The 144,179-nt window shown below is 39.3% G+C and overlaps 6 protein-coding genes and 1 long non-coding RNA gene across 10 annotated transcripts; 3 read left to right on the top strand and 4 right to left on the bottom strand.

Moving 5' to 3' along the window:
- Positions 1 to 30,985: 30,985 nt before the first annotated feature.
- On the bottom strand, positions 30,986 to 38,317 carry grxcr2 (glutaredoxin and cysteine rich domain containing 2). Its single transcript, XM_087807674.1, has 5 exons — positions 38,261 to 38,317; positions 37,828 to 38,005; positions 36,638 to 36,744; positions 33,311 to 33,517; positions 30,986 to 31,157 (listed from the first exon to the last, which is right to left on the bottom strand). Exons 1-5 carry the CDS (start codon positions 38,315 to 38,317, stop codon positions 30,993 to 30,995), a joined length of 714 nt encoding a protein of 237 aa, XP_087663800.1. The 3' UTR covers positions 30,986 to 30,992.
- A 31,688-nt stretch (positions 38,318 to 70,005) lies between these two features.
- Positions 70,006 to 73,028, bottom strand: plac8l1 (PLAC8 like 1). Its single transcript, XM_087807412.1, has 4 exons — positions 72,981 to 73,028; positions 71,996 to 72,129; positions 71,783 to 71,919; positions 70,006 to 71,712 (listed from the first exon to the last, which is right to left on the bottom strand). Exons 1-4 carry the CDS (start codon positions 73,004 to 73,006, stop codon positions 71,581 to 71,583), a joined length of 429 nt encoding a protein of 142 aa, XP_087663538.1. The 5' UTR covers positions 73,007 to 73,028; the 3' UTR covers positions 70,006 to 71,580.
- A 1,347-nt stretch (positions 73,029 to 74,375) lies between these two features.
- On the bottom strand, positions 74,376 to 86,857 carry lars1b (leucyl-tRNA synthetase 1b). 2 transcript variants are annotated; one of them, XM_087807417.1, is made up of 32 exons: positions 86,747 to 86,857; positions 86,374 to 86,495; positions 84,954 to 85,041; positions 84,800 to 84,880; positions 84,592 to 84,732; positions 84,229 to 84,390; positions 84,032 to 84,144; positions 83,893 to 83,956; positions 83,735 to 83,823; positions 83,443 to 83,668; positions 83,274 to 83,361; positions 82,635 to 82,711; positions 82,505 to 82,558; positions 82,297 to 82,437; positions 81,499 to 81,576; positions 81,328 to 81,413; positions 81,188 to 81,253; positions 81,038 to 81,120; positions 80,264 to 80,402; positions 79,959 to 80,171; positions 79,652 to 79,709; positions 79,354 to 79,417; positions 79,006 to 79,189; positions 78,608 to 78,698; positions 78,379 to 78,519; positions 77,902 to 78,042; positions 76,435 to 76,545; positions 76,201 to 76,311; positions 75,909 to 76,013; positions 75,533 to 75,628; positions 75,291 to 75,423; positions 74,376 to 74,811 (listed from the first exon to the last, which is right to left on the bottom strand). In XM_087807417.1, exons 1-32 carry the CDS (start codon positions 86,750 to 86,752, stop codon positions 74,606 to 74,608), a joined length of 3,558 nt encoding a protein of 1,185 aa, XP_087663543.1. In that variant the 5' UTR covers positions 86,753 to 86,857; the 3' UTR covers positions 74,376 to 74,605. The 2 variants fall into 2 exon arrangements, with proteins under 2 accessions (XP_087663543.1, XP_087663544.1); XM_087807418.1 differs by lacking the exon at positions 86,747 to 86,857 and having other exon boundaries at positions 86,374 to 86,501.
- Positions 86,858 to 87,033: 176 nt separating this feature from the next.
- rbm27 (RNA binding motif protein 27) lies at positions 87,034 to 102,917 on the top strand. Of its 3 annotated transcripts, none has more exons than XM_087807175.1 (21): positions 87,034 to 87,285; positions 88,308 to 88,426; positions 89,204 to 89,331; positions 90,012 to 90,091; positions 90,507 to 90,706; positions 90,969 to 91,271; positions 92,075 to 92,302; positions 93,082 to 93,273; positions 93,645 to 93,791; positions 93,871 to 94,018; positions 94,109 to 94,262; positions 94,333 to 94,551; positions 96,270 to 96,395; positions 96,617 to 96,736; positions 97,526 to 97,600; positions 97,668 to 97,853; positions 97,938 to 98,042; positions 99,625 to 99,831; positions 99,904 to 99,987; positions 100,434 to 100,550; positions 101,496 to 102,917. In XM_087807175.1, exons 1-21 carry the CDS (start codon positions 87,227 to 87,229, stop codon positions 101,598 to 101,600), a joined length of 3,102 nt encoding a protein of 1,033 aa, XP_087663301.1. In that variant the 5' UTR covers positions 87,034 to 87,226; the 3' UTR covers positions 101,601 to 102,917. The 3 variants fall into 3 exon arrangements, with proteins under 3 accessions (XP_087663301.1, XP_087663302.1, XP_087663300.1); XM_087807174.1 differs by having other exon boundaries at positions 87,035 to 87,285; positions 89,204 to 89,346; XM_087807176.1 differs by lacking the exon at positions 93,082 to 93,273 and having other exon boundaries at positions 89,204 to 89,346.
- A 6,563-nt stretch (positions 102,918 to 109,480) lies between these two features.
- On the top strand, positions 109,481 to 110,749 carry pou4f3 (POU class 4 homeobox 3). Its single transcript, XM_087807141.1, has 2 exons — positions 109,481 to 109,613; positions 109,883 to 110,749. The coding sequence occupies exons 1-2, from the start codon at positions 109,494 to 109,496 to the stop codon at positions 110,747 to 110,749; spliced, it is 987 nt and encodes a 328-aa protein (XP_087663267.1). The 5' UTR covers positions 109,481 to 109,493.
- An 815-nt stretch (positions 110,750 to 111,564) lies between these two features.
- On the top strand, positions 111,565 to 114,867 carry LOC148066373 (uncharacterized). Its single transcript, XR_015713319.1, has 4 exons — positions 111,565 to 111,740; positions 113,645 to 113,779; positions 114,566 to 114,619; positions 114,737 to 114,867. It is a non-coding gene; the product is annotated as an uncharacterized LOC148066373 (long non-coding RNA).
- Positions 114,868 to 123,356: 8,489 nt separating this feature from the next.
- rad50 (RAD50 homolog, double strand break repair protein) lies at positions 123,357 to 143,419 on the bottom strand. The gene is made up of 31 exons (XM_087807083.1): positions 143,370 to 143,419; positions 142,640 to 142,777; positions 142,477 to 142,560; positions 141,435 to 141,586; positions 141,183 to 141,368; positions 140,887 to 141,091; positions 140,061 to 140,189; positions 139,442 to 139,607; positions 139,298 to 139,356; positions 139,029 to 139,163; positions 137,500 to 137,706; positions 137,229 to 137,411; positions 135,618 to 135,775; positions 135,370 to 135,545; positions 135,029 to 135,266; positions 133,987 to 134,176; positions 133,714 to 133,840; positions 132,715 to 132,908; positions 131,691 to 131,801; positions 131,038 to 131,130; positions 130,856 to 130,969; positions 129,777 to 129,904; positions 129,480 to 129,581; positions 128,594 to 128,716; positions 126,668 to 126,753; positions 126,400 to 126,542; positions 126,035 to 126,168; positions 124,558 to 125,096; positions 124,429 to 124,482; positions 123,704 to 123,805; positions 123,357 to 123,635 (listed from the first exon to the last, which is right to left on the bottom strand). Exons 2-28 carry the CDS (start codon positions 142,766 to 142,768, stop codon positions 124,910 to 124,912), a joined length of 3,939 nt encoding a protein of 1,312 aa, XP_087663209.1. The 5' UTR covers positions 142,769 to 142,777; positions 143,370 to 143,419; the 3' UTR covers positions 123,357 to 123,635; positions 123,704 to 123,805; positions 124,429 to 124,482; positions 124,558 to 124,909.
- Between the last annotated feature and the right edge of the window lie 760 nt (positions 143,420 to 144,179).

The following is a 144,179-nucleotide window of genomic DNA, read 5'->3' as shown; positions in this document are numbered from 1 at the left end:
AATCATTCAGAGATTTCCAGATGTTTCTTATCACATTTTTGCTGATGACATCCAGCTCTACTGCTCTTTTGATCCAACTGAGCCCCAAAGGCTGAACAGCTTAGTCAATTGTTTGCTAGAAATCAAACAATGGCTGAGTGAAAACACTCTACAGCTAAATGTGGACAAAACTGAAACACTGGTGATTGCTTCTGATGATAAGGTTCCAGGGTTGAGTCAGTACTTGGGTGACTTAGGTCAGTCTGTCAAACTGAGCCTGAGAAACCTGGGTGTTGTATTTGATAAAGACATGTCTCTTGTTCAACACTGCAGAAAACTGACCAGAAACTGTTTCTTTCAACTGAGAAAAATCTCTAAACTTAGGAAAATGTTGTCAGAACATGATCTGGAGCTTGTAATCCATGCGTTTGTTTCTTCTCGTCTGGACTATTGTAACAGTTTGTTTTCCCGTCTAAACAAGAAGGAGCTGTCTCGCCTGCGGTTGATTCAGAACTCTGCAGCGAGAATTCTGACCCGCTCAAGTAGAAGAACTCACATTTCTCCGATCCTTAAAACTCTTCACTGACTTCCAGTTTCTTTCAGGATTAACTTTAAAATTCTGGTTCTTACTTTCAGATCTATTCATGGTCAGGCTCCTCCTTACATCACTGATCTGATCCAGCCTTACACCCCAGCTCGATCAGAATCTACTGATGGTTCCTCGCACACGGCTCAGGATCAGAGGAGAGAAATCTTTTCAGGCTGTTGCTCCTAAGCTTTGGAACGATCTTCCTCTCTCTTTGCGCTTGATGGAGTCTACTGACTCCTTTAAGAAACATCTTAAGATGTTTCTATTTGTTCAGGCTTTTCCCTGATTTTCTGGAACTCCTGTGTTGTTCTCAGTATTATCTTGATCTTTAAAGTATATACTTTTTTGAGTATTGTTTTGATTGTTAAAGCGCTTTGTGACCCTGGTCTGGAAAAGCGCTATATAAATAAATATTACTTACTTACTTACTTACAATCCAAGAATTCTTGACACATTTTCAGCAACTCCAAGATGAGAATTTAAATTTTGACTTACTTAGTCATTTAAAAAAAAATGAATTGCACATTTTCAATCAAACAATGAAACAAAACTTCCTTCTGAAACCTGAGGGACACTTGAAGGATGAACGAAGATGAACCTGCTGGGAGAGAACAACAGCTCAGATATTCTACCAGCGTCCAAAAAGGTTTACAGACATTTATCGTTTTTATTTCCTCAGTTTGATGCCGTCAAAACCGCTTGTTTCCGTTTGAGCAACGATTCGTCTCCGGGGAAATAAAACAAGCCAACAGCAGCCAATATTTAATTTGTCGTCGTTCAACTGGCTGAGTGAGAGTCCGTCTGGTATCGGAGAGAGACGTGCAGCCCGCGGGTGAGTTGTCTGTGTGTCGACAAACAACCACACACTGACGAATGCGTCTCACCTGCAGGAGACATCTATGGATTCTCACGACGGAGAGCTGGAGAGAACAAACACTCGGTGAAAACAAAGTCAAACTCCAGGTTATATATCAGTAATGAAGGTAGATATTTCTTATTGGAAATATTTCATTTGATTGCAGCAACTTCGGGCGAGATAACACAAGGGAACATGTAACTCAAAAATGTTCGCATTTTTACACAGTGCGAACAAAAGTCGACTCCAAACACGGAGTTGGTGCGAGATGATAACAGATATCAACTCAAATACTCTCAAATTTCACTTTTTTTTCACTCAGCCTCATGTTGATCTAGGGTTGGAATTAACCCATTCGTTTTTAGAGTTGCAGGCAAAGATGTGTGTCTATATGAAGGTCGCGAACATCGCCCACTTTTCTTTAATGTCCTTCTCCAAAAAGACAAACTCAAAAATCATCCAAATACCTCCATGGTGCTCGTCTGTAACGTCCTTGTATTGAAGCCTCGACATGAGAAATTGTTTAGACTAAAATTATTTTAATTGGAGGTGATTTCAATTGTGTTTTGAGACAGAACTTGGACCGACTTCTAACTCTAGCTTAATTTGTCTTAAGGTAAAGGTTGTTGTTGTTTTCGTTTTTTTTCGTTTTTTTTTTTTTTTCTATTCTTTTATCTTTTTGATTTGCCTTTGTATGCCTGTGTTCCTTGAATCTACCTGATGGGTGACTTGAATAGGAATACCTTGCTGTATGTATACTACATATTATGGATATGTCATCTATGATTGACGTGAATTGACAATAAACAAGTTCAAAAACAAAAAAATTAGACAAGTCTATATTTTAAGCTTGTTTTTTAGAAGAAGCTAAAATGGCTAACATGCTACACAAACAGGAAACCCTCTTTTTTGACAACGAGGATGAAGAAAAGTGGGCGTTAAATGGATGTACATTTAGTTAATTTTAATGAATTGTATTTTATTTTATTAATCTCTTTGTATTTCATTCCTATTATTTCATTTTTTTTATATTTTATTTAATGCCACGTCAACAAATACCTGTGTTGAATAAAAGTTTTCTGATTCTGATTTTTTCCTATAACTCTAAATAGCAACATATTACTCTGACAATAATGCTTAACCTTAAGTCGCCACGAGGGTGAGTAGAAAATGAGTTTTAATTCTGGGTGAACTAACACAAGCTTCTCTGGTTCTTAATCATCATTTATGACCACATCTCATGAAACCTTTAGAGTTAAAAGCTTGTCAAGATGGACGTCCACGGCGAGTCAAAAGGCCAGAGCAGATGAAAAACAACAGTATTGATCGTGTCGGGTGATGTTGTCAATAATAATGGAGCGCGAGGGCTTGTCCGAGCGATCGGTTGAATCTACATCTGATCATGAACCTCAGCTTTGATCAGAGCGACCCGATTATGCCGAGCGAGCTAATTGCACGACACGACTTCCACGCTTCTCGTCGTACGACCCTTTCATTTCACGGCTGTTTATCTGCCTCTCCAGGCCGCCGTCGCTCTCACGCTCCTGCCCGTCTCCCGACAAAGAGATCATCGATTGCAGTCGAGGCACAACTGCAAGTCAGAGGTGAGCAAGTATGTATATTGATCGGAGCTCATCTACATTCTGACAGCAGCACCTGCACCAGCTGCGAGAATACAGAGACTTGTTTGGAAGCAGTTGGACACACAGAGCTGCTATTTTCTTATTTTTACTATTTTTATAAATAAAAAATATATATATTTAATTTGGAACGAAAACTACTCCAGGAAGAATTCTGAAGCTAAAAGATTACAATGAAAATAATAGATAAAGTTAATCTTTGTATTCTTTTCTTTGCGTTATTTCCTTCGATCTATGTTTTTTACATTTGCACTTTGTCATCCTTTGCACTTTGTTCCTTTATTTGCACTTTGCTCTCGTTCTTGTTTTTATGAAACTATCGTCTGTTTCTGTGTACTGGAAACCCAATTTCCTGAAGGAGATCTCCAGAGGGAATAATTAATACATTTAATCTAATCTATCTAAATAATATTAATATTAATATTAATAATAATAATAACACCTCAGTAACTGTGATTTTCTGTACTTGCACAACTTAATTTGTTGTTCTTGAGTCAACAATTTGTGTAACGAAGTTTAAAGATGTGGGATGTATATTTATAAAAAAGTTCAGGCCAAAATGAAAATCGAAACTCTCAAAAAATGTACATTTTTCGTGATTACATTTAGTGCTGTGTTATTACTCTAGTTTCTGCATCTTATCTTAACTCTGTTAACTCCTGTGGATCTGAAAGACAATATAGAAATAGAGATTCCCACACGAAGAAGAAGTTTCTTACGCCCTGTGAGCTCCTCTGATCGTGGGTTCTTTACATCCGTCCCTCATTGATCTTTTCCTGTGTTTGTTCCTTTATTCTAACATACAGATAATTGCCTGTATAATCTTCAGAAATTATAAATATATGTCTTGCAGTAAAAAAAAAAACAGCTGCCGGTCTCTTAATTTACAACGACCCCTCGCTATATGAGGTACGTTCAAAGAGATTTGGTCAGAACCAGCTGCACATGAATCATGTATATCAGCCATTTTTCAGGACTTATCACACGCGCGAGAAGAAATAAGTACATCTTTGCATGTGTAATTTACGACCTGCTACATTCCCTCCACGTGGCGGGAAGATGGATCGGAGCCTTATGCCAACAGCTTACCGAGCTTTTGTGAGTCATGTGTGGAAGCAAAAGATTAATTACGGCGCAGACAGACGGCAGTGTTTGTACCCTTTTGTTAATGATATGATCCATTAAAGGATTCAAACGAGCAACCTACGTGACAATCCCATTCATTCTAGTTGGAGCAGAATTCACGACGCCCCCCCCCCACCAGAGCAGATTCTTAAGAGTTCAGAGTCGCTGTGTTAAGATGAATTGATGGACAGATTGAACGATTGATAGACGTAAGAGCCTTCCCTCTGTACTTGCTTCCTTCATAAACATCTTTCTTTCTTTTTTTTCCCTATGCTTCTGTCCTTTCTTGTTTCTGTCTTTTAATCTTATAATATAGTTATTCTTTTCATTATTTTTTTAGTTTGTGTAAGTTTACTCTTTCTTTCTTGAGTGTTTTCCTTCCTTCCCTTCTTTTAACTAAACGTGTCACGAGTGGAACACGGCAGGAGACCCAGATGCGGAAGTGTACAATACTCCTCGGAGGAATAGTTCAAAAACAAAGACTTTTAATAATCCATACGGTCGGAACGGACCGGAACAAAAAACAGGACAGGCGCTCGGGACGGAGGCAGGACGCGGCTGGAGACCGGGGTCTCAGAACAGCAACAAAAAAACAAAGGGGAAAAAGACTCACGTGAGTAACTTAAATCGCTGACAACGTCAGGGGTCTTCACAAGACGGTACATAAGAATGCGAGCGCGGAGCGAGATCGGAGATGCCAACCTGGTCAAGAAACTGAATACTCTGGCGAGTTCTTCCGGGTAGAGATGCTCCTTATCTGTGGGAAGAACCCGCCATTCAATCATCCCCAGCCACGCACCTGCCAGCGTCTGTCAAGACATAACAGAGGACACGTACCAAAACGGAAACACAACTTCAAAATAAAACAGGAAGGAACATAAACATGACAGTACCCCCCCCTCTAGGTAGCGCCTCCAGGCGTTCTACCCGGTCTTTCCGGGTGCTCCCGGTAAAAGTCTCGGAGGAGGGAGAGGTCCAGGATGAGTGAGCGGGAGATCCAGGAGCGCTCCTCTGGACCGTAGCCCTCCCAGTCCACTAGGTACTGGAAGCCCCGACCTCTGCGGCGAACCTCCAGGATCTTGTGGACTCTACGCGGGGTGATCGTCAATGATGAGAGGAGGAGGTGGAGGCTCGGCTGGCGCACTGAGAGGACTGGTGGTGACAGGCTTCAGGAGAGAGACGTGGAAGGTGGGGTGGACTTTGAGCGACGGAGGGAGCTTGAGGCGCATGGCAGTGGGATTTATGATCCTCTCGATCTCGAAAGGCCCCACGAACCTGGGAGCCAGCTTGCGTGATTCCACAGGAAGGGGGAGGTCCCGGGTGGACAACCAGACCTTCTGGCCAGGTGAATACCTTGGCGCTGGCACACGGTGCTTGTCAGCGAGACGTCGATTCCTTGTGGCGGTGCGGGACAAGGCCGCCCTGGTCTGGTGCCAGACAGACCGACAACGTCGTAGGTGGGCCCGAACTGAGGGAACCGCTGCCTCCCTCTCCTGAGAGGGGAAGAGAGGTGGTTGATACCCGTAAGCCGCCATGAATGGTGACCTCCCAGTGGCAGATGACGTCAGGGAGTTGTGAGAATACTCCACCCAGGGGATGTGCTGACATCAGGAGGCAGGGTGACGAGACAACACGCAGCGTAGTGCTGATTCCAGGTCCTGGTTGGCCCGTTCCGTCTGTCCGTTGCTCTGCGGATGGTAGCCTGACGAAAGGCTAACATTAGCCCCCAGGGATCTGCAGAATGCTCTCCAGACTTGCGAGGAGAACTGGGGTCCACGATCCGAGACGATGTCCACCGGGATGCCATGGAGTCTGAAAATGTGTAGGACCAGCAGGTCCGCTGTCTCCAATGTGGACGGTAACTTGATCAGGGGAATGAAGTGAACCATCTTGGAGAAGCGGTCCACTACCGTAAGGATTACTGTCCTACCCATGGATGGAGGAAGACCGGTGACGAAGTCCACAGAGATGTGCGACCAGGGGCGACTCGACACAGGTAAGGGTTGAAGGAGTCCAGCGGGGGGGGCGACGAGAGGACTTTCCGCGAGCACACGTGGCACATGCAGCCACAAACTCCTTGACGTCGCGTGCCATCTCCGGCCACCAGAATCTCTGTCTGAGAAACGAAAGTGTCCTCGAAACGCCCGGGTGACACGCTACCCTGTGGTTGTGCCCCCACTTAAGCACCTGGGCACGAGCTGGCTGCGGAACAAAGAGTCTATCAGGCGGTCCAGAGCTAGGTCCTGGGTCACTCTCCTGAGCCTCCTGAACTACCCTCTCTATATCCCAGCTGGCCGCCCTAATGAAGCACCGCTTAGGGAGGATGGTCTCATCCGCCAGACCCTCCTGGGAAGGAGCAAACTGTCGGGATAAGGCATCAGGCTTAACGTTCTTACCTCCCGGGCGGTAAGTCAGGGAAAAGTCAAATCGGCCCAGAAACAGGTCCCAACGGGCCTGGCGGGAGTTCAGGCGCCTGGCCTCCTGTAAGTAGAGCAAGTTCCTATGATCCGTTAAAACCAGAAAGGGTACCTCTGAGCCCTCCAGCCAATGCCTCCACTCCTGAAGTGCCGCCACCACCGCCAGGAGCTCCCGGTTGCCAATGTCATAGTTCCGCTCCGCTGGGGACAGCTTCCGGGAATAAAAAGCACAGGGATGCACCTTGTTGTCCTTGGCGCACCTCTGAGACAGCACTGCCCCTATGCCGGTGTCCGAAGCATCCACCTCCACGATGAACTGACGGACTGGGTCAGGGTGTCGTAGGATAGGCGCGGAGGAGAACAGCGAGCGCAGCCGGTTGAAGGAGTCCTCCACCTTGGAGGACCAGGTGAAAGCACTCTTAGTGGAGGTAAGCTGGGTTAGTGGAGCGGCAACCTGGCTATAACCCCGGATGAACCTACGATAAAAGTTAGCAAAACCCAAGAACTGTTGCAATTGCTTGCGGCTAACAAGCACCGGCCATTGGGACACTGCCTCCACCTTCATGGGATCTGGCCGCAGCTGACCCTGCCCTAGAATAAAACCCAGAAAACTCACGGTGGAAACTCCGAACTCACACTTCTCTGCCTTGACAAAAAGTCTGTTCTCTAATAGCCGTTGGAGAACGCGGCGGACATGGCTGAGGTGTTCATCATGGGAACTGGAAAAGATCAAAATGTCGTCAAGATAAACATACACAAAATCATTTAAGAAGTCCCCTAAGACCTCATTAATGAGTCTCTGGAAAACCGCTGGCGCATTGGTCAGGCCAAACGGCATGACCAGATACTCGAAGTGTCCTAGGGGGGTCTTAAAAGCCGTCTTCCACTCATCGCCCTCTCTAACACGAACCAAGTGATACGCACTTCGAAGGTCCAGTTTTGTGAAGATCATGGCCTTGTTCAGAGGATCAAAGGATGGGTCTATGAGTGGGAGGGGATAACGATTCTTGACGGTTATGCTGTTTAACCCCCGGTAGTCTATACAGGGTCTCAGGGACTTGTCCTTCTAACTAATAAAAAAGAACCCTGCACCAAGAGGCGAAGAAGAGGGGCGAATTAAACCGGCGGTCAGTGACTCCCCGATATAAGTGTCGAGGGCCTGACGCTCAGGACGAGAAACCTTGTACAGTCGACTACAGGGAAGTGGAGAACCAGGAAGTAGGTCGATGGCGCAGTCATAAGGACGGTGCGGTGGTAGGGATAGCGCCCTCTCCTTGCTAAAAACCTCACCCAAACTGTGATACTCTGGAGGAACGGAACGGAATACTCTGGCGAGTTCTTCTGGGTAGAGATGCTCCTTATCTGTGGGAAGAACCCGCCATTCAATCATCCCCAGCCGCGCACCTGCCAGCGTCTGTCAAGACAAAACAGAGGACACGTACCAAAACGGAAACACAACTTCAAAATAAAACAGGAAGGAACATAAACATGACAAAACGCCTTCTTTATTCCAACTGCCATTAATTTATTTTTCCTTCATTACTCATTCCCTTTCTTTATATCCTTTCATTCCTCCTCCCTCTCTCATGTCCTTCCTCCCATTATCTTTCCTTTCTCTCTGAAATTAATTATTCTTTTCATTTTTCTCTTACATTTTAATAGTGATGGTCTGATGAAGCTTCATGAAACAGTGTCATTATTTTCCACTAGATGGCTGTCTCTGCGCTATTTTCCTTTGTTTTGAACAACTGTTCTAATGAAACATTATTTTAAAACTGATGGCGCCACCTACTGACCTCTAAACAACATGAAGCTTCATGAAGCTTCACCAGCCCATCAATATTTTACATGCATCTTTGCTCTCTTGTTTTATTGTCTAATTTGTTTTTTCATCCTTCTTTCCTTTCTTTTTTCCTCACTTGCATTACTTATCACTTACATCATTTATTATTTGTCTTTACTTTTCTATTTCTTCCCCTTCTTTCTCTTATTATATTCTTGCTTATTTATTGCCCTCTTTTGTTCCTTCTGGAAGAATCCATCTTTCTTTTCATCATCGCTTCTCCCTATTCTCTTTTGTCAATCCTTTTTTCCTTCATTTTCTTTCATTAGTGCTTGTTTGCCTCCTTTTTCATTCCACATACATACTTTCGAATCTTCCTTTCTTCCTAGCATCCTGCCTTTTTTCTTAATTATTTCCCATAAATATCCACCCTTCCTTCCTTCTTTCCTCCTTTTCTTCCTACCTTCTGTCCTTGATCCCATCCTTTTGTCTTTTTAGCTTCCTTAATTTAATCCTTTTACAGATATTTTCTTACTTTACCTGCCTTTCTTAATTGTTTGTTTGCTCCCGCTTTCTTCATTCATTCTATTCTTTATTCTACCCTTTCTTAAGACACATGTATTCTTGGTTATGTCCTTTTTTTGTGCTTGTTCATTTCCATCTGTCTTCCAAATATTCTTCCCTTCCTCCTACCCTTCCTCTAACAAGATGATTAAAGCATGAACTCTGGAAACAGTTCGACTCGTACCTAAAAACTTTACATTGACAACTCAGCAGGATTTCTACGTTAATCTTACGAATTATCTCTAATAAAGAAAATAAACTCTCACAACCACAGCTGCAATTGTCGGCAGGCGCTGTGACGCCGTCGACATCCATCTCCGAAGTGTGACTCAGCAAAATATAAACAGTGGCATCGCCAGAATGTCAATGGATTTCCAGATGTGCAGCCAAGCTCGTTCTCCTGTTCCGTGAGCGCTTCTCCTTCAACGGGCGTTAATTAAGGGACTTCTCAATTACCGCCGCGCTAATTCTGTTTGCTAACGTTCCGCCAAAGGATTCAAAAGCTGTTTGAGTTCTTTAACAAAAAAACCTCCTCAGTGTTACTCGCTGTCAAACCTAATCGGCGCTCGTGGCGGAGATATTGTGTTGGTAATTAGGCGGCAGCTTTGCTGAGGTGTCACGGAAACTATTTATGTTGCATTCGCAACCATTAAGTCGACTTTTTTAGAACTTTTTGTCGTCACCGACTCCTCGCTTCAGTTCGTGCAGACAGGATACTGCTCTATTGATCCGATTCCGAGTAAATTTACCAAAGTTATTATCCTTGTCAGGACAAAACGGAACAGCGATGACTCAAAGACGCCGAAACAGAATGTAGCCGTTTAAATTTTAGCTCCATCGGCATTTTCGGTATTCAGACGCAGAGAGCCATAAAGATGACCAGGAGGTGGAGAAGAAAACGAGGCTGTGAGCTATAAGGAGGTGTGAAAACAAAAATAAAAATCGATTACAAGTCAGTGGGTTTGGGGAATTTATCTGTGGGGGTTATAGCGGGGTGGAGTTGGCAGCAATGTTAGGAATATTAGTCTCCAGTGGAAGATCTGAAGACTTTGAGCGAACCAGTTGTCAGGGAGAGATTGTTCAAACATTTGTGTGTTCTAGAGAACAAAGATAATGTTCTGCAGGGCTGCCTTCACACTCGAGTCGCTGCATCAAAGTTGCCTTACAGTTGAGTTGCAATGCTATTGCTATTGTGATTAAAGTGGCTAATGCTATTAAAGTTACTATTGATGTTAGAGTTTGATTTACGGTTGCTGTTGATGCTCAGTTGGATTTGTAGTTACAGTTGCTATTGATGTTTCAGTTTGATTTACAGTTTCTGTTGATGTTAGAGTTTGATTTACAGTTGCTATTGATGTTACAGTTTGATTTACAGTTTCTGTTGATGTTACAGTTGGATTTACAGTTTCTGTTGATGTTACAGTTGGATTTGTAGTTACAGTTGCTATTGATGTTTCAGTTTGATTTACAGTTTCTGTTGATGCTCAGTTGGATTTGTAGTTACAGTTGCTATTGATGTTACGGTTTGATTTACAGTTGCTGTTGATGTTACAGTTGGATTTGACATTACAGTTGCTATTGATATTACAGTTTGATTTACAGTTTCTGTTGATGTTCAGTCGGATATGTAGTTACAGTTGCTATTGATGTTATATTTGGCGATGTAGCTACAGTTGCTATTGATGTTTCAGTTGTAGCTACAGTTGCTATTGATGTTTCAGTTGTAGTTACAGTTGCTATTGATGTTTCAGTTGTAGCTACAGTTGCTATTGATGTTTCAGTTGTAGTTACAGTTGCTATTGATGTTTCAGTTGTAGTTACAGTTGCTATTGATGTTTCAGTTGTAGTTACAGTTGTTATTGATGTTTCAGTTGTAGTTACAGTTGCTATTGATGTTTCAGTTGTAGTTACAGTTGCTATTGATGTTTCAGTTGTAGTTACAGTTGCTATTGATGTTACAGTTGTAGTTACAGTTGCTATTGATGTTTCAGTTGTAGTTACAGTTGCTATTGATGTTACAGTTGTAGTTACAGTTGCTATTGATGTTTCAGTTGTAGTTACAGTTGCTATTGATGTTACAGTTGTAGTTACAGTTGCTATTGATGTTTCAGTTGTAGTTACAGTTGCTATTGATGTTACAGTTGTAGTTACAGTTGCTATTGATGTTTCAGTTGTAGTTACAGTTGCTATTGATGTTACAGTTGTAGTTACAGTTGCTATTGATGTTTCAGTTGTAGTTACAGTTGCTATTGATGTTTCAGTTGTAGTTACAGTTGCTATTGATGTTACAGTTGTAGTTACAGTTGCTATTGATGTTTCAGTTGTAGTTACAGTTGCTATTGATGTTTCAGTTGTAGTTACAGTTGCTATTGATGTTACAGTTGTAGTTACAGTTGCTATTGATGTTACAGTTGTAGTTACAGTTACTATTGATGTTTCAGTTGTAGTTACAGTTGCTATTGATGTTACAGTTGGATTTGTAGTTACAGTTGCTATTGATGTTACAGTTGGATTTGTAGTTACAGTTGCTATTGATGTTACAGTTGTAGTTACAGTTGCTATTGATGTTTCAGTTGTAGTTACAGTTGCTATTGATGTTACGGTTTGATTTACAGTTGCTGTTGATGTTTAGTTGGATTTGTAGTTACAGTCGCTATTGATGTTACAGTTGGATTTGTAGTTACAGTTGCTATTGATGTTACAGTTGAATTTGTAGTTACAGTTGCTATTGATGTTACAGTTGTAGTTGCAGTTGCTATTGATGTTACGGTTTGATTTACAGTTGCTGTTGATGTTCAGTTGGATTTGTAGTTACAGTTGCTATTGATGTTACAGTTGTAGTTACAGTTGCTATTGATGTTTCAGTTGTAGTTACAGTTGCTATTGATGTTACGGTTTGATTTACAGTTGCTGTTGATGTTTAGTTGGATTTGTAGTTACAGTTGCTATTGATGTTACAGTTGGATTTGTAGTTACAGTTGCTATTGATGTTACAGTTGAATTTGTAGTTACAGTTGCTATTGATGTTACGGTTTGATTTACAGTTGCTGTTGATGTTCAGTTGGATTTGTAGTTACAGTTGCTATTGATGTTTCAGTTGTAGTTACAGTTGCTATTGATGTTTCAATTGTAGTTACATTTGCTATTGATGTTACAGTTGGAGATGCAGATACATAAATGTGATGCTGCATTAAATGATAATGGCACAAAATATTCCACTACTATTGTTTTTGGCAAAATTTATTTTGACTTGAAAGAGAGAAGTGTGAATGTGGATTGGGAGGATGATTGAGAGAAGAAAATGCCTTTTTTCACATTTCCCTTTTTTCTACAGAAAAGTTCCAAACAACATCACAGTTAGTGCTTCACCGAAAATCAAATATTATTTCTTTGCTTCAGAATAAGAGTGAATACAGAGACCAAACAAAGACTGTATTTCAATGACACAGTAATGAACAGACTTCTAACAAATATATCAACAGACGCAACATGAGTCTTTCAAGGTTACTAAAACTTTCTCACTTCTTCCTCCTCTTCAGACAAAACACACTGAAAGTCCTTAAAAGCACTTTACAAAGTTACTTCTTTGTCAGTTACACATGCAGTAACTTTATTGTGGAAAGAATATCCTGAATCACAGTAGCAATATTGTCAGAAAATATGTTTTTCAAGAAATTTAGGTTAAGTCAAATCTTTCTAAACAGTTTGAGTTTTTTTTTTTTTTCTATTTTTTAACAACTGGATGCCTTTATTATGTTAAGATAAGCATCATTTAAGGGGGATGTAAACCGGTCCTTATGTGATCCGTATGAGTTGCTAAGTCTTGTTTGGAGGATTTGAGAGGAAGAACTTTTGTTTTAACGAGGTGAGGACCATGATTCACTTCACTTCATTACCATGTTGTTTAACTATGGTCATGAAAGAACCTCCAATTTCCATCTCTCTCATTAATTTCACTTGTTTTCTCCGTCGCCCGGCGCTCCGCTCCATTAAATACAGATTAAATTTATGCCTGTACACAAGATTTAAGTCTCTGAGAATGAGCTCGCTCAGAGGGCTCTGGGTTACGACCGTGAGGCCCCATCAACCCTCAACAAGCAGTGTTCGATTCCCCCTCATCTTCGCCAGCTCGATCAACCCCGGCTCGGCTCTTCCACCTCAGTCTCAGCGGAGAAAGTAAACACGGGTCTCGCTGAGTCGGCGGAAAAAAAGTGTTGAAGAACTTTACCTGACCGGATCAGGAAGAAGAGCGAAGAGGTATTGAAGGCTGTGCGGCTGATGTCCGTCTTAAATGCTCAGAATCACTCGTCTGTGTGGGAATACGACACTTCAACGTCACCTTTGGACCAATTTAAAAAAAAAGAGTTAACGGTGTTGCTGAGTCTGTGCTCTCAGTTTTCCAGCAGTGAACCGTCGCCCCCGGCAACACTGTCAACAGAAGATGTATTTCTGAAGCAAAGATTGAAAAATAACGAAGGAGACAATTTTTATGTTTCTTCGTCAAGTCATGTTTGTTTATTCATTAACATTCCCGTCAAAAAATAACATATTTCTATTCAAATATGCAACTTATTCGGGGGGGATATAAAAAAGTTTTTCCTGGTTCATCTTTTTAAAGTAAATATAGTTAAAGTTAACTATAAGAAAAAGAAAAGTGGAAATTCTCGTTGGTAAAAATTTGATTAATTTCTAAATTCAAGGTATGATTTTTGATTTTAAGAAAAAAAATGGGAAATATGTCCATTTTGGTGAATCTTTTGAAAATCAAGGTTTATTTTTATCTCAATAAGAGACAAAAAAAATATACGTTCTTGGTGAAATAATTCTTTATGACAATACCTTTAGCCACTAAATGAAAAATGGCCAAAAATCAACTTCTCTGAAAATGGGAAACGATGTTGAAAAACCCAAGTTTAAAATCTGGCGGAACCTGTGAAGACAAATGAATGTCGCCCAGATGTCAAAACTATCGTTGAAAAGAAATGTCCAAAAAGCTACAGCTCTAAAAATGGAATAAAACATGGCATTAACCAATGTCCAGAAGTCTCGCAGACCATTTAATCACAAATAAATGTTGCCTAAGTTTCGAAAATGTGATCTACTGAAGTGTTGAAAAAAAATCCCTAAAAATGAAAAAGATAAAATGCCACAAATCACTTCCTGGTCAATCTTTTGAACTCAAAGATCACATAAATTAAATTTAAAAATATACGTATATTCTTGGTGTATCTTTTGTAATTTTCAGACTTTTATGAAAATCATGACCAAAAAGACAGGAGGGAGGTCTTCTTGGTGAATATATTAATTATTTCTGAAATCAAGTTTCACATTTATGATGAACAGCAAAAAGCACATTTCTCCACCTACTACACCTGCTTCCTTATTTTGCATCTTCGACGTCCTAAACCCGGCTTCGTTCGCAGCTCAGCTGTGTTTTATTCATATCGTCCGTCGACGCCCTCGCAGCCTCTGCTGCTCGCGTCCTATTATGGGAGCTAAATTGAGCGTGGCGCACACCTCCAGAGCATGTAACAGTTTTGTGGAGCCGTCGGCCTGGCCTGACAAATGCGTCATCACATAATTGAATATCTGGTTCACTGGGACTCATCATAAGCAGCTAGACTCTCGCCAACATGCTCCTGTACACAGACATCGACATCGACGAGGATTTTCGGCGTCTTCAGGTGGATGAAGTGACGGGAAATGAAGTCGGCGCTCGAGTGTTTCTCCTCCGAAACTCTAGTTTCAAGGAACTATTATTTGTAAAGCTCCTTTCTCAGACCAGGGTCACAAAGCGTGCCGGGGTGTAAGTCTGATTCAGATCACTGATGTAAGGAGGAGTCTGACCATGAATAGATCTGAAAGTAAGAACCAGAAAATGAAAAATGTATCCTGAAAGAAACTGGATGCCAGTGAAGAGTTTTAAGGATCGGGGAAATGTGAGTTCTTCTACTAGAGTGGGTCAGAATTCTTGCTGCAGAGTTTTGTGTTAACTGCAGGGGAGGCAACTTCTTCTTGTTAAGACAAGTTACTTCACTCAAGTATGATACTATTTAAATCCAAAATCGAACTTAAGGCCGGGGGCCATATCCGTCCCCCACTCAAAATCAGAGTAGATTTAAGTTCAATGTGAAATGATGAATAAAAATATGCTAGAGTTTAAGATAAGATCGGACCAGAGATGATGGATATCAACAATCATACGGAGTAAAAATGATTTGATTTGAAAGATTAACATAATCATGGTGGTCCAAGTCTTTAATAAAGAAAATACAATTCTAACAATTCTGACAGACAGACAGACAGAAAGACAATCAGACACACAGACACACAGACAGACGGAAAGACAATCCGACAGACACACAGACACACAGACACACAGACACACAGACACACACACAGACACACACACAAGGGACACACAGACAGACAGACAGACAGACAGACAGACAGACGGACAGATATTTCAGGGTTTTTTCAGGGTCTTTTTTCGGTTCTTTTAGCTTTAATTGTGTATTTAACAAGGCACGACTTGATCATATGTCCATGAAACCCTTACATTCTTAATCAGGCAATTTACAATTAAACTTTGAAGACAAATTAGTTTTTTTTATATACTTTGTTTTATTTACTTAATTTCTTTTTTTTTAATGTTCCATCTGTCTTTTTTTTTTTAACCATCATCCTTTTTCCGCCGCGACTCTAATTAGAAGTTAAAAACGAAGCATCATTTTTCTGGACACAGATGGAAGCCCCACAGCTTTACTCACCTGGATGAGGATGGATTGCAGGTAGTTCGCCGCTCAAGTGTTGTCAGCACTTTGTGAGACGCCGTCTGTCATTTCCATGTCAACGAGCAGCTAATTGTTTTCCTTTCTTTGTGACTGCCTCCATGAGGGGGGGGTGACGAGAGGAGGGAAGGGCATGAAGGGACAAAGGGAGGGAGCGACAAAGGAGAGAAAAACTCGGAGCTAGGAAGGGCAAGTGAGATTAAGAGATTGTGGTTATTGCCTGAACTAATGAGAAATTAATCACATCACAGATTGCAGTGCTCGTTGGGACACATAGGGGGCGTCAGTGAGTATCCAGGTGTTTGGTGAAGAGGAATATTATTCAAAGTGATCGGTTGTTACACAACCTGTAATAGATTATTAGGACAATTTGACTCGTGAAACCTGACAAAAGCTCTGTATTTAGATGGACCATTGACCTTTCCAGGGTGTCCCTCTCACCACGGGCACCCGACAACCTATTCAAGAGAATAAACGAAAAAAATTGAGCCTGGAAATGTTCAAGTGCAATGAAGCAGTCTCGGAGATGGAATTCACTTCGGCACTTTTTGACATTCAACGCGAGCTGATCTTCCAAAATCCTGCGAGTGTTTGTGATTCCCGCGGCGTCGAGCGAGTACAGCTTGACATTTCCATCGTCTGTGTTTCACTGATTCATTCAAGCCAGGTACGAAAAGAACGGACGAGAATATGATCTGGTGATTTACGCAGCGAGTGAGAACTCTGTCTCTTGACGTCGATCTTGAGCTCTGGTTCCAACACATGCCCTCAATAAGAAAAAATCAAGAATTGATTTTCAATTTTTAATATTAGCTTAAGTACTCGTCGCTACCTTGGATTTTTCTAAGATACAAACCCACAAAACCGGTTTGCATTACATTTGTAAAGGCCATGTAATTTAGTTTCAAATATTGAATTGTCTCTCTTGCATAGTTTTTCGGACTGGGTGACTTTTAAAAACGCTGAAACTTACTTAATACTTGACAACTCAGAACTCGACCGAGTCACGCATTTGTAGCTCTGATAATAATGGATTGTTTTGTCCTTTAGCTTTTTTAGAAATAAATTTCAACTTTTTCCATTTATTTATATAAGGTTAGTTGAGTGAATTAAAAAGCATTGCAATTCTATTTGTATGTATTTATTTTTTTAAGAAAAGAAAAAAAAGGAATTTAATTACATTTTATCTATATATATATATATATATATATATATATATATATAAATAAACATTTTGCCATCATATTGTATTAGGTAAGTTCAGTGTAAACTTAATTAAAATAGTATTTTTTATTTTATTTGTATTGTTTTACAATCAACTCATCTAATACAATATAATGGGAAAACGTTTTTGTTAACATATATATAAAGTTTAATTCAATTACTATTTTTTTCTTGTTCTTAAACACCCCCAAGAATATTTTTGCAACAGCAACCACTTGGTTTATTTTTTTAAACTCAACTAACTTAATACAAATGTATGTCCATGTTTACAGTGCCTTGCGAAAGTATTCGGCCCCCTTGAACCTTTCAACATTTCGCCACATTTCAGGCTTCAAACATAAAGATATACAATTTTAATTTTTTGTCATGAATCAACAACAAGTGGGACAAAATCGTGAAGTGGAACGAAATTTATTGGATAATTTAAACTTTTTTAACAAATAAAAAACTGAAAAGTGGGGCGTGCAATATTATTCGGCCCCCTTGCGCTAATACTTTGTAGCGCCACCTTTTGCTGCAATTACAGCTGCAAGTCGCTTGGGGTATGTCTCTATCAGTTTTGCACATCGAGAGACTGGAATTCTTGCCCATTCTTCCTTGCAAAACAGCTCGAGCTCAGTGAGGTTGGATGGAGAGCGTTTGTGAACAGCAGTCTTCAGCTCTTTCCACAGATTCTCGATTGGATTCAGGTCTGGACTTTGACTTGGCCATTCTAACACCTGGATACGTCTATTTGTGAACCATTCCATTGTAGATTTGGCTTTATGTTTTGGATCATTGTCCTGTTGGAAGATAAATCTCCGTCCCAGTCTCAGGTCTTTTGCAGACTCCAACAGGTTTTCTTCCAGAATGGTCCTGTATTTGGCTCCATCCATCTTCCCATCAATTTTAGCCATCTTCCCTGTCCCTGCTGAAGAAAAGCAGGCCCAAACCATGATGCTGCCACCACCATGTTTGACAGTGGGGATGGTGTGTTCAGGGTGATGAGCTGTGTTGCTTTTATGCCAAACATGTCGTTTTGCATTGTGGCCAAAAAGTTCGATTTTGGTTTCATCTGACCAGAGCACCTTCTTCCACATGTTTGGTGTGTCTCCCAGGTGGCTTGTGGCAAACTTTAAACGAGACTTTTTATGGATATCTTTGAGAAATGGCTTTCTTCTTGCCACTCTTCCATAAAGGCCAGATTTGTGCAGTGCACGACTGATTGTTGTCCTATGGACAGACTCTCCCACCTCAGCTGTAGTTATCTGCAGTTCATCCAGAGTGATCATGGGCCTCTTGACTGCATCTCCGATCAGTCTTCTCCTTGTTTGAGATGAAAGTTTGGAGGGACGGCCGGGTCTTGGTAGATTTGCAGTGGTCTGATACTCCTTCCATTTCAATATAATTGCTTGCACAGTGCTCCTTGAGATGTTTAAAGCTTGGGAAATCTTTTTGTATCCAAATCCGGCTTTAAACTTCTCCACAACAGTATCTCGGACCTGCCTGGTGTGTTCCTTTGTCTTCATGGTTCTCTCTGCGCTTTAAACAGAACCCTGAGACTATCAAAGAGCAGGTGCATTTATACAGAGACTTGATTACACACAGGTGCATTCTATTTATCATCATCAGTCAGTTAGGACAACATTGGATCATTCAAAGATCCTCACTGAACTTCTGGGGCCGAATAATATTGCACGCCCCACTTTTCAGTTTTTTATTTGTTAAAAAAGTTTAAATTATCCAATAAATTTCGTTCCACTTCACGATTGTGTCCCACTTGTTGTTGATTCATGACAAAAAATTAAAATTTTATATCTTTATGTTTGAAGCCTGAAATGTGGCGAAATGTTGAAAGGTTCAAGGGGGGCGAATACTTTCGCAAGGCACTGTATATTGTTAAATATATGTATTAGATTTAATTTAATTCATTTTTTCTCTAGCACTTAAACACCACCAGCAAACGCTCGCTAATAGACAAAAATGTATTTATTACTTCTATTTATGAGAGACCTCGTTTAGAGCTATAAATATTTAAGGCAAAACAATGGGAATAAAAGAATAAAGAAGGATAGTATAAAGACTAAATAGAAATTTAATTTGAGCTCTTTGACGACATAACAATGGTTTACATTTCCACAAGTGCGTCACTGTCAAGAGTTAATTCTTTTAAATTGATGTCAAATCTTGATGATTGATTGATATAAAAGCACATTTAACTGCATCAATAGAGGTTTTCTTTGAACTTAAAAAAAAGTTCAGTTTGCATCATGAAATACAAGCTGAGAGAACCTTCAGGACAGGAAGTCTAATTTTTTTCCAACATAGCAAAAATGAAATATTGATCTGTAACACTGGAGGATCACACCCTTTGATCCAGAATATGTTCAAAAGCTTTTTCAGCTTCAGACTGTCTCCTGAAGAAAAAAAAAAAAAAAAAAAACCTTTCAAAACCGAACCTTTGTGGACAAGAGCGAGCGCTGACACTCGGGTGGAAAAGGGTGAAATAAAAATAAAATACAACGTATTGAAAAATATTCCTGTGCAGGAGCCTCTCAGATGAATCAAGCGGAGCAACGTGCAGGATAATACTGTCGATCCCTGGACTGATCGATGGGCGACGACTTTCATCCTCATCGACAAGCAAGAGTCGTGTTTGCAAGAGACGTGACGTGATTTGAATGTTAACCTGGAGTTTGATGGAGCTCAGTTTCCAAAAGTTAGTCACCTTCTCTGTCACCTTTCTTTGATACTGTAGAAATAAATCATTTTAAAAATGATGTGATCTTTCATTAAAAAACAAAGTAAAAATAGTGCAGAGACCGCCATCTAGTGGACTCTGAATATAATGACACTGCTTCATGAAGCTTAATCAGACCAACACTAGTTGCAGTGAACAAAAAAACAATATTGTTGTCTATTAAAACAGTCAAGATAGAAACTATTAAAACTAATACAGATTTAACTGTCATTAGACTATTACCATCAATGCAATTTTGGTTGTATGTGTGAAGGTCACATGTTCACAACATGAGTAGAGAGTACAGATTGTATAGACTTTTTTGTCTATAATTGTTATGTAATTGCAGCAAAAACCGTTTATATAAATCTAAATGGAAACGAAAAAACATGAAACCATATCTGACTAATTTATTTAGCAAATACAAAGGTATTACAAACAACTATTTACTGTACATTTAGTGTGGGACAATCTTCTCCTTCTGCCACCCTCACAGCCTGGACCAGGTCTCAGAAGACACCAAGGAATGCCTGGTTGAAGGAGTTGTTTTGGAGTCACTCTCCTCAATCCTCATCCTCCTCCCTGGACACAAGTCATAAATATTCCAAAGAACCAGAGTAAGAAACAACATACTGCAAAAACTAATGTTTAAATAAAAACGGTTTATTTATACTAAATATATACTTAATTTAAGTCACATTAACCTGAAAAGTCTAAAAAAAAGTCTTATTTCCATATATTGAAAGACAAACATGAGACCTTGTAATAGTGTTGGTCTGATGAGGCTTCATGAAGCAGTGTCATTATATTCCATTGTAATTTGAGTCCACTAGATGGCGGCCTCTGCACTTTATTCCTTTGTTTTGAACAACTGTTCTAATGAAACATCACATTATTGTTAAACTGATGGTGCCACCTACTGACCTCTCAACAACATGACACTGTGTCATGAAGCTTCACCAGCCCATCACTAGCTTATTAACATTTTAAAGCTTTAAAAGGTTGTTTTTTTCTGGACTCGTCATATGAATCTCATCATTAAATCAAATAAAAGAAGATTTGACTTAAAATAACACATACGCACTTTTAAATAAAAGTTAGATTCTTACCATCAGCAGCTGACGTAGAGACACAAGTCATTGTTAACCGGTACAGGTCCAAGTGATCGCAGCATTTAACCTACTTGGTTAAATCTGCCATTTTTTACTCACTATAAGTGACTTCCTGCTCAGGCCACGCCCACATTGTATCGGCCAATCATATTTAAGATGACGTCACCGCCCTCTAATGACAATCAGGAGCAGATTCAAAAACCGCCCCTAAACCAGGGTATAGCCCTAATTGAACAGGATCAATGGAAATTAATCTTGAGTATTTTTAAAATTTACCTGTGTACAACTTATTTTACATATTATATACTTGATTATTTTACATCTCCACAGGCTGTCTTCTCTAATTCAAGTTTAAAGTAAAGGTATTTCTTAATGTTTTGTGTCTGCTGAGGTCTTTTGATGACTTTTTTGATGACTTTTCGCCATTCGCTAGTGTACCCGGTCGCTAGTGTACAAAAAAAAAGTTCTGCCATTTCTTGAGTCACCTTAAAAAAGTAGGTGAATCTTATGTTTGTCGGGTCTAAACATGTTTTTTAGAGTAATGTCTTCACATGTTCGTGTATATTCCATACCAGATCCAGACGAAGCCAGAGAGGCGGGACTTGGAACAAGCGTAAATCAGCATTCTTATAAAGTACTTATCAAGATTGAGGATGATTGCAAAGATACTTCCACGCTATCTCACACAATGATCTGGTTCAGAGTTGTATGGACCTCTTAACCCTCACTTTAAAGTTGTTGATTCGTCGGCATCTCATCTCCTTCCAGCGCCGCTGTTGTTCCGAGGGTCGTTGCCATGCAGCGAAACCTCCAGTTCTGAATCACCCGACAGACTTTTAGAGGGTAATCTACCGCAGCAGCTGCTTCTCCTTCCTGGCGCTCTCGCTCGCAGACGAGCGCGACCCTGCACCGTAAAAACGGCAGATTCAACCCATTTACTTTGGCGGATTGAACTCTACAGAGGCGAGCACTTTCGGAACGGAGGCTGGATGGAGGGATTATGGAGATTATTTCCCATAACTGGAAAGAAACTACAGCTGATGGCCATGACTGTTGCATTGTGGGTATGATTGGAGTGGAGTAGACGTTTTGTCTAATGGCCAGCTGACTCTGTTCTTGAAGTCTTATTAGGGGGTGAAGTTGAAACTGGTTTTCATTTCATGCTCTTTTGTTTTGCTGTTGGATTCAGTCAGAAGTTCTTCCATCCAGGGTCAAGGACAGCAACAGACCAGTGCTGTGTCTCAAATCGCATTCTAGCGTACTAAAAGTTAGTATTTTTAGTGCGTTAGTGCGTCTCAATTCTTAGTACGCAAAATTTAGTGCGCCATGCACACTGATCACATCACTGATCTGATCAAGCCTTACACCCCAGCTCGGGCTCTGAGGTTTGTGGATCAGAATCTACTTATGGTTCCACGCACACGGTTCAGGACCAGAGGAGAGAAATCTTTTCAGGCTGTTGCTCCTAAGCTTTGGAACGATCTTCCTCTCTCTTTGCGCTTGATGGAGTCTACTGACTCCTTTAAGAAACATCTTAAGACGTTTCTATTTGTTCAGGCTTTTCCTTGAATTTCTCGAACTCCTGTGTTGTTCTCAGTATTATCTTGATCTTTAAAGTATGTACTTTTTTGAGTATTGTTTTGATTGTTTAAGCGCTTTGTGACCCTGGTCTCGAAAAGCGCTATATAAATAAATATTACTTACTTACTTACTTACTTACACTAAATTGGCGTACTAACACGCCCACAAAACTGAGCATGGTTCGATGGACACTAACCACACTAAACAGCCGCCATCTTAGTGACGTTTTAAACGGAAGTTACGTAATATATAAATGCATATATATGAATATATATGAATATACTTACAGGTGCATTTTCCGCAGCAGTAGGAGGATAAACACGTCTTCGCTGCTGATACCAGCTTAAATATCTCGCGATTATTTAGATTCTCATATTTTTTCTTTATTTCTTTTTCCAAACTTGCAAAACGTGCTGCCAGCAGGTGTCGGCGATAGTGTTCAAACAGCTGGTTGAAACATCGTTAAATAGAAGTAGAAGAAGAAGCTGTCATGTGATTTCCGGTTAGTGTGTAGCAGCAGTGTTTGATTTGAGACATACTATCTGTGGAGGATTTGCGTACTAGTTAGTATGTACGCTAAACTGATGCATACTAACTTCTAGCATACTAAGAGCAGTATGCGATTTGAGACACAGCACAGGTGTCGGTTCAGAATCGCACATTTACGTGATTTTGTCGGAGAAGACATCATTATCAGAACATCCATTTTTAAAATTTGTTTAGTTATTTGTGTTTCCATATGTTTTATTAATTTTCTATTTTGTTTTGCTTTGTGTTTATTTTTACCATTTGCTTCCAATGTCTTTCAACTTTTTTTCATTTTTACAGTGGCTGAGAAGAAAAAAACAAAATTCACAAACTCACCAAGAGAAATTGAAGGCTTATTTTAGAATTTGTAATTTATTTACGTTTTTGTTATTATTTTTTATTATTTACAAGTGATGGTCTGGTGAAGTTTCATGAAGCAGTGTCATGTTATTTAGAGGTCAGAAGGTGGCGCCATCAAATGATGTGATGTTTCATTAGAACGGTTGTTCAAAACAAAGGGAAATAGTGCAGAGATCGCCATCTAGTGGCCAATAATGGAAAATAATGACACTGCTTCATGAAGCTTCATCAGAACATCACTACTATTTAATACATTTACTACTGAGTGTGTTCATTTCTTTCCATATTTAAAAGTGTTGTAGTTTATAAATATGTTTCATGATTGTTTTTTTCTTCAATAAAAAAAATCAGCATTTGTAAATTTGTTTTAATGATTTTCTGAAATGTGTATCAGAGTTGAACTTTTTTTCATTGTTTACTTATCCCTCATGTTTGATCAATAGACAATCTCCCTGGCTTACAGAAATATATATGCAGTGGTGGAGGTTGTTCACCTTGACGCAGAGACAACACAAGGGATACCACAAGCACAATTGTTTTCGGGCTTTTGTTTCACCTTGACCCAGAGATAATACAATTGTTCAATTATTTCACTGTTTGTACATTTAATTCAGTGTTGTTGTTACTTTGTTTTGTTGAATTGCTATTTGCAAATCTTTTTCATTATTTAGCAAGTTTTTTCAGATTATCAGAGTTTATAAATTAGTATCATCATTAAGTAAACCTGTATTCTACTTTCAAGCCACTGTCATTTCTTCCTATGATATTAAATCTGTTAATTTGGTATGTGGACATTCAAAAATGATTCCTATGTGACTGATTGGAACTTTGATCCTTTTTTAAATATAGTTTTTCATTTAGTTTTTGTTTTGCACCAATATACATTTTTATACAATTATACAAACGTTTTTTTTTATTTAAAATATATAAATATATTTTAAACTGTCATTAATGATGTTTAATATATATTTATTATTTACAATTACAGCTTCTAATCTCATGTTTAATTCATATCTGAGTTTTTATTTATCAATATTTCATTACAATGTGATTCATTTTTATTTACCTAGTGTTACCAAAATGGGCATGTAGTAGTAGTAGTATTAAATATAAAAATATATAAGCATAAACTTCAGAATGATAGTTTGTATATCGTTCTCCTCTTCCAAAATCAGTTATTAATAAAAGCTGCAGAGGAGGATTTCTTTTCTTTTTTTTATTTCTCAGCCTCGGGGTTTTATTTCACTTTCAGCAGCAACAAAGGCTGCAGTGTATATAATACACGGGCGATAAAAAAAATCACTTGAGGGAACAAATATGCAGATCCCACTCGTCTATAATGTCTTCTGTGCTACGGTGGTGGATCAGTGGAAGTCACGCGTCAGTACTCTTGATGCTGATTTGACGTTGAACACGAACCATTAGTCCCGCTTTTTCCTTTGATGAAGTTGGATTCTTTGTCTGAAAAGACGTCTTCCCACGATGAGGAATAAAAAATGGCAACACGTGAGGTCCAACATCATCTACCTTTGCAACAGGCAAAAATAAATATGGATCAGACATTGGGTTCAAGAGATCATAGGAAGGTGAATCTTGAGGGGAACCTTTTTCCCAGAGGGGGTATTTTGACCCCCTTTTGGAGGCAAAACACCCATTCATATATAACTACATGAGACGAAACTACACAGATCACTCTGTGGATGCCTGACAGATGTCTACGGTATGAGGAGGCACCAAATTCTCTTTTCTCTAAAGGCGTCAGAAGTGGGATGGTCACGTCATAATGTTTATAGTAACTCTTTTCGGGCCTCCGGGTCACCTTGACCCCAGAGGGTTAAGTGCACCGGTTAGATTTCCCCCCCAACAAATGCATCACATCTATGAATACGTTAAAGTAAGGAAAGGTTTGTCTTTAACTTCTTCGGCAAGAGTTTCCTCTACGGTGCCACATCTTCAAGCTCTTCCCTGGAGGTCCCGTCGCGTTCCCAGGCCAGAAGAAGGTCAGCTCCAGCAGGGAGGCCCAGACTTTCCTCGTCTCAGCTACATCGTCCAGCTCTTCCCGAGACTCAAGGTGAGGGTCTTACCAGTGGGACATGCCCGGAAAACCTCACCAGAGAGGCGTCCTAGAGGCAGATGACCTTGTGTCTCGCCCTAGTCAAAGACAGAGACCAGCCACCCGACTGAGAAAACTCATCTCCTCGGCTTGTACTTGCGATCTTGTCTTTTTCTGTCACTACCCACCGTTTTAACCAGGAACGTAGATCGACTGGTATACTTTGCCTTTTTCCTCAGCTCTCCCTTCACCACCTGTGTAGTGTCTGCATAACTGCAGATGACGCCACAATCCGCCTGTCACTCTCCATTCTTCCCTCACTCATGAACAAGACCCGAAGTTACTTAAACTTCTCCACTTGGGAAAGGTCTCATCATCAACCCGGAGAAGGGTCCCCCTTTAGTTCCGACTGAGAACCATGGACTCATATTTGGAGGTGCTTTTTCTCATCCCGTCACACTCGGTTACAAACCTTTCCAGCAAGAGCTGAAGGTCATATGCTGATGAGGACCAAGTCATCCAAAAAAACGTTGACCCAATCCCAAGCCCACCAAACTGGACTCCCCACTAGAAATGATGTCCCTAAAAGTAACAGAATTGGTGACAAAAGTCAGCCATTAAGTCCAAAAACAAGCCCGACTTAATACCGACTATACAGTCCGAGCTCTGACTCTGTTGTACTCGTTGGAAATGATATGCAAACATGTAGCGTCTGCTGGCGTCATTGACGTTCGACAGGGACGTCAAAAGTGAAGGTACAACAAACACTGATAGTTCAGAGTGAAGCTTCAATTACTGCGACGCAAACACAGAATACATTATTCATCTGGTTCAGTGGAATAAACCGAGTGGAGGAAAACATCATTAAAGTATTAAAAATCACGATCAAAGATTAAAATCCAAGTTTGTTTTCAAACCAAAACTATGTTTCCTTTGGCTTCCCTTGTAATTGTACCTTTTGAATTCTTGCCATGGAGTGAAATTGAGGCTTGTTCGCCGCTCACAAAGTACTGTAATTATGACCACTTTCCTTGGCCTTTTTCACATTTTTCGTCGCGACAGTGTTGAAAATATTCTTATTTAGTTCCACTTTTTTCTCTTTCTAACATGTCAATGAAGGAAACTTTCAGTAAAGAGACTACTTTGCATATTATTTTAGTCTTAAACAACCACACACAAAATAAAATATTCAAGTTCTGCTGTTTTCCAGATCTTTTTATGCCACAAAAAGCTTGGAACTTCGTCCATCTCACAGATATTAAATCGATTATGTTAACTTCAATTATGCATTTCACTCTCGCCACCGGTGGAAACATCCTCAACCAATATGACTTCCCACAAAGTGACTTTAATAATGAGTGAAACATATTAAAGTGTATCGTGCTAACATTGAGCTCTGCACACTTGAATTATGAATGAAGATGAATTATAGATGTTTTAATTTAATAACATCGGACCCTGCAGTTGTTCTGAACTCTCTGCTGTTCATTCAGTAATACGATCATATCGGGGTCAGCAGCCACGACCGGAGAGGAAACGCTAAATATATCTTATCTCCGCACAGGAGGACGAGAGGAGATTTTGAAGTGTGATGACGTCAACCTGCTGTTGGATCTGAACAAGAAATCAGATGAATTCACACTTGTGTTTTTTGCCTTAAACCAAGATAGTTGTCAGGGTTTGACAATATCAGATAAGATAAGAGTGTTTCCCAGACTTGTTCTTCACTCCCTTCTTAGGAGAACCTTAAGATCAAGCCAAAGAAGCTTTTAAGACTTAACACCTTCATAAGGTTAAACGTCTTTGAGTTCAATTGCATCTCTTTCCTTGATACCTGAGAACTGCCAGAGAGATTTTTTTATGTTGTAGTTGTTAGAAACCCCTTACGTTTTTTATGTTTTACTTGGTTTATTGAAGTGGAGGCCGTTAAGTTATAGTGTGTTTGAATGCCTCATTTGCGTATGACGATCAGTGCAACAAAACTTAAGATGTTTCTTACAGTCTCATCTGCATATATGTTGATTTATTGCAGTGCGTGTAGGGAATAGAAAGAGTTGAATGTAGTGTTATGGATAAATTAGCCTCACAAAGATGATTTCACGTTAAACAGTCATAGTAGTATTATAAACGTATATAAATTAATGTACGCAGTTGAGTGCGGAAAACTTAAAACGTGTAATTCGATAAAACTTTTTTTCTTCATTGAGGACAGTTTTATTATTTGAAAAAGTGTAGGATATAAATTTCCCTGACGTTGACCACTGAGTTAAGAGTATGTCAGATCGATCTTACATTTGCTTCTTAGTGAAACGTCTTCTTAAGCTAATAGCGACTCTGGGAAACAAATGTTTCTTTTACAGTGTTCTTAAGAGCGCTCCTAAGAAGATCGTAGCACTTAAGTGCTTCTTGAAACCCAGGCCTTGGTTTTGTGTGTCATTTTGCAGAGAGCAACAACAAACAATTTTTTTTAGCAATGTCATGCTAATGCAAACATTTAAAGCTGGCATTTAGAGTCTTAGATTTAGACACTAAGACATCCTTTATTGTCATTCTGGATTCACAAAGTGTACACAGAACGAAATATCGTTTGCATTACTGGCTAAGACAAGTTACAAAGTGCAAAGATTTAGAAATAAATACTATCTACTGCGTCTAATAAAATAGATTCAAGAAGCATTTTTTTTTTAATAATTAGAGTAAAACCCTATTTGTAATTTTTTTTTTCTAGATGTGGAACTACACAAAATTAACCTCTTGAGCTTTGGCGAAAGATTTGCGAAACATACATTTTATATTAAATTTAAATAGTTTTAGTTAATTACACACAGCTGTAAAAATGAACCTGTGGATGAATGCACATGATCACAATTATTCAACTTAAAATGCAGCGAACCTGTTTCCCGGAGAAATTTGTTGCAAGTTTTTGGGATTTTAATCACTTTTCAAGTCTTAAAGAGTAGAAACTACCCCTTAATTTTTTAGATTAGATTAGATTAGATGGACTTCATAAATCCCTCTGGAGATCTCCTTTGGGAAATTAGGTTAATTAGTTAAGAAGTTAGGAAGTTAGTTAAGATCAGCATTCGTGTTGACACCAAGGGAGGGCTTGATTTCTCCACCAGAGAAGTTGATCTTCCATCTTTTTTCACCCTTGTGTCCACTTTTAAATCCGCATTTATTCTTCCAACAAGTTGTTCAAACTTGTGTTTGTTTGGGAAGTCGAACAAATCACGCTAAAACTTTCAGATGAATTATGAAGATGGATTATTCTGCGTCAATGGAACCTTTTAACTTTCTTTTTCTTCTCGACAGTACTTTAAACACCAGGAAGTAGCAAAAAAATGTCCCTCATATCATCAGTAATGTAGACCAGTGATTCAAAAACTTAGACCAGGGGCACCTTGGTGGGCCACTAGGGGAACCCTTAGTAAATTGAAGTGAAGTACATGAATATATTTTTTTAAGAAATACACACAAGTTTATGTTTATTTATATATTTTGAAGCATATTCTGAGTTTTGAAAATAAGGTCCCTATCATAGGCTAATGGTGTTTCAGGGGCCTTGGCCTGGTGTTTGGGGACCCCTGATGTGCTTGTTGAGCACGATGATGTAAGCTTGATGGAACCGTGAATTAAAACTTGTAGAACTGAAATAAAACTGGTGACCAGACACACTGTTTGGGTGGGAGCGAATGCATGCTGCAGTGGTGCTGTTATTTTTGGAGCAACCTTCAGAGGATGTGGTCAGTGGTTTTCACAGCTCGCGCAGATCGTGATTGATCATCCTGTGAGAAGAAGATTCTGCTGAAAATGCCGTTTCAGCAGCCAGAGAAGGAAAACAGCTACAAAAAAAAAAGGAAGCTGCAATTACTATCACATTAGAGATGAACTGGAGAACTGCTGCACTGCTGAACTGACTTTTTAGGAAGCACTGAATCCCAACATCTCCTGCTCCGCTGTGGAAGGAGTTTGATCATGTTTTTTAAACATGCTTTTTTTTCACTCACCTATCACCTCCATGTATTTATTTTAAAGTTAATTCATAAACAAATATTTAATGTGATTTATTCTCTTAAATGTAATTTTCAGGTAATTTTTTTTATTTATTGTCTTTATTTTTGTTAAGTTGTACATTTTATTTATTCTCTTTAATAAATGTTGAATATTTAATACTTGGTTCATTTTATGATGATACATCTTCATTAAATGAACCGTAAAAGACAATGAGAAAAGTTAGCATTGATCCTGTGTAGCATTGGGGGCTTGTTTTTTGGGAACACAACTGTCAGTGCAGCTTCCTTTCAAAGTTATGAAGAGCATCTTGTCTATAGGGACACATTCAAAATGATATCTAATCCACTAGGTGGCACTCTCTGCTCTATTATCTATAACTTCGAGCAGCTATTCTTAAGTGATGGTCTGATGAAGCTTCATGAATCAGTGTCATTATTTCCAGAGTCCACTAGATGGCGGTCTCTGCTCTATTTTCCTTTGTTTCGAACAACTGTTTCAATGAAAAATCACATCATTTTTGAACTGATGGCGCCACCTACTGACCTCTAAACAACATGACACTGCTTCATGAAGCTTCACCAGCCCATCACTAGCTATTCTATTGAAAACTCATGTCATTTTGAAGCTCTATAACAGATATTAGAGCAGAGAGTGCCATCTAGTGGACACTGTTTCGTGAAGCTTCATCAACTCATCGGTAGTTATGGCTGAAGTGAGTTTTCATTTGAATTGAATCATCAAAATGATTTGTCCAATGATGTGATGATTCATTGTTTTCCGTATTTTAACTAAATTCATCTTTATATTCAACATAGCTTTCGTTGTAATATGCAATAATTTCATTTTATTTGTAAAACGATTTAATCTGTTCCTTCTCTGCCACCTTGATTTAACCTCTTTCTCTCATCTTTGCAGTTGTTTTTCTTTTATTTTATTTTCTGCTGCAGAAATTGACAATCAAAGTTTTCTCTTAAATCCAACGCTTTCAAAAACATCTGTGAACCATCACATGACTATCTTAACCCCACTTATTACTTCCTCAGTCGCTCCCAATCTATAACAAACATTAGACCATTGAAGTCTCGCAGGAATGTAAAAACACCATTTAATAATTTAAGCGTCCATTGTACTGTGATATGTCAATCAAACTGTACTTCTGTTTGTCCTGCCAGTCAAGAGAAAAGTTAGCATTGATCCTCTGTAGCATTAATGGCGTGGTTTTCAAGATTTATTGAACGTTTTCAAGACCATCTCATCTACATTTTAATGATATTTCATCCATTCTGCTGCACATTTATGAACAACGGCGCTAGCGAGTCGAAGACGTTATGCTAATGCTAATAAACGCTGCGTTATCAACCGGAAACGATTTGAATAAAATATGTTACCGACGCTCTGATCAAACCGATAACTCTGTGGTGTAGCCGTTTATTATCATGAAGACGTGAAATAAAAACATGACGATGAGTCACCGTGAGTCACCGCACTCGGTAATTGTACTTTATGATTTCCCGCCCACCGAGCGGCTCGTGTTCCCTCTTCAAGGATCTCACCAAGAAACGTCTGGGATCCCGGCGTAGAAGACAATTGACTGCTAACAGATGCACTTTGCGGCTCGTCCGACCACGCCAGGACGCGGACCGCGGCCAGGATGCGGTTATTTTCCGGCGCAGGACGGGCACGTCTCCAGGCCGTGGGGGTAGCAGGCCTGGCAGCGCAGATCACTGATGGACTCGTTGAAGCGGTTGGCCAGCATGGACAGCTTGCTGCCGTGACACAGGGAGCAGGGAGCGCAGCCCGAACCACCACAAAGCTGGCAGTCCTGGAGACACAAGAAAAACTCTTTTCAGGGTTGAAGAAAGACGGCTTTTCGAAAGTGTGCGGGGAGGAGGACATGTGGTGCACGCCTACATCCAAATGTCACACTTTTGCATCTTTATTGGATAGCTGTCGTCCGTCCAGACAACATTTAAAGTTTCATACCGAAACCAATTCAAAAGTTGCAGCGGGTGAAATCTGAGAGATCCAAAAGACAGGCTCGTCTGACCTTCCAAGAGATGCAACGTCACTGCTGCGATCAATCACGGAGCGAAACAACTTCACAACATCCAACCCGACACAACTTTCTATCGTGCATTTTTCTCCTCACCATCTGGCTGGAGAGAAAATAATACATTTAGAGATTTATTAATAACAATCCGTAATTATTTGATTAAATTAATCTGTTTTTTAATGCACATTAAAATAGCCAAGATAATCCCTCAACTGGAGAAAAGGTATTTATAAAGTAATTTATATTTTTGAACATACAGTTTTCATCATTTTAGACAGCCAGAGTGAATGTTAGTGATAAAATGTCGATGCAGCAATATATATTGCATCTTTTATTTTCACGATACTGTAGCGATATTCAACAGCACTGTATAGATTTTTCTATTTTTTATTGGCTACTGCGTTTGTTCATTTTTACGTTGCAATTTAACCTTCGGCCGCTAGATGGCTGCAGCTAAAGGAACAATGAAATCCCACAGGTTCCCAGCAAAGTCTGAGGACGAGAGGATACAGTCTATTCAAGATTGGTTGATCCTTAAAGCTACATACAAAAAGTACTTTTAGTGATACTGGACAAAAGGATGGACCCACTTATCGATAAACTTAACCCTATGATCACTTGTAAAAAATATTTCCCATAAAAGAAAATATATTTTAAATTAAAGTGAGCTGCACTTTTCAGCAAAATGTGGGAAGGTTTTGAAAGAAATTGGATAGAATTGTGTCCTCAGTTTAAGAGCTTAAGTTCTTCAGGAATAGAATTCATCTTTATTGTGGAAATTCTAAGGAAACATGATGATTTTATTTTTCTTTAAATTAAATCTTGTTTACAATAACCACACCCACTCTGCAGTAATTGGTCAAACATAGAGGTTTTGCAAGTCTCCACCTCCGAGGGACTCGTTGTATAAACAAAGCAGGGAGTAGAGAAGGAGTGAAGACTATTTCCATTATCCTCTATAATGGACTCCGCTCTCGTAACCAATCGTTCGCTGAGATTTCCGACGAGGGTGAACCTAATAAAGTATTAAGTTCAATACATGATCATGATGAGGGACTTACTGCATCTTGAAGATGCTGATTTCAGAATTTGAAACATGTAATTGTGTAATAGAGAGCTGTGATTGGTTGGCTGGGCGGCAAAGCTTATAGGAGCTGTTCAGGTTGTCATTACTGAGAGGGATTTTTGGAAGGGATGGCACTTCATGTTAAATGTTTAGTTTGCAAGTTTAAATAAACATTGTTAATTTAAATAAGTGAAAAATGAGAAGGTTTTCCGAACGTGACCCCCACGATAAAGACACTGTAAACTTAATTTAGGAATTAACCACACATTCTAGTTGTGTGAGAGTCTCATGACACAACATCTGGACATTGTAAATGATTGTTTTTCCAGCTTCTCAATGTGACACTGAGGGAGTAGATCGTTGTCGGGTAAATGTAAATATTAAGTTGGGAAAAGAAAGACAAAGTGTGCAGGAAGACAAGAGCGAATTGATTCCATTATTCATCCACAAACAATGAGACAGGTGAGAGGAGGATCGGGAAGACAAGAACAGTCAAGGAGATGAGGAGGAGGTGGAGATGAGGAGGAGGAACGGGCTTTGCTTGCAAGCTGCTAAATTACAGGCCATTGCAGTAAGTGCAGAATGAAAGTGTGGACTCATCACTCTCTCTTCTCCTCTGACAGATAACAGGAGGACGGAGAGAGGGAAGGCAGGAAAGGGGTCTGGGGAGGAAAAAAAAAAAAAAACTCCTCCATGCACAGTTTGGAATTAGAACAATATGGCAGCACCTATTCTCTTTAAAGCAGAATAAACATGGGAAGATGTGCAGAGGCGGGAGCGCGAGGCTGGAACCGAGAATGGTGGTGATAAAGAACTCCAGCACAGCGCCGGGAATCATTTGGCTAAGGTCCATTACCTTGTTCTCCGTGTCCCTCGTCTGCTTCTCCTCCCTCCCGTCGGCCTGAAGAGCTTTGCTTCTTCTCTTGCTGCTCCGTTCCCGGGCTTTCGGGAATCCCTCGGAGCCGGCGGGCTGGCGCTGGGACTCAGGCTTCTTCTGAGGGGCTCGGATGATGCGCAGGTTGCTGGTGTAGATGATGATCTTGCCGAAGTCCAGCACGGAGGACTGAGGGACGAAGGTCTCAAGTTGAATCTTGCTAATGGCTGTGTTTTTATCTGACATAAACAAGATGAATTTAAAGTGATAGTTTACCCCAAATTCAAACATTTTCTACTCGCCCTCATGTCGACGAAGGGATTATTTTCAGAGTAATCTGTTTCTTTTTTTGAGAAACGTGAGTTGATTTTTAAAACTCTCCTCAAAACACACATTTATTCCCTGGCTTTTAACACAGCATGAGACTCGGTAGCTGTTCTTAGTGCCTTTTACTTTTTTCTTTGGTATTGTATTATTAGTGTTTTGAATTTTTCTATTTTGTGATATTTTTGATGTTCTTGAACAGCACTTTGTGTCGACGGCTGAAGCTACAGCGCTTTATCAATAAAGTTAAGTTCAGTTGAGATGATGGTCGTTACTTGAGCTCCATTTTCTTCGTAAAAAAAATACATTTAAAAACATCCAAATACCTCAATATTGTTCGTCTGTAACGTCCATTTTGTATTAAAGCATTAAGAAGAGAAATTGTTTCGAAAAAAATTAAACAAGTCTGTATTTTAAGGTTGTTTGTTGCAGAAGCTAAAATGCTAACATGCTACAAGGACAGGAAATATTGCACAATTGTTATCCTCTCTGTGTAGCATGTTAGCTTTTTAGCTTCTTCTTCAAACAATCTTTAAATAAAGACCCTTAGTCCACATGAGGGTGAGTAAAAAATTAGTTTGCACTATTACTTAGATTTTAAATTTATTTAAACAAACAATAAAACAAATTTGAATAAATTCAGGTATTCAACAAGTACAAACAAATAATCTGAGAAATAAAGAAACCATAATTGTTTCATTTTTGCAGAATTTATTTTCCATTTTTTCTTCTGCTGCATTAAATTTGATTGAACTACTATAGAAAAATCTGGATTTCTTTTTTGGAATGGCGTGAAACGGTTTCTTTATAATGTAACAATATGTACTCAATACAAAAAAATGTTTTTATTTTTATAATTTTCTCTTTTTAATCATTATTAAAAGCCTTTTTAAATCATGTAATTAGTTATTTTCAGATTAAATTTATTTTGGTTTTTTTGGCTCCTCCCAACAGTAATGGACATTAAAACTATGTTCACTCCTGACACATTGATAACCCCAGATTTAATTGAAGTAGGATTTTTTTTAAAAACATGAAATACTTACACCTCAGTACAAGTATAGCCGCTTTAAAAAGCTTTTTTGAAGTGGGTATTTTACTAGGATTTAGGACTAGGAGGTATGTCTATGTTTTATAATAGAATAAAATAGGTCCTCAGAAATAATCAGAGTACAATTATAGATTTTTAAGCAAAATGTTATAGTAAAAATTGAATTAATTAGATGTGATGAAAAAAAAGGTTAAATTTGAGTTAAATCCTAAAGAGATTTTCTAAGGTTGCAGTGCGATATGGTGATTTGCTAGCTAGAATTGAAGTCGATTTTGAACCCAAATCTTTTAAACTTTTTGATACATTTTTTGACTTTCCACTAACATTAGACCCACCAGAAGATCATCATCTTCATTATCATGAGTCGAACATCATTGTCTTGTTTCTTTCCAACACAAACTGAAGCTGATTTCAAACTTTCCAGCCCAGACGAGCAAAAGCAGCCATTGTTGGATTCAAGTACAAATCTGACACTAAGCCGATGTAAGCGACCCCCCCCCCCTCGCTAATGAAGCCACGTCGCCCCGATAAAGCCGCTTCTGTAGCCGCGTGTCCACTGATAACAGCGTCACCACACACGAGTTTCATCTTTGCGTCGTGTTTGGATGAAGGATTGTTTCTCTCTGTCAGTTTATTTTTGCTTTGTGGGTTTGTTGCGATACAGAAAATCACAGTTTGGGGATTAATAGGTGAGATGCTGGGAAATGAGCAGAGAAAATATGACTATTATCTCTGAACTGATGAATCACTACAATAATAAATGCCATTTTAGTTCATAAGTAATGTGTATTAATTTCTTTTATTTTTTTATATTTATGTTGTTTTTCTCATTTTAATTTTAATTTTGCTGCAATATTTTCCTTTTTTTAAGTCACATTTTTTTTCCTCTCATAGTAATAAATGTTAAAATTGATTTTCTCAGAAAAAATATTTACATTTTTTTCTTTATCACAAAATGTTTTTATATTTATTTCATAAAATATTAAAATTGTATTTTTTACATTTCTTACAAGTTTCAAGTCATTATTATTTCATTTATTACGAGATTTGACTTGCATTTCTTACATTTCTTACAAGATTTAAGTTGTATTTATTACGAGATTAAAGTTGTATTTATTACATTTATTACAAGATTTAAGTTGCATTTTTACAAGATTTAAAATTGTATGTATTACATTTATTACAATATTTAAGTTTTATTTATTACATTTAATACATTTGTAATTATTACATTTATTACAAGATTACATTTGTAATTATTACATTTACTACAAGATTTAAGTAGCATTTATAACATTTATTACAAGATTACATTTGTTAATCCTTAATTTATTATAAGATTTAAGTAGCATTTATGACATTTATTACAAGATTACATTTGTAATTACTTAATTTATTGCAAGATTTAAGTAGCATTTATAACATTAATTACAAGATTAAAGTTGCATTTTTTACATTTATTACAAGATTAAAGTTGCAAGTAAGTAAGTAAGAGAGTAAGTAATGGTTATTTCTAGAGCGCCATTCTAGACTAGGGTCACAAAGTCATATAATATTAGAGATTTAAGTTGTGTATATATTATATTTGTAACATGATTAAAGTCTTAAAATATTAGATTCAAGTATGTACCACTTTAATCTCATAATAAATGTAAGGAATACTATGTATTAATCTCTAAGGGGCCTTAAAATAATGATTACAATAATCGGGTCATTTATGATATTCTTTTTCAAATTGTGTTTTTTTTGCTAATGCTTTTTGACATATTAAAACACATACAAGATGATCTTAATTTTATATTTTGTATTTTAATAATTAACGATAAAAGTGCTTAATGTTTTGATTGAATGTCTGGACAGATTCCATCTCTAATATTTTTCTCTTTGAATGACACAAATGTTTCTTCAAGAGAATAAAATCCTCGGTGTCTTACGTTAGCGTCTCCAGTTTCCTCCACATGAGCCGCTGCAGGCTTGAAGCTTCCCATTCCTCTGTACACGTTGATCCTCTGAGCCATGAGCCCCGTCGCGGGATAGAAACCTGGCACACCATGAAACATGTGGTCCGGGAACAATGAAAACCTGCATCTGAGATTTCACAGGGAAACCTGGCTTCCGTGGATTTATTCATCCACACATTTGTCTGTGGAAGGTTGACGACCTTCATAGTGTCACGAAAACATACAAACAAAATATAATGCAATGTTTAATGTCGGGTTGTAGATTTTGATTGAATAAGTTGAATGGAAATTTGAATATATATATATATTATATTTTATTATATATATATATATATATATATATATATATATATATATATATATATATTTATATATATATATTTATATATATATATCTCGATTTTTGCCTTTTTTTTAAACAAACTTTATTTAACATTCGTTTGATTTTTTCTTAGTATATGTCGTCAACAATGTGTTTAGATTATATTATATGTTTTTTTATTGCCATTATTCATTTTTAAGAGCAATTAGTTTTGTAAATATTTGACTTTCTTAAGTATTATCTTTAAATATTATTTATAATTTATAAATTAACACTTAAAAATATTATTATTTAAAAAAAAAAAGTTTTAATTATTTTTTATTACTTTACTTTTTATTCTTTTTATACTTTTTTATTCTTTTTTATTCTTTTTTATTCTTTTCATACTTTTTTATTCTTTTTTATTCTTTTTATTCTTTTTTATTCTTTTTATACTTTTTTATTCCATTGTAGTTCTCTTTCTTTCTCGCTGCTCTAATCCTGGATTAAGAAAGTATCTTAAAAAAAAAAGTTTTTTATTCTTTTTTATTCTTTTTATTCTCTTTTTTCTTTTTATAGTTTTTTATTCTATTGTCGTTCTCTTTCTTTCTCGCTGCTCTAATCCTGGACTTAGAAAGTATCTTATCTTATCTTGTCTTTAAACCTAATTAAATGTGTGTATTTTTGTTTTTACATTAAAGTTTTTATGACCTTCTTCTTCAAAATATTGAAAAAATGTAGCTTAAAATAGTATTTAGTATAGTATACAGGATTTTATTTATACTTAAAATGTTTTCTACCTATGTGAGTTTTGACCTTTGACCCCGAACCATTAAAAGTGCCGAGTCATGCATCCGCTCACCAGGCTCGTCTGCGTCCTGGAACCCACAGAGCTGCTCCACCTCCAGGTGTCTGGGCGGGGTCTTGCGGTGGACGAAGCTGTGAGGATACTGCTCCTCCGGACTGTCCAGCTCCTGGCCGTCCTCGTACACGTGCTTCAGGACGCGGCCGCTGTAGGACGACGCCAGCTTGAACCTCACCTGCAGGAAAACAAGTCCTTCATGTTGAGGTGCCATCTCGGGGGGGGAAGCCTCGGGGCAGACCCGGGACCACGATGTTATCTCTAGTTAGTGTCTATGGGAGTGAACAACCAGACAATCCAAGCAGGCCTCGGGAAGGAAAAAGGAGTCGCGGACAGCGTTCTAGCTCAGCTCTTTTACACACTCAGGTGTGGCTGTGAACGATCTTGTGTTCTTCGAACAAGGGAACTTGGAAGTGGCTCCACGATCACTCACCTTCCTGGGTTTGGTGTTCTCGTAACGCTGAGTCATGGTTCTCTGCAGCTCCTCCATGACGACGGCTCTGCTGGGTTTTCCCCGAGAACTAAAGACGGGGCGACAGGAAGCTGGACGTGGAAGAGGTTTTGGTTAAAGTGAGCTCCGTTTAACTGGAGCTGCAGTTTTGAGGGGGAAGCCGCGGCGAGATCAATAATTCACAGCGAGATCATGTGAACGAAGGTTGGATGAGAAACTTGAAGCTGCATCATCAAATAATGATGTTGACTAGAATGTGTGTGTGTAGGTGTGTGTGTGTGTGCGTGTGTGTGTGTAGGTGTAGGTGTGTGTGTGTGTGTGTGTATGGGTGTGTGTGTATGTGTGTGTGTGTAAGTGTAGGTATGTGTGTATGTTTGTGTGTGTAGGTTTGTGCGTGTGTGTGTATGTTTGTGTGTGTGTGTGTGTGTGTGCATGTTTTTGTGTGTAGTTGTAGGTGTGTGCATGTGTGTGTATGTTTGTGTGTGTGTGTGTTGGTGTCTGTGTGTGTGCGTGTGTATTTTTCTGTATGTGTGTGTAGGTGTTGGTGTGTGTGTGTGTGTGTGTGTGTGTGTGTGTGTGTGTGTGTGTGTGCATGTTTGTGTGTGTGTGTACGTGTGTGTAGGTGTGTGTGTGTGTGTGTGTGTAGATGTGTGTGAAGGTGTGTATGTTTGTGTGTATGTGTATGTGTATGTGTGTTTAGGTGTACGTGTGTGTACGTGTGCCTGTGTGTATGTGTGTGCATGTGTGGATATCTGTGTAGGTGTGTGTGTGTGTGTGTCTGTGTAGGTGTGCATTTTTGTGTGGGTATATGCATGTGTCTGTGTGTGAAAGAAACTTTCAATCTCTCACACAAAGACAGAAGAGCCTCGATAAAAGTATCATAACATATATGTGCATCTTATTAGCTCGTCATGCTAACAGAGCAGCAACATTTCTTCATTTTCAATTGCTGAGTTTTGGAATAAAAATCCTATTTTTTTATCAAAATGCTGTTTGCTCTGCAGCTCTCCCGTCGCCTCACCTCCGCCAGACACTGAATGAACTCTTTCTATCTTTGAAACATACGAGTCACGGCACCGAATAGTAAGAGATTTCTGAGTCGTGACATTTGAAGAAAGATTCAAGTTGTAAAAAAAATGAATAGAGTTTATTGACGTGCATGTCTGTTGTTAGCTCTAGCTCTAGTCGGTAATTCCCTTCATAGCAGATGGAGACACAAACCCGAAAAGGGTGCACGAAAACCATCTGAAAAGTTCATTTCAAGTGTCTTTTTTTTCCCTCCGTCGGCCTAATCACGCTGTAGAACAGGGAAGTGCGGTCGCTCGAGCAGGAAATTGCTGGCAGTGAGGGAAACGTTAAATGTGCCAAAGACTCCTGCAGCTTAAAACAAACGCCGTCTTGAATGCTCCTCTCAGCGTCTGCACATCAGCGGTCCATGTATATTCTATTATCTCCATTATCCTCCCTAAATACAATTTGTAATATGAGCGCCATCACTCAGGCGTGAGTTTGGCTTCCTGTAAGCTGCAGATCTGATCGCACGGAGGGTAGAAATAGTTTTAGTTTCGCCCGATACTTTTGAACCCGAGTGGGTGCGAGGAGCCTCATTAAGTCGCAGATTTAAACTCGACCGGAGGAGCTTTATCCAGATGCCCCCCCTGCCCCCCGTGACATTGGCTTGCTGTTGTAAATGTGTGAATTAGATGTTTCCAGCGAAGCGATGTTTGAGGGCGACGCCTCTCTCTCCGTCGGCCTAATGTATTTGCTGACGCGCTGCACTTTCTCAGAAGATTCCTCCGCGCTTTAGAGTCTATTTAGCTGACGCTTCCCTCCACGGCGTCTGGCAATAAGTGCGCTAATGGCTAGACCTCCAACCACTACCCTTAAAAAAATCTACCTCAGTCGTGAGGCATAAAAGTACTGTAACATGTTGTTGAGTAAAAATAACACTAATAAGAAAAAATGCTTAAGATAAGTACTGCGGTAGAAGTATGGGGAACAAAAAGATGGTGTGTATCTATGTGTGTATGTGTGTGTGTGTGTGCTTGCTTATTTGTTTATCTGAGTATGTGTTTGTGTAGGTTTGTCTATGAGTATCTGTGTAAGTGTGTGTGTGTGTACGCATGTTTTTAAGTTTAACTAGTGTATCTGTGTACGTCTGCTCTCATATGTGTGTGTGTTTCTGTGTCTGTATTATGTTGTGTACGCATGTGTGTAAGTGTGTGTGTGTACGCCTGTGTGTAAGTGTAACTAGTGTATCTGTGTACGTCTGCTCTCATATGTGTGTGTGTTTCTGTGTCGGTATTATGTTGTGTATGCATGTGTGTAAGTGTGTGTGTGTACGCCTGTGTGTAAGTGTAACTTGTGTATCTGTGTACATCTGCTCTCATATGTGTGTGTGTTTCTGTGTCTGTATTATGTTGTGTACGCATGTGTGTAAGTGTGTGTGTGTGTACGCATGTGTGTATGTGTAACTAGTGTATCTGTGTACGTCTGCTCTCATATGTGTGTGTGTTTCTGTATCGGTATTATTTTGAGTACACATGTGTGTAAGTGTTGGTGATGTTCTGATGAAGCTTCATGAATCAGTGTCATTATTGTCAGAGTCCACTAGATGGCGGTCTCTGCAGTATTTCCCTGTTCTAATGAAACATCATATCATTTTTAAACTGATGGCGCCACCTACTGACCTCTAAACAACATGACAGTGTTTCAAGAAGCTTCACCAGCCCATCACTAGTAAGTGTACCTCTGCAAACAAAAGTGTGTTTGTGAGCCTGTGTGTAAGTTCATGTGAGTGTGTCGGTTTCTGTCATTGTGTATCTTAGTATTTAGGCCGCGGCGCAGCATGCTAGCTCACCATCAGGACATAATAACTAAAAAAAAAAATCAGAGATAGGATTGAACCGGAAAATTCTTTTCTTTGAGCTATTCCAACCTATGTTAGCCAACAGAGAAAAAAGTAAAGAAGTTTCAACACTGGATAACCTCTACTAAGTAAGTTTGGCGAAAACACCTTCGTGACAGGTCGTAGTGTGGTTTTTGCTGACTCTTCAAAATATTTCTGGTCAGGAGTCAGCATTTTTTTTCTTGGAGCACAATTGCTCAACATCTAAAAATGGCCGTACCTCTGCCAAGGAGCTCGTATCACATTACTATATAAAAAAAACAACTAGACAACTTGATTGAAGAGTTAAATGGTAAATGGTTCTCACTTATATAGCACCATATCTGCTTATTCAGCACTTAAAGCGCTACTGATGGGAGTAGGCCGTGACGCAGAATGCTAGCTCACCATTAGGACAGAATTAAATGATTGATATATTTCCGAAATCCAGATAAAGTGTCTTGCTCAGGGATACAATTACAAAATCAAATCTGGAGTTGGGATTGAACTGGCAAATTCCAAACACTTTGATTTCTGAGCTATACTACCTATGTTAGCAAATGGGGGGGAAAAGTGAAGTCCCAACACTGGGTAACTTCTACCAAGTATAACCGAGCAACCCTAAAAAAATGTCTAAGGATATTACAATCATATTTTGGGTGACTTATAGTAGCAGTTTCTTGTGGAGAAGTGGAACAAACCAAGAATACTAAATACTAAAGCACACCAGAAGCAGGTCGGAGAACAAAAACTCAAGAAGACTGAAAAAACAAAGAGAGCGCTGATTAGAAAAAAAACACTGGATAGAACAACAAAAAGTAGGCGTAGGCACAATGACAGAGGTGTCACACTGGTCCAGAAAAAGGCAGAGCGGGTGCAGGTTTTTGTTCCAACCAGTCAAGCACACATGAGTTAACCAATCACGTGTCGGCTTAAACAAGCAACACCTGACTGACAATTAATTGACACCTGATTGGTTCAACTATATGTGCAGGAAAATGTAATCCACCAAAAAGAAGAATAAAACATACCAGGGCGCTTCAATTATAATCTGGCGCCTGTTGCTGCAGATGCTGTGACAGCAACAGGCGCGGTGGAACTCAGGAAAAAGAAAGGACATCCAAAACATTAGTACAGACTTGTAAAAGAATATGCTACATTAAACATGTTTCATTTTTTTTTGTTTTGCACCAGATTATAATAATGAAAACATGTTTTTGATAAGCGGATTGACTGATCTGCCGAACTTAATAAATGATGACGAGGCAGAAACATCGCAGCATTTGTTCCAGCTCCGGATTTAAATAAACCAACCCAAGCGTTTCGACTCCTTTATCTTAATTGCTCTGTCTATCAAGTCATAGATGTTCCCGGCTCATGATTAATTAGCTTTACATGCAAGATAAAATGAGCGTTTCTACTTACAGACTGGTCAGTGATCCAGCTGCAGTGGAATCCTCCTTTAACCTCCAAACATTTCAGGAGAGGAAAAAATAAATAAAAATCCCTTCTTCAGAATTGATGCGTGACTGTCTCTGAAAACTCCAGTTCCAGACCAAATAAGATTTTAGGACAGCTGTGGGTGCAGCAGAGGTTTAGCAGACATTCAAAGTGTGCTTTTATTAAGTATAATTTCATTTCAAGGCACATTCCAGAAGCTTTTTGTAAAGGTTGAAAGCTGGAGGGAGCAATAGTTGGGTAATAAAAGAGAGACAAGAAATATTGATGATTAGTATCCACTCGTAACAGAACTAACAGATGAAACACTTCTTAATAAAAACATGTATCACACGTCAAACTTAATACTTAATTAATTTAGTATTAATTATTTAATTTACACAAATGTAAGTCTAAGGCATGAATTTGTGAACAAAAAGTACACAATCTGTTCTGTTATGAAGCGACAAACCGAACAGGAAATGATGAGAGGCAGAGGAAGTAACATAGGAATGTGACCAATAAATGCTAAGCTAAATGCTAAGTTAAACTGAAATATTGTTATAACCCTTGATTTACTGTTAAACAATTGTGTGACCATGTTTTTGTTGGTATGCAGGAAGGTGCTAGATAGGGGATCACACACATTTCTGGCCCTAAATTTGATGTTTTGTGCCCATCAATTCTTTTTACAATGTTAGATGGAATAAATCGTCTCATATATAAACATATATATATATATATATATATATATATATATATTAACTTTAATTATATAGTTAAAATAGAGCTAGAAAACAAATATATAAATTGACCAAAATGGTATTAACTCACACTCTAACAACACAAAAATCCCTACATTTAACATTTAAATAAGATTTGCATCAAAGACACGCAGAAAAACTGTGGCCCAGTCTTTACCATTTAATATTAATAGAGAAAAAAGAGTACAGGAAAATCAGGATCTTGCTTTATTCTTATTTATTTATCTTTGGCATGAACGCTGGAGATTAGTGGTTTGTAATGGCAAGAATCTGGCGATAAGATACGAATCACAATACAGGGACAACGATACAATACATTGTAATACTGTAGGAACAAGTATATATTTGTGGTATTGTCGAGTACTTGACTCTGGTTTTACAGAGTTTACGGACCACACATGAGCTCCTGGAGTCGACTGTATCCTCTCGTGCTCAGTCATTGCTGGGATCCCGCAGCATTTCGTTGTTCCTTTCTCTTTTGTGGACATAATTATATTATGTCCTGGAAAACTAGGTCAGGGTTTTCAATTAACCTACTTTCTAAAACGTGCCTCTGAAAGACATGTGCAGACTAACATTTTAGTCGAGGAACCAGCATAGAAAAAACACGACAATATCCAAAAGAGAGAAATGAAAAGAGCAGAGAGTGGAGCTCAGACTTGCTGCAAAGATTCCAGCTCCGCTACCAACAGGGAAGATCAGCAGATTGATCACAAACCAAGCTGACACTCACCATCTGCAGATCGCACACAAAACAGAGAGACAACACCAATAGTTATACTTTCTTATAATTAATAACAAAGTTGAATGAACATTTACCACCCTTATGGTATTATGTAAGACATACTCAATCATTTCTTTAAGTAGGATTAATTTGAGAGTCGATTAACGAACGTATTGTGTGGAGACTGGAGATGCTTTTTGTTTTTTTGCTGATTTAATAATTGGGACAACAGAGAGCGAAGTAAACGTGGCAGATGTCACTTCATTGAAACAATGTTGGACTTAAAACAACAATTATTAGATAATCAGGGAAAGCAAAACACGTTATTGTATAAGAGAAGTTTAACAATGTTAGTGGCCGACATTCAGAAGATAGAAGACTCTGGAGATGCTTTTTTGTTTTTTTTTGTCAACTTCTAAAAATAAAATGTGAAATTGGGACAGCTGACAAAACTGGAGCGAAATAAACCTGGCAGATGTCACTTGTGTGGCTGACACAACAAAAAACCTAAGTACAATATAAACACTACAACACACAGCCTTATGTACTTACCGAAGTATACAATTGTGTATTTCTGATAATGCAATCTTCAAAAATGAATTCTCCGCCTTCATCTCATCCTGTCAATACAATGTAATGAGTATTAATGTTGACGATGAGAACACACTCTCGAGAGGTGGATTTGCATTTACTTATTTTATCTTACTTGGTAATGATCCACTAAATGAATGTAGAACTAACGCTGAATGTTTTTTTCATTGCAAACTTTTGGTTATTGATGTTGGTTAACGAGCTATTGAAAGAAACTTAATTATGTATAAATATTCATCTGCCCTAAGCTTGAATCGATCACAATGGTGTTTGCCACCTACTGATCTCTAAACATATTACACTGCTTTATGATGAGGCATCAGTCCATCATTACAGCAACAGTATCTCCATTAACCCTTGTGTTTCCTCTGGGTCACAGTGACCCGGAGGCCTGAAAACAAATGTGTTTGAGGTATCCCTTGTGTTATCTCTGGGTCAAGGTGAACAGCCTCCCTGGCTTACAGAAATACATATGCAGTGGTGGAGGTCGTTCACCTTGACCCAGAGACAACGCAAGGGATACCACAAACACATTTGTTTTCGGGCCTACCATGGTTTAAAAAAATAACTTTTTACTTTTAAATACACAACTTTATCAACAATCAATCATTTTACATTCAAAGGGTGGTGTTGGTGACATTCTTTTTTTTTTTAGATGCAATAAAAACAAAACCAATAACTATTATACATTAAAAAAAAAAAAAGACTTGTAAATGTGTAAATAAATAACAAAACTTTAACTATTATGCATTTAAAAAATGCTGATGAGCAGCCTTCAAGTATAAAAGTGTAGCCATTGTTGTTAGTTTAACACGAAGAAAGCACACCTTGAACTTGTATTATCTCTGGGTCAAAGTGACCCAAAGGCTCGAAAAAAAGTGTGGTGGAGTGTTTGGCGAGGTTGGAAGTATTTCCTCCTTTAGTTTCAAAACTTCAGAGTTTGCAGGTTTATGACAGTTAATAATTACTCAACAGTCATCGGCCAAAAACGTTAATGATTTTCTAATGCGACTGGCAGGTTTATCAATAAGACATCAGGTTGATTTTTTTTACCCACAAACATATACTGCCCCCATCAGCTCCAGCAAGAACCTGTGTGTACAGTATTCACTTGGTATTGATGTATTCTTAGCGTGTTATTACCAAAGTATTGTGTCAACCACATGACTAACTATTGAATGAGAATAACAAAATGTTTACATTATTTCAACATGTTATGTCTTGAGGTATATTTTGACTTCAACGTGAAGCCTCTAAGAAGGTAAAAGTAAGAAAAAAAACGTGCACGTAAGTGTGAGAAACTTCATGTCTAACACTGCTGCAGCCGATAAACTCCTCACCCGAGCTGTAAGAGAAGAACAAAACATCGAAGCCACCGATTCCTTGCTCCTTTTTTTGTGCCTGTGTAGTCGGAGTTTTTTCCCAGCCAGAAAAGCAAATACCTTATCTGTGCTTCGCTACTGATGTCTTTGCACTCTCTCTTTATTCAGCCCCCCGTCCTCCCGCGTGATAAAAAGCTGCCAATAAATAAGCGATAAGAACTCAGGGCCATAAATACAGAAACCATGTCAAAGACCTTGGTACAGAAAAGTGGAGAGAGAAATAATGAGGTGTTGGAGGAGGAGAATAGGTGGGAATTGTTTTCACAAAACATTTAGAAAAGACGCTTAAATTATACAGTTTGAATGTCATCTTGCGTGGACTCTGGATCTTCGTGGGATGTGAGGTCTATGTGGTGATTGTTCGGGTGGTTTGTCATTCGAGCTAAATGTCGAAATGTAGCGCTAAAAATGTTGTGGGTAATCTCAGACACTTGTTTAAAAGAATACAGCATCAAGATGGTAGACTAGACTCTAGACTAGTCCTCAAGACCGGTCGTGGTCTTAAGACTTGTTTATGTCTCTGTGGTCCTGGTCTGAATATTAGAGATCTATCATATATACATACTGATCTTTGTCTCAATTTGGCTCTCATATGTGTGTGTTTTTCTGTGTGTTTGTTTGTTTCTGTGTACGCATGTGTGTAAGTGTTGGTGATGGTTTTATGAAGCTTTATGAAGCAGTGTCATTATTTTCAGAGTCCACTAGATGGCGGTCTCTGCACTATTTTCCTTTGTTTTGAACAACTGTTCTAATGAAACATCACATCATTTTTTAACTAATGGCGCCACCTACTGACCTCTAAACAACATGACACTGCTTCATGAAGCTTCATCAACACATCACTACTAAAATCTACGACTTTCCCCAAACAGTCTAAGCATTTATAAAACAAAACAACAGACCTTAACAATTGGAGCGAACTCAATTCTCTTTCCTGTTACAATGCGTTCTGCACATTCGTTTGATTCAAGGAAGAGTAACATTTAGAATTAAAACAGTCAATTTATTAAAAGTAAAGAATGATTACAAAAGTAGGCCATACAAGACCTTAAATACAACAGTTAACAAAGAATGCAAATTATTCAGAAATACCAGAAGTTCGAGTGCTCGGTCCAGTCTCTGTCCAGAATCCTGGTTCACCCACCAGATCCTTCCAGAGAGTGGCTCCAGACCTCTTTGCCTGTTCTGTCTTTTAAAGACCTCGAAACCCTCCCCGAACACGTGAAGTAAGTTGAGTAAACATTTTCAACCTCGGGGTACGGAATGATTTTGCAAAATCGGACTCCATTATGAACTACAAATGTTGTATTCATCATGCCATTACCTAAACATTGACCTAAAACAATGAATCTTCAGATTCCTTCACACATGTTATCTCGAGCCAGGTCTGTAGGCCATACCTTCTGGGTCATGGATGTCCACATGACTGTATCCTCCTTACAACACAATATATCTTTCACAGTTTAGAACTCATTGTAACAGGAAAGAGAATTGAGTTCACTTCAAGTTATATCATAATAAAGGTAAACTAATTATACAATGATAAAAATGGGGCGGGGGTTAATAGTGATCATATTTAACAATACTAAGATTCCATGTCAGCAAAAGTGGGGCAAATATACAACACAATCCAACTACTCAAGATAATTAATTTTGTTATTGAATAACAACATTTTCTGGTAAATATTAAGTGTAAACTGCAGTACAGCTTTTGTTTCATCTCTTTGAAACCATTCTTCTATCATTGCGACCTTCAACTCCGCCTCAACCAAACCCCCCTCAACCCCCCGATCCAGCTGTGATCTTGTGTCCTCCCCATGAGCACAATTTGCTTCTACTTATCTGCCCACCACACGCTTCACGTCCAATCACTGGCATCTGTACCAACTCCACTGACGTCACCTCATCAAGCGGTGTCGCGACACGAGGGTCCTCGAGGCGCTGTGTTCGGGGTCGGACCACATCTCCGGCGCGCCACGGCTTACGTTACGCATGGTCGTCTGCGGTGATTACAGTTCTGCGATGGGCTATGACACAAAGCCGAGGGTGCGTGATATGAGGGGGAGGTTGATGTAACAGTCACTAGATGTTGCAGAGGGCAGTCAAGAAGTAACAGTGGAGAGAGTTTCTTTCTTATCATCGTATTCAGCTCTCGTCCAGAATATTCAATTATATATAAAAATTACCTTTGTTCATAACAATTTATAACATTTAGTTTTATCATTTTTCATAGCAAAATTATTTTCACTTCAGTCTTTTTATTGATATTATCAATATTTTAATTATTATATTGATGTAAATGGATCGATTTATTAATCAAAAATGTCTTTGTTTTTTTACATTTAAAGGTAAAAGATTTTGAATCAAAATGTAAAATTTTAGTAGAAAAAGTAACATTTTGTTTCAGACATCCTCATCGCCACATGTATTCCCTTTTTAAATTAAGTTTTAAATAAAAAAGTAGTCCCCAAAAGTAACACCCAGTTCCAGCAACAATCACCATGGCTGGGTATGAGAGGATACCTTTGGACTCCTGAATTTGCACCTCAAGTAGGATTATCTATCAAACCAGAGCCTTTTGTGTTTGGTCCGTTTCATGGTCATGGTCTATGGTTTCTATTGGTGGAAATGTATTCAACTAAAAGATATATATTTAAATCTCATTGTGCATATGTATCTTAACTGTTTTTGTATTTTTTTTATAAAGGACATTTGACCTTAGTTAGTGAAACAGGTGGTACTTTTCAGGATAATGTCACTTAACAAATTAATTCAGAGAACAACAGATTGATTTAAATATTTAAAAAAAGAACAAAAGCTTTACTAATTCCATTATCATGTATATGCCCTTAATATATATATTTCCAACAAGCCTCTTGTCCTAGGCCGCTGGGACAGGCCCCTGCAATCACAACAATGAAATTAATGAAAATATCAATGATCATGTTTGACACCTTTTCTGAAGTTTTATATAGACCATGCTGGATAAACAATCTCCAACTCGCTGGTTTGGGGCTTCTTGCTCTCACTCCCTCCCAGTGAACGCATTGCAGCACCTGTCGTAATGATGTTAAGATGCCACTAGAATTTTCTTGACAGAATAAACCATATACAAATAAAAATAATAAATACACACGAGCCAAATCCACGTCACAGGCCTGTAAATAAGGGGTTAAATAGTGTTAATAACGGACACCTACACGTTCAGCTGGTGAGGGAAACATTTAAAGCCCACTGAGGGAAGGGAATAAATTGCTCAGCATTGGCCGTTCTCGCCAGGGTTCCATCTCAACCCTGATTGTTTGACTTTAGCTGTCGGCAGCTGCACGTCAGCGTCAATGACCTTTACTGTTGAGGTGAGATGGATATTCACGTGGGTCACTCTTCATTTGCATCCTTAAAGTGACAGTTCACTTAGAATTCCGACTCATTTTCTTCTCACCTTCATGTTGACGTTGGGATTATTTTCAGAGTAATTTGTTATTTTTTAAAGTTATGAGCAGATGTTTTTGTGCACATGAAAGTCGTGACTTGTTTTTTTTTTTACAATTTGTGGCAATTATGTTTTTAAATGTGTGTTTTTGGACGAGAAGCACAAAAAAAAAGGGGGCACTAGTCGCGACCATATAATGGACATTCATTTCTGCCTATGACTCAAAAAAGACGGATCACTCTGAAAATATTCCCAACCCTTAGTCGACATGATGGTGAGTAGAAAATGGGTACATTTTGAATCACTATAAGTTCATCATCTTTCCAGAGAGAGGACTTTGATTTGGGAACACAAGAAGACTCCACTCACTCTTAAATCAAACGTAGAAATACGAAAGTAGATTTTACTTTAACAGAGTGAAGAATCACCCGGCGAATGTGAAGGTCAATGTGGTTAAACTGCTCTCAATTACGGTGGACTCTGCTTTTGTCTCTTTTTGAGTCTTTTAAGTTAAGTTACTGTAACTGTGTCTTTTCAAAATTGTTACGACATTTTTCCCAGCAGTGTATTCACATTGAGATGATATTATGGGGCCCTCCAATTGACCAGCAAGAGTCGGCTTTTAGGTATGAAATATCATTCAATTAAGTTTAATTTATACATCTTTGAACACATACAGTAGTTAAAATCAGACCAGGGCAATGTTTGACTGTATTTATATGGCCCTCATGGGGTCGAAGATCTTTTAGAAATTAACATTTTTAATAATTTTAGCATATTATGCTTGATTTTATGATTTTAATTTAATTTTTTAATTATTTATTATTATTTGATGGCCCCTTACCAATGCCACTGTATAATTGCCCAATACTGGTTAAGATTGAACTGACCTTGGTGGCCCCCTGGACGCTTAAGTTTGTGACCTGGTTCATAGCTTAAATTGACGGCAACTTCATCAACTTTCAGATCACCTTATGGGGAAAAATAAATCCTTTACTGACAGTCCTGTTGCCCGTATTGATTTAACATGTATAAACTATAGCAACTCATTAAAAGTTCATGCGACCTTCAACATTCTAAAACCATCCACTGGTCGTAATACTATCGTTGCGGGAACCCCCAGAACCTTTGTAGAAGGACCACCAAAATCCAGATAAGATTCACCAGCACATACATCAGGAATTACACATAAAATATTTGACGTATCCCAGAAATCAAGATCCTTTTCATAATGTATGTACCGTGAATTCACTGAGAGGGAGTGAGACAAAAAGTTGGGTGAACGTTTTAATGTGTGTGAGTTAGCGAGTGAGTAACAAACTCAGTTTTCCTTTAAAAAATCACAAAGTTTTGTCGGTTCACTTTTGAGTCCTTTTAACCAGCTAAAATAAGTTTAGTGAAAGATTTTGTTTGTGTGTTTCAGACATTTATAACACACACAGAACCTCACATTAATCAGCCTTCAAATTTAAATGTATTTGTATATAATTGTAGTCACCGTTTTCAGTTCGTTCAATGAAACTGGATGTGGTTGGTTAACAGGAAGTGGAAAAGAGGAAGTTAGTAAATCCCTAGAGGAATCATTACTTTCTCTAATGCTTGCTTTGCCGAGAAGATTTACAAAAAGTGAATCATCCAGTTTGACATTTAACACAACAGACATTTCCATCAAACCCTGGTGTACGGGAGCCAGCCGTGTTGAGTTTTCCATTCCCAAATGCACCCTATCCCATCCAAACTATTCCGAGGAAAATTGCTTCTGTATATCAGAAGGATCAAAGGTGATGGATTATTCCATTACAGGGAAATAGTTTGCTGCACCAAAAATTTGTCATTTCCTCCCCGGCCACTCACATGATCAGCACCCTCCATACGCCATATCGTCAAACCTATATTTCTCCGAGCTCCCTCGGGCACCCGGGAAATCATATCTGGAATATAGATGGTTGGAAAATAATCATTTGAGTCCTATTTTTAAAACGTGTTTCCTCAGTCGAAGGATTTGTCTTCCTGTCGTCATGATGGTGAAAGAGAAACTGATTGACACCTTGAGCGAGTATATAGATTGAATGATTCAACAGTTAACCTTTTTTACAGTAGAGGAGGATGAAAAAAGTAAAAAAGGGAAATTAAACAAACTCTTTATGAAACCATCTTCTTGTGAAACCAGTCCAGAGCCACCGCTAGTTTAGTTTATTTTTCATGGAGCTTATGTTAGTTTCTTTGCTGACCATGTCATTTAGTTCTGATATTTTTATCTGAAGGTCTGTCTGGGGCGATATCACCTGTATTGTATAGGTCAATGGTTCAAAACATTCGGGGACACCAGCTCTAGAATGCTCTGCACAATGGTTTATCTAGGCTATATAAGGAGCTGTCTCGCCTGCAGTTAATACAAAACTCTGCATCAAGAATTCCTACCTGCTTTAGTAGAAGAACTCACATTTCCCCAATCCTTAAAAGTTTTCACTGGCTGCCAGTTTCTTTCAGGATCAATTTTAAAATTCTGGTTCTTACTTTCAGATCTATTCATGGTCAGACTCCTCCTTACATCACTGATCCGATCCAGCCTTACATCCCAGCTCGGGCTCTTAGGTCTGTGGATCAGAATCAACCGATGGTGAACACTGAACACGCTTCCAGACCAGAGGAGAGAAATACTTCCAGACTGTTGCTTCTAAGCTTTGGAATGATTTTCCACTCCCTCTATGTTTGATGGAGTCTATTGACTATTTGTAAGTAAGTAATTATATAATTTATATGTATAGAGTGCTTTTCCAGACCAGGGTCACAAAGTGCTTAAACAATCAAAACAATACTCAATAAAATATATACTTAAAAGGTCAAGACAACAACAAGACAAACACAGGAGTAAAGAAAATTCCCCGATTTACTGGGACTCCTATGTTTGTCTTAAGTGTCTCTGCCTTTTAAAGTATATATTTTAACTGTGTATTGTTTTTGATTGTTCAAGCGCTTTGTGACCCTGGTCTAGAAAGACACTTTACAAATAACCATTACTTACTTACAATAAGTAATATTTCTATTTAAAGTGCAACTACTGTGAAAACCTGACTCTCCTGACTCACTCACATGTTTCAAAAGTCTTCCTCTCCAAGATGCAGTAAGTCTCTCATCATGACCACGTTTTGAATATATTACTTTATAAAGTTACTCAGTCTCAGACTCCTTCAAAAGAGAAGAAACCCTTTCTTCTTTAATCATAAACCTGTTGTTTGGAGGTGGCGACTTCCTGGATTGATGACGCGTGGTGACAAACATCGACTTTTGACCACGCAGAGTGGGCGTGGTTATGATAGATGAGATTGCATCCCTCAATGGGCGGGGCTTAAGTATGTTTTCCAATGTAACTATTTTAATGAAAAGAGAGTTTTGTACACAAATACATACTGATGAGTACAATCGAGGTCCAATATCTATTTAAGACAAACTTAAACCAACACATTAGTTGCCCTTAACTTATCGTGTCTGAAAATATATAAGTTGAGTGTCTCAGATAAAAAGAAAAATAGCTTTTTCACGTAATAAAAGTTCATCTTTTCCAAGTCTTCTGAGCTGGTATTTTCACTGGAGTTTGTTACTTGACTCTCCTTCCTCATCAACCTCTCTTCCTGGTTGCGTCTGCTCTTCTGTTGGAGAGACGAGAAAATGTGATTTCCGTCCTAATAAATAGCAGCGCCGGACACATCATGGAGGCATTAGCCTGACATGCCCTGCGGCGCCGGGCGAAATCCATATTTCCATCACGGTCCTCTCCAGTGGAAAATAGACTTTGCTCTGGTTCCCATTTAGGTTTATTTGTCATGGAGTGCAGAATTTGGGAGCACTGGCACTTTAGCTCCACCAGGAAAATGAGTGGATTTTGCACCAGCCTGGATTAAAAAAACCTGCAACAGTTCCCGGCTGTTCAGAAATACTTGTATAATTACAGCGGTTTTGAAACATCATAATTAGCATAATGGAAGGGAAGGTGCCAACGTGCATATTTGGATTCAGCCTCAATCATGCGCTGGAGGTGAGCAACTCCCCTTCAGCCCGTAATGGTCTGCAGAGGCGGCTGCTTTGTTTGGGTGGAAGCTCGTTGAAAGGAGGAGGAGATGTCGGGTGGAAATATGGTTCGACACAGCAGCATTTGTTGGTTTATTGTTTGCTAAATTTAATAAATGTTGGGATGAGGATCAGCTCATCTAGAGTTTCGGTAAGGAGTACATTAAAGAGCTGAGCCAAAAGGCAATTTAACCAGTCAATAGTTGAATCTTCATCAAGCATTCTTCAGTTCAGAGTCTCATGCTAAAGGTTGTTGCTTCATCAACAGCATCAGATGTCTTTTTTTAAATTCTTTATAAGAGGCTATTTATATTTATACACGATGACATATAATAAAAGTTCATTCTTTTTACTTAAAATAGATTAAAAAATGTAGAACGGGATAGCTATGGTGCGTTCAAGAACGTATCATATTTTAAAACTAAACCTTAATCTAAAATGTAAGCCACAGAAAACACATACATAGAGGCAGAAATTAAGATTTATTTATTTTTGTTTACATTTTTTGATTAGTTGACCGTTTCCACTTTTTTAATTCTTCAATTTATTTATTTTAACACTTTGAGTTTAGTATTTTTTTTTCAAGCTTGTTGTGTTATTAATAGTTTTCTTCAACGTTATTTTTATTTAATACGTTTGTGTGATCAATAGGAAAAATTAAGAAAAACTAAGTTTCTAGGGGGGAAATAAATGTGGCAAGTATCGCCAGCTGAGACTAAAAAGTTGACTCTGTATTGGTCATAAAATTATGACTGGTGAACTCCTACTTTATTTTGTTTTATTTTTGTTTGCTTAATCACAGCATCTGAACGTTCACTGCCTCCATGTACGTAAAAGTTACTGAGTTACTTTGGAAAGAAATAAGTAACTTACCCAACACTGTATTTATATAAAAGGATAACCCACTAAATATTAGCATAAACCGTTTCAATTTTTGAGTTTTGAATGTATTTAAAGTGAAAATGACGATTGAAATCACTATTCACCATAGCAAATAAAAAGTGTATGAAGAACGTAATACTGGGCCACATAAAATCCGATCACGGCCCGAACTATTGGCATGCATGACGTCAAACCTCTCCCGCCGCAGGACATGCCGAGAGCGCGACTCACACCAACCACAGGCAAGGTTACCTCCGGAGCTTCCCTTCTTCACAGGTCTTGTTCTTCATTAAAGCCTTAAAGCTTATCCCCCACTTACTTTCACTCACTCGGTTTCACTGACGTGTCATCTTCCTTGATTGGATCCCAGCAAGACACGAGCTTTGTTGGGTTGTAGTTTATTTATAGGCCTTCCTTCTTGCTCGTCCTCCCGAGACTGTTATGATTAGACGCCTCGCGCCGAGACGAGAGCTGCTCATCGCTGCGGCTCTGTGTGTTTTTAAATGAGGGATTATTGTTCCTATACCTCGCCAAATTGACCCTTGAAAATGTCCCAAATACATATTTTAATACAGGGGGATTTGTCAGACTGCTCCAGCAACGCTGCGCTAACTCGCGTCAGAGGCTAAACTTTAGTGAGATGAGGTATGCAGGAACCCCCTTATGATACCACCACACGGCACATTTAGAAGATCCTGATAGAACGTAGCTGCAACGATTGGGAAGTAATTAGTCGTGGGCCAAGTTATATCCTCAGGAGCACATTGAGAGAGACCCCCGAGTGAGACAGCTGACAATAAACTTAGCTAGCTGTTGATGGTAAGCGGCTACTAAAGAGACACAAATCAATAGGCTTTTAAAAAGCTGAAAAAGTTTCATTAGTCTTTTCAGTGCCTTGGTGAAGAAAACCCTACTTTCTATTGAGACCACGTGCACACAAACAGAGGAGCAGTTGACGTCCATGTCTGATAGGCCTAGCAATGCTCTGGTTATCTCAACTGATCTTTTGGAATCAGGTCCCATAGTTTAGTAAGATCAAACTTTTCGTTCTTGGGGAATTCCCACACAGCCGTGCACTCTTACATCGGATGGTGGTGACAACCAAACTTAGTGACATATAATGGTTTCCTTAAAATACTTTCTTTTCTTGGACTGAGAAAGGGTCTCAAAATGAATGCTGCCCTAGTGAAACTTCATGTAACAGTCTCCTTATTATAGGGCCCACTAGATGGCACTCTTATAAAAAAGTCCCTCTGAAATTGACGCCACTGCGTCATAAAGCAATGTTGGCCATTCATTACTAGAAACAACGGCGATGGTAACTCTACATTCTAAAGTAATGTATTGAAATCCTGATGGTATGTTAGCTACCTTTGGAGCATGTAGTACCAAGAGCATGCTTTGTATTTGTCTTCTTTACTATTGCGACAAAACATCATCGGTAAGGTAAAACTAACCTGTCTCACGGTGGTCTTACCCCACTCACGTTGCCTACTAGTTTGTGAACAATCCACAGTTGGTGAATACAACAGGGAGGCTCATACTTTCATCTCTCCAGCTACATGACTCAGCTTTTCATAGGGGGAACCTATTGCATTCCCAGACCAGTTAAGAGACAGAGTTTCTCCAGTGTGTCATGGGTCTACCCTGTCGCCTCCTAATTTAGGAACATGTTCAGGAGAAACCCAACCAGATGCCAAAGCACCTTAACCGATTTCTCTTGTTCGGCGATGTCAGACCAATCCAGAAAAGTCCTGAAATGGTGAGTTTTGTTTCAAGCACACATGAGTTAACTAGTTAGGTGTCGGCTTAAGGAAGCAGCACCTGACTGACAAGTAACTGATAACCATTTTCAGATTGGTGTGTGTGTGTGCTTGTTGGATCCAAAACCTACACCTTCTCTACCATTCTCTGGATGGGTTTTACATCCATGCTCTATGCTCTACTTGGAGCCCCTAACGGATGACCATGCTTCAAACCCTATCTTTACTAGAGAGCCCAGCCAACCAGCCAGAGAAACTGTGGCCGCTTGTAACCACACTCTTTTTCTTCTGGTTACTACCCACCGTTCGTGACCATAGGTGAGGTTGAAGGAACAGTACCTCCACAAAAGAACAGGAATCCAAAGCATACACGAATACCATTGAAGGAATCGTCAATGGCAACCAATTGGAATCATAAAACTTTGACTAGGAAACGGAGAAAGCAACACGCTTTCACAGAACCAGCTGTCAATCGTCATCCAAACCAAACTGACATGCCGGTGAAACTATTTTATCTGAAAGGACAGTCTGGACATTGAGATATTGGGAAATATAAACGCTCCTGGCAGGTAAAGACTGAACACTCACAGAGCAGCGAGGCAAATCATCTGGATTGGTGCGATAAGCTAATCCAACGTCGGTGTAAACGACCATATTGCTGTTGACACAAAACTCAACCTGATGATAGATTTAGCTTTATTTCCAAGATTCTACAGATCTTAAACATCCATGCGGCGCCGCTGCCTTCTGTTTTGAAGAGAATCAATCTTTTCAGGCTATAAATACACGCTGGGAGAAACGCAGGAGAGGTGAACGCTGCCAGGTGCACTAGTTTCCAAAAGAAAAGAAGGAAACATCAAAACAAGAAAGTCGCTGCTAGCTCGCAGTGACAGATGGGCCAGGACTTCATTCAAAGATTCTCGACAAGGTTTTCTGCTTTTTGTAGTGTTTGCTCAGCAGGGGGTATGTGGACGAAAAAGTGTATCTAGGTATGATAACAATTCAATTAAGTGATAATAAAACACACAGGATAAATGGTAATAGTGTATAATGTATACCATAATATGCAACCAAGAAATCTTCCCATGTTGGAAGCAAATTCATTACTCAGCACTTAAAGTAACCATATTGTACTTTTTTTTAACTGCTTTACAACATTTTAACCACAACTAAAACGGTTGGTTGGTCGTCTGACTTGGATCCATATTGTTACTATTATGTCCTTGTGTTTTGTTGGCTGGAACGTGAATTCAACTTTATTGCTTTACAGCTTCTCTCCTGATAAATATGTGTTCATTCTCCTCTTTTTGGCTGTTCTTTCTTTTCCCCTTCACCAGTTATTGTTCTTTTTATCATGTCATCTTTGTTCACACCAAATGTGAGGTATTGTTAAAGGGACTGGTATAATAAATGCAGAGGTTGTATTACCTGCAATGTTGCTTGAATGCATTTGAGGCGCCATCTGCAGTATAAAACTAAACTCAATTAAAAAGAAGGGAAATCTGACGCGTTACAGTGCATTAATCAATCAGAGCCCAGGTGTCACGATAACGTAAGCAAGGAGGTACATTTATCAACCATCACTTCGCTTATAGATCTTCTGAAGGGGCTTAATAGACCTAGAGATCACGGCATCAAAAATATTTTTCCCTTTTTTAATTCTTCAAAAAATGCCTTTTTGTTCTCACTTTCCACTAAAATACTACACCTCGTCAGATTCATCTCCTTTTTTAGATACTTTGTTAGTGCTAACGGAACACCCACTTAGACACGAGTAGCACCTGAAGCCCGATGTTTGTTGTTAATGGACGCTTGGATGTGTCTGATGGTTGGTATTTTTGTTTACTTGTTTTTATAACGCCTCTGGCTACTTTTTGTAAAAAAAAAAAAAGGATAAGCTTGGAAAGTGCATTAGAAAGTTCTACTGTCATGATCCGGACACGACTCATATTATAGGGTGTAAAACTTATGGCTCACATGTACCATGTACATAGTACCAGATAGGTATTTGCCCATCGGATGACCTTATTAGATTGTACTGTGTTTCTGTATATTATTGTGTTTTTGCTTTATTTGTATGTTCATGTATTATGTAAATTGTCTGCATCTTTGTTGAGGACTACAGATGGAAATGAGCATTGTGCTAAATCTGGTGCAGCCTTCTATTTAATGTAATGGCACATTGTTCTATTTAATAAACTGAAATTGAAATGTGTTAGAGGCATAGTTCATCCAACATTTTGATTTCATTTTCTACTCATGTTTACTACAGGTTGGGAATTTATTTTTAGAGTAATACGTTTTTGTTTTTTTCAAGTTAAAGGCAAAAATATGTGTCCATGCTAATGTAGCGACTGCTGCACACTTGTTGTTGTCTTCATCTTTGTCCAACAAAACACACTTAAAATCATTCAAATTCAGCTTCTCATTAGAAATTGTTCAAAAAATCTTAAATCAGTCTGTAAATAAGTTAGTTTGTAGTGGAATCTCCCAGCTACATGTATAGCTACATGTGTATTCTCATTGAAACACAAGTATCAGCGTGCAAGCGCAAGAGTTCCGCTGAAGACAAGTTTAAAATAAAGACTGGTTGATTTCTCATATCGTGGCTTCAACAACGGGGGGACATTACAGGCGAGCTGTATGGACGTATTTGGATGTTTTTAAGCGTTTCATTCCAGGACAAAGATTAATTCGACGACGACGTCTGAGCACTGGTCGCTACAATAAAAAGAACAAACATCTTTGCCTTTAACTCTAAAAAGAACAGATTACTCTGAAAAAAATCCCAACTCTCAGTCGACATGAGGGAGAGTAGAAAATGAGTAGATTTTGGGTGAACCATCAGTTTAAGAAGAGGAGTAGGGGAACCCTAAAAAAGACAGTTTGTGATGACATGGAATAGCATTGGTGCGCCGATGACCAGCCTGTGAGGCTCATGGAGTCTGACAGAGTCAGTAGATGTGGGTGGCTGGTGGCACTGTAGAGTAGATTTTGATATTCTGTCTTTTCGTAGAATTAAATGTAATTAAATGTCCAATTATAGAGCTATGAACATGCCAAACAGTTTTCCAAAATCCAATCAATGTTAACCCAGTTTTGTTGAAACTTTTCTTTGAGCAGGAATGTCTCAAGTTCAGCCAAGGGACAATGTGCGGCCCCTGATCATATTTCATCTTCGTTGTGGCTCTCCACTTCCAATAAAAAACACACACAATACCCTTAGAAAGTGTTACAGGGACAAAAGAGAATCTCCTTTAAACTAAACGTAACTGAATTAATATTTATGTCTGAGCAATGCTAGGCCAGACACATTTGCACCTCATCCAGTCTGGTCTTCTATGATAAAGGTTTGTACCTTCCTGTCTCAGATGTATAAAATAACCGTTATTAGATTTCAATCTGTATTCCAATAATGTAAAGAAATGAAAAAGCCTTTTTGAAAGATTTCCTATACCCTAATGTAAGTCCGGAGGACCATTTGAATCCTCCAGGTACATATAGCACAAGTTTATGTTCCTCATGGAGTCACACGGTCAATTGGGCAATTATCCAAGTTGTCTGGACTGTCCACTAAAATTGGCTCATTATCTCCACATGCATGAAAGTGTTATTGATCTGCTAACCTAAGCTCTGCTACAAAAGTATCTCTGGCTTTCCACTTCTTAGCCTATTGAACTTGTGTCCGATTACCCTCGCCTGCTGGTAATGATCGGACTCCCGTGTGCGTGTCAAAAAATACTGGAACAATTTCAGCTTAAGTGAAACGGAACTGCTGCAGAAGTGCAACTTCTGTAACGCCTCATTTGGGGGAGAATATAGGAGATATAGTAGGTGCAAGTTTGAAGACGACCATTAAAGTTTAGGAGAATGATGAATAAGGATATAAAGAGAAAATATAGCCAGTAAATAGTTTATGATTGTAGCGCCCAAAGTCGGGGCCACAACGCTGCACAAAGAAATAATTAGTGATGGTTTGATGAAGCTTCATGAAGCAGTGTCATTATTTTGAGAGTCCACTAGATGTGATCTAATGAAACACCACATCATTTTTAGACTGATGGCGCCACCTACTGACCTCTAAATAACATGAAACTGCTTCATGAAGCTTCACCAGACCATCACTAGAAATATGCCTTTGAATCTGTACTAGAAACATTTTGTAGGGATAGTTAGTGATATATATCCATTTTTTTTTTTTTTTTACACATTTCCAATACAAACTATGTCTAGATATATATATTACAAAAGTGAATCCGAAACAACGGGTCAAACAAAAAAAAAGATATCATTTCTGCTGAAATGATTATTACTGTCAGAAAGGCGTATTGTTGTTTTAAGACCCCTTTTCTGATAAGGCCACATTTACCAAAAAGATATATGCAAACTATTTCAAATGAGTAAATATATGCAATCATCTTGTTGCATAGAAACCAGTCAGGTAGGCAGGCGAGCAAGTAGCTAGGTTGTAATTTAAATCACTAAACTCATAGTTGATAGTAATGAAGTCAAGTGTTCGGGAGGTGGCAGTAGCACTTCGGAACTCATTTGCAATAAAAAAAAAGGCAGAAGTGGAGCTTTAACTGCAGGATTGAGACATATTATGTGAGTGAACTTTTACTCTCCCACATTCACCTTCACAAAATAGTTTCATTTGAAATTCTTTTGAGTTCGTGTCAGTCGTAGGAATCTCCCGGGTTGAACAACAGTCTTCCTTTCAAACTCTTGTTTGTTTCCACCTCACTGCAGTCGACTCCGCCAGCTACAGTCCTACATGTTTTTTTCCGCACTCATCAAGGCGTCGGATTCTTTGTGACACGGAGTAATAACCCGGACGCCAGCAGATGAAAGAGCAGCGACATCAGCAGCCAGAGAGCGTGGACGTGGCGTCAAGATAAAGGCATTATAAAACACATGTGCTCCTGTTACAAGGCATCATGTCATCTTCGGATGAGTGGCGTGGGAAGCGAGCAAATACGTGCACGTGATGATTTGCTCGATCGGCACAGGAAGACATAAAGATGACAAAGTGTCCCATGATGCTAATGTGACAGGAGTGACGGATTGACGACAGGGGACAGAAGGGTGGAGGTCTTCTTCGATGATTTATGTGTCCGAGGAGCATTTCATTTCAAAGAGCAGTGGCTGCCGGCGTGATTCATTTCATTGTGGCACGTGGCGCATTTTTAATCCTCGGACCAAACACATGCATGACAAGGGGGGTTTGGTTTGAGCCGTTCGGTGAGAGAAGAAATCCATCAAACAGTTTTGCCTTTTGGCTCAGCTCTTTCAGAGCCCTGGTAACTGAAGAAGCTCCATCAATGTCTCCATTCATCTTCCCTTTTGCTTGTTTTTTATGTTGCAGCTTCAATAAAATGCATCGTAGATCTATATCTCTATATAGCTCTTCCAGGATTATATAGGGTTAGTTTCAGTTGGGCTGCAAATCTCTCCATCTTCACCATCAAATTTATTTAATCGTCCTTAACTCAGAAGTGAAAATCGACTGAAGATTGTTGATTATTTTGCTGTATTTTCATTTGTCTTTACAATAGAAGTCAATAAGATAGAACTGGCAACTTCACCCAATGACGTCAGACATAGCAACGGCCATTTTTTTTAAATAACCCAAAATCAATAATAACATATATTTTTAAAGAAACAATCCAAACTGTATTAAATGTAAATTTTAACCCATAAATAGTCCAAAAAGTACGTCGAAATATCTTCAGCCCGGACTTCATCATCATTAGATTCACTCACAAAAGGACCTTTGTTCTTATATCACCTCTGAAAATCCACCTTCGGTCTAGAAACTTTAATCAATATGCAGAATAGAGTGTTTTTTTATCATAAGGAGCCACAGACTGTGTGACATTGTGAGTCCATTCAAATGTAAATGACCGAAGTCTTAAATAGTTGGAAAATCAAAGCTCATTATTAAAGTCTTGGCCAGAACACAGGTGTTTTATTGGGCGCTGGACCCCGATGTCCTTCCAGAGAAGTGATGCACTGACTTAAAACATTCACACTTTGAAGCTGTGGCACGAAAGAGCAGACACTTTCAGAGGATCGACCACCTCCCTCGGGTCGGCTGGACTTTTGGGAGCCAGCGCTGGCATCATGCTGTGTGGGTTCAAAGGGTTTTGAGGAGGATGACTACAGAGTTTCATTTTCATGTTGGTGAGAAGCATCTCTCTTGGAATATTCCAATGCTTCACTAAAAGTTCAAATACTAAAATGAGAGACAGATAAACGTAATAAATGACATTGTTAAAAACTTTAGTATCAATAGAATAGCAGAAATAAAGTGTGAAAATTTATAAAATTCAGTGCTTCAGAATTACATTTGACATTAACTATTCACAAGTTCACTCCAAAAGAGAGGCTGACCAGAAATACAATGTCCCAAATGTATCGCAAATGCATCGTGGCGAAAATATGTATATTAAAAAAACGCAATCTGAGAGGGAGCAAGGCAAAACGGAGCTAAGGTGATAATTCCCAGTGAAACAACAGCCTGCCTGTAGAACTTATAAAAAGAAAGTATATTTTAAATAATTCATGTTGAGGTTGTGTAAGGTGATGCAGCGCTAAGGCTACGTAAGGCAAGGCGAGCTGATGTTTGGCATGCCTACTCAATGCAAGGCGACGCAATGCAAGGCGACGCAATGCAAGGCGACGCAATGCAAGGCGACGCAATGCAAGGCGACGCAAGGCAAGGCGACGCAAGGCAAGGCGACGCAAGGCAAGGCGACGCAAGGCAAGGCGACGCACTGCAAGCCGACGCAATGCAAGGCGACGCAATGCAAGGCGACGCAATGCAAGGCGACGCAATGCAAGCCGACGCAATGCAAGGCGACGCAATGCAAGCCGACGCAATGCAAGCCGACGCAATGCAAGCCGACGCAATGCAAGCCGACGCAATGCAAGGCGACGCAATGCAAGCGACGCAACGCAAGGCGACGCAACGCAAGGCGGCGCAACGCAAGGCGGCGCAACGCAAGGCGGCGCAACGCAAGGCGGCGCAACGCAAGGCGGCGCAACGCAAGGCGGCGCAACGCAAGGCGGCGCAACGCAAGGCGGCGCAACGCAAGGCGGCGCAACGCAAGGCGGCGCAACGCAAGGCGACGCAACGCAAGGCGACGCAACGCAAGGCGACGCAACGCAAGGCGACGCAACGCAAGGCGACGCAACGCAAGGCGACGCAACGCAAGGCGACGCAACGCAAGGCGACGCAATGCAAGGCGACACAATGAGAGTCAGCTCTATGCAAGGCGACGCAATCCAAGGCGACAAAATCCAAGGCGACGCAACCCAAGGCGACGCAAAGCAAGGCGGAACAAAAAGCAAAAACAAAGCAAGGAGACTCAACGCAAAGAAACTCAACACAAGTCGAGGCAGAACACAATGCAAGGAGAAAGATAATCGTCACACAAAACAAAGAAAATGCAAGGAGAAGCAACGCAAGGTGGCATGGCACTAAGCCGACCCAAAGCAAGGCAACTTAAAACAAGATGACCCAAAACAAAGGAGAAGCAAAGCCAGGGGACGGAAAAGGAGGCAACGTCAGTGTTGCACTGTGGAGTGTTAGGTTAGATATATAAAAATTGTTGAACCCCATTTTATTTTATTGCTAAAACTTTATTAAGTGTAATAACATAAGGATAATTTCCGTTTTAAATATTGTAGTAGGTTTAACCAGCAGAGGTTCACCTCAGCTTTTTACTTATACTGTAGAAGAAGTGTCAAGGCATGGTGTCTAGTTAGCATCATCGCTATTCACATATTCCTGCAAATTAAAATGTTACTTGAGATTTGAACCATCATTCTTATCAGTTTAACACCAGCAAAGGGAAACATCTGGTTTTAAAAAAGAGAAGCCAAGGCTGATGTGCTGAAGTTCATCTAGTGTCTTCTTCAAACTAGCAAAAAAAAAAGATTTTAGAAATGGCTTCGGTCTTAAACACTCATTTAGCTATTGGCACACACTGTACAACATTTATAACATTCCCAGTTTGTGGTTGACTTAACTGAGCATCTTTTCAATCCGATCTTTGTCCAGATGTTTTTAGAAACAAACTTCAAAATGTAGCCGAATTAGGAGGGAAAGACGGCATCATGTTTGAGCATAATAAAAAACGTGCGTTATAAACATTTATAACAACACAAACGGGCATCAAAATGAAAACTATATCGCAAAAGTTACTGTGGACCGACGATAACATTGACCTGCAATGACATGCGTTGATCAAGACAATAAGAGTTTTGCTCTAAATCTTACACTTGCATGTTGTCTCTCTGGTTAAACGGTTGTTCGATGCTCATTATAACGAAAGAGTCAAAGCGATTGCCTTTTCTCAGGGTCGACTCGAGGGAAGATAAATGTGCGAGCAGATTAGCGTCGCTCTGATTGTTGACCAGGTTTAACTAAGTGTAAAGAAAACAATAAAAGCCAAATCATCAGAGACGGTCGTATCCAGGCGCACATGGATTATTAATGACGGCACATGTCAGCCTCTACCATGTGACGAAGTGACATCATACTCTTCACTCCAAAAATAGAGAGTCTGTGAAGCTTCAGAACAACAGATTAATCCTCGTTTCCTGCATGCGTGTAAAAAAACACACCTGCTTCCTCTCAGCACAACCAACTGCAAAGAAATTGGGCTGCAGGCGAAACAGCAGCTCCAGCGCGATGAAGGCAGAGAGAGAAATACATTACAGAAGGATATTATTGTGTGCATCTGTCTATGTGTGTGTGTGTGTGTGTGTGTGTGTGTGTGTGTGTGTGTTATGTAATCCCCAGGTGGCGCTTGTTGTCCTGGTTAGTATCAGCAGGGGAGACCACGACTCAAGCTTAGCAGGTTTTTCTACTCCACTCTTGACTCTTTTTCTTCCAGAAAACTCTGGTGGAAATTCAAACGTGCGTCAGGAGACCACGTTTTTTCCGTTGTGGCAGCAGAAGGACGCTCAGCCTCGGGAACTCTTCAGAGAGACTCGTCTCCCTCGCTGCTTTTATCCGAGCTCAGTCTGGAGCTTTGTTGACACATCAGTCGGATGCACCTTCAAGACGAGGTTGGAAGTATCAAGAAAACATTTCCATGTGAAAATGGCGTCTCTTTCCCTGATAGTCTCAGTTTTTCCGTCGTCAATTCTTCACCTGACGATTCATTGAATGAATTTAACTCCCAGTATTTAAAAACTCCCTGAAACTTTTTTTTATCTTTCCTCTGTATTTATTTTCCAACATCAACAAACGTGTGTCATTATGACTTTTGATTTATTCCTAGAATAATCATTTAAATGTTTAACTAGAAACATTTTTTTTCTCAGGTTTGACCAAAAAATAAAACTAAAGTTAAAATAATATGAATTATCATGATTTGCCTGATAAACAACATTTTCTATGTATTCTTTTTTTATTATTATTTTATAATAAATTATTTGATGGTTCACTAAAATTCTAAACCTACACAGACACACACAAACATGTTTTTAAAACAGAAATATTAAACTGTACTGTTTTATAATAGTTTTTTAATATTTCATTTATGAATAACTTGGTTCTGTTGTTTCTTTTTTTCTATTTTTAATCCATTTATTTGGGGGAATTCATAAATTCTACTCCTCGTAATTATTACTTCTTTTAAAAAATGTTTTATTGGATTTAAGATTTTTTTCATTCTTATTTTGATGAACATCACATAAGTGTTTTAGCTCCTTCTCGTCAATTGTAAGGAGGCGTAAAACCCCTTAACCCTTGTGTGTTATAAAGTGACCCAAAACATTTGTTTTTCGGGCTTTAGGGTCACATTGACCCAGAGGTAACACAAGGGTTAAAAATTCAACTAGGTCTAGATTTAAATTAAATACAAATCATTGAATTAAAATACAACTTAAATTGAGGTTAATACATTTCATTGAATCAATAAATATCTATATTTATGTGTCATTATAGAATAAAGCAATTAAGGAAACTAATTAAAACCGATTTTATTTTTTTATTTGGGTTCAGAGAAGACAATTGTGTCCTGAAGCTTTTTCCCTTTGAATCCTCTTCGTCAAAATGGAAATCTGTTCTATCTCGCGCACACACCTGCGGAGGTGTTGATATCTTCACCTGGTCCTCCATCGCTGACCCAGCAGGAAGTTTAATCTTCAGAGTCTCTGACTGAGGATGAGTCTTCTCTCCTCCTGTCATTCTTTAGCTCAGCTCTGCACACTGAGAACGAGAGAGAACCCCTTCAGACGCTGCAACAAGGGCGCCCTCCCTCGGTTGAGTGCAGGTACTGCCACCGCCTCAGGGGATCATTTCCCAAAAAATTGTGGCGCATCTGTTGGAACCTCTGGGGAGCTTCACATGTTCACATGTTGTTCACTGGCCCAGATCGAGTCTCCTCTCGAACACACGGCTTTGGTAAAGTGGTGACGTTCAGTGTTCGCCTCAAACCAAGACAGAACATTTTTGGGGATTTCTTGCGAAAAAACAAAAAAACAAAACTTTTGTTTCTGTCTAAGTAGAAAAAATTAATTATTCAATACGTTGAAAATATATATATTTCATTTAAAAAAAGAAATAATTATATAACTGATCAAATTTTGTACATTTATTGTCAAATTATTGTAATTACTAGTGGTGCTATTTAGTGATTGACAGATAAAGCTTCATGAAGCAGTGTCATGTTGTTTAGAGGTCAGTAGGTGGCGCCATCAGTTTAAAAATGAGATGATGTTTCATTAGAAAAAACAAAGGAAAATAATGCAGAGACCGCCGCCATCTAGTGGACTCTGACAATTATGACACTGCTTCATGAAGCTTCATCAGACCATCACTAGTAATATTACTATTTCTATATTATATAGTAAGTAAGTAAGTAAGTAAGTAATATTTATTTATATAGCGCTTTTCCAGCGCCAGGGTCACAAAGCGCTTAAAAAATCAAAACAATATTCAATAGATGGTATTGCTATTAAAATTAATATTATTATGATTGTTAGAATTAGTAATCACCTTGTTTTAATTCAACAATTTATTTTCCAAATGAACTATTTCATCCAAAATAAAGTGAATACATTTATTTTATTTTATTTCTCAAAGAAGGGATGTATATTCTTAATGAAATTACATTTTAAAATTTAGAAACTATTTAAATAACAGACTTGTACATTTAGAATTATAATAATATATGTTGATAGTTTTACTTAAAATGTGTAAATCGTTTTTTTTTTACTTTTATTTTTCATCTTTTATGAACTATACAATTGATAATTAAGTTATCGGAATTATATAATTACATTAAGTATTTTTTTATTAGTATTTTTGGTGAAACAAAGGAAATTATTTACCTTTTTAAAAAGGAATAAATGTACTATATTTATTGATATTGTTTAAATCATGCTGTTCTTTCACTGAAATGGATAAACGGGTATAAACTCTTGAGAGAGGTTTTCTAAACTTGTCACTTGTTTTTTGTTATTGTTTTCTTTGAGTTGTGAGTCTGAGTTCTGGACGGATGATCAGTTTCAAGGTGAAAAGTTTCTCTCCGAGTCCATAAGCTCGGCGTTCATCGACGCGCCTTCAAACCACGGACGGAGACGGATGGTGGAATCTGGAGCATCTGTTGCCCGAAGCAAACATCAACGATGCCAAGTTCACTTCACACAGATTTAAAAGTCGACAAATCTCTGCTGCATCTTACAACATCCAGGCGGTTCTCATACTGGGTAGAAAAGTTAGTTTAGGTCGGAGGTAAAAGTTTGACACAGACTTTTTAGTGAGTTAAACGGTCATTATTCTTTTTCTGCTGCCATCTTGTTGTACAAGAGTTCTCACCTTATAATGTAGTGATCGACCGTTTTGATTGGATGGCTGTGCTGCAAAGCATCATGGGAGCTGTTCAGTTTGACTTTGTATAAAAAATTGCTTCGTCACAAAAAGTTACATTCAAGGACTCACGTAAATTTCAAACTCAGCCCTGAAACTCCCGTTTTGTGCATCAAAAACGAATAATAGAAATAAGGTTTTCTGCTTAATGTACACATTACAAAAAAACCTAAAGGCAGAAGTAACTCTCACCATGTTTACATGAATATTTATTTTGTTTCACGATTAACATGTAGGTACTTAACTGATTTAGGGCTTCTAGAGGAGGACATTTCCACCAGACTGACGTCATAATGTTTAATTTAAACAGTGATCTCGTTTGGCGAGTTTCAGACGGGAGAGAACTTTATTAAGTAATAACTTTGAAACGGAGCAACGTCATGATGAATGAACTCCTGCATTTTGACGACTTCAACATTTACAACATGTGAATAAGTCAGGAGAGTTTTCACATTAGGTGCCCTTTAAATCTGGAGAGTTCTCGCTAAACTTTACGGTAAATTCCCCAACTTTTTAAACTTCATATGTGTGTGAAGCAGGGCCGGGTCTAGGCTGGGGCAAGAGGGGGCCTGGCCCCCTCAAATAAATGTTGTGCCCCCTCAAACTTACATGTAAGTTAGTAAGTAACAGCACAATGCCCCCTCAAGATTTGTGGCTGCCCCCTCAGACATGCCTGTCTAGACCCGGCCCTGGTGTGAAGAATGCTGTTGATATATGAAAGAACAAGTAGCTAATTGAATAAGTTTCCCCTTTGGGTGTATATACTTGTAAATGTGACACTAAAGAAGTCGGCGCCTCACCAACCATGAACCTCACGTCACTGCCGATGTCAATGGCGAAAGAATAAAAAGCTTTTATGCAGTAGTTCGAAGGTTACTTGAGGTGTTATTTGAGACGAAGAGAAGAAGAAAACTAAATAAAAAGTATTCCAGTAAAGGGTTTTCATTGTTGCAGCATCTGCAGGTGGAGGGAATAGTTTTGCCCTTTGAGGAGAGTCTGCTTCACCGTTTAAATAACGTTTTCATTTCTGCGACGTCGCCTCTCGTTGATTCCGAGAGAAGCAGAAGATCTGGATGGATTCATAACTGGAGCAAAGTGTCGCGACATGAGAGACTCGAGAAATCATGAAAATTAGGTTTTAATCGAGTAAATTAAATAACAGTGTTTTTTTTATTTGTGTTATTTGGCTTCTAATTTTTTTTAATGTAATTTTAATTTAAGGTCCAACCAATGATTTAGAATAAACAGACAAATCAATATTTTAATAACTTATCAAGCGACAAGAGAAGATTATAATGAATTGACTAAATTAACAACACATATGCACAATTAATGTCATTAAAAAAAAGAACTAAAAAAAGAAGCAACACATTTCTCTTTGAGTTTCCATATTTACATTTTTATATCTAATATGTCAATATTAAATTACTTTAAATAACTGAGCAACTGGTATTCTGAAGATTTTATTTTCTACACTTAAATAAACCGTTAAGTCACAGGATTGCTGTAGATTTATTGTTTATTTAGGATTTTATTTTCTTGGGTTTTTTTTTATTTTAATATAGTAAACAATACAGTGCTTTATTATTATTATTATTGGAATTATGAGTATTATTTAGTAATATACTTCTACTATTACAATCCACCTTTTTTTTTATTCACCAATTATTTTTGTTGTTTTTCCATAATCTTGTTTTTTCAATGTAAAAATAGTCCCTCAAAATGGTTTTATTTTCAAAGAAAAAGGTTCAAACAAACATCTAGAACTTGAACAAAGAGGGTTTTGTCCTTCATTTTTGTCCATCATTCTTTGCACCATTCTTTCTTTTTCAAAAGTATTCCAAGCTCTTCTTGAATGAGACATTTCTCTATTGTACGTTGCTTGTTCTGCTTCGACTTCTGTCCAACATCAAATCTCAGGAATGTGTTTTCGCTGCTGTCGCTTGATTGATCGTCCGACACACAGATGTTTAGCGATCGTCTCGAACGTGTCGTTACACAGTCATTACAGCCCGGAGGTTCGAAGGATGCTCGTCTCCTCGCGCCGCCGTCAAGCCGGAAACATAATGTGTCTGCTGACCTTTGGATGACAAGATGATATGGAACGCTCGTGGTTTGGAATTCCACCGAGACTCCTCGTCATCGCCCCGGAACCTTTTTGACTTTTAACTTCACATTTTGAAGGTTTTCGACAGTGAAACTTCAGTATGAATGTGCGTCAGGCCTGAACTGTGACTGAAATACTAGCAAACACTGCAAACATGAACCAAAAAATGGAAGGAAAAGAGTAATCTTAAAGAGTTTAAGATAAAAATAAGAGGTATATATTAGTTATATTTAAAATACATTTTATGAAAAGGGACATCATATAAAAAACAGTTTAAATTAAAAAGCATTAGACACAAATTATATAAACCAACCCAAAAATATTTTTCTAAAATGATTAAATGTATTCCAAGGGAAAATGGAGAGCAATAGCTTTCGAAAAATGTATAAATGTGTATTTAAAACTACTAGAAAGCCTGGAAATCTTTTAAAAAAAAAATACTACATAAGTAAAGAATAATAAAAAATGAAAATAACAACAAATAATAGTTGTTTGAATTTTTAGGTTGGCTGGTATTGAACTATTGAAACCAATTTACAAAATAAGTTTCCAATTTTAAATAAATGGAAAAGATAATCAGCAAAACCAACGTTCCAGTCCCAACGGACGAGGTGAAAACAAAGCAACGTCATCAAAATGAAAAAAATACTAATAATTTTGAAGTCTCTTAAATCTGGAAATAAGATTCTTAATCAAAAAGCTAAAAAAAAAATGCATAAAAACTATTTTCTTTAAACAAAAATGTAGCAAAACTTAATTTCAGGTCCCGGCAGAACACGTGAAAATAAAGAAATGTAACTAAAAAATTTTAATGGAATTTTCTGGAAGTGTCTTCCATCCAGAAAAACAGAAACTTCTCAATGAAAAAGCTGGAAAAAAAAGGCCAAAAAAAAGGAGCTTCTCTCAAATTGCCGCAGAACCAAAGGTTAGATCCCATGTGAAATCAAAGGTTGTAACCAAAAAACTGGAAATCAAATGTTCTGAAGTCTCTTCAATCCAGGCAAAAAATAAAGTTCACAATGAAATAGTAAAAAAAAAAAAAAAAGTTAATCTTCTCTAAAAATGCTGTAAAACCAGCGAATTTTCTTACAAAAATTTCGAAAATGGGATTTTCGGGAGTCTTCTTTGAATCAAAAACTTGAAATTAAGAGTGGGGCATCTAAAAATATGAAAGAAATGCTGTTAAAACATAGTTTCTGAAGTTTCTAAAGAATTTTTCCATTGGAACTTGAAACAGGTTTTAAAATATGATATGAATCATGAAAAATATATATTAAAATGTTGTTTACAGTTTAAACAACAAATCCTAAGCAGTTACAGTATTGTGTTATTTTTTAAAGAATTGTCCGGCAGTTTATTGGGCGCATGTCTGGAGTATCAGGAGGACACGAGCGCAGTGGTCACGTGATACGTCTGAGTCTTCATCCTCAGTTTGGTTTCTCGGATCATCTGACACACGGCCAGAGAGTAACAGCAGCACACGCTGGTCCAGTCTTCACACACGCTGCCCTGTTGAACACACACAGCAGGTGACGAACACACACACACACACACACACACATGTGTGACATGGACTCACTCTGATCTTGTAGCGCTCCCTCATCCCCGCCCTTATGGCCACGGTGGTTCCAGGTAGAAGAGGCAAACACAGACACTCGCCGAACTGATGAGCCAGACTCAGGTCCAAACAGCACGGAAACAGACCTCCGACGATACCTGAGAACCAAATCCACAGATAAAAAACCCACCGCCCGAGGAAGGTTGACCCCCTCTAGAGGTCGGTCAAACTCACACGTGGTTCTGTCGGCGCAGACGTCCAGCAGGCCGGAGCTCCAGTCTCCGCCCGTCTGCGTCACCGTGGTGATGGTCGTGGTGGTGGTTCCGAGGCCGGGCTGAGTCAGGACCGGTTCTGATGCTTCAGGAAAGCTGCGGACGTAGAAGAAGCGAGTAAAGATTCATCCATTCATTCATCCATTCATCTATAGAACCAACTATCATCTACCAGACTATGTTTTATACATTTTATTTATTCAACATTTTCTTCTTCATGTCTGCTCACTGGTGATGATGAAGCTTCATGAAACAGTGTCATGTTGTTTAGAGGTCAGTAGGTGGCGCCATCAGTTTAAAAATGATGTGATGTTGCATTAGAACAGTAAAATAGTGCAGAGACCGCCATCTAGTGGACTCTGACAATATTGACACTGCTTCATGAAGCTTCATCAGAACATCAACACTGCTCACTGATTCCCATCGTCGCTTTAATTTTTTTTATAATTCCATTTTTTTAAGTCCAATATTTAAAGGTGTCTCAAAGTTTTTATCTTTTATATCGTTTTTTTTATATACAATAATTAAAAAAATAAAGAAATGTTCGAGGGTTAAAAACAGTAAATTTAAAACTTCTACATGAAAATGTTAAAAGGTGGATTTTTTTTATTTGACTAAAATATAAATAGAATAAATAAGTAAATAAAATCAAGGCTGTTGTGTTAAAAATAAGTCAACTATATAACAACTGATAGAACTAAAAAAAACAAACAGGGGTTGGGTTTTTGAAAAAAAAAAAAACATTTCAGTCAAATTTCTGTTGATAAAAATTGAGTATCACATGAGGAAATATATGTAGATATTTCACAAAATTCAACAGCTCAAAAATTTGCATTTTTTAAATTTATTTTCGGGTTAAAACGAGTCCAACACAGATATAACTCCACATACACGACATTTTCATTCAAATGTTCATTGTGAATATTTGCTGAAAACAAAAGACTTACTGGTGAGTGACAGTCGTCTGCTCCATGACGACCAGCAGCTCAGAGGAACCAGGAGCTGGTCGGAGTGACACGTCCCTACAGGGCGGATGTGTGTGTGAGTGTGTGTGTGTGTGAGCAGATAAAAAAGCAGCAGTGAAAGCGGAGGTATGCCGGAGGCTGCGTGCCTGAGATAAGTCTTACAGGCCTGAACACTCGTGGTCTGCTGGAGACGACACCTGTGCTCAGGAGATCTGGAAGAAAACGCCTGATCTGGCGTTTTATTGTCAATTTTTTTTTTCCCACGACCGTCTTGAAGAGAGACGTCGACTTTGGGGTTTTCGGTCGACTTTTAATCCTCAAGTACGAGGCATGAAGTGAAACTTGTGTGGGTTTTCACTTCCGTCTGCGAAAGTGTGTGTCGCAAGTTTACAACGTTTAATCCTTCTGGAAATCAGGAAGTGCTTTTTTTTTGTGTGATGATTAAAGTTACGTTTCCAATATAAGATTTAACTTCTATATATTTATGGACCTGAACGAGAGCTTCCCTAGTTTGTTTCTACAATTCAGTCTTTTCTTTTTTAGTTTTTTTTTACCCATTTAAGTAACAAACTACCGCCATCTAGTGGACTCTGAAGATACTGTCACTGCTTCATGAAGCTTCATCAGAACATCACTAAACAAGATTTTGGTCCCGCGAGTAAAACTGTTCAAAGATTTTCATTATTTAATTTGACATCCCTGTGATATAAAGTAAACTATATAGATTTATATTAATATAAGTGCAATACTTGTTAATTATCATATAATTAATATTACTGAAAGAGCCCTCATCATTTTATGAATGGAAACTGATCTTTAATTTTAGATTCTAATTTTTTATATTTATTATTTATGTCAATATTTGAATAATTCCACTTACTTTCATTTCACATCAATCTTGTCCAAATCATGACTATTATTTACTTAGATTTATTTAATGATTTATTTTACGCCACTTTAATATAATGTCCCTCATTTTAATTCATCGTTTTATTCTCCTTCACCTCCTTAAAAAAAAAAGAATTGTGTGTTGGGTTTACAGCACTTTAAACAACAATTTGATTCTGACATTTTTTACCAACATCTTGTTCGTCTACAAAGATGCAACTTCACTCCAGAACAGCGACTCCCCCTGCAGGAGGGAGGACGAACAACCCCCCGCGATCTGGAGTGAAACGTCTGAGCTTTAGAGTTGAAACAAGAGAAAATAAAAACTTGAACTACACGTCAGATACTTCATACGTCTGGACGTGGTGGGGTTTAAGAACACGGCGGGTGAACAGAAGCTGACAGGCTGAACGAACAACACTCCACGCGCTTGATGTTTTATACAAGAGAGAAAACATCTGCACACACACAAAAAACGTTTTGAAAACCTTCAGATTTGTGCTTTCTTTATTTAAAAACCCTCTGTTTGCAGACACCGCGTATATTTCTTCCTTTCTTCTAAACGTCATGATTAAAGGATGAAGTCTTGACGGACATTAAAAACATCCTCAGAAGCACATCATCATCATTATGGGTCCCATTAGATCCAGACACCGACAAAACAAACTTGACCTGATTTCCTGGAGATTTTTTTTTCATGATCTCTCCCCAGAACGTGGTTAATTGAGAAGATACACCAGAGTGTCGCCCACGTCCACCGAGAGGCCGTTGGCGGCCAAGGTGACCTTCTTTTCCTGCAGGTCCACGTTGAACACGCTCTCGGCCGAGATGGGGAGTTTGCCTTTCTCCTCCTGGCCCAGGACCGGAATCCTGCGAGGCCCCAACAGAGGGTCTTCGTACCTCATCAGCTTCACTCCAGAGAGATCTGGTGTTTGGAAACCCATGCATTAGCACGAGACACGAATATGATACTTTCAACTTTTAAGCGTTAGTTTGACGAGTACTGCTGAGGAAGTCGGTAATCGTAAACCCATCATTAAACCGACCAGCAGGGGGCACCAAAAACATAAGTAACCACAGGTTTGTGTTGTCATTTTCGGATAAATATACATTATTTTACTACATCGTTTAAAATCCCAGTCACAGCATGTTTTCAGCTAATAAATAAAATGTTTCAACCCAAATGTGAAACTTATAATCACCTGTGGATAATCAATAATGTAAAAACATCCAATCATTCTGAGAATTAAAAATGATTGGATGGCGATATGTCAATCAAACTTGCCCCCTCCTCAGTTAAAATAAAAGTAATCATCATAAAGGGATGGGTTAAACTTTTAATTTCGGCCCACTCACTACATTTTGAAGAGCATCTACCCCGCCTTTAACCGAAGCCCTCCTCACCTTTGATGAGTCGGTTGATTTTGGCGAGCCTGCGGACGACACTGTCTCGGTTGTCTCCCTGTCGGATGTCCATCTTTGTGGTGAAGAGGCCGTTGGCTGGTTGAGGGTTGACGAGGGACACGCTCACTCCAGGCTGAGATCAAAAAACAGAGTTTAAATATGAAAATCAAAAAACAGCATCAAAAAAATACTGTAAAAACCCCAGAAATAAGAAAAATCTGAGTCTTGACTGAAGCTTTTACCTCAGACCTGAAGAAACAGAACGGTTTCCCGGGGCAACCGTCCTCCTTCACTTTCTCGTCTCCCTCGGACGCAAACAAGATGTCGATCTGCTCCAGCTGCAAGAAAAAAAAAAAGGAGCTTGTATCAATTCCAGTGATAAAAGATGAATGTGACCATTTCTTTTGAGCTTCTTTCTCTTCTTAAACCAAACTCCTCCACCTGTAGTTCCCTTTCGTCACAACAATCTAGTCCTGCTATTTTTTAACCCCAACTTCCTAAACTTTCGTTTCCACCCTGGCTGCACTCTCCTCCTCCCTTGATCGTATGTATTGCCAAAAAATGAATGTGAAAATTCCATCACAGTGCTGTTGAAAGTGTTCGAAAAACCCAACAAACCTCCAGAGAGTTGGTCAAATACACCAGGTTCTCCATCAGGACGGCCCGCTCGTCAAACTCCAGTTCCAGATCCAAAACTCTCGGCCCGTTCTTCTCCAGGCTCTCCTGTTGCACAACAATTTGTATTTTCAGAGACGAGACAAATCTTTTGTTGAAAAATAGTATTTTTTTAGGCGTTTTTCTCGTCTTCCGAGGACTCAAATGACCTAAAAGTCCTTCTTGTACCTGCAGTGATGCAAGGGTGACACATGAGAAGAAGCCAGACGCCTCACTCTCCCTCCCACTGGCTTACCTTGATCATGGCCACGAAAGGCATGAGTCTCTTCATGTACTTCTTCAGCTCGGGCAGAGCTCCCAACTCGCTGGCGATGACTTTGTTGTCTGGAAGAACACCCTTGTTGCTCTGAGAGGGAAGAGAAGCAACCGGTGTGACACAACAGCGAGAGGAATTTCAAATGATTACATGTGTGCTACATAAAGAGGAAAAGAAAGCCGTTTTGGTTTTGAACAGTTGTTGGTTTCTCACCTGGTAGTATTTGCCAAGCAGCGATAAAGCACTGTGCTGCCACGGAGGGTAGCTCTTGGCTACGTAGATGCTGCAGTGGGATGGTTTCTCGGGTGGTTTTGTGTCGCCTTTCTGTTGGAAGAAAACAGACACATGTGGATTCATGCCATTGTTGTTCCACAAATGACGTAACAGACGATAAAATAAAACTATAACTCAACCTTGGAGCGGCAATACGGAATATTTAAAGGATAGTTTCCGTTTCCCTCTAGTGTCAGAAGAGTGTAGCTGCAATGGAAGCTGTGCTGCAACGCACATTTGTTTACCAAATGGGTGCTAGAGTTATATAAAGACTGGGTCTCAATGATGAAACGTGAGCAGAACAAATTTGTATTTGAATCGCGAGCAGCAGGAGGCAACTTACAGGATTTTGGAAAACTCTACACCTGCTTTAAACCACATTTAGTGTTTGTGTAAATTGTAGAATACACTAATAACGTTCGTCTCTATTTGAAATGTACATTTTAATTCATATTATCCCTCTGTAATGTCAACAATACACAGATGCCTTTGAAAGATAATCATTGTGTTCATTATTTTTAATGGTTTATTTAAATCAATAAATTATAAATTCTTTCTACATGAATGTTTATTTTTAAAAATCAAAATGTAGGTTTATATTATGCTGGCACCATCACTCTATCAGGAATATGACGGTTGTATATTATTTTTATTTGAATATCATTTAGTGTTCATGTTGAAAGTGTCATATGTCCATTTACATAGATATGTCAGATTATATGTTCATTAATCGTTACATCATGATCATAATCTGGATCTTAAACCTGACAATAGTCAAATAATATAACGTATTTTTGTTATTTTAATTTCTCAAAGGCATCCATGCGTTGTTTACATAACAGAGGGGAAATATAAATACACATATATAATAGCAACAAGCTTAATTTAAATGTATTCTTGAGTTGACACAAACTACACATGGAGCAGGTGTAGAGTTTGTTAGTAGGTAAGATCGGATCGAATATTGATAAATGCCAAAATGCTGTGAATTTCACGCAGCTCACATTTGACACACAAATGAATGACATCCATCATTTGGCGGTTGAGTTCAACTGAATATCGCCATCCTATAATTGTGGTCCGTTATTGATTGGACAGTGTATTCATGATGACCGTCCTCCTTTGAAAATACACTTTACAGAAAGACTTTAATTTTGACGAGCTTTAAAAACCATCTACAGTTTTGAATTATTCTTAAGAACATTTTGAGTCTAGTTCTGGCTTCAGGGGATGTTGCAAAGGATCAACCCTTTGCTCATCAGAGCTTCACATCTCCCTCCTCTGAAGAATTAGTGCCAACACTCCTACACCCGCCTACGGCCTCCTAAATTTAGTTAAATCATCATGGAAACATTCAACCTCTACTTAAACCATTTCCTCAAAAGTGAAATCTTCACCATGTCCTACCTTGTTTTTAGGTGGATACATGTATGCCTTCAGCCTCAGGCGGAGGTCGTGCGCCGTCTCCATCAGGTACTGAGATGAGCGCATCAGAATCTCATCGACCGGACCTGCCGCCGGCCACGATGCCTTGATCAACGAGGTGGTCTGTCAGACAAATGACAGAAGCAGATGTGGACTATTATTATCTTTCTATTAGCATCACAAAAGTGCTGATGAAATGATCGCACAGATCAAAGTGTTGGTTTGCTATGTAAGGGGAAAAAAGCAATCTCTTGCATAGCAGCGTTCCTAAAAATCAAGCGTAAGAATTTTCCAGGAATGTCGGCTCCTTCAGACCTCCGTTTACATCCATCAAATTAGCCACGGGGGTCTCTGTGGAGGCCTCGAGAGCCTTTCCAAAACTCACCGTCGCTTGAACACTCTTGACAGGAAAAGGACGACTCCAAAATGAGAGTTCAAAAAAGAAGGCTAGTTTCTTACCTTACCCAGAAGACCCCAGGTGTATTCACAGAGGTGCGGGCAGATGGGCGCCAGCAGCAAGGTTTGTCTCTCGATGAACTGGAAGACCAGATCTCTGTGCATCCCTTCGATGGCCAACTCCCTGTACTTGTCTTTGGCAGCCTGTGAGCCACCATTGACGGAACACAAAGTGATGTATAACAAACATTCAAGTATCAAAAGCATTCTTGAAATTGACATCTGGACAAACCTGGAACTCAAAGAAGCCGGTCTTCAGAGCTTCTTTGTACATCATCTTGTCATAGTGCTGCTCCGTCTTCAGGATCCCCGAGTTAATCTCACTAAAGCCAACAGAAAGTATCATCATGTCATCTGTCTCACCTCATGATGAGAGATAATGGAAGAATAACAGAGTCACAAACACATCAAACATAATAGGCATGTCAAAAGTAAGGGTACATTACTCTCCATTTTAGCTGGCCTTTCATTTGTGGCTCATTAGAAGAAAACATATAAAACCATTAAAATTGTAACTGTAAATTTCACAGCTTTTTCAAAAGCAAAATCGCATGAGAACAAGGAATTCTGATCGAGAGCCAGTTACCTTTCTGGAGACAAACACTTTACTATGTTTTTAAACTCATTTACCTGGCAAAGACCCGGTCGTTGAAGGTAGTGGCAGGTCCGGTCCGCAGATTGTTCTGGTTGGCGATCATCTCCTTCACCCACTCCACCCACGTGTAAAGGCGCAGGATCCCAGCGTCGGCCATGGTCTCCACAAAGTTGGCGTCCTCCACCGTGTCGCCGGCGTCAGCGAGTGCCAGACGCATCCCTGGAGCAAGAGTTTTACTTCATAAAGCGCTGCTCACCCCGTCCCTTAATATTGCCACCTTGTTTGAAGTGGTATCAAGAAGATAATTGACTCAAAAGAGTCATAAGTAGACGAGTGTTCCGGCTCAATGGAGGAGGAAGATAAATCAAGTAGAAACTGCTCACCATCTGCTGAGAACTTGTCAATCGCCTCGCTGAGAGTGAGGAAGTTTCCAGTGGATTTGGACATCTGGCGAAAACAAAGAGATAAACAGATGTTTGACGACACGAATGTTTCACGAAACATTATCGACAACTGTGTAAAGACAAGGAATTGATGCGAAGGATTTCAGAAACTGAAAGTCAACATTAGCAAATAAAGTTCAAGGAAACCCTGAAAGGTCGAACGGTTGACCTTGTGAATACACCACGTATGTACAGGTGAGTTGACTACAGAATATCTGATAGAAACAGTAGGCGGCACCTTTTCAGAGTTGAGGAGCAGATGTCCGTTGGCTCGAACTGCCTGTGGCCACTTTCCACTGAGGATTCGAGAGAGAAAATAGAATTAACATGTTTTAAAACCAAACAGAAGGACACTTCTTTTAACCAGAAAAGCAGAAAGATATGAATGCCCTGTAGTCTAGTTCATCATCAACTGAAGGACACTCCTACATTTTTATCATCTGTCCGCATCCCACAATCGTCGTAATCATTATTTTAAAGCACTTTGCAGGAAATACCCTTAATTGTAATAGTTACACGTTCATATCTTCATCAGACAGACTCACCTGTCTTTGGGCCACATGGCCACATGGTTGTACAGGTAGTAGGAAAGATGATTCGGCACCAAGTCTTTGCCAGAGACACGGACATCTACCGGATACCAATACTCAAACTCCCTTCTCAGTTTCTGGAGATGCTCTTTCGGGATGCTGGTCTTCGGGAAAGGAGACATCTTGAAAAAGATGAAGTCCCAAACGTCTTTGGTCATCTGTTCCGGCCTGTGGAACAACGTGATAGAAGTCACAGTTTGCTAATAGGCGATGAAAACCATCAGTCAGAATTTGGGATCAGTTGTAGCTGGTCGTCTTACTTGATGTTTAGTGGCGACCTTCCCTGTCCGTTCAGCACTCCTCCCTGGAGCAGGTGGGCGACCGTGTAGTAGGCCATGTAGATGGTGGAGTCCGATAGCGACTCGATGAGCCACTGCTCGTCCCAAGGTAGCCGCGTACCTACAGTGAAAGAAAAGGGAGTCAAAACTGAAAATAGTAATTGTTCATTTTATTCATAAGGCGCCACAGCACTCACGGACAGTCAACAACAACAGGAACACAGAATTTCATAAGGTTAAACTACATGAAAAAATGTGTTTAAATATTTGGGTTTTAAGGTTAGCTTGAAAAAAATCCAGCAAGTTAATGTTACAAATGTTCGGTGGCAGATCCATGATACTCTAGCTACACATCCAACAGCAGAACCTGGGCATACATGCAGTAGAATGTCAGCCTTTGTGCTTGGTTTCGTTTTTCTATTGCTCATTTCATTATTTTGTTCTGTACTGACACCACAAAAAAATCCATATGTTGTGTTTACACCACTGGCAGTAAAAGTACCAGATTCTGATTCTGATAAGAAGCTTTTGTTGCCTCTGTTAGCTGATGCACGGCCTTGCCTGTTATTCGTCGATAATCCTTTGTCTCCACCTACAGACTGAGCCTGACAAAGCAGCTTGCTGAGGCCTTTTGACTTTTATACAGTAGATAAAATAATCTTCGAGAAGTTACAGTAGTAAGCCAAATTAGACGTGAACTGAACTTTACATCTACAGTTTATAAGACAGAAATGAAGACCTGGAAATATTACTTACCAAGTCCATATGTTCGAGAGCAGGCATGCTCCTGCAGCCATGCTAAGGTCGCCTCAAAGTTTCTCCTCGTCTCGTCGCAAAACCTGGGAAATTGAAAACGTAAACCTTCTTAAATATAAAGTTTGTCGCGTGAAAAAAATTAAATCTTACGTTTCCATTGACTTGAGAGCTTCATTGGCCTTCTGCTTCCACTCTGCATCTGCATAGTCCAGATACCTAAAATACATTTTTATCCATCATCATCATCATACTCTGAAATAATTAAACTTTTATTTCCTTTCTCAACTCACCACTGGTCGCAGTGAGCCACCACACATTCGTCAGCCGACCTTGACATGACCTGCTTTTCCGGCTCCATGTAGATCATTGCCTCATTCTGGTGACACATTCATGAATCAACAATAATATTCACAAATAATTAGAATAAGATAATGAAACATTGATGAAGGGGAAACGCATACTTTGTCGATCATCATCTTCTGAATGGGTTTTTTCACATCCTGGACCTTCTGCCCCTTGTAGCCGTCAACAAGCATGATCTGAGACCAAAAAGAATGAAAACATCTGAAAACAACAATAGAACATGACATGTATCGGCATTGCTGCCTTTGTTTAAAAAAAATGAGAAATTGTTCAAAGAAAAAGCAATTATTTTGTAATCCTATCTGCGTAGACTATTTAGCAAAGGTGGAACACTTCTGGGAAGTGAAGTTTTACACAAATAGTAACCCAATTCTTAATTTATAAACACATGTATTAACTAAACTGTTTTCATTTAGATTTGTTGTGTATTTACTTGAATAAAAACACAAAACACTTCAAAGACTTGCGCAATAATTTAAAGTATTATCTTGTTTAGAATTGTGAAATTAATGTAATTTCATCTCTGGAACACACAGATATCAAAGTAGAAAAAGCTCTCTGTCTTTACACTTGAAACCATTTTTAAACACAAAAGCTACATGCTCACTCTTAAAGCTTTTTTATGAGTCTTTTGTGTTCATTTGCCTGATTGATTTCTTACTAACGGATATTATTTACAGGTAAAGTAGGTTCTGATAAACAAAGTAAATCCTGATCAGGTTCAAGGAATTAAAAAAATAAATAAAAACAGCTTATGTTCACAAAAATAGACCTGTAGGTTAAATGTTAAAGGGTGACACTGGCTTATCGCTGAATGAGTTCCAATGTCATTGTTAAATTTACTTTCTGGAACGTTTGGAAAGTTCTGATCAGCTACCGGAACACAAACAACTCACCCCCTCGTAGAAGCCCTTCAGATAGACTTTCTCTTTGGCTTCTGCCAGCTTCTCCCTGTCGTTCTGACTCTGGATCTTGAGCTCGTCGCACACCACTGGAGCCGACAGGTTGCCGTAACCTGGTATCTCGATAATCGGTATCTAGAGGACAATAGAGGTACTTTATAAGACAACAAGTTTTTTTTACATTTTGTCATTTAATGTTTACCGGTTCGAATGGTAGAACCATCTTATCCTCAATCCCGTACTTCTCCCTGAGGGCCTGTGAAGTTGCAAACAGAAACATTTAAGTCCCATGTAATTGAAAAGAATATTCATAAATATTTGAAGGTACTCACCTGCTTTTTCTTGAGGTCCCTGAGAGCAGCGATGTCATCAGGAGCATCAGATGGTACGCTGGTGACGACGCCAGTGCCTGGATCAAACATGTGGACAGTGAACGCCGTTATAGTCAACAATGATACCAGGTGCTCTCAACTCTCAGCCACACTCTTTTATTCGCCATCCGGCAAATGAGCCTCAGTACAAACTAGCAAAGATGTACAAAGCCCCAGTAATAAAATACCGAAAAGCACATCCCTCAGGTCTCTTAGAATAAAACAATTTGCCGTTGATACGTTTCTCTGAGATTCCAGAGGCATGTAATCATGCTCTCCTCTGGGCCCAAAAATACACCAATGCCTCATTTTATTCTCACTGAACAGAACATTAATTTTAATGGAAACCACCACACCTAGAAAATTAAAAACATTTTTCAATCTATTCTCCAATAAATGTTCTAGTATTAACTGTGTATTATGCATCATTTGCTGAAATCTTTTTTGCTTCAATTATATAAGTAGGTCTATAGAGTGAACGACAAAAAAAAATAATTAATTGTTATACTTTGCGGTAAACCCAACCAACACTATCGAACCAGTAGTAATAAGAATTAAGATGATCCTGGAGTTCTGCCTCCAACTATCCTCGTCATGTACCTTTATCTTCTTTGATGGTGAGCATGGGCAGGGCATAGATGATCTTATACGATGTCAGAGGAGCACTGAGGGCGCAGCCAAGAATGTCCTAGAGGTAAACAAATCATTCAATCATCAACATATCTAAAGAATATGAGTTTGTGTCATCACTATGATGATGAAAAGATACCTGTCCCAGTATTTCCATCACCACAGGAACAATTCCATTCTCCTTGGTGAAGCCCTGGAAGGACATGTTCCTGGCAGATCTCTTGGTGCAAATGAAGACGTCCCCGCTTCTGGTCTCAAAGGCCACATACTTTATATCGGGCCGGACCCAGCAGTTGGTCTGACCGAACATGGTCTCGGGTCTGAGAGTTGCAGCCACCAGGAAGATGTTTTTGCCCTTCATGGCACTTAAATTAACAAAGAAATCCCAGAATGAGACAAGGGACTCGTATTTAAAATAAGCAAAAGGTTACCTGCTGTAAAATACTTTGGACTTGAATCTTGCAGTGAATGGCTCAACAATCTTCATCTTGACGAGAGTGTACTCCTGAGGACCAACTCCCTGATGACCACAAAAACAATAGTTTTATTTTTGAAATAACATTGTTCAGTAACAGACAATTAACTTTACCTCTCCAGTCTGCCTGTCATGATCCATGCAAGGTTGTCCATCCTTAGGAGAGTAGATTGTATACCTGTGTCAAAAGAGATTATCAAGGTTTTACAGCATTCTTAAATGAAAAAAAAAAAAACATAAATCAAGACCTCACCTTTTTCCAAATTTAATTTTCTTTCTCTCTTTCAGAGTCAGAAACTGCCACCTGACAAAAGAGTCATAGAAGGGGTTCACGTCGGTCGTGATGAAGGAGCGACGCCAGTCAACCTGCGAGGATAAAAAAAATCATTGAATATGTACATTTTTCTTTGATTTTCTTTTTCAATGATATGCAAGAACCAAAAGAGTCACCTTGACTCCCATCATCTTCAGGTCTTTGACAGCCAGAGGAGGGAAATACTCCAACCAGTGCTCGGCATCAGCAAATCTTTCAATATCCTTGTCACCGAGTCCCAGCGACCTCATGATGTTCCACTGGAAGGCGGACGTTCCAGATTTGGCCACAGCTTTACTCTAAAGGTGAAATAAAAATGTTTCATGTCATTTTTAACTCATTTAACAACTAAGAAACTAGAATCAAAAGTATTTAAATACAGAGACATTAATGATGTTTCACAGTATTGAACAGATGTGTTGGGCTGAACAAAGAGAGACACAGGGCGATACAAAGTACCATCTACAGTACATTAAATAAGGTTTCTAACAACATTCTACCTTTTTTCCCTTTGCCTTGTCTTTGATGATTATTTCATCTGATGTATCCGGCTTCTCTTTTTCTTCCTCTCCATCATCATCAGGAAACTGTGGAGGGTTCCCATACACCTCCATCTCTCTCTTGAGCTTGTCTGCACATGCCTTGATGATGAAGATAGGACAGGTCCATCAGTCACAAGGACATAAAAACAAGGAGATCAACACTTACTTTGATTGGCATTCCTGTGCAGTGCAGGCCAAAAGGGAAAAGGCATTTTTTGCCCTTCAGAGACTGATAACCAACCCCAAACTGCAAACAAGTTGCAAAATAAGTCATGTGGTTTATGAAAAAATGACTGCACGTTACATTTTGTATCACTTACTTCACACTTGGACAAGCTGAACGTGTGGCCAAGGTGCAATCTGCCATTCATGTAAGGGTATGGGAAGGTAACAAAGTACTTGTTTTTGCTGCCAAGAGAAAACACAGACGATTAAGTTATGTAAATGTGTAGGGCTGGTTATCGAACTTTGTTTTTTGTATTTAGGTTAGCATCGAAACATGCTTTGTCTTTTGGTTAAAAGTTTTGATACCCGGAAGTAAATCAAATGATCAAGACTTGAAAATGCTGTGGGCGATTGGCTGTCATGTTTACAGACAGGTTCACATCTTAGTCTGTAGATCATCCCCAGGATAAAGTTTGTGATGTGATTCCGAGCTGGTTAAATGCTAATAAATAAATAGATGGACAAACTTTATTAATCCCTCTGGAGAGCTCCTTTGGGAAATTGTCGCGCACGATACAGACTGAAGTAATTTGTTAAAGCACCTAAATGTGCAAAGATTAATTTAAGTTGCAAGTTACTCCGTGTTTGACTGAATGATGAGTCAGCAGCCATAAACTCGACATTCAAGTACACCAGTGAACGTGTAGCAGCCTCCTTTTTTCACCACCGGACTTCTACTCTGTCTGAGAGCACCAACTATGACGCTACATCTGGATATCAACAGGTAAATGTCCTGAACCCTTGCGTTATCTCAAGCCTCCCTGGCTTCCAGAAATACACATGGAGTGAAGGATTGTGTTTACCTTGACCCAGCGATAACACAAGGCTTAATGTCACGATATTCTGTAGCTTTACCTTATAATTTATTGTGTGGGCTAGTTGATCATCCACTAATGTTTGACTGTTGTGTTTATCTTCTCTTTACAGAAGCCTCTGGAACCTGATGTGACAGGGACAGTGCCATGTGTGATGCTATCAAACTTGGCAACCAAGTGTAAGGTAAGGTAAAACTTTATTGATCCCTCAGGAAGTCTCCTTCGGGAAATTGCTTAATTGTTTCGTATCTCTGTGTTCAAAACACACTCAGAGCTACTTTTTCCATTGCTGGGACACCTTTAGCTAGGAGCAGGCTTGTCTGTGTCCCAAGAAAACAAACAGGTTCATTTTTCTATACAAAAACTGCCAAGCAGTGAGTACTGTCGTAAGGTTGGTTAGTAAGAATGTTGTCACTTGTTTGCACCAGATACTTTTTGGACTACAAATGTATTGGACATTTGCCAAATAATAAAACTAAGATTTGTACAATGCGTTGTTTCATTTCTTTTTTTGCTAGAATGTATCTTGTGACAGGGGTATTGAAAAAAGTATCGTCAGGATCAGGTATCACAGGTTCTCGATCGAGACCCATCTCTATATACGTGACACTTTTAAAGTACACGTGTCAAAAACCCACAAAACAGGCCAGAGTTAAATTTTTACTGGCGGATGGCAATGCAGAAACATAAGAAGGCTTACTTTGAACATTCCCCCAGTGTTGTTGGTGCATCACTTTCAAAGATCTTCTCCTTTTCCCATTTTTCCTGGATCTCCAACTCAATTTTTCTCAAGAAGTCCAACTTTGCTGTTCCTTTTCTTTCCTGCATATAGATACATATGCGGTATAATGCACGGTGTTATGAATAAACAACAATACACGCTTTTATTCATAATAATAAAGATTTTTAGATAAATCACAATAGGGGATTAAATCTGTTTTCACTTGAGCCGTGTCTACGAGCGTATGTTAGCCAATGTGGCTACTAGCTTTAGCAGTTCCTGACTTAAATTACAACAAAATGAGAAAGCATAGAAAGCGTTGTATAATGCAATAGTTTTTCGATTAACATACCGTCATCTTCTATACGCTAAATGACGACTAAAGATGTTTTATTGAAGAAAAAGGCACAGCAGAAGTAGTTCAGTCTGACAAACCCACGCCACCGGTGCCGGCTGATGACACACAGAGTCAAACTCGCGCGGTGACTGCTGGGAAATGTAGTCCCCTGTATTAACTATTTGCATTAAAAATCTGAGAAAAATCTGCGCCTTTGTTACATACTATGACATAATCATCAAGTCTACATATTGTGCCCAATCTTTTAATGGAGCCCCGCTACCGATCAAACCGATTTCTTTTTGTCAATAAGTGCATGTCGTCGGCCCCACTGCGTTACGACACTTGGAGTGCCGTTGCCATGCCGTAAAACACTTCGTGCGACCTGCCAGTGAAGCGACCGAAGGCCTTAAAGCTTATAAATTTATAGACGATGAAAGCTGACTTAACGAAACGCACTTTCACCTCCTAGACTGTGTTGAAGTCCTTCTCACGATGATTATAGAGAATGTGGATGCCTTGAAGTCGTGGCTGGCAAAACTCCTGGAGCCAATGTGAGTGTTGAATTAAGATGACATTTAGCACGCTAATGCTAACTAGCCGATGGTCCTCTTTACACGAGTTAGCAAACCACCATGGCCGCTCGTTTGTCTTTCGCCATCATTTCAAACCAAATAGTTGTATATATACAAGACAGATTATGGTCGTTTTTGCGTCTGCACGTTATATTTTGGGGGGCAATTTCGCGATAATAATCTACGTAATTTTCAATGGGTAACTTAAAGTGCTACAGCGACCAGTGCAGCTACACTTTGATAGCCAAACTTGTCATAAGCACTTTCTATTTTTACCCTGGATACGATTTCGCACTTTAAATATATTTTCTCAAGTGTCAGAAAGATCTTTAGTTGCTTCAAAGAATGGCTTGTAGTCGTACTTGTAAATGGGAGCCAGTGGTACTTCAAGAGCTCATTCAAAAATGTTATTTGCATCTTTTGTTTTTAATTTAACAATAAAGTAATACGTTCACGCTGTTGTACACCATTAATAACAGTCAATGCTTCTACATTTCCAAACAAACATGAATATTTTAGTGTCTTCTCTTTCATGGATTAACCAGGTGGTCCATTTCAGCTGTCAGAATTGCAGTGTTTGTTCACCGATTACTGTTGGTTGACGATTAAATTCCTGGAAACTGTTAATATTAAACATTCTTAGGCCAATTGCATGAGTTCTCAATGGATTGAAGTAGCTTCCAAACCCTGTAACTAGTTGTTATAATTGTTGTTGTTAAACAAGTTTAAAAGATGTCGGTCATTATTACAGCATCATAAAACCGATAAAAATATTCTGCAATGTGGAAAATGTCGAGATTTTAATTGTTAAAATGTTGTGCCGGCTTTGATATTAAGCTATTAAATGTAACTTTGCAAAGATGTTATAAATCTGTAAATGATTTGTTCCGTAAAATAAACTCATGCTTTGCCGTTCCTTCGTACGGTCATTCAGCTCACTGATTTAGTCTATTTTTAGATTAATATTTGACTAAATTGACGAATGTTTTATCCTTCAACAGATGTGACGCCGACCCTTCTGCACTCGCTAACTATGTCGTGGCTCTTGTAAAGAAAGACAAATCAGAGAAGGAGCTAAAGGCCCTGTGTGCGGATCAGCTTGACGTCTTTCTACAAAAAGGTAATCTTGTTATTATACCTGGAGGACACGCATTAGATGCTGGTGCTGGTTTCATTTCAACTTGTGAAATGAAGCTTAAAAGAACGTATGCAACTTTGTCAACAATCTTGAATATAAATTATTAATAAATTAAATTTGAATTAGTCAAACAACTTGTAGTATATGAACCATATTTACATAGTAATATACGTATTTGTTGGTATAATTTTGAGGGAATATTAATGATAATAATAATAATAATAATGTAACTCAATCTTAGTTGTGTTCTGCCACTATAATTTTTGGGTTAAATTGTGCTTTTGCATGACTTTGCCAGGCGATATATAATGGGCCGGAGAGTGCTGCATTTTACTGTCCTGACTGTATTTTTGACAATGCCGAAAATTGCATCAAACATCTGAATTTTGTGTCGAGTGTCAGGAAGAGCATTTATATATTTGAATATGTTTTTAAGTCATTTTATGTCAGATTTGTAACATACATTTTATATATATATATTATTTTCCCCCGTCATCCCTTGTTTATAGACTCAAAAGAGACAGGTGGACAAGGAATGTTAAAAATGCATGCATTATGTAACAGGAAAGGGGAAGTCGATTGATGAGGATCATGAATGTGGTGATAGAGTAAAAGAAGATAATAGGACAGATGATCAAGTTAGGTTAAGGTGGGGGAAGCTGTCTTAAGTCCAAGACAGGAAATATCAAATGACCAAGAAAAACATTACTTAGAATTCTTAAGCCAGATCCTTGAACTCAAATATTGCTTCTATTGCAGAGACGGTCGGATTTGTGGACAAACTATTTGAATGTCTGACAACCAAGAACTACTTGGGGAATACTGTTGCCAAGGAGGCTCCTAAAGAGGAGATCAAACCAGCACCCGGAAAAGCTGAAACCCGGGAGGTAGGAAGATTTCAGGTTTGTCTCAATCGCTTGAAAATCTTTTTTCAATATGTAGTCATTGTTTGTGGTGCCCAATTTGAAATTATAAGTGTTGAACTAGCATGTTTGTTGATTATTGTTAGATGACAGATCACTGATATTCTTCAGTGAGGTGCTGTAAATGTTCCTTTCTATAAAACAATGTACTTCATTTTTGGGGATCAATTACCATTTTTTTTATTCTAAAGGTGACTATAGATTTGCTTTTCTTTCCCATTACAGATTCCATGTGGACATGTCTTTACAGTCCCATTTGACTTTAATGAAACGTATTTTTGTTTAACTATAAACAAAGGTCTAACTTGGCATTGAAGCCAAGGAACATCTTACATCGATTCCATCAAGAAAAGGGTGATTGTTAATCTTAAAAACATTTAAAATACATTGTTTGTAAGTAAGTAATGGTTATTTCTAAAGCAGTTACTTTAAAAGTCACATAAGACAAACACAGGAGTCCCAGAAAATCAGGGACAAGCCTGCACAAATAAAAAGGTCTTAAGATGTTTCTTGAAGGAGTCAGTAGATCCATCAAACACAGAGGGAGAGGAAGATCGTTCCAACGTGGTATTAACCACCGAAACAAAAGCATCTTAAGTATAACCGTTTTGTAAATCCCATTTTTTGCTTTTCTTTTCCACCAGGTTGAAGCTCCAGAGGAAGAACGAGAAAACAGACGAAGAAGAAGTCCTTTAAGAAACCGCTCTGACTTTAATGAGTCGAGGTGATTAAATCAAACGACCTTTATTCTATAATTCTGTAATGCATGTTAATCACCTCCATTACTTTGTATTTTACTTTCATTCTATTAGCTTTCAAAATGCTGGAAATGTTATAGACCTAGATATCATCATTATTATTATTATTTTTAACTTATCTTAAGTTAAATTTGTATTGCCAAGGAACGTGTTAAAATGTTAATGGATTACAGTATTATTCAAATAACGTCCTGATTCACAAAAGTTTGGTAACGTTATTATTTAAGTTTCTACAACTTTTATTTTGTTAATTTGGTCAAGTTTACTTGTATAATTGTTTTCCTTTTTTTAATATGGAAACATTTTTAAAAGTACACATCATGTTGTTTGTTTTGTTTCATCTCTTGCAACAACAAAAAACCCATCAACTTATTCTTCCAGGAGTCGGGACGACAGGCGGCGTGACGAACGCAAGCGCCGCGAGTTCGACCGACACGGCAAAAGCGGCAGCGACTCGCACCGGGAGCGCCACGACCGGCGCCGGGGGAGCCCTCGTGGGCGGAGCTACAGTCGGAGCAGGAGCCGGAGTAGGAGCGGCAGCCGGGGAAAGAGCAGGGACCGGGAGCACAGAAGCGTGAGAGGTGAGCACTCGAGTCACAACCCCTTGACGACCATGACAAGTCGGCATCGGGGAGTTAACGTTGACTGGCTGGAACGGAGTTTGGTTTGAGAAGTTACCAGTTAGGAATAATGTGGACAGCTCTGCAAGTTCAGCAGATGGGATTTTACAATGCGTGCTGGAATTGGTCTCATTACCAACAAAGTTAATATAATTCTGAAGACTCTTCCCCCCCGCAGGCAAGTCCTCCTTAATCCTGACAATGTTTTCTTCTTTATCCACAGACTTCAAGTCCAAGTTTGATGTGGAGCGGAAGGACACTGACAACTACAATTCTTCAAACGGACCTGGCCTGCAGCAGCAGATCCAACAGCACCCCTCGCCTCTGCTGCCCCTGTCCGCGGCGCCACACCCATTCTCCTCCTCGTCCTCAACCGGCGTTTCAGCAGCTCCCATCGCTACTCCTGCTCACATCCCTGATGGCACGACAGACAGCTGGTCAGGCTACTACGGCGCACAGAAAGCAGTTAACAAGCAGTTCAGCAATAAGCCTCCTTCTCTGAAGCAGCGCTGCCGGGATTATGACGGTGAGTCTTCCTCCCTTAATCTAAACAAATGCACACTATATATAATATAGTTTGTATACGTCAGCTCCAGCTCTATGATGTCTTGGATTTTACTAATGCTTTCTGCTGGATGATCAGGTTTATGTGCGTAAGATCAGTCCCAATATAACAAAACGGTATTGATATAAATAAATGTACACGTAAAAATGGATAATTTTTCAAGACATCCATACATTTGAGAGTAAAATCAAAATTATCTGTGTAGTGGATTTTTGTGCGTCATCCTTTAATTAGATGTAAAAGTTTTCACGTTAGAAACATAATAACACAGTCGGACGATGACCTAAATCATTCAGTAAAACTTTCACTGCAATACAACTTTATAAATGGAAGACGTAGCTGTTTATTTAACTCCTCACTGTTGACTAATGTGACCTGTGCTAGGTTCCTCTTGACACTTGGTCCGCTGAGATGAAGTCTCCTGTGACGAACAGAGTTGATCACCCACCACTACTCTGGGAACAGTAGATTTAGACATAACTCTCAGTCCCTAAAGTCAACCTGTGCTGCATAACAGCGGAACCACTGGAGACCTGCTTCTCTAATGAGGCTCAATGAGTTTTAATTGGGCCACAAAGGAAAACGCTACCTTTCTTGGTCCAGGTGACTTAGTCCAACGACTTTAGTTTTCTTATCTTCCAATGAGAAGAACATGGAGTAAAACATAAAACATCATCTCGTAAAGCCATTCTGTCCTTTACATTGAATGTCAGAAGACGTCAAGGATGAATTAATTAATTAACATTTTCTTTGTCCCCTCGCAGAAAAAGGCTTCTGCGTCCGTGGCGATCATTGCCTGTTTGATCACGGCAATGATCCTCTTGTAGTCGATGACGTCAATCTCCCCGGCATAATTCCGTTCCCTCCGCCGCCCGTGCTGCCCCCTGCTGGTATGCCCAGGCCAATCATGACAGAGCCGCCTCCACCAATCATGTTACCGCCCATGCCACCTTTCCCACCAGCGCCACCACCAGGAGTCTTCGGTATGGCAGGTGGGTTTCTCACCAACGCTGCTCCTGTTGGTTTTTTACAAGGTCAGAACTCGATTTGTATTAGTTGAGACAATAATTTATTTTCTTGCATATTTCTGTTTTTTTTTTTTAAGATGAACAATTTCAAACGCAGTGAAACATGAGCAGCTACATTTAAATCCCAGATATTGTAACTAGTAAATTTAAGGACAATTGTTTTAGTTCATTAATTTTGATTTCATTTGTAGCGATCAACCAGTTGTAAACCATTACATGAAACTGAAAAACAGGAAAGTAAATTGGAGGAAAAATAAAAATGATGTGCAAAGACTAAAAATAAAACATTGTTTTGGATCAAAGAAAATCCTAGAGAACAAAAATTGATATTTAAAGATAACCAAATTAATATAGAAAAAAGATCTATGTACATTTTCTAGATCAGACATTTATTCTTGACCACAAAATTCAGGAAAATATCTCTTAAAAATGATGAATCACAGTAAACCATTCACAGCTAATGAGGAAGACTTTAGTGGTCACATGACTAATTTCTAATGGAGGAAACGTGTCTTTGTAAGGTTATAGACATACAATGATTTAAGTGTTTCTTTAAGCAACGGACTTTTAAAGCAAGATGTGCTTCCATGTTGTATATCAAAATGTGTGAGATAAACACAAACATTTTACGATCTTTGTCTCTGATGTGTTGTCAAGGTTGACTGTAAAAATGTCCAGGTTTTGTCCCTCTTTTCAAACTTTGCTGTGGTTTCGTCGTCAGCTTGACCTCATGTCTTCCTCAGGACCTCCAATGATAGCAACCTGTGGAATGGAAACTCCCAACCACCACTCCATAATCACTTCTTCTCCTCCCATTGGACCGCCTAGCATCGGGCTACCACCAACACGGCCTCCGCCTCCTCTTCCTCCTCCTCCTACTCTTCCTCCTTCCTCAACGTCTGTGTCACTTCGCCCCCAATATGTCCAGTCTGAATGTAAGCAGCAATGCTTCTCCTGTTCAGACTGTTTGGAGGCTTTTAGTTAGTTAGTCTAGTTTTTTAAAGCCCTTGGTTTTTTTTCTTTGTTTCTCATCTTTTTATTGTCCATCATTTTTGTTTAGAGCATGCCCTTTTTGTTTTGTTAGGGTGTGATTGCTGGGTTTGGTCGGATGGTGGCACTGTTTAGTCATGCGAATTTTTGTGATTTGTGAACTTGTCCTTTCATGATGGAGATCAATGCCTTTCACTTGAATTTTTCATTTGTTTCTTTGTGTATGTAATTGTATCACAAGTCATGTTAAACATTTAGTCTCAATAAGAAGTCTTATGTATTCATGTCTTCTGTGTATGCTTTCTTTAATCTCTAGATAAGTACGACCCTGAAGGCTATAATCCAGAATCACCTGGACTAACTGGAGCAAGTCGCAACCCGTACCGCCAGTTCATTCCTCGAGTTCAAGCCCAGCGCTCGAACCTTATTGGCCTGACCTCCAGCGAGGGGCAGATCTCCAGAGGTAAAGATGGTCGCTTGTCTTTGTATGTTCTGTCTTTAAAAGGTGAAATAGGAGCTTAAGATATGTTTCTGCAACTCAGCTCCCAACATGGGGATCAAGAACGATCCTCCAACCTGTGACCAAGGAAACAATGCGGCCCGGTTCAACGCGGAACAGGACAGCAGGAAAAGAATAGTTACGACGAGTGCGGCGGAAGGGCCGGCAGTGAAAAAACCCTGGATGGACAAGTAAGATTTTACATTTGGATCCAGCTGTACAGTTCATAACTTGCTTTCAGTCGGCTTTACAGTTGTTGTTTTTTTACTTTTCTGTTTCAGACCAAATTTTAACAACCAACATAAAGGTATATTCCCCAAAAGAAATCACTATTTGAATACCAAGCTGGAGGTGCGCAAGATTCCTCGTGAACTCAACAACATCACCAAGCTCAACGAGCATTTCAGCAAGTTTGGCACAATAGTCAACATTCAGGTGCGTATTAAAGTCATTTGGTTTCCCGTGTTCTCTGGAACTCTAAGTACGATCCTTCATTTTGATTTAGGTGGTGTTCGGTGGGGACCCGGAGGCAGCGTTGATCCAGTACACCATGAACGAAGAAGCCAGGCAGGCCATATCCAGCCCAGAAGCGGTGCTCAACAACCGCTTCATTCATGTTTATTGGCATCGGGAAGCTGTCGCCAACCCGCAGCAGCAGGATTCAAATTCTGCCAATCAGATGGGAGGGTCAGCACCTAGTCAGGGACCGCCTCACTTGCACAAGGTTAGTCACCACAAAAGCTGAAAAACACATTGACCCTCAGACGGCACACATTCACCCTCCTGATATAATAATGAAAATAACGCCTGTATGGGCCGACCTGCCATTAAACCACATGTTTCTTTTTTTTGTTAGACTTCTTTTATTTTCTCTTTAATGTTTTGTCTTTTTTTCTGTATTTATTCATTTTTTATTTCAACTACAATTTCCAACACTTCACCGTCAGTTTAATGATGCCAAGCATCTATGCGTCATCTTTAACCTCGAAGCTGCTCTGTTGCCATCCTGAGAATATGATTAAACAGAATCAAGCATTACGACCAGCTCTTATCAACTTCCTCTGCGCATTATCTCTTCCCCTGTTGTATTGCTCTCTGGTCAAATTGAAGGCTTTAAACTCTTACAAAACCAAAGCTTTTTCATATTTTACCAAAGATAAGCCACTTCACTGTTTGACTTTCTGAAAATTTTGATAAATACTTTCAAATCTAGAAGGAAGGATCGTTCTAAGAACTCCAGCAACTAAATGACATAACGTCTCTTTATCCGTCAGATCTTTCTGAGAGAAAAAAAAAATGTCTGAAGCTGCAAATTTGAAGCTGCTTTATCACCTTTTATTTGGTGCAGTGTTGGTGTATATCTAGCCACATATGTTGATTAAGCGCGTTGGTGCGGAAAATCATGAAGCTCTGCCTACCAACTTGACAAAAGAGTCAAATATTCACACAGACTCAAAATCACTAGGGCTGTGTATTGGCAAGAATCTGGGGATACGATATGCATCACGATACAGGGGCAACAATGCATTATATTGCGTTACTGTAGGAACAAGGATGTATTTGTAGTATTGCCCGAGAACTTACCAAGTTGTAACTGCTTTCATTTGTTTTGAAACCAAACTATGCCTAAATAGGCATGTTCTCTCTTTGTAACATATTCTGGAGCTGCTGAACTGTGAATTTCTCTAAGGAGATGAATAAAGTATCTATCTATCTATTAGCTCCAAAAGCTGCTGGAGTCAACGGTATCCTCTCGTCCTTAGTCAATGCCCAGATCTTGCAGGATTTTATTTTTCATTCAGCTGCAGGGGACTGATGGAAAATATTAAAACTTTTTATATATATATATATATATATATATATATATATATATATATATATATATTCGGTACAGTGCTTTCCAATAACATTAACAGTATTATTATACATATTTTCAAAAAATTAGTATTTTCTCTGTTTAGAATATATACATTATTATGCAAGTTTAAATCTTAATTTATACGTGTGGTAATTTGGTTGCAGTCAAATTTAAACTTGCCATCATGAACAGATTTTTAACATCCAAATAAAAGCTAGTCACTTCGTTTCAATCTTCCGGAAGAGAGGTTGTCAAAATCTTTCAACATTCAAGGTCGCATTCCAAAGCATATCTACCAAAATGCTTACACCTGATTTCTGTCAGTAACAGGAGGCATCAGTCTGTTTGTTAAAAAATATTATTCTCATTCATTTAGACCCGATCTATCTTCATAATCTCAAATCAAATTCCTTTCCTTCAACATCCATGCAACTCTCTATTTTTGACTTTCACATGCTTGTGCTCTAGAACCATTTGTAGCTGAATCAGCCTTCGTTAGATTCTATTGCAGAAACATGATCGTACAATGGTTTCTGCGAACACATTTGCCAATGGTTTTGTTTTGTTTTTCTGTTCATTTCAAGGGCATCAAGCAGCACAACCCAGCCGTCTATGTGCTTAACAACACTGTACCCAAGCACCGTCCGCCGGGAGCAGCCGGGCCTCCAGCGCCGAGCAAAGCAGACAACCCAAACACAGACGCTGTCACTGTAAGTCCTTAGCTCTGTGCATGCGCTCAGCTGAGGGAATTTTAGAAGTCCCAGAGCTTCTTGTCGTGAACTAGCGTTTGACTAGAAAACTAGAAATGGCTTTTTTTAATTACCTTTGTCAAGATTATTCTGCCTGTATGTAAAGTAGGCTTTTGCTTTTGTCCGTCCAAAGTTTTTCTCAATGACCTAAATGTGCGTCTGTCTCTTCCTCTTGCACTTAGGTGGCAGCCGCGATGACAAACACCCAGAAGAGCTTCACTGGAGCGCTCAAGTCGTCCTCGAAGAGCCTTGGGAAAACGGGGAAAGCACTCGAAGCTCAGGAAGTCCTCAAGAAGAAGCAGGCATGTTTTTTTAAATATATTCTCTGATTAAATCAGCAATGTAAAGAATTGCTCAGTGGGAACATGAGGTGAATCCATCAGTCTTTTCTAGTGAAGAAAACAACTTCTTTCTATGCTGTTAAATCATCAAATAGGCCAAGTTAAGATGCAGGAATAAACGGTTAAGGAAGCAAAAGAGTAACTTGGTTTATGTATTTTAATTTTTTCTCTTAACTGAAGAAACATTTTTCATCGTAACTTCAGTCTTTAGAAAATGTTTCTCAGCATCTGTTGCCCCCCATGTGACACCACATTCAGATTTTTCTGCCTCAGAATTTGAGAAAAACATGGTTTGAAAATACTCATTATTAATAAAAACTTTTGTATTTATTCACATATTATATAGTGGCTTTGGTGTCTGTCTTAGAATTACTCTGTGCCAAAAGTGCAGTTACCTAAACGAGTTCTATAAGTATGTGCAATCTCTTTATATTAAACTTTAAGTTATTTTAACGTTTGAAATATGTGGACAAACCAAATATTTAACTTAATTGTTGTAATTGAATGTATCTTTATTTTAACTATTAAAGGGGAATATCTCCTAATAACAATCGCAGACTTGGACCAAAATTTGAGCCCTGAGGAACACCTTAATGACTTTAAATGTAAGACGGCTCACATAATTAGAATTGGTAACAGGTGAGAAACCTTTCTTTTAACAACTTGAAGGTTTGTCATGTTGACTCTTACCGATTGTCCCGTCTCAACCATTTCCATGCACATCGTTAATTTGAGTCTCTTTGACCACAGGAGGCGTTAAAACTCCAGCAGGACATGAGGAAGAAGAAGCAGGAAATGCTAAAAACGCAAATGGAGTGCCAGAAGGTAAGACGATCTTTTCGAAAATCTCACCCAGACTTTGATATTAACACGTTCCTTATGTTCTCGAAAGGCTCTTATAAACCGTCTGGAGAAGAACCGAGGGATGAAACCCGAGGAGAGGGCCAACGTTATGAAGACATTAAAGGAGCTGACGGAGAAAATAGCTCAGCTGCAGAACGAAATGAACCCGGCTTCTCAGGTGACCACTGGCAAGCCCAACAACAATAACGACAACCAGCCCAAGACAAAAACTGATGTGTGTATGAGGATCATGTTGAATCGACTTGTTGTGCTCCGTCTTCATTGGGTTTTTCTTTTGGTTTCTCCTGCATTCCATCAGGCACAAAAGGAACTTCTGGATGCTGAGCTGGACATTTACAAGAGAATGACTTCTGGTGAAGACACGACTGACCTGAAGAGGAAACTTGGGCTGCTACAAGTGGAGGTAAAAAATAAATCTGGTCTACAATGACGCTTCAGAAAGTCTGGCGAATAAATCAAGAATTTCATGGATCAGATATATCTTAAAAAATAAATTAAAAGGTTAGTTCACCCAAAACTCAAACTTCACTCCTTTTCTGCTCGCCCTCATGTTAACTAAGGATTGGGATTATTTCAGAGTAATCTGTTTCTTTTTAGAGTTGTAGACAAAAATGTATATTAATTAAAAAAACCTCCAAATGCCTCCGTGGTGCTCGTCTGTAACGTCCATCTTGTAATGAAGCCTCGACATGACAAATTGTTCAGTAAAACTTAAATAAGTCTAAATGCACCCAGCTGTAATCATTATATCCGGTTAGATAAATACCAAGTGGTCCGATCTACGTATCTTCCCAGGAGAACTTTGATGACTGGCCTCCAAGGCCAGACTGGGGGAGACCAGACTAACTTTGTTTAGGAACAGGCTGAACATTTTTGCACAGACCTTGAGCTTTTCACTCACTATTTTTTGTCTTTGGTTTGTTTTAGATTTAACCTTTTTTTCATGTCTGTTTAAACTGCATGAATCTGGCTAGCTTAACAAATAAATAAATAATAAAAATGGGGGGGTCTAGAGTTCCATGCGGTTAACGACCCCAAACCTCGGAAGAACAAAAAAAAGCTGTTAAAATAGTTAATCCCCTTTAACTGTTCATAGATGCTACTTGTTGGAGTCTACTGACTCCTTTAAAAAACATCTTAAGATGCTTTTATTTGTTCAGGCTTTTCCTTGATTTTCTGGAGCTCCTGTTGTGTTATCTGTTTTATCTTGACCTTTAAAGTATATACTTTATTGAATATTGTTCTGATTGTTTAAGCGCTTTGTGACCCTGGTCTGGAAAAGCGCTATACAAATAAAAAAATACTTACTTAGTTTAATAATTGTCTTTTTTATTGTCAGGTAAAAAGTAGTCAATTATGTTTTTAATGTCACAAAGAAAGAACATCTTAAAGTCATGTTTTTCACTGTCATTTAAAAAAAAGAGAGATGGCACTAGAAGGTGTAGGTGTCACCAGGTCATCCAAAGCTAGGACATGTTCTTGTTAGCAACACCCTGGCTAGCATGCCCCCCCCTCACTTCATCCCGCTGGGTCTAAAATTAGCGTGTACTTAAGAATCCGCCAGAACCGGGCTGTGCACGTTAAAGCGCAGCCACTTAAGGAAGCCCAGAGGAGCTGTTGCTAACCAAGTAAAATCAGACACCGTCTTACACTGATGGAGCCTTGTCTCATTAAAGTTTGAACCGAGCTTGTGAGAAAATCAGAGTCTGAGGAGTAACTGAGAGCGAGGGACCCGTGGATGGAAGAAGGAGAAGCGTTTGAAATATGGAGGAGTCGACTAGGACTATAAAGGCCGCATTGTTTTTTTTTTTACGCCAGATGCTCCTCTTCCCTCAAGAATGTGTTATTAATCGTTTGTTTCCTTCACATGTTGCGTCATCGACGTCTGTCTCTAATGATTCTTTGAACGCCGCCAGGTGGCGTCCATTGCTTTAGCACCGACTGTCGCTCAACATCTCAACATCTCGATCTCTCTGCTCTTCTAGGCGACGCGCTTGGGGATCATTCGACCTCCGCTGGGTCGGGGTCGCGGCCGGGGGAAGATGCTGCAGGAGCCCGGCGCCGGACGAGGCCGGGGGCGAAGCGGCGAGCGGGCGGGTCGAGGCGGCATGGTCGTGGACCACAGGCCGCGAGCCCTCGCCATCGTGGGGGTCATGGAGGAGGAGAGGGAGGAGCTGCTGCCGCACTTCGTGGTAAGTCGACATCAATATCTATAGAAGATGAAATCTGAAGTGACTCACGACTCGCATCTGTTTTCTTTGAAGAAATTCGGAGAGATCGAGGAGCTCCGCAACCAGGACGCCAACACGGTCATCATGACTTTCAAGACGCGGAGTGAAGCAGAGAAGGCGAGTAGCACCTTTAACTCAGTCACACCGCGGTTAAAACTACAAATGCAACAATAGTAACCACTTCAGCTGTTGCAGTACATTGTGAGACAATAGTCTGAGGTGCTTTAACAATGTCTTTGTAATGCTAGTTATACATGGAGGTAAGGTCAGGTAAAACTTTATTGATCCCTCAGGAGGTCTCCTTCGGGAAATTGTTTTTTTCCAATAGCCAGCAATTTTTCATAAACAATAAAAAATAAAATAAGAAGAAGAACATAAAGAGAAGAACAACAAGTATGAGTTCTGGATCCTTGAGTTTGCAACGCAACACACTGACTGGTTTAGTTTTAGCTTTTTTTTCGTTACCGTAGCCACTAGACCAACAGTCGTGTCCGACTCAATCCAGTGCTGGCCGTTGCCTAGCATTAGCTTTTTGCGGACTAATGTCTCTTTGGCGGCTCCAGGCGGCGAACAAAGGAGCCAAGTTCAAAGGTCGGAGGCTGGAGATCTTCTGGTACAAGCCCATGACGCCCTCCGTCACCGCCGAGCCGGACGAGGAAGAGTCTAAAGACGAGGACAAGGTGAACACGGGAGTTCAATCTCATTCTTTAGCCGAAAGTTTGGCTCATTTTTTTTGTGCATGCATAATTCCTACGTTTTCCACGGCGGCTCCCAGAAGGAAATTAGGGCACACGCTTCTGAGTACTAAGAGCCTCTTGCTGCTCTCTGAGTGAAAACACATTACAGTCTGGTGACGTCTTCTGCTCCGCCTCAGTTCTGTCTCTGGTTTATCACATGGAATAACACTAGAATACAGCAGATTAAATCGTAAAGTCTAACAGACTTGATTGTGGTCGTTGAACATAGGAGAGTAAGTAAGTAAGTCATTTTTATTTGTATAGCACTTTTCCAGACCAGGGTCACAAAGCGCTTAAACGATAAAAACAATATTCAATAAAGTATATACTTTAAAGATCAAGATAAAACTGATAACACAACAGGAGTTCCAGAAAATCAAGGAAAAGCCTGAACAAATAAAAACGTCTTAAGATGTTTCTTGAAGGAGTCAGTAGATCCATCAAACACAGAGGGAGAGGAAAAGCTTAGGAGCAACAGTCTGAAAGGATTTCTCTCCTCTGGTCCTGAACCGTGTTCGTGGAACCATCAGTAGATTCTGATCCACAGACCTCAGAGCCCGAGCTGGGGTGTAAGGCTGGATCAGATCACTGATGTAAGAAGGAGTCTGACTATGAATAGATCTGAAAGTAAGAACCAGAATTTTAAAGTTGATCCTGAAAGAAACTGGCAGTCAGTGAAGAGATTTAAGGATCGGAGAAATGTGAGTTCTTCTACTAGAGCGGGTCAGAATTCTCGCTGCAGAGTGTGTAACGGTTTTAAGGGCGTGAGGAACCAAGAAGTCGTCTCTGGCTTATCTTCCTCTAAACCTACTTCTTCACGTCAAACTTCTAACTGGAATCTTTCTAGATGAACTAATGCTGTGTTTTTGTTTCCTTCCACCCGAACAGAAGGAAGGCAGCGTTCTGCAGCCCGGCGAGGAAGACGAGGAGGAAGAGGAGGAGGACGACGAGGACGAAGACGACGAGTACAAAAACCGCTTCTGGAGACGATGAAGGCGTCTCACTCGGTTCTTCGACCTCCGCGCGAAAACTTTAGTTTTTCTTTTCCAGTATTTCCAAGAAGTAATTTTTAGATTCTCCGATGGTTCCGGCGTCGCAGCCGAGGACGAGGGTCCCGCGGTCCCCGTCGCCCTCGATTCGATTATTTAAGAAGAAATCTCACTTTTGCTGAGAGGGATAATTAAGTTGTTCTTAGACTGAGAAGTGTGCTTACGAGATGATTCGTGTCAGTAATGCACAACGTTTGTGTCTACTGTGAATAGGTATTTTTATACAAACTGTATTTAAACTTTCTCTCACCAGTCTTTTTTCACGAAAAAGAATCTTGTCCTCAGTTCAGGGACGGGCCATTCCATCGATCTCGCGTTCTCTTGTGCGACCGGCGCCTTTCCAACCAAAAAAAAAAAAAATATCCAAAAACCCGTTTCTTCACCCGCTGGTCTTCGTCTTCTCGAACCAGCAGCATCTGGACTCCAGTGCAACACAATCCCTCGGACTCGTTTACAATTGTTGTTCCAAACCTAGTCTCGCGCGCCCTGGTCCCCCAAGAGAGCCGACATCAAACCATCCAATCCTGACGCTTAGACAGGTGTTTGAATGTAACAGTTGATTTTAATATATATATCTATAAATATATATATATTTCTTTGCCTTACACCGTCAGCGGATCGCTGAGTTTTTACAGGATTTGTGATTTACTTTTTGTAAATTTTTGTAAATGCTAGAAAGAACCTTACTTTGTTTTTTTTTGTCTTTTTTTTTTTAATCTACAATTTGGCAGTTTGATCATTTCGACTAAAGTCACTCAAATAAGTTTTGATCAATTGCATTGAATTTTCCAAAACGCTAACAACGGCTTCTTCACCGGCTCCGTTCAACCTTCACCTCGGAGTCAAATCACATGGTTCTCACCAGCTTCATCCTGGCAAGCACTCGCGTGCCTCTCAAATCCTTTCTTTTCTTTTTTTTTTTAAACGTGTGTATACTCTCTTCTTTACGCTACTATCACACAAGCTTGTAAAAAAAAACAACATGTAAGATGTTTAAGGAATAATAGTTTTGGATTTGTTACTGTTTATATTTGCAGGATGTTGATGTATTTTGTTTGTAAGAAAAAAAAAGATTTCTAATTTACTAGCATGTTTGACAATAAAGATGCAGGAATGGGGGTGCTTGGAAATTGAAAAAAAAAAAAAAAGAGAATTGGATTATGAGACAAAAACATAAAGCAAATGATGAGAAAATTGTATATTGGCAAGTGAAAAAAAAAATAATGAAGTCAAGCGAAAGCATTCCACTATTACAACCCTACATACTTGTGTGGACTCCTTTATTCTGCCGTTATTTACCATCAACAATTCACATTTGGCATTTTGCAGCCGTTTTGTGCTAGTTTTGTTCTGATGAAGCTTCATGAAGCAGTGTCATTATTTTCAGAGTCCACTAGATGGCGCTCTCTGTTTCACGAAGCCCATCACTACAGTATCGACTATCGTGTTTATTTTACACAATCATTGTTAGCAGCCACTAGCTATTTTAGCAACTTGACAAACAACTTTGTTAGTAACCAGTGACCTGGTTACTCAATAACTATAAAGACAATACATTTTTCAAGAAGGCGATATAGATCCTTAAAAGTATTTCAATAATTATCTTGTATTTGTGCAACTCGATAGGGATGCTAACAGTTAGCACCGAAATAAGCTTTGTTTCATGACGACTGTCTTGTTTTTTTTCTTTGTGAAACTTGGCATGGTAGTTGTAAATGATAACTGTTTTAATACAAGAAACCAGTTTTAAACAGCATTTTAAGTCGAGCGACGCCAGTGGACTAAAGTGGTAGTGTTTAGCCCGACGGGACACCACATTTCCCATGAGCACCCGCTAAACGTCGCAAAAGTAGCCATGTCCCGGTTTGCAGCAGTTGGACGAATTTTCTGTTTCCAGACTTCCATTGACCCAGAAGACATCACAAGACTGGTAAGAACCTGTTTCCAGGATCTCCAGTTCTATGTTACAACACAGGCTAGTACAACTACCTGGCGGCGCCTGGAGGTAGGGATAATGGCGGGCTACACAATTTCTCCACTGGCTTTCAGCATGGCTATGGAACTCATTATTCGAGCATCTCGATGGGTGGTCGGAGGAGAACGTCTGAAAAGTGGGCTGCGGCTTCCTCCAATCAGGGCGTATATGGATGACATGACGACAGTAACAACAACAAAGGCATGAACAAGGTGCCTGCTGGACAAACTCCAGACAAACATCAGATAGGCACGCAGTAAGTCCCGCAGCATCTACTTGATCAAGGGCCAACTGTCCAATGGGAGGTTCCAAATCAATGATGAGCCAACGACACCAGAGAAGTCCATCAAAAGCCTTGGACGCTGGTATGACGCAAATCTCAAAGATACCAACCAAGTGAAGCAACTCAAGCAGGACAAACCGTCTGTGGCCTCAAGCAAATCAACAACACTGCTCTCCCAGGCCAGTTGAAACTATCGTGTTTTCAGTTTGGGCTGCTGCCTCGTCTCGTGTGCCCTATATCCATGTACAAGGTCACCCTTTCTCATGTAAAGCAGTTGGAACAATTGGTGAATGTGCAAGTGAGGAAATGGCCGGGACTACCCAAATATCTCTGCACCAAAGGCCTGTATGGTAATGGTGCTCACTCGCTGCTAAATTCAAGCCTGGTGAAGGAGTACAAATGTGCTAAAACAATGCTTGAGATGACCCTCACAGAATCCCGGGATCCCTTTGTCAGAGGTGCTACTCCCACCCTAGCAACAGGGGAGGAAATGGAGGCCTTTTACACCAGTGGCACAGGCGAAAGCGGCGCAAAGACACCAAGACATAGTGGGGAAAGTCCAACAAGGAAGACAGGGCCTAACAACACCCACATGGCAGAAGGGAACTCCATCCGAACGCCACCAGAAAGAAGCAGCCAGATGAGCCACTGCAGTCTCTCAAGCCAAGTAAGACCGCTGGATGAAATGGGAAGGTGTGGAGAGGAGGAAAATCACCTGGAGCAAACTGGAGCATGGAGGCCAATAGGATGCGTTTCATATGATACCCTACCCTCTCCAACTAACTTACATCTCTGGTTTGGGGGGGACCCAGCCTGTCCCCAGTGTGCTGCACCACCAACCATAAAAACACATCCTGGTGGGTTGCAAAACTAGCCTCATCCAAGGCAGATATACCTGGCGCCACAATCAGATGGCTTGGCAGCTGAGCTTGAAAATAAGAGGATAACTACCAACACCATCCCCCTGAAAGCCCAGACTACCTTTGCTAAAACCGCTTTCGTTCGGGAGGGAGAAGCAACTGATCAAGTCTCTGCACCACTCAAGCCCCCTGGACGCAGCCCGTGATTGGGAAATGCGTGTTAACCCGGGCCAGAGGCTCACCTTCTCACCGGATATTGCAGTGACCAACCTGCGGCCAGACCTGGTCCTCACGTCCAAATCCTGCTGACGTGTCTTCACCATCAAATTGACAGTACTGTAGGAGGAGGCTAATGATGAAGCATACGAAAGGAAGAACCTGCAGTATGCCAACTTAGCAGCTGATGCAGAGGATCGGGGCTGGATCGTCAAGGTGCGACCAGAGGAGGTTGGCTGTAGGGGCTTTGTAGCCAGCTCCACCCCAAGGCTCCTGAAGGAAATCAGAGGGCAGGCTCAACGGAAGGCCATCAACGAGCTAGCCAGTGTTGCAGAAAAAAGCAGTCATTGCTTGTGGCTGAAGCGAAAAGGAGACCATTTGGGCTGCCAGATGGCCCAAAGGTGCCCCCAGTGTGACACACGCCCAGGTTTGATCAGCCTGTGGTGGGCCAGCCATCAAGGAGGGTGTATTGTGAGAAAAGGCCAAAACACCCTAAGAGACTGCAGTAAACAACTGATAATGTGTCGGACTGGTGTCACCAGGCGGTCAATTCCCCAATCTCTCAATCCAACCCCACCCAGAGAATATCTCCATCATTAAGACTGAGCTGATCATCATGGGATATTAACACCAAGTCCTAGCAAGAATCCCCATTGGCTGAATGAAGGATGTATACCGATGAGGTAATGAATACGATTGTGGATAATGAAATATTTTATGTGTTATGACGGCTTTGTAAATAATAACTTTAACTTTATTTTCGTACCGTAATTTCTTCGACTTCTCAAACAATATACTTGAGTCAGTCAGCAGAGAGCTCGCTGCCACCACTGTCCGCAGATGCCTTTCTACAACATGTCAGAGTGAATCTACATGAGCTGAAAGACACTGAGCTGACGGATCAAAAACAATGGCCGCTGAATTATAAATGCCGAGACTGCTATTAAGAGGAATGTATGTGTGAGAGTGAGAAAAGGGGGTTCATGCTTTATTTAGGGCTTCGCGTGAGGTTTGACTGATTCACAGACCTCTGGTGTTCATGAGATATATTGTTCTCCATCATAGTGCTCTGCCCTTTAACCCAGCTTCCATATCGAGGTGAGCAGCTGAGACGGCTCAATGAACTCGCCACCCACTGCTGGATCAGATGCTCAATATGTGGCTGAGTGGGACCCTGTACCGGGACACCTTCATACACTGGAGAACATTCAGAACTACAGCTCTAGCGGCAAGGCATGCCGGGTTGGAGTGTGGTTTGACTGGAGTCACCCTTTGGTGATTTGGTTTTGGCGGGGGGCTTGACAGGTTCAACTTCTTGTGTGGCCCTCAAGCCCATGGTGCGACCTTCAGCTGGAACCTTTCACAGGCCCGTGTTGTCCTAAGTTTTTGCTCCTGCTGGCCCTGGCTTCAGCAAAGAGAGCAAGTGAGCTTTGTGCGCTTTCTATTAGCCCTGTGTGTCGAAGAGTCATCTGTGTCCCCGTGCAGGGTTCCAGCCCAAAGTTCTTGCCTTTTCCTTTACAAATAAAGATGCTTACTGCCTTGGACTGTTATTTGAGCTGGGTGGCCGATTCAGACACTCTGATGTGCAGCTGGTCTATGGCAGACGTCGAATGGTTGAGGCGGTCTCGCCTCAGGGATTTTCTCTCTGGGTGAGATTGTCCATTCTACGGGTGTACAGGGAGGAAGGTAATATCCCCCCCAGTGGTCTGAGGATGCACTCCACCCTAGCTGCTTCCGCGGCCTCTATCGCTGCGGAAGACATCTGTGCAGCTGCGCCCTAGGCCTCCACCTAAACATCTGCATTGACGTCAGCAGCCCATGCTTTCTTGGGTGACTTTACGAATAAAACAATTCCCAATTACCATGTAGCCCTGCTGGACTGAGCCTGTGAGGAAGTGTGGGTGATTAACCAATAGTGGAACTCATTTTAGAGGGCTTTACACTATTCGTAGAACCTGGGTTACGATAGTTAACCTAGGGGATTATAAAAAAAAAAAAAAATTTACTTCATTGAAATAAATGAATGTTATTTATCTTTATGAATATTTTTATACAACCCGCTCAAGTAGAAGAACTCACATTTCCCGGATCCTTAAAACTCTTCACTGGCTGCCAGTTTATTTCAGGATCAACTTTAAAATTCTGGTTCTTACTTTCAGATCTATTCATGGTCAGACTCCTCCTTACATAAGTGATCTGATCCAGCCTTACACCCCAGCTCGGGCTCTGAGGTCTGTGGATCAGAATCTACTGATGGTTTCTGAACACGCTTCCGGACCAGAGGAGAGAAATCCTTCCAGACTGTTACTCCTAAGCTTTGGAACGATCTTCCTCTCTCTCTGTGTTTGATGATCTACTGACACCTTCAAGAAACATCTTAAGACTTTCTTATTTGTGCATTTCCATGATTTTCTGGGACTCCTGTGTTTGTCTTATGTGTCTTTTAAAGTATATAATTTAACTGTGTATTGTTTTTCATTGTTCAAGCGCTTTGTGACCCTCGTCTAGAAAGAAACTTAAAAAAAAACCTTTGCTTACTTAGTTACAACGAGTGCACTTTGGAAAGTGTTCATGAGTGATGGGACTAGAGGATAAATCGTGAGCTGTCAAAAATGTACCACGGCATAGGTGTGGCATCATCATGATTAAAAACAAATTGGGGGGAAAAATATGACAGAAAGGTTGGGAAAATATGAGAATGCAGAAGTTGAATGTCGCAATATAATACATGAATTTAAAAAGGAGTAATATACTGTATGTGTAATAAAACAATAAAGGAGCAGTATTAGATTGATTAGATTGATTAGATCGATAGATAGATAGATAGATAGATAGATAGATAGATAGATAGATAGATAGATAGATAGATAGATAGATAGATAGATAGATAGATAGATAGATAGATAGATAGATAGATAGATAGATAGATAGATAGATAGATAGATAGATAGATAGATAGACAGACATTTCCCAGCATGCAACAGGTCAACAATAAAAATAAAGATCTTGTGTTTTAATCTGTGTAATGAACGCGAGCACACCGGTGAGGTAATGGATGCCTGCCATCACCACGCTCAATTATTTAGAGTCTGGGGGAACCAGAGAAGCGAGCGACAGGATCAAATGGACCAACTGTGTCACCGGTCCGGCCCGCCGGGCTCTTCTTTCTCTCTGACCAACGTGGATCCACGAGTTTGAGGTGAGCTGCTACATGAGAAGTCTGAGCTGGAGAAGAGTCACTGGTACGAGTCTCACACTCAGTCTCACGTAGGCGCAGGTTCAGCACCATGGACAGCTACGTTGCTTAAGATGGTTTGTATATTCACAAAGTTCATTCTTCTGACACATGTTTTTTGTGATGTCATTCGATTTCTATTCACCCGACGCGTGTATAGATACACACAAAATAATAAAACGTATTTAAAAGTTGAGTGGGATTGATGTAGAGTTTCGAAATTATTCAAAATTAATCAAAACAATTCTTGGATATTAAATATGTATTACACATTTATAAATACAAGTGTTCCATTACCATTAAAAAAACACATTGTTTTATAAAGTAGAATAAAACAAAAAAGAATAAAATAAAAGTGCAAGTGAAGTCTTACAAACACTCATGTGTACTCTATATATATATTAAAGCAAAAACGTAACTTGAATCCTATAACTTTCTGCAACTTTTTCACAACTTTTTGCTTTACATTTTTTTTATTAATCATATATCATCAAATATTTTAAGCATTCTATGGTTTAATAAAGTTTACATAAAATAAATAAATCATTAGATTTATTATTTACAATAAACTTGTAAATATTCACTGTTTGTTCAGTGTTGTAAATAAACCTCCGTCAGTCAGTAAAATCAAATAAAATTCAGCGAGATCCCCTGCGACGACTGAGGACGAGAGGATACAGTCGACTCCAGCAGCTTTTAAAGTCGACATTTTGACTTCTTTTTTTTTTGGTTTCAAAACAAATGAAAGCAGTTCGTCAAGAGTCATGTGGTCTGTAAATTCTGCAACACCAGAGTCAAGTACTCGACAATACTACAAATACATCCTTGTTCCTACAGTATCGCAATATATTGTATCGTTGTTCCTTCATTGTGATGTATATTCTTCATTGATATCTGTATATGATGACAGAAATTGTAACATAACATTTTATCATTGACATTCCTCGTGGACCAAAGTCAAAGGGTTTCTTGTGGCCCCTGACCCCCCTCAGTCCACCCTACTGGTTAAAATAGTATTTTTAAGCTAAAAATTGAGAACACAGGGGAAGAATTTGACATCCTATCAAGCTGTAAGTCGAGAGGTGGGAGGGAGGAGAGGAGAGGGGGAGGTGGGAGGCTGAAAGAGGAGGAGGGCGACGCTTGCAGGTCTCAGTCTGGCGAAGAGGAGCAGTGGAGCTCCGCAGCTCTCACGCCAACCCCCCCACCCCACCCAACCCCAACCCCAAAGCCCCACGGCCTTCATGCCAGGGGGGCCCCAAGGCAGGAGGATGATGACCATGAACGGCAAGCAGCACTTCAGCATGCACCCGGCGCTCCATGAGCCCAAGTACCCGGGCCTGCACTCAGGCTCGGAGGGCATGCGCAGAGTGTGTCTGCCGGCCCCGCAGGTACGTGTACGAGTGTGTGTTGGGTTCTGAGGAGGGGGAAGGAAAAGAGAGGGAGTAAGGGAGGAGAGAGGGGGGTAAATAAATGTCTGTAAAAGTTGATTTGACAGGACTTTGTTCTATCTAATCCTCTCCCCCTTTTTCCTCCCCCCTTTTCCATATTAATTTTTATGACCCTCGCTTTGAGGAGGCTGGGAAAGAAAAAAAAATGTTTTGAGAGCACTGACACAATTCCCCACTGACTCCATCATGCGCGCTCTCTTGCTTTGCAGCTGCAGGGCAATATATTCGGAGGCTTTGATGAGTCTCTGCTGGCGCGGGCGGAGGCTCTGGCTGCTGACACCCTCGCGAAGAGTCACCCCTTCAAACCCGACGTGACTTACCATACCATGAGCAGTGTCCCCTGCACCTCAGCCTCCTCCTCCTCCTCCTCCATCTCCCATCAGCACCACCACCACCACCAGACCCTGGAGGCCGGGGACCTGCTGGAGCACCTCTCCAGCAGCCTGGGGGTCGTCACCAACGGGATGGGCGCCCCGGAGCCGCCGGGGGGGATGATGATGAACCACCACCACCATCACCACCACCACCTGCAGCAGACGATGGGACAGGTGATGGCCACCATGGCGCACCCGCTCTCCATGGTCCACGACGTGGAGTCGGACCCGCGGGAGCTGGAGGCGTTCGCCGAGCGCTTCAAGCAGAGGAGGATCAAACTCGGGGTCACCCAGGCGGACGTCGGGTCAGCGCTCGCCAACTTGAAGATCCCGGGCGTGGGCTCCCTGAGCCAGAGCACCATCTGCAGGTTCGAGTCCCTGACGCTGTCGCACAACAACATGATCGCGCTGAAGCCGGTGCTGCAGGCCTGGCTGGAGGAGGCGGAGGCGGCGCACCGGGAGAGGAGCAACAAGCCGGAGATGTTCAGCGGCGGCGGCGGCGAGAGGAAGCGGAAGCGCACGTCCATCGCGGCGCCGGAGAAGCGCTCGCTCGAGGCCTACTTCGCCATCCAGCCGCGGCCGTCGTCGGAGAAGATCGCGGCCATCGCCGAGAAACTGGACCTGAAAAAGAACGTGGTGCGAGTTTGGTTCTGCAACCAGCGGCAAAAACAGAAACGGATGAAATACTCGGCGGTTCACTGAGACCCTCAAAACAATCGATCAAATGGATTACTTTCTTTTTTCTTTCTTTTCACTCACAAGTTGTTGCTGCACTTTTTTTGACGGGACCCGGACTCACCTCAGTGACACCACTAATGTTGTGATAAATCTGTCACTCTTGCAGTAAAAACTCACACTTTTTTTTTCGTCGCACTGATAAAAAAAAGGCCTTAAATGACTTTTTTTTGGTTTTGTTATCGATGTCACAAGAACTGCACATCTTCACCGAGTATCTTGAATTATTCAGACATGATGTCGTATCGAGGCACATCAGTGTGGCTGCTATATTTGAGAATTGTTGATGTGTTTGTTTTTTTGAATATCAGATACCGAGTATAATATATTAAGGCCTTTACAAGTATTTTCAAACTTTTATTTACTTAATATATACACTTTTGGTTTTAAACAATGTGTGAATTTCAAATAATAAATTATTGGTTATTTTCTACAAAAACAACAAAAAAAAGCCTGTTTATTTACTTATTTATCTTAACGTTTACCGTACTACAGAGAGTAAGAGGATTTGCTCGTTTATTTTTCAGGATGTTATCGATTCAAACGCGACAAACACCTGTAAACTGATTCATTTAAGATATTGATAATCTCATAAACAGTCTCCGGGATTAAACATGCATTTTACATGCGATGCAAGCGCCTCGTAGAATCAAAGAGGGGCCTATATTACATGCTTTACAGTAATTTTCCTCGCGACAGGGTCGTCGCCTTAATGCTTCCGTCGTCTCTAATTAGTTCCTAGCGCGCTTTGCATTATGGATGCTTGACATGTCGCCCGGTCGTGTCCACGGGCTGAGAGATTATTAAGTCATGACGATGCAATATTAATTATAGATCGCTATAAAACGCGGTAAATGTGCGGGAGTCGCGAGTAAGAAGTCCGGCTGCGAACTTGGAAGACTCTGGGGAGAGATAACGTGGACGCACCACAGGTGGACGGAAGCTCTCACAAACGCAGGTATTTTTCAAAATGATTCGATGATATTTTGATTTAATTTATTTCACTTTGTAACGCTTATTTTAGAGTTTATTTATTTTAAACATGATTATTTTCCAACTTTTTATTTTATTTAACAGCTTCTTCCTTCTACATGTGGTTTTTTTTTTAATTTATTTAAATAAAAGAGGTTTTATAAACGTTTTTCGATTCGATTTATATCTTGAAATTCCGTCTGTAATTTCAACTTTTATTATTAGAGAATCAGTCATTAAAATCGTAAAATAATAAAAATGTAAACAAACCAAACGTCGTTTTTTCAATACTCTTCCTGGTAAAAACAATATATTATATTATTATTTAAAAAAAATGTGTAGACCATCAAACTATTGTTCTTAAACGTTAATTATGAATAATCGCGGAACGATTTATAATTAGGAATTATTTAATCGAATAATAATGAAAACACTTTCACACGGACTCTTTTTCATTGTTACACATTTGGACAACAAGATGGAAAAAGCCTCAAAAGTAAAGACTTAGAAATAAAAAATGACAACGAAGTACATTGTCCTTTTCAATAAACTGAAATATAGTTTATCGATTAATTTGGGGTTTTTCGATCGATTCTATCGATAAATCGGACGGAAATATTATTAGAGCATAATGTTTTGCATCATAAATTACCGTCCGTGCAGCGACTCCAGTCGTCGACAACGTTCCCATCAGTTATTACAGATGTTTTTTTTTGCAGCTCTATTTTATTATTCCTGTAACAAAAATAATATATAAAACACCACTTTCACGATGATTCTGATGCCCACGAGGTTAGAAAAAGTTCCGTGTGAATAATGAATGGTTGTTATTGGTGTCTGGTAGGTGGTAAGTTGAGGTGATGCAGCAGCATGTGGCGACTGAAGGATGTTTGAATTATTCAGCAGCAGCTCAAAGGTATATTCAGTTTTCTCTTGCGATACCAACGAGACGGTTGAACCTTCAGGGCTCACAGAAGCAGCTATTTTGCTTAAAAATCGAGGCGGTAAAGGGGGAGTTGGAGACGGGCCTATGAGATCCTTATCTGGGGGGAAAGTGTTTCAAAGTGTTGCCTTTAAGAAGGACGGCCAGCATGTGCTGGTGATGTTGTCAAGAGAATTTCTGACAGAATGAGGATGAGACTTGTGTTTTGGTTGGGCGATCGAGGGAGCACAGTGAGGGAATGTGAGGAGAAGCATAGGAGGAGGAAGAGGAGGAAGAGGAGGAGACACCCCAGGTTCAATAATTCAACAGATGCCAGTAGCAACAAATGTGACCAGAGCGAAGGAGGAAGGGGGGAGATATACTTCTACACCCTCTTTCAGTCGCCTCCTGTTATCTTCAGATGACAATCCAGCTCAGGGTGGACACACACACACACACACACACACACACACATGCACACGCACACACACACACAGCAAACCTGATCCGATCAGGTAGGTGTCTTTTAGCAACACAGCCTCCACCGGCGCCGCTCGTTTCAACTTGTGCTCGCAAAAGCCACTTGAACGTACAGCAAGAGGATCTGGTGCATCGAAGTTCAGATCCCTTTTGGTTTCGACTCTTGTTTTAAGTACAGCTGTAGTCGACAGGATTGGACGTACATATTTTAGGGGGCCACATACCTTTTGACTGAACTTAAACGACCCCCTGATGATGTCAAAGTGTTATTATTCGTAGTGTTATTATTCTTTTCAACATATAACAATATACTTTTTGGTTTTAGACGTTTCCTCTACTTCCCTACTTATTGTCTATTGTCAGTATTTATTTATCCTCAAAATATTTAGAAGAATACTTTATTGTGTGTGTAGATATACAGTATATATACATTTCTTCTTTTTACTTTTCCATCAATTAAGTTTTATTTTTGTTCCTTCTTTCTGTAGACTTGTCAGGCCCTCACATCAGTCACAGTATGTAACGTGGCCCCTGAGGAAATGTAATCGTCGGCCCCTGTATTAGGGGATCAACACGTCCTTCCTCGCTCTCGTGTGATTGGACAGTACTTCATGAATGAACAGGTGTGTATGTAATGATGGCAACAATCCAGTTTAGGCTCACACAGTGATGAGTTCAGTGAGAGGGAGTGAGACGAGAAGAGGGTTGGAATTAAAGTTGGGAATGAGTCAGAAAGGGGTTTCATTTTATTTTGAAGGCCAACTGTATCCACCAATTTTTTCAATCTTCGAAACCAGATGTGGCCCAAGTGCGCCACGGGGACGACATGCGGCCCTTAGACTGTATTTATGTGGCCGACATCATCATATCATGTAGAAACTTATGATTTTATTTAGTTTTTCATCACTAGTTCAACTCTGAGTGTGATTATAGGGATTTATTTTATTTTATATCAGATAAGAAGTTATATTTATCATCGTCATAAATGACAATAAAATTGTCATTTTAGCAAATTTAGCTCTTGTTTTTTTTTCTATTCCTTTATATTTAGGATTTTCCTTTATTTTTTGATTGAGCAGCACTGAGCTCACTGAGAGGGAGTGAGACAAAGAGAAGGTGGACAAGCTTGAACCTGAGTGACATTTAATTTTAGTAAGTCGAGCCTGCGTGTGTGGAGGCCCCGGGGCAGACCTGGCAGAGCAAAAAAGCAGAAAACCTGAAGTCTAATGCTGTCATCGATTTGGAGGAGAAAGAAAAAAAGTCTGTCGTCTGCACTTATAGAGCCTGGAGAAGCAGATTATTCACTGCATTCATAATTCAAGTCCTCTCCATTATCAACATGCCCAGAGAAATAAGATGAACCCGTCTTGAAATAACTCGGCTGTGATTCTCTCTTCTCGCCCGGTCAGAGACTCCGATCGCGCCTCGCTCCACCGAACACGATGATCCTGGAAGACGTGAAGGTAAGACGAGTGCGAACCTTTTTTTTTCAAAAAAGAGTGAGGAGGGAAATCAAATCTCTTTCCGAGAGGCACGAGTCACGACTGTTGAGACTTTCTTTTTTGTTGTGTCTCGTCAAGGTGAGTTCTGCTGCCCCCAACTGGGTGACGCTAAACTGCAGTGACAGCAGGAGTACCCAGAGGAGCCACAGCCTGAGGACAGGAGCCACGCGTAGACCCCCAACCCCTCCCTGCAGACCCCGTAATCATCTCACTTCCTGGCCTCGGCATCATTAATTAAACATCGGCATGTGGTTCAACACAGTGGATGAAAAAAGACTTCATTACAGGCTCAAAACGAAGAATATGTTTTTTATTAATTTACACAATGGGTTAAACATTTGAATGTCAATTAGTTTAGTTTGAGCTGTTTTTAATCTCATTAGCTATATTTTTATTTTGTGTAAAAAAGAAATCTGTCAAAAATGTAGTTTAAACATCTACGTATCAAAACTAAATAAAATAAATCTAAAAAAAAAAAGTATCCATTTTGTTATCATCGATGATGTTTAATGTTCGAAAGTTCCATTATATTCCATATATAAAATAAAAAAACGATAGAAACAGAGACAAATAAATAAATGTAAATAAAATATGTATATGTATAGAAAACACACACAAAAAAATCTGAATTAAATTTGACATCTTAAAAATCCTTTGTTTTTATTGAACGATCTTCTGCATATCATAATTATTTAGATTTAAATTTGCATTTCATTACGTTTCTGATCCAATGAAACCAATCGAACTGAATACAATTCACAGTTTCGGTCCAACAACGCAGGATATTTCACTAAATGGTGGATACATATTTTATTTTGGTTTTTTGAGGCGATTCAAAATGTATCAGGAGAAAACAATGCAATATACTACGATACTGTAGTACCAAGGATATTTTTGTAGTTTTGTCAAGTACTTGACTCTGGTGTTTACAGAGTTTACAGACCACATGACTCTTGAAGAAGCCGTAACCGTTTCCATTTGTACGCTGTCGACTGTATCCTCTCGTACTCATTCATCCTCTGGGATCTTGCGGGATTTGTTTGTTCATTTAGCCGCGGAGGTGGAATGACAGCGGCCATAAAATATAGCCGCCGGAATTTTATCTGCAACACGAAAATGAACAAACACGGTGAATATTTGTTATTGTAAAAACACTGTCAAATGTGACTTGATCAATGGAGTATTTTGAAAATAAATATTGCTTTATTCATGGTATGGATATTTTCTCACACCACTAGTTCTATAGTAAGTACTTTTAAGTACGTTAAAGCGAAATACAGGAATATTAGTAGAAGTTAGTACCTGAAGAAGAGTCGGATACATTGGACTGGTCAGCCAATCATGTCGTCTCAACAGATCTTCAATCTCACCGACGCTTCCATGATCAATATTCAACATCCGTCGGTGTCTCAGGTCACCATGAGGAGAGAAACATGGAGCAGCAGTGGAATCCTGACAGAGAGCACTCTGGGAAATAACAATGGCAGCGACACCCCAACCCCCCCCCCCCCTCTCTGCAGCCTTTGAAGCCAGACATGAAAACAGAGCGAGGCTACATGGGTCCCTTGGCAGATGTGGTGGAACCCCCCCTCTCTGCTCCCAGCGGCCCCGGGCCCCGAAGACAGCCCTGAGGCGGGTCGAGCGGGAATCAGGAAGCGGCAGAGAAGGACGACTGATCCGGGATCAGTGTGGATCTGTACACATCAGGTGACGTTTAAACGTCGCTCTCGGCGTCTCGTGTCGTCGACGAACATGTTGTGTTTCTCTGTTGCACGTGTGACAGGAATGTGAGGAACTGGACTGAAGAGTAAAAACCTCTCTGACCCTGAGAGTCACTAACACTTGTTATAGTTCGGGAACTATTGGATTAAGATAATTAGCAAGTTAACAACTTAAAAGTTGTTTTTGTCATTTTGTATCCGATTAAACTGTGTCTTTGAATCAAGATCTGATTCATTGTCTTTGTTTGAAGTGTTAAGTCAGATTTTAACCTGACGTTAACTCGCTTACTCTCACTTATTAACTCACTCATTAACTCACTCTTTAACTCACTCTTTAACTCACTCATTGACTCGCTCACCTCACTTGTTAACTCACTCACCTCACTCGTTAACTCACTCACCTCACTCGTTATCTCCCTCACCTCACTAGTTGACTCACTCACCTCACTAGTTATCTCACTCACCTTACCCGTTAACTCACTCACCTCACTCATTAACTCACACCTCACTCGTTATCTCACTCACCTCACTCATTAACTCACACCTCACTCGTTATCTCACTCACCTTACCAGTTAACTCACTCACCTCACTTGTTAACTCACTCACCTCACTCATTAACTCACACCTCACTCGTTATCTCACTCACCTTACCAGTTAACTCAATCACCTCACTAGTTAACTCACTCACCTAACTTGTTAACTCACTCACCTTATCCGTTAACTCAATCACCTCACTCACCTTACCCGTTAACTCACTCACCTAACTCGTTAACTCACTCACCTTATCCGTTAACTCAATCACCTCACTCATTAACTCACTCACCTCACTCGTTATCTCACTCACCTGACCCGTTAACTCACTCAACTCAATCATTAACTCACTCACCTCACTCATTTACTCACCACCTCACTCATTAACTCACTCACCTGACCCGTTAACTCACTCAGCTCAATCATTAACTCACTCACCTCACTCATTTACTCACCACCTCACTCATTAACTCACTCACCTGACCCGTTAACTCACTCAGCTCAATCATTAACTCACTCACCTCACTCATTTACTCACCACCTCACTCATTAACTCACTCACCTGACCCGTTAACTCACTCAGCTCAATCATTAACTCACTCACCTCACTCATTTACTCACCACCTCACTCATTAACTCACTCACCTAACCCGTTAACTCACTCACCTAACTCCTAAGGTAATTCTGGTAAAGCTCATCAATTAAACCTTGAATTGCATCCGGGTGAGATTCTGCAACATCTGAATATTAAAATGGAGAAAATTGATTCTGTTGATATTCTTATATACAAACAAAAATAGACTCATATACCCGTGAGTATAATGTTAAAATAATAAAATGTAATTTAAATGTAATCATTGAAAAATTAATAAAATAAAATAAACATTAATACTGATCAAATTACGGTTGATAAATGTAATTGATTTAATTGAACTAATTGAGTCAGAACAATAGTCAATTAAGAAGTAAGCAAAGAAAAAAACACCAGGGGGCAGCACAGCAAACACAACACCGAAGATCGGAAATTGAGAGTAGAAGAAGAGACGGAAACAGACTCAGTTGAACTTCCGGCAGCTGACGAGACCACAGCGTCTGCCAACAAATCACGTGTATCTTATCAGCAGGAGGATCGAGATACTGTCCACACACACATGAACTCTCAGTAGTCGCACACATTCAGAGAAAACAATCTCACACAAAGTTTATTTTTAACAATTACATTTCTTTAGATTACCACAAATTAATACCAATTTATACAAGTACTGCACCAAGAAAAAATCTCCAAAGATCAAAACCTACAGACACAAACTATTTAAACAAAAAAGACAACCATGGAGACGATAATGTCGTCTACACTTGATACAACACCGCAAAAACGAGCATCAGTTTAAGAAAGCACTGAGAATTATAATCTCAATTTGTGACAGAACCAGTGACTTACATCATTCGTCCAGGCAACCAACACTAAAAAATATACGTAAGCTTTCCTAACCAAAAAGAAATAATGAAAAATCTATATAAAAATAAGCAAAAAACGTTCTCAGCTGATTCCAGAAGTAAGGTATAGTGGCGTCTCTGGTTGCCACTCGAATAGGCCTTCGAACCACCAGTCCACGCCAAGGGTCACGGCACCAAAGTTTTAGGGTTTTTTCCGATGAACTGACCCAACCCCAAGTCTCGATACATGGTGGTGGTAAAGAAGGAAACAGACCCAGGAATGAGTTTAAGAGAAAATGCTTGTTAAGTGAAATATGCAAAAGCCAGAGAAACAACTTACACAATCATGGGCCTTGGCAAAGCAGAAATCTATCGCAGAGACGTCTTCGAGCTCCAAGCGCAAAGTTCTAACGAAATGGCGGATCTTTATAGTATGAAGATTCAGGTAAACACGTCTAGTCATTTTCGGCATATATAATTGATCAGATACTATAAACACTTGTCTTCTAAGATGGCCGTGCCACGTGGTGATTGTGAAAAGTTACCGCAGTTTGATGTCGTCCAGAGAGAATCTGTATATCAGTTGACTTACGCAGATGTCTGTCCTTGTCCTTTTTGGAACCAGACTTGCTGGCATCATCTAAGAATTGTTTTGTATCTTTCAATGTGAGTGTTGACTTGACCTGACCTGACGGATAGCTGGGCAGGGTGTTCTTTAATGCAAGGCATTGATTATTTAATATGAAATTAACTCACTCACCTCACATTAACTCACACATTAACTCACTCACCTCACATTAACTCACACATTAACCCATTCACCTCACACATTAACTCACTCACCTCACATTAACTCACACATTAACTCACTCACCTCACATTAACTCACACATTAACCCATTCACCTCACACATTAACTCACTCACCTCACATTAACTCACACATTAACTCACTCACCTCACATTAACTCACTCACCTCACATTAACTCACACATTAACTCATTCACCTCACACATTAACTCACTCACCTCACATTAACTCACACATTAACTCACTCACCTCACATTAACTCACTCACCTCACATTAACTCACACATTAACTCATTCACCTCACATTAACTCACACATTAACTCACTCACCTCACATTAACTCAAATATTAACTCATTCACCTCACACATTAACTCACACATTAACTCACTCACCTCACATTAACTCACATTAACTCATTCACCTCACACATTAACTCACTCACCTCACATTAACTCATTCACCTCACACATTAACTCACTCACCTCACATTAACTCACACATTAACTCACTCACCTCACATTAACTCACACATTAACTCATTCACCTCACACATTAACTCACTCACCTCACATTAACTCACTCACCTCACATTAACTCACACATTAACTCACTCACCTCACATTAACTCACACATTAACTCACACATTAACTCATTCACCTCACACATTAACTCACTCACCTCACACATTAACTCACTCACCTCACATTAACTCACACATTAACTCACTCACCTCACATTAACTCACACATTAACTCACACATTAACTCACTCACCTCACATTAACTCACACATTAACTCACTCACTTCACATTAACTCACACATTAACTCACTCACCTCACATTAACTCACACATTAACTCACACATTAACTCATTCACCTCACACATTAACTCACTCACCTCACACATTAACTCACTCACCTCACACATTAACTCACTCACCTCACATTAACTCACACATTAACTCACTCACCTCACATTAACTCACACATTAACTCACACACTAACTCATTCATCTCACACATTAACTCACACATTAACTCACTCACCTCACATTAACTCACACATTAACTCACACATTAACTCACTCACCTCACTTATCATTCACTGCATTCTTGTCTAGTTTGTGTTGTTCAGTGATTCAACTTTGTGTTGTTGTCACGGCACCAGACTCTGTTGTCACAGGCGTCTTCCAAACACGGACGGCGACAACAAAGACAAGCTTCAGAGAAGAATCACATGTCAAGCTTCAGTGTGACAGCAGCAGGTAGTCGAGCAGCGACGCTCCGGGTCTTTACTTAGTAATGAGCGACTCACGGTTCAGCTCAGACATGCACACAGCGGAGAGAAGAATCCGACGTCAACTCCTCGAACCTCTCACTTCGCATCAAGTCAGGGAGCGACGGGTACATGGTCTGCAGCGCAGGGGAAAGAGTGGCGAAACGTGTTCCTGCAGTGGAGCTCCTCCTCCGGCGCCCTGCTGAGCAAGACGTGGGATTGGCTGCGGAAGCAAAGATCAGTAAAAGTTCTTTGTGGGCTGAATCATTTACACACACATCAATATTTAAAGGATTATTTCAACGAAAAGATCTGTGGAGAAAAGGAGAAGGATTTAGCAAAAAAATGTTTCATATACATGTATTTATATATTAGATATATATATATATATATATATATATATATATATACAGTGCCTTGCGAAAGTATTCGGCCCCCTTGAACCTTTCAACATTTCGCCACATTTCAGGCTTCAAACATAAAGATATAAAATTTTATTTTTTTGTCATGAATCAACAACAAGTGGGACACAATCGTGAAGTGGAACGAAATTTATTGGATAATTTAAACTTTTTTAACAAATAAAAAACTGAAAAGTGGGGCGTGCAATATTATTCGGCCCCTTTACTTTCAGTGCAGCAAACTCACTCCAGAAGTTCAGTGAGGATCTTTGAATGATCCAATGTTGTCCTAAATGACTGATGATGATAAATAGAATGCACCTGTGTGTAATCAAGTCTCCGTATAAATGCACCTGCTCTTTGATAGTCTCAGGGTTCTGTTTAAAGCGCAGAGAGAACCATGAAGACAAAGGAACACACCAGGCAGGTCCGAGATACTGTTGTGGAGAAGTTTAAAGCTGGATTTGGATACAAAAAGATTTCCCAAGCTTTAAACATCTCAAGGAGCACTGTGCAAGCAATTATATTGAAATGGAAGGAGTATCAGACCACTGCAAATCTACCAAGACCCGGCTGTCCCTCCAAACTTTCATCTCAAACAAGGAGAAGACTGATCAGAGATGCAGCCAAGAGGCCCATGATCACTCTGGATGAACTTCAGATAACTACAGCTGAGGTGGGAGAGTCTGTCCATAGGACAACAATCAGTCGTGCACTGCACAAATCTGGCCTTTATGGAAGAGTGGCAAGAAGAAAGCCATTTCTCAAAGATATCCATAAAAAGTCTCGTTTAAAGTTTGCCACAAGCCACCTGGGAGACACACCAAACATGTGGAAGAAGGTGCTCTGGTCAGATGAAACCAAAATCGAACTTTTTGGCCACAATGCAAAATGATATGTTTGGCGTAAAAGCAACACAGCTCATCACCCTGAACACACCATCCCCACTGTCAAACATGGTGGTGGCAGCATCATGGTTTGGGCCTGCTTTTCTTCAGCAGAGACAGGGAAGATGGCTAAAATTGATGGGAAGATGGATGGAGCCAAATACAGGACCATTCTGGAAGAAAACCTGTTGGAGTCTGCAAAAGACCTGAGACTGGGACGGAGATTTATCTTCCAACAGGACAATGATCCAAAACATAAAGCCAAATCTACAATGGAATGGTTCACAAATAGACGTATCCAGGTGTTAGAATGGCCAAGTCAAAGTCCAGACCTGAATCCAATCGAGAATCTGTGGAAAGAGCTGAAGACTGCTGTCCACAAACGCTCTCCATCCAACCTCACTGAGCTCGAGCTGTTTTGCAAGGAAGAATGGGCCAGAATTCTAGTCTCTCGATGTGCAAAACTGATAGAGACATACCCCAAGCGACTTGCAGCTGTAATTGCAGCAAAAGGTGGCGCTACAAAGTATTAGCGCAAGGGGGCCCGAATAATATTGCACGCCCCACAGTTTTTTATTTGTTAAAAAAGTTTAAACTATCCAATACATTTCGTTCCACTTCACGATTGTGCCCCACTTGTTGTTGATTCTTGACAAAAAATTTAAATTTTATATCTTTATGTTTGAAGCCTGAAATGTGGCGAAATGTTGAAAGGTTCAAGGGGGCCGAATACTTTCGCAAGGCACTGTATATATATATATATATATATATATATATTTAAATTTAGGGAAATTAATACTTTTTTAAAAATTGACTTTATATGTGTATTTTTTCACACGCATAGACATACAAATAAAAGATTCACATAAGGAAATGTAGAACATGAATCTTACTGGAAAAAATCAACTTAATCATTTTAATAAATAAATAAAAATACATTAAACACAACCAAACACACACAATCGATGAACAACTCAACTCGTGGAGTGTAAATATTTTCCACCTACAAATATTGATATGATATTCTAACGTAAACCGGGTTGAAGCTGACGTCAACGACCAACACTTTTCCTTCCTTATATTAAAAAAACAACATTTCAAATGACAATACTTGCATTGGTTTATTTAATTTATATAAATTATGTTTTTTGTTTTTTTAAAAAAAGGGACAACATTTAAAGAATGATTCCATGAAAGTGGAAATTTAATTTAAAAAAAATAAGAAGCATTATAAAACAATGGAAGAATTATTTCGGAAGGTTATGTTCAGGGGTTGAATTTGAATATTGGATATTTAAAGTATATTTAATTTCTTAACCGAACCATGTTTTGTCAAATATAAGTCGCTTTTTCGGTCGCAGCAGAATCAACACCATCAAAGTCATTTTCTTTTTTTTTTTATTACATATTTACCAATAATATTTCTCAAATTGATGTTTCCCTTTCTAACTATATTTTGTTATAATAAAGTATAATTCATATACATTTGTATTCCCTGAAACTGAAAATAAAAAAGTGAAAAATAGAAAAGTATTTTCACAGCTAAATAAAAATTCATTTGATTGTTTTTCCAACTAATACATTTATTTATTATCCAAATTTATCCCAATCAGTCAATAAAAAAACAGTGTTTTTTTTTTTTTTTACACAATTTTATTCGGACACAAAGATCAGATGCATTAAACAAAATACATTATTTTTTTTTGTTCTCTGTAGAAAATAAATTACGGTCCTGCCATCAAGGACTAGCAGTGGAATTGAAAACAGGACTCATCACAGTTGTCTGATCGTGGGCCTTCAAGTTATGGCAGCGGGTGTTGTAGTATCGGCTGCAGTTCTCCAGGTGATCCACAAACTCGGAGAATTGAATCTTGTTTCCAGTAGAATGCTTCGACTTGTCGCATTTGAACTGGTGGAAGGAAAAACACTGATCACATGTCTGTCCTCAGAGCGACACGGTGAATAAAAAAAACACACCTTTTGTTTTTCGTTAAATTTCTTCAAGTTTCTGGTCACTTCTTCCATCTTCTTAGGTTTTTTCTCCTCTAAGATCTTCTGCGCCTTGCAGAAGAACTCATCCTGAGAGAGAAAATACAACAGAAAGACACAATTTTAAAAATACAATGTATATCAATTCAATTTGAATTTACCTTATTATATATAGAGAGAGAATAAAACGAAGAGAAACATAAGAAACAAGTTGAAAGATAAATTCACGAAATTAAGTGCAATAATAACTTGAACTCAACAAAATCAATTAAAAAAAAAGAAAATAATTATAATTAATTCACACATTTGTCCAATGCATTATAAATATATTACATACACAAAGAAAGAAAGTAATTGTTTATTTGTGTTCATCATATGTAATTATGTCAATTTTCTTTGCCAATATATGTTAAAGAAAAATTAATAGTATTGTATGAATTGTATGAAAGGTGCAATAACTGTGTAAAGTTTGCCAAAGTAGATTCAATAAAAATAAATAATTAGATCATTAGAGGAACACAATGCTGTTTTTTTTCTGGGCCTTAAAATGAAATTAAAATGTATTTTGAGTTCGTAAAAATAGTAAGTAACAGTTAATTGTAAAGCGCGTTTCTAGACCAGGGTCACAAAGCGCTTGAAAAATCATGCTTTGATTTCATGCATCTGGCAAGGGTGAAAAAAGAACAGATTTTTAAAAAACGAATCTTGCTCACCTGACAGATGTTCAGTCCAGTAGCCAGAGGCGACACGTCCTCAATGTAATCCGTCTGCAGAGGCACGGAAAGTTTTGATATCATGTACGTTAACAAACTATTGGACAAACTATATGAAGCCGGACGTACCTTTTGCAGAGACGTGCTGTGGGAACTTAGTATTTCCAAAATGATCTTGAGGTTTTCATCAGGTTTGTGTTTGCAGATGGAAGCGGGTGCGACCGCGAGGATCATGCTGGACATCAGCAGGAGGAGCATCTTCGCAACTTGAGTCGAGTCGCTAGGTTTGATTCTAACTTCGACATCTACGACGTATTTATACGCGACTAACCCACACAGTTACCACACTTGAAAAATTCTTGCCGCGTGACGAATCGCCACTTTGAAGATGAGATGTTCAGATTAGAGGTTTTCTCTGAATGTGCTGGAAAAAAAATGATGAAACTTAAGAAAGGTTTTGATGTTTGCTTTTTAATGGAGCTCAGTGCAGGTACGAGGACAGGGAGCTGATGCTGCATTTGGCGATCTCAGAGTTCTGGTCCTGGTTCTTACGGATGCGGTAGAAGTGCTCGATGTAGCTGGACCGACCCAGCAGCTCCACGAAGTCCTCGTCGTGAGTGATGATCAGCAGCTGGAAGTTACGTTGCTGAGAGCGACTCTTGATGATTCTGCCAGTTTAGAAACACATTTTAATGAACAAAACCGTGACTCACACTCGCTTTTCTTGTGTGTTCAACACTGGCAAGAGGTTTACGATTCGAAAAGAAATTAAACTTACACCTCCTAGTTTAAGACCAAAAGTATCACAAATGTTTTTATTAAATGCTTTTTTATACTAAGTCGTCCCACGCCATTTTGCACATCACCTTCCACAGTCTCAGACAGTACGTAGTAGAGCATATTTAGATATATTGTAGCAAACAGCCGATTGAACTTAAACACAACCGCGGTTTTATTGGCACCATAAGTAATGTGTGTGCGGTATTTGGTGGCTACCACAAGATCACCTCGATGGTCGCAACAATACTGCCTTTAAATTTCACGTCTACGTTGACATGTCGAAAAAAATACTTGCAAAGGTAAAGTTCAAGGGCTGGAATTTAAATACCGGATATTTAAAGTATATTTAATTTCCTAACTGAGTCATGTTTTCTCAAATACTGAGTATTTCCCTGTTGGTTTTGGTCATCATATCAATCTTTATTATCATTTAATTTTTTTTTAAATTATTAATTATTTAGTACTTAAGTTGAGGTTTCTCTTTCCAACTACATTTTATTTTAATAGTTATTCAAAAAGTATGAATCATCTATATTTGTATTCCCTAACTGATCATTTAAAAAGTGAAAAATAGAAACTAATTTCACAGATAAATAAAAACCTAAGTATAAATACATTCGATGGGTTGGCTGGGCGGCAAAGCATCACAGGAGCTGTCAGGTCACCGTTACCAAGTGTCATATTAAATGCAATAGTTTAACGTCAAGTTGAAAGAAATTATATTCATTTAAACAAGTCAAACTGGCTACTGAGGCTTCACGAAGCCTCGTCAAGTTTGGTCTTGAACCTCTAGTTTCCCGACAGAAGAAGCCGAAGACGCACGTACTCGACCAGCGCATGTGCCAGCGACTCGATGTTCTCTCGGTCCAGGTTGGTGGTCGGCTCGTCCAGGGTCAGGATCCCGCAGTTGAGGCAGAAGGTCTCGGCCAGGGCCAGTCGGATGATGAGGGACGCGAGAACCTGCCGAACGCACAAATCAACTCGGTGGCTCCCAAAGTGATTCCACTCAACGACAAGGGAGGCAAGTTTGTCGGGGGGTTAGGGGAGGGACGAGGGGGGGCACAGGTAGATAAATCATGATGAAGAAATGATTCCCTATTTCAGAGGCGTCTTTGAACGCAGCACAAATGTTATCTTACACTGCATCTGTAAAACGACTTCTCCTGAAAAGTTTTAAAATACCCGCCGTACCTTCTGGCCAGCGCTGCAGCGCCCTCTCATGTCTAACGCAGTGTCTCCTTTCACCATCACGACCCTGTAGTTATAGACCCGGCGCTTCGTGGCAGCTGAAGAATTCTCATCCACGTCTGACCGGATCTCAACATATTCGATGTCTGCAGAGAATTAAAAAAAAAAAAATAAGGAGAGATCAACATTATGACCAGCTCTACCTATAAAGCGATCTTATCCAGCCAATGGTCATAATAATATGGCTGATTCTGGTTCCACTGAAACCCACCTTGCCCTCTGTAGGTGCTGCGCCAGAGGTCTCGAATAATCTTGTTGATCTCGTCCATTTTCATGCTGTGAAACCTCATGATGGTTCTGTGTGGAAAGAAAACGGGATTTATTTGCTGATCTGTCGTCAAGGCGAGCGGCGAAGGCATCACCTGCAACCAATACCCGAGTTCGACAAATACACGACAACAAATAAATAATCAGAAAAGTTTCACTTTACTCATTTCATAGAACAAGTGTTTAACGCTCTCTTGTCATAACTGTTTGCATTTGTTTTGAAACCACAATAAGTCCACACATCAAATTTAAATGAGGCTAAAGTCGACTGTATCCTCTTGTCCTCAGTCATCGCAGAGAGGTTTAATTGCAACACTAAAATGAATTAAAGCTGTGAATATTTGCATGTTAATTGTAAAAATGTTTTTATTTTAATTTTAATCACACTTTATTGAGCTGTAAACTGCAGAACTACGGCAACACATGAAATATGATTTGTTAGACAACAAACATATATTTACAGTAATGGTGAATATCGCATTGATACACTATCGTAGGAAAGAATATTGCGATATCTCGTAATAGCGATGTTTTCTCCCTAAAAAAAACACTAGAAAACACATTGTACACCTGCACCAGGCGGGGCAACTGGATTAGTTGAGTTTATTTTAAACTGCAACAAGTGAGCAGCTTGGTGTGAAGAAATTTAACTATGGAAGCAATTAAAAAAAATTGAAGAGATTGATCCCAATGATTCTGCTCTAGTGATAGTTTTCAGCACCCTGAATTCGAATTTCAGTAATAATTAAATAATCCAACTACCACAAGTAGTTAAATTCTAAAATGATATGGGCTGATGAACAAGAAAACAGATTAAAACATTAAATTATAATTTGAGACAAACGCACATTACAGGTTTATCAATTAAGAATCAATCCATCCATCTATCGACAAAGATTACTTTCCATCGTATCAATCTTTAGCCAAACATGACCTTTTAAATGGTGGAGACGACAGTCAAGACATCAAAAATGCTCAAATCTTTTTGGTAGAATAATGTCAGAAATAAAAGGCAAACTTACAAGAAGATAAGATAATTATGCTTATATTCCCAAGATACAAGTCAAAGCAGTCATTGACATCCATACAACATGATGCACCAATTTCCGAAATACCAAGAAAAAACAAATCTTTCTTATCATTAAGATGGCCTGGAAAGGTGGTAACCCAACCAAGATAACTTATTCTGAAAACCATACATGAAAAAACTGTTGACTCCAACAAAAAAGGCAAGATAAGCAGCATGAAGATGCATATCTTAAAAACCTTTATACAACAGTTCAGGCGTTGGTTTTGATTCATCTTTAATGCATTATATGTAATAAAAATATGTGAGTGGAAATGTGTTCATTCATTTTTGTCCAGTGAATTATAAAGACCAATGGAAATCAAATGCATGCGTCAGAGACAATCAAGGTCAGCATTGTAACGTCACGCTTTCTATGACATTTGATAAGAAGGTCTCACGATGATTCATGTGTTCAGAGAAGGGATGTGACGGGTTTCCCATCAGAGCAGCAGTAAAATCAGGAAGTTTCTTTTCAGGTTTATGTGGTGTGATCGATGGCAGGTTCAAAGTCAAAGATAAATATTCATGCTCTACACAGATGCCGGTGTTTAACCTGTGGATGGTGATTAATCTGTTAGAGACAGTTTAGTCAACTGTAAATCTTGTCCAACTAGACAGCAAAGAGATTTTGGCCCCTTGAGCGATTGAGTTTGACACCACTGACCAATGATATAGCAATTTAGCAATAAAAAAACATTCCTTCAGTTCAGCGCCGAGCCTCCATAAGAACATTTCCAAACGTGAAGACTTTTTAAACATGACCTACTTTTCATTAGTACAGAAAAGAAGAATGCCACTCACTGATCCAGAGCCTTGTAGTAGAGGTTCAGATCATTAATAACCAGCTCCGTCGTCCTCATCGTGATCATCTTGTTTTTGTAGCGCTCGTCTGCTTTTTCATACTGATCCTCTCGGAGCTCTTTTCTGTAAGATTAGTACATCATGAACATGGATGAAGGTGTGACTGAAGATGAATGAGAAAATAAAAAAAATCAATGGAGTTTACAATAGATACTGGGGACCACATGTGAGCCTTTGACTGCATTTATGTGTCAAAGCATATTTAAAAACAAAACATTTATTTTATCGTTTTTTTAAAGCATTTTTTTTTAGGGGGGGAACATAGGGAGCGAAAGCATTGACTCATAGTAGCATAGCTACATGTATTATTAGCATTATTGTCGCTAATACAAAGTTAGCTTAACTATTTGATAAGAAATTGTCTTGTAAACAAACAATACCCTGCGTAAATAGTTAAATCCATAAACTAGTTTTGTTTTTTGTTAGTATCCAAATATCTCTAAAGTATATTAATCTTTAAAATCCAAGTTAGCGTCATTAGCTTTATCTTCCATCATCGTTCAAACTTACCAACCAGTTAGCTTAAGCTGTAACCAAGTTGTTTTAGCATCATATCATCAATTCGCTAAATTTAGCCGGCATGGATTTTTTACAACTGCATGGCTTTTTAACTTTCAATAACTGGAAGAAAAAATGATTTAAGTTAACATAAAAAAAAGAATAGGATCATAGGAAATCATAATTTTAGCATTTAGCTTTTATACTTTTCATTTATTTTTACTTGATGGTCCCTCAAAACAGCAACTTTGTAAAATGTGGCCCCTGATCAATTTTAATTGTAATGCACTAAATCATGATGAAGATAAATAAAGGCGGTTATAAGCACTTGTGATGAAGAATCTCTTCTTCAAATCCTTTTTGGCGGCCGAGAGCGATGCTCCGGTTTTTCTTCAGTTCTTCCAGCCTTCGCTCGGATTCTCGGCGTTCTCTGTGGAACAGCAGGGATCGTTGAGGTTCTAAACAACAGGATTACGACATAGGAAGTAGCAGTGGAAGATCATTTAAATGATAACATAACATTCGGTGGAGGATCATTGATGGAGGTCAAGTAAAGAAAAGGTGAGGTCGACTCCAGCAGCTCTTTCCAGACTTTAGTTAAGATTGAGAAAGTCAGGGCTCTTACTGGCGCAGCTCCATAACCTGCATGTTGCCCATTTCCTTCAAGAGAGCCTCCCGCTTGACGACCACCTCCTTAAGCTCCTCCACCCGCTTCCTCAAAGTCAGGTTGTCCTGCAGCCAGCGCTCCTGCACCTGCACAGTAGGGCGACAGGAGGACGTAGGATATCACGACGATGTGGAGCAGTGAATGCTTATACTGGGACACACAAGTTTAAACTATAATTCGGTTCCACCATCTCTGGCCCGACGGATGGTTTTGTTTTTTCAAATCAATGTAGAATAATGTTGATATGTTGGTAGTATAAAGATACAAGTGTTTAAGATAAGACATGAAACATAGATTATTAATGTCAACACTTATTAGGGACTTCCTAATCGATTGAAGGAATTTAATTTGATGAGAACCTACATGGACAGACTTGATGGGAGTATTGAAGGAAAACAAACGCAGATAATGAAGATAGATTGAGCCTCAAAAATACATTTTTGCTTCCTTTTTAAAGCTTGGTAAATATACTTTTTTTTTTTTAGCCCATATCCTTGTTTGCTTAATGATTTTGGCTCCTTGTATGATAGAGTTTGACACCGCTGTTGTACACGGTACTTATTTGCCCTTAGCCCAACTCTTTTGACCCTTGTGTTATCGAAGGGTCAAGGTGACCCAGTGGCCAAAAGCCAAACATGTTTGTAGTACAACAAGGGTTAAAACTTAAAATATATATGGCCAAAAGTTAAAAATTTTCTCAACACTGCAGTATTTTTTTGAAAACATTTCTTTTTTATTTTTCTTCTCATGCAGTCACTTTGGATTTTTCCAAATTTGGATCTTGATTAAATATTTCTCCTTTTTTTTTTTTATCAATGATTTGTAGAAAAAAATATATTTGCAAAAAACAAATTGAATACCAAAATAAGAAATAAAACAAAAACACATCTAATCGTCAAATTTTCTAAAGAAGAATCTAACAAAAAATGTTGCGCAATCATTGGTGGAAACATCTTAAGTAAGGCTACAAGCGAATCAACTTCCGACTTATCGACCTCATATACTGAAAAAAGTGAAATCGAATAAATGAGCTGAACCTTTTGAGTGTCAATATCCTGACGTATGTTTCCCATCTCTTTGTTGGTCTTCTCTTTTTGTTTTTCAGCTTCATTCAGCTGAGAGTTAGTTTCCTGCAGCTCTTGCTCTTTTTCCTGTAGATCAGAAAAGGCGACATTTTTAGACAAGTGTACGCACAGAAAGCCTGGTGGACTCATTTTACCTCTTTGTATTCATCTTTCCTTTCGTCCACATACTTGTTGATGTCTCTGTCCAGGCTGGCGATCGCCTTCATCTTCTCTTTGATGGAATTGATCTTTCAGGCAGAGATAGAAGGAAGTTATATAAATAATATGGAACTATATCAGTGCCATCAGATTATTGAATTTAACATTTCAAATGTTTAAACTTTCTATTGAAATGTCGTGTTTTGCTTGTACACTTTTGGTATTGTCGGGTGTTGCTTTTCTTTTTTTTTATAATTAATTTAAGGGGCTTCGAAAAATGTTTAAGAAGAAGTATTTTAGTGAAGTATATTAGAAAATGTTTAAATGTGTCAAAAAGAAAGATCATGAAAATATTAAAATTATTGATTTAAATGAATGACAAAAATAAAGTCAACTTTTCAATAAAGAAAAGAATAAATTAAATTATTATAGCACTCCGAGTTCATGTATGACGAAAAGTACAATATAAATAAAATTACAAAAGAATTATTCAACAGTTTAAAGAACTTTAATCCTTAAATTCTACCATTCAATATTCTGATGAAGGGGATCTACTGCCATAGATGTAACATACGAATCTTACATAGAATCTTAAAAGACACAACCGGACTCAATATTTGACTCTTAACGTTCAAAATGATGCCTTTACTTTTTCCTGCCCTTCCTCCTGCTTCTGCCTCCGGCGCTCGACCAGGTCCTGCTTCTCCTGCTGAAGCTTATCCAGGGTTGCGGACAAAGGAGAAAGTTGTTCTTTGGCCTCCTAGTTTGGACACAAATCGTTTTTGTGGACATCAAAATGGACCTTTAATAACATTTTTTTTATATGCCTAACCCTTGTGTTGCCTCATGGTCGTACATCTTGACCGAGAGACGACAAAAGGGATGATTTACAATAGAATAATCAACTCAACACTTTTTAAATATGTGTGAAAGAAAGTGAAGTTGTCTCCTATTAATCCATGCACCACCAGCCTTGGGCAGTTCCAAAAACTGTGCCAGTGATGAAACTCCTCTGATCAAAATGCTCTCCAGCAACCCGTATTCCAGACTGAATAATGACTCGAGTAATCTTGCAAGACAGGCACACTTTTCCATGTGTGTTAATGTGTGAAAGTTCCCATTTATTATTGATATATTCTGTTGAATGTGTATTCTTTGAAAATAATCCCTCGTACAATTAAGCGATCCTTTTGTAAGTCACAGGAGAGGGGGAGAGATAGTTAATAAATGTTTTGAAAAATATCGTTTTTGGATATTGAAATAGTTACAGTTTCGATGCTCTTCATACTGAGTTGCAAATATGACATTTCATAGAGTTAAAAGGACAATATTTTAAAAGTTTAACTTTGTGTTTTGTGTGTCTGGATCGACCTATGACAAATCAAGTTTTGAGTCAAATGATTATCATCAAAAAATGTATTCTTAACTGATTAAAAACATGAGCCAATCAACCGTTTTAGAGTCTGTTCATAGAAACAAACCACAGCCGGGTTATTCCTCTAAATTTCCGCTTCAGTTTTTAGGCTGATAAAATCTGCTCTGCATTATTTTAATCAGAGTGACGTTTATAAAGCAACAAGTCACCGCACAAAAACTTATTGTTGACTCACCATTGTGTAACGGAAGAACTCAGTATTTTCCAGCAGTGACGTTGGAAGTAAAAAATGTTTTACCTGAACGTCTCTGGTCAAAGTTTGTATCTCGGTGCTGAAGTCCACACACTGCTCCTCCAGCTGCTGCTGCTTCTGCATGTCGCTGCTCAGCTGAAGTTTTTCGGCTTTGGTCTCGTTGACGGAGCTCTTGAGCGTCTGGATCTGATCTTGCTGGTCCTGGATGAGTTTCCGCTTCAGCTCCATCTTGCTGGAAGCTGAAAATATTCAGATGAATGTGGAGAGGACATTTTAAATCATCCGTGTGTAAAAATGCTCTCATTGATCCACTCCTTCTGCATATTCTGTACACATGGATCCCAGTTAGGTAAAATTAAATCAGAGGATTTTTGTGTTGAAAGATGGCAGGAGTCATTATTTCCTTAATAAACAGTAAACCCTGCGTTATCCCAGCGATGACTGAGGACGAGAGGATGCAGTGGGCTCCAGCAGCTTTCATGTCCAGAGTCATGTGGTCTGTAAACTCTGCAACGCCAGAGTCAAGTACTTGATAATACTACAAATATATCCTTGTTTAATACGGTATCACAAAAATTGAAATTCACACTAGATTATACTGAGTTATCATGGTGGTTATCGTCATCAATCATCGCCAGTTATTGTCCTTATAGTCAGCCGTGTCTTTTTGTAGTTTCCTATAAGTACAGTGCAGCATTATGGTCAAAACACAGAGATGGATTTCTCCACCAAAGCAGCAGGTACAGTTTGAACAACAGTTTTTCGGAGTCCAATTTTTAATTTCACATTTATTAAAAACTTATTAGAACTCACATGAGTATTTGCTGATGTGGACCTCTAACAATTTAAGTAAGTAATTTTCAGAATCTGGCAAATAAGAAACAAGGATTATAGCATTTTTGTCAACACTAAAGCTTCAATACTGAATATTCTTTAACCGAGTTTTCAAAATGATATTAAATCATCATAAGATACTTGAACTTTTTGGAGTGTAGGAATCATTTTTTAATAGATAACATTTAACAACATATTCACAGCTCTTACTTGTGTCCAACTTGTGTTGAGTCTCTTGTTTCTCCTGGCTGACCTGCTGAACGGTTCTGCTCAGGTCTACCCCGTGCAGTTTGGCTACATGTTGAGCTATTTTCCTCTCTACTTCTTTTAGGTCCATCTAGGAATGATAAATTAACATCGGATTAAGGATCATAAATGAGTGTAGCAGAAAGAGTTTGGAAACAAAGTTAAGGAGGCAAGAACGTTTCGACACATGGAGACGAGACACAAAGATGGAGATGCCAGGGATGAGGAAGGGATTACCAGGTATCGGTCCATGAGGGAGATGTCCTGAAGACAAGCTTTAGCCGTAGACTCATCAGACATCAGCATGCTCAGGGACATCTCCTGCTCTTCCACGTCAACCTTCAGCTTCTCGATCTCTCGGTTGACAGCCTGCAGACGATGTCTCAACTCTGGCAACTCCTTCTCCTGAAGTTGGATTATGGAAGCCCTGGAGAGAGAGAAACATCAGTATTCATCAGATTTCATTCTTTTCAAAACTCTAATTTTAAGTTATTCATTGTTCAACATTGAGTGTCAATTGTTGAGATGTAAATGTTCCTCCACTCTGTCCTGAGCCAGATGAAGTCTCACCAACCAAACGGCAAACATGTTATCACTGATTGATGAAAAAGTTTCATTTTAATTAAAGAAACAAAGAAAGAAAGACCTTAAAATGCAATTCTATATTATTTTATCCATTTATAGGATAAAAAGCACAAATAATAAATACCTAATTAAGATATGAAATATACACATGTAAAGGAATAACCTTGAAATCAAATATTATTATTTCCAGCCTTAAAAAGGAAAAAAATATACATTTTTATGAGGAAAGAATATAAATAAGACAGACGAATCAGTTCACAAATTACATATTGTGAGGATTTGCAACAGGAATCACCACGAAAATACAGATTCATGCAATTTAATACATTTTTAAAAGGTCAGACAAGGTTGAAAGTAAAAATTAGATGAAAAACCAAAATAAATGTATATTACTTATAAATAAATGCTATTACTTGATGCAAAACCATAAATTAAATTCTGTATTTGACAACTTGTGGGTCTAAGTGTTGAAAGTCCCGTAAATAAATGTGTATGTGTGAATTCGGCGCCATCTAGCGGATACCGTGAGTAAAACATGTACTGTATATCAGAAGGATGTGCATTTTTAATTTTAATAATCTAAATTAAGTGTTTTGGCTTAAACTTGCCTTTTAAGATGGAATTTTCCTTAAATACTTAACTACACAAAGAAGCAATTTAATTTTTTTCTGGTGACTTGTGACCTTTAACCTACCTGACAGGTCGCAGGGTCATCATTTCATCCCTCTTTCTCTCCTTCCTCTTAAGATCCTGCTCCGTGTTCTTCAGCTTGTCTGGGACCAGGCGAAGTTTGGACTGCATGTCGCCGATGACTTCCTGCAGGTCAGAGTCTGATGGGAAGGTACGCTGGCACACAGGGCAGCATGGCTCCCCGTCTTCAGTCAGCTGGCTGATGAACTGAGTGTAAACAGCGGTGGCTCCAGCTAGCATGGCTGTCGAGGAGCCAAACCAGAAGATACAAATACGTCAAAAAGAGTGTTTATTTCATTCAGAAATGTATCTTTATAAAACATTTGTTTAGAAAGTTTATTTCACCTCTTTGTTTGGAAACCTTTTCCAAGTCCTCCTGCATCTTTCCGAGGTCTTGCTCCAGATCCTGACTCCCACACACATTGAAAAACTTTTCCTCCTCGCTCGACAATTGCTGCTCCTTCTTCCGAAGTTCAGCTGCAATGTGGCTTTTGTTCTGCTCACTAGATGCCAGATCCTTACTGAGAATAGAAAAAACAATAAAGTCGGCGACAGAAGTTCGCATCATCGAGGATCAAGAAAAAAAAAAGTACCTTAATTTGGCAACTTGGTTCCTGGTGCTGTTTATTTCCTTGGATCTGGTGTAGAGCCAATCTTCCAGCTCTTTTTTGCTAGGAAAGTGGCCCATCAGTGTAACCAGGTCCTCGTTGTGACGGGACTTGATCCTTCGAACCTGCTCCTCCTTTTCCACCTACAAAAAAAAAAAATGATGGATGAATGAAGCCCAGGAAATCTTTATGACACAGTAATTAGTAAACAATAAAATCAAGAAAGAAAGAAATCAAGTTTTTATCATATTTTATCCTGTTTATAAAGGCAGGTGTTTATAACATAGTGTCAACCAGATGTCACTGTAGTACTGTGCATACAACTTGTGTTATGATTAAATTAAAATGTGTGTGCAGTGTAAACAAAATTGCAAACTGCAATTACAGAGTTCCCGTTTTTAATTCATACATATGAAGGCAGATAAAACTGCATTTAGCGAATCAGAAGTGCAACATTGTCATATTTATAATAAGGTGCAAAAGTATTCAACTTTAAAAACAGTATTATATAATATAAAATTAGATGACACATGTATTGAAATTTATACATCATTACAGGGATGTACAGATACAAATAAATAGATAAAACAATGCATCACTTTTTCTTTGACATTTCTACAGCACTGTATCAATTGAATATTTATTACTATGTATTCCATTTTTTATCATAGTTGTGTAATGGTTGATATTTCAATAAAGCTTATACAATTGAAAAAAAAATGACGTTTTAAATTTACAGTTTTGTGTTAAACTTCTGGATCCTAGATGGCAGCAGTTATAACTTGAAATACCAGGATATCCTGGTCATGACTGAGGATGTGAGGATACAGTTAACTACAGCAGCTTTTAGCTGATGTTTGGACATATTTTGGTATAAGCTGTTACAACTTTGTCAAGAGTCATCAGCGCTCAACATCCAGATCAGAATGACCTGTGCCATCACCTGCGCCCTATCCCTGTCTATCACATTCCCCTGAGTTCCAATTAACCACGCCCCTTGGATCCCTACTTAATCCTACCTTGTGTCTGTGTTCATTGTCCGGTCTACGTTGCACTCGCCTGAACAATTTGTCTCCCATGAAACCCTTTCCCCCTTGAGCTTTTCGAGAATAAAGACTTTGCCGTTCAGAACTTTTACGCTGACCTGCTTATTGAATTTCCCACAAAGGTGTTTTTAGTAACATGGTGCTGGGCACGTCCGTCCGTTTTCACTTGACAAGTAATATCTTATTTCTCCGAGCAAGGAATGCGTATTTTGTTTTCTGCAACATTCATTGAGTAAAATAAACAGTTTTGCAGAACCTCATCCAGTTGTCCGTCTTGAAGTCTGTGAAGCCCACAGTCAAGTAGTTGGAAATATTATAACTATATTGTTGTTCCTTTGGTTACACAATTTATTACAATATATCGTGATTATTGCCCCTGTATCGTAATTTGTTTCGTATGCACATCTCTAATTAAAAGGTTAAGTTGAGTTGCAAATGCTAAGAGCTAAATGCTAGCTAAAGCGCTAAATACAATTTCGACATCATCAGGTCAACTTGTTATGAACTTCAAGCAAAGTGTAATAAACCATCGTTTGTCGCGACAGCCTACCTTATCCTTCTTCAACATGTCCATCTGTGTGCGTGCAGTCGTGTGTGTGTTGAGCGTCTCCATCTCCTGGTCCAGATGCCTCTGACTGCGATCGAGTTCTGCCTTCAGCCTCTGCAGCTCCGTCACCTCCGCCCTCAGTGACTCCACGTTGCAGCTCTCGAGGGCACTCTGCAGCTCACGCTCCTGAACAAACAGGGAAATGCACAAAGGAAGTGGTAAGGAGTTTCGGGACGAGTTTGAAGCACAATCTGGTTCATCGTCGTCATCTCACGGCTTTTGACAACTCGATCTCCAGCTCCTGCATGCGTCCAGACGAGCCCTCCAGGCGCTGCAGCTCTGCTCTCATATTCCGGAGTTCTTGCTGCTTCCTTCCCTGCAGGTCTCTCTTCAGCTCCACTGTTCGCTCCAGGCCACTTTTCTTATCCCGGATTTCATCGATGGACTGCTGCTTCTGCTGCTCCTTTTCATGCAGATTTCCCTGAACGTGCAGAGTATAGAAATCTTACACCCATGACTGTGTATTTTCAAATTTTTGAGTCACAACTTCATCCATAACAGTCATGGTACTGATAAATTAAACCTTAGGTAAATGTCTACAAAATCTCCAAAGAAGAAGTAAAGAGATTATATTCAACCTATTGGTGAACAAATGCTCATCAGATTATGGTTATGCTTATTGCTCGTTTATTAAAAGATATTGATGATCAAAATGAAACTTCTGTTCCCGAAGAATTGTTGCTTTCTCTCTGTCCTGTGATATGCTGCCCAGAACTTCCACTTCTAGCTCAGGTTGAGAGGGAGGATCTCTTCACCTGCTCATCTCAAATGCTTTAAAAGTGCCTGTCAGAGCTCTCAAGCTTGCTTCACAGACAGCGATAAAACAATACAATCAGAAAATACAATAAAACCAGAAGGCCAATCATAGAAAAGACCATCATTTAAAAAGGCAACAGCTGGTTGCAGTGCGGAACAGGTGGGTTTTGATTTAAAGAGGGAGAGAGAGTCACGGTTATGAAGGTCAGATGGTAGAGAGTTCCAGAGTTTGGGAGGGGCGAGGTTGTAGATGGGTAAAGGGGAGTTTGTAAATGACTCGTTGATTGATGGGGTCAACCCCTTGCCTGAGGAGGTGGCTCTCCTGTGTTGAGCCATACGCTTGTGAAGCGGTTGTTTAGTTTCCCCAATGTACAGGTCCTGGCATTCCTCATTGCACTGGACAGCATACGCCACACTGCTCCGTTTGTGCCTGGGTGTTTTGCCCTTAGGATGGACCAGCTTCTGCCTTATGGTGTTTATAGGCTTGAAGTGAATAGGAATCTGGTCTTTGCCGAAGACTCTCTTTAGTTTCTTTGAAATTCCAGCAACTTAAGGAATTACAATGTATTTGCATTTCTCTTCCTTTTCAAGTTCTGTGTCCTTCCTCCTCTTGTTTTTCAAAAAGGACCAAAAACTTAAGGCTACTTACAATGCAGTTCTGATCTCTTTCCCTAGAAAAGTCTCCAAAAAATTGTTAACTTTGGAAAGGGTGGATTTGGAGCCTATGAGGAGGATCCATACCCTCATGGCCACCATTGTTGAGACATCTCCAAATGCAGGGGCTGCACCAAATTGTGCTTCAAAGCTGCTCAGTATATTGAGAAAAAAACACTTAACAAAAAAAATGCCGGAACATTCCCAATTTTCTCGAGTTGAGCAAAAAGATTACATAAAAAGCTAATTTTGCTAAGATTAAGATGAGAATTAAAATGCAATTGCTCCTCTAGTATGTCTTTCTATATTCAACAAATAAAAATCATCTCTTACCAAAACCTTATTGACCGCCTCCTTCTCCTGCTCCAGTCTTTGAGAGATGTGTTGATTAAAGCTCCGGAGTTGAAGCGCTGTGAAGGGAGTTCGATCGTAACCATCCATCTCCAGGTATGAAGACAGAGACCGGACCTGCAGGTGACAAAGGAAGTCAAATCTCAGGTTGATAAAATGTCACAGTTTTACTCATTTGTGGTCCTTATATTGAAAGCCAGCTGTATGTTTCAGAGAACACAGGACTCCTAGTACAGCACGTATCCCCTAACCTGTGTGTCCCGGTTCTTGATGTACTGCGTGTGACGGTCAGCCTCCAGCTGCAGGCGACCTGAGTAGAGAACATTCATATAAACCCTTGATGTGTTCTTCATGAATATGATTCGCTAACACTAATCAAAGAAGGTTGTATTGACCTTGTTCCACAAGCAGATCAGCTTTGACTCTGTTGAGCCTCTGACAATCCCGGCCTGTTCTTTCAAGATCCTTCTGGCAGTCCGTGAGTCGCCGTTCCTTCTCCTTCACGGTCCTCTGGTGGTTTTGGTAAACTTCCTGCAGCTGCTCTGTAGATCCTTGAAACACCTGCAGCAGACACGGTGGTTTGTCGCGGAGCCGCAGATATACATTTTTTAAAAGTCCACCAAGCAGTTTCCTCATGACAATTTGTTAGAGAACAAAGTAGATGATTAAGTTTCTGTAATCCATCTAACATTTCTACAGTGCGATTATAACAAATCATGCCAAATGTGCCGCTTTTGGCTCAAAAACATTTATTTCAATACAATCCCAGAGAAACAAATCACTAGTCCAGTCAAACTCATTCACCATCTGCAGGCTTTCTATTACTTCCCCATTTAGGTGAGTGATCATCAGAGAGTGAAGTCTGGAGCACCATTAAGCAGGTGTTGAGCCAAAATCTACTCCCAGAGTGACAAAATATGCTTTCCCCATTTTAAATTCAATTCCTAAATGCTCAGTCTGTTCTGCCAGGTAGAGTTTTATGCATCAGTTTTTCTTTGATTAAGACAAGGTAACCTGTTCCATCGTTTCCTCCAGCTCCATGTTGTCTTCCTCCATCTGTTTCTTCCTGCTGTCCAGAGCCTTGATGTCGTTGTCCAGCTTCATCACCTTCCCCAGCTTCAGGTCGATGTCATTCAGCCGATTCTGAAAATTAATTAAAACAGATAAACACAAGCACATTGATCGTCCCTTAGAGATTTGGAAAAAAAACTGTCTTCTAATAATTCATTCATTTTCTGCTAACTTCCAAATGGGTGACTGAGCCTATCCCAGCTACTCAGGGCAAGAGAGAGGGGACGTCCTACTGAAAGAGTCTTTGAATTAGACAGCTAGAAATAAATTGATATCTTCAATGAAAGACAAGAAGTGTGCTATATTGATACATGCTATCATGTACTGGCACCAAGCATTGATACTTAAACAATAAACATCTAACCATTCTGATAAACAGTCACTACTTCAAGCCTCCACATGATGGCGAAGTATATCAGTATAACAGCAACTCCTCAAACCTTCAAGGTTGAAATGATCACTGCGCCTTCTGCAGACTTGAGCAAAGTGTGACATGTTAGCCAGAGCGATGATTTATCTTTATTCATGCGGCCCTCCTGTTTTTCCTTCTATACATTTTTAACGTGTAAACTCCAAGCTGTATAAACTTGCGATCTTATTGGATTTTAGCATTTCTGGTATTTGTGTAACAACGGAGGTTGTGGAGTATGTAGAGCAAAACTAGATATGAAGAGGTGCATAATTAGAAAGCAGTCAAATTTAAGTCAAAACATACAAAACTCAGGGATGCAGTAGTCTTAAAACACTCAAAAAACAAAATGTAACGTACCTCAAGTGGCTCAATCTGGTTCTCGATTTTCTGGATTCCATCTTTGGAGGCCATTAGCTGAGATTCTTTTGACTCAACTATCTCCCTAATCTGCTGAGCCTTCTCTTTATTGCTCTTGAGGTACCGCAGCTCCAACTGGCAGTCTTTGACCACTTGGGACTGTTTCAGACGGAGCTGGCGCATAGTTTCTAAAGCTTTAATATACCTAAGATCGGGAGAGATGAAATAAAATTAAAAAATCATCTTAAATTGTGAGAAGGACAATTCCAGTGCGTATATTAAAGAAGTATTTTTACTTTGTGGCTGCAAAAATGGAGTCAAACTTGTCTTTGAGTGCTTTGCCCTCACTCAGAGGCCAGTTGGACTCTTCTTGGTGACAGAAAATGACGTGAACCAGAACCGGCTTGGAGACACCGAGTGATGAAATCATTTCACGGTCCAGCTCCCCACACTTTGATGACAAACTCACTCTCTCGCTCCCTCTGCAACAAAAACTATTGATTGAATCTCAACCTTAATGTAGCAAAGTAAGCAAAAACGGAACTTACGTCCCCCTGGTGATGACTTGCTCCAAGCTTTTGAAGGTGTAGTTTTTCACTTTCTGAGTGCAGGACATCGAGCGCTGGATGGTGACCTTCTCACCATTAACGTCAGTGAACAAGAGTTTAATCTGTGCTCTCACGTCCGTCTCGTGGGCATCCTTGAAATCACAAGCTGCACAAGTTAGTAATCTACTTCACAAAAACCTCAATAATCTTTGAGGGGTGGGGTGGAAACATTGTGCCATACAGATGATGAATTACAGTTAAATAATTGAGGAAACCATCTTACACTTCAAATGTTCCAGCTGCATTATAGTACCCATGGGGCTGGAAAACCTATAACTGTCATTTTTAAAACTCCAATAATACGACATTAATTGAGGGCACATACATATAAAAAGCCTAATCAAAGGGGCACAATTGGGAAGGGGGTTATTAAATATTTATTTATTTAGTAATTACTCTATGCAACATAAAAAGTAGGATGAGTCCATTATGGATAACGCTATAGAAACTAATTTAGAGAAAATAGACCAAATCTTTAGAGACCTGTTCTATTATAAATACCACTAACAATTACTAAAAATACCAGGAATAAATATGAAATAGTTGAAACTTTAAGAACATTCATCATTAATATTAAGAGATATATGAAATTGTGACAATTTCCCCAGGATTGAAATACATTATTGATAAATCAAATCCAAAAATGAATAAAGGTAAATTCAATTCAAAGCAACAATAAAATGCTCCCCAAAAAAAATATTTAATTTGATTTAGACAGGTGGAAAGACAATTTGAATTAAATGCTTTAAAGCAACTTAGTTTGAATTCCAGTGAGGGATCTTTGGCTAATAACAAACACAAGCATCAACCAATGTTAAACATGCACATTATTTGTGCTAGTTTTCTAGCTTCATATCAATCTTAAATGTGTCCCTGTCCCCAAAAGTTCTTCTTTCTATGGTCCATGTTTCGTATTTGGCAGGTTGAGAGAGTCAATTGAGTAAATCAGTAAATGATAACATGGTTTAGGGTTCATGCTCACCCTTGGATCATGGACAAATGCTCCTCCTTTGGATCCTGGAGGAAGTTCTCCAGCTGTGGCATACTTGAGGCATTCAATAATAGTCTAGAAAAGAAAAGTGTCAGAGCAAATATGCTGACAATTTTCCCTTTTGTCATTACATCCATTAAAAAAGTTCTTGTACCGTTTTTCCTGCTCCATTAGGTCCAACCAACACAGTCAGAGGCGAGAAGAAGGAGATGATCTGTTTGTCTTTATCATCCACGCCAAAGCTTCGCACCCCAAGGATGCTCATCTTGTCTATCTTGGACATGGTCGCGTCCTAAAATAGAAGGAAAACACGATGACAGGCTGTTGAAATAAATAGAAATGGTGGATTTTTATTAAAAGACAAGCAAATGTTGCTGCAAGACTAAACGTCCATATGGATGGGAACACATTCAAGTTCAGACAATATTTACAAATTATCAGTCTGGATGAATTACATATACAAATGTACCAACCAAATAATACTTATTGATAGAGATTTATACCAACTGTTAAACACAAACGTGATGCAAAACACAAGCTTTGTTTCAATGCATCTATTATTATAATTGTCCAAAGTGCTGCATTTCAATCCAGAGAGTAGTTTCCCGTATAATAGATAGATAGATACAACTTTATTGATAATAAGACTGGGGAAATGTTATATAATAATAATAGGTTGTTGGAGGAATGTTGCAAGAATCCAACTTTCACCTACATCTGTCAAAATGTCGGTGTTATTAAAGCAGAAACAGAAAGCAAGCTAGCACACAACCTCTCTACGACAAGGATGCTAAATTGTTACAAAACAATAAACATCACCGCCTCATGTATTATAATGCTATTTACCTTTTAAAGTTTGTCTATAGTGTGTAAAATAAACTTACTTAAAGAAAAGTGCTCAGTTCCCCAGCTTTGACGTCAGAGGAGTTTCGCGCTGAAGAGGAAGTGACGTCATATATGGCGGAAGTGTGTCAACCACGTTGTTTATGTCAATACACGCTTGTTTAGGGCGATTTATATTTTAAGAATAAGAAACAGAATCAGAAACTTTTATTAGCAGTGCTGTAAAAAAGCACAGACATAGTTTTTTTGGCATTACAGAATAAAATATCAAAATGATTTAAATGAAATAAATTAATAAAATACAATACATTAAAATAAAATGAGAGACATTACCGTAAAATGGTATATAAATAATGAATTTAAAAAATGTAATTAAATGTGTTAAAATGGTCACCTAGAGAATCTGTCATACATTGACAATATTAAAACGAGACATAAAGTAATTTCGCCCAAAACGTATTAAACATCAACGGTTTTTTTTCCAGGTTTAAATCCAATTTAAATTTTTTTCCAAATAAGGATCAGCTCGTCGTCCTAACAGGGGATGAGACCTGGAAACCATCATGTTTAAGTTAAATAAAATGAAATAACAGATAACATCGCAGCTGACTTCATACACATGTAAACGTTGTATTATTTGGATTACTAAAAGAATAAAGCCGTCATTAATAATCGCTCATTCTTATTCGATTCGTCGTTGCTTACTAGAGGTTCGCCACAAGATGACAGTGTCTCACTCTAGTAAAGGGAAACCTTCACATACATTGAAAATATTCCCTTGCCTTTAGTAAAATGCCTAAAGCCGATTATCTCGCTTGTTGTTCTCTGTTATTTAATTGAAGCCCCATTTT

The sequence above is a fragment of the Callionymus lyra genome, chromosome 14 (assembly GCF_982586985.1).
Source record: "Callionymus lyra chromosome 14, fCalLyr1.hap1.1, whole genome shotgun sequence".
NCBI lineage: Eukaryota > Metazoa > Chordata > Actinopteri > Syngnathiformes > Callionymidae > Callionymus > Callionymus lyra.
The sequence above is the reverse complement of the archived record's forward strand: the minus strand, read 5'-3'. Positions and strand labels throughout refer to the sequence as shown.

What these genes read in the sequence shown, in the direction of transcription:
- grxcr2 (XM_087807674.1), bottom strand. Translation starts at nt 38,317, where the DNA reads ATGGAGGAGCTGCAGAGAACCATGACTCAGCGTTACGAGAACACCAAA. An exon ending in AGGAAACTGGAGACGCTAAC is followed by an intron (nt 33,518 to 36,637) that starts GTAAGACACCGA and finishes TTCGTCCCTCAG; the next exon opens with TCCTCCGTGCTGGACTTCGG. An exon ending in CGAGGGACACGGAGAACAAG is followed by an intron (nt 31,158 to 33,310) that starts GTAATGGACCTT and finishes TTGTGTCTCCAG; the next exon opens with GACTGCCAGCTTTGTGGTGG.
- pou4f3 (XM_087807141.1), top strand. Translation starts at nt 109,494, where the DNA reads ATGATGACCATGAACGGCAAGCAGCACTTCAGCATGCACCCGGCGCTC. An exon ending in TGTGTCTGCCGGCCCCGCAG is followed by an intron (nt 109,614 to 109,882) that starts GTACGTGTACGA and finishes CTTGCTTTGCAG; the next exon opens with CTGCAGGGCAATATATTCGG.
- plac8l1 (XM_087807412.1), bottom strand. Translation starts at nt 73,006, where the DNA reads ATGGAGCAGACGACTGTCACTCACCA. An exon ending in CAGACGACTGTCACTCACCA is followed by an intron (nt 72,130 to 72,980) that starts GTAAGTCTTTTG and finishes CTACGTCCGCAG; the next exon opens with CTTTCCTGAAGCATCAGAAC. An exon ending in CTGCGCCGACAGAACCACGT is followed by an intron (nt 71,920 to 71,995) that starts GTGAGTTTGACC and finishes TTTGGTTCTCAG; the next exon opens with GTATCGTCGGAGGTCTGTTT.
- lars1b (XM_087807417.1), bottom strand. An exon ending in GTGGCTCACTGCGACCAGTG is followed by an intron (nt 81,254 to 81,327) that starts GTGAGTTGAGAA and finishes AATGTATTTTAG; the next exon opens with GTATCTGGACTATGCAGATG. An exon ending in ATTTGACCAACTCTCTGGAG is followed by an intron (nt 75,629 to 75,908) that starts GTTTGTTGGGTT and finishes TTTTTCTTGCAG; the next exon opens with CTGGAGCAGATCGACATCTT.
- rad50 (XM_087807083.1), bottom strand. Translation starts at nt 142,768, where the DNA reads ATGTCCAAGATAGACAAGATGAGCATCCTTGGGGTGCGAAGCTTTGGC. An exon ending in AGATCGAGTTGTCAAAAGCC is followed by an intron (nt 137,412 to 137,499) that starts GTGAGATGACGA and finishes CTGTTTGTTCAG; the next exon opens with GAGCGTGAGCTGCAGAGTGC. An exon ending in CAGGTTATGGAGCTGCGCCA is followed by an intron (nt 129,582 to 129,776) that starts GTAAGAGCCCTG and finishes GCTGTTCCACAG; the next exon opens with AGAACGCCGAGAATCCGAGC.
- rbm27 (XM_087807174.1), top strand. Translation starts at nt 87,227, where the DNA reads ATGATTATAGAGAATGTGGATGCCTTGAAGTCGTGGCTGGCAAAACTC. An exon ending in GACCGCCTCACTTGCACAAG is followed by an intron (nt 94,552 to 96,269) that starts GTTAGTCACCAC and finishes GTTCATTTCAAG; the next exon opens with GGCATCAAGCAGCACAACCC. An exon ending in TTGGGCTGCTACAAGTGGAG is followed by an intron (nt 98,043 to 99,624) that starts GTAAAAAATAAA and finishes CTGCTCTTCTAG; the next exon opens with GCGACGCGCTTGGGGATCAT.